This window comes from Lepus europaeus, chromosome 1 (assembly GCF_033115175.1).
Source record: "Lepus europaeus isolate LE1 chromosome 1, mLepTim1.pri, whole genome shotgun sequence".
Lineage (NCBI taxonomy): Eukaryota > Metazoa > Chordata > Mammalia > Lagomorpha > Leporidae > Lepus > Lepus europaeus.
Window position 1 is genome coordinate 80,720,631 of NC_084827.1, and position 144,179 is coordinate 80,864,809.

The 144,179-nt window shown below is 37.8% G+C and overlaps 2 pseudogenes; both read left to right on the forward strand.

Annotated features, from left to right (window-relative positions):
• The first annotated feature begins 7,820 nt into the window (after positions 1-7,820).
• Positions 7,821-98,860, forward strand: LOC133762864 (large ribosomal subunit protein eL8-like; annotated as a pseudogene).
• Positions 98,861-129,682: 30,822 nt separating this feature from the next.
• Positions 129,683-129,987, forward strand: LOC133765880 (transmembrane protein 170A-like; annotated as a pseudogene).
• The last annotated feature ends 14,192 nt before the right edge of the window (positions 129,988-144,179 follow it).

A 144,179-nucleotide genomic window follows, 5' to 3' on the forward strand; every position in this document is an offset into this window, starting at 1 on the left:
TGGAAGAAAATTGAAGCTATAAACAAGCAAAATCCATAGGTATACAGAATAAAGTAGAGACAGAGAGAATAACTCTGCTTTAACAAAATGATCGTGGTAGTCAAGAAAGACTTTAGAAGAAATGACAATCAGCTTGCACTATTAAACTGAATATTAAATTGTTATTATAGGGATAAGCAAAGAACTGATATTTCATACAGAGAAAGAAGCATAGGAAAATTAAGTGAGAAATACATGGAGCATCACAAGGCTGCATTTTGGTAGGAAGGGAGTTAGTTGCAGGGATGCTAATGTCACCTGTGTCTTTGTCATGGAGGTCTTCCAGGCTAGTGTGTTTAGAGAAAGAGAAATTTAAACATGAGCTAAATAAATTTTCAGAAATGTTGTCATTTATCAAGATATATACCATGTACTTTTTCTGCTCTGAGTTATAATCACCAGACATTCCATAAGGCTTAATAAGGGAAAGTTGCTCCTCCAAACTGCCTCTAAATATAGTTACCTCAGGGACAAGTGCATGATGATTTGTTATGTTACAAGGGGTCAGAGTGATGATTGTAATTATAGGCTTAACTCCTGTGGCTTGAATGGCTCAGTCAATAAAATTTTCCAAGCCTCTGTTAATATTTTGCTGTGGTCCAAAACATGTGTACAAATGGTTGCAAACTTCTTCAACATAAACTAAAATCTCACTTAGATAAATGACTCCAAATTGTACTTGCTTCATGGAAAAACAGACATATGCAGTGATTTATTTTTTTCTAATTATTAAAGGGTTATGTTTGTATTTAATTCATTTAGACTGATTGAAAGACAGATAGCATTGATTTAAGGAAGACATTCGAAAGTAAAGTTCTAGAAATGGTTCTATGACTGGGATGGTTGATTTTTAACATATAGGATAAAACTGAGTATAAAGTACACTGAAAGTAGATCATTACAAAAATTAAGAGCGTCAATTGTTAAATCAACAACAGGAGTCATTGTGCACTTACTCCCCATGTAGGATCTTTGTCCTTAATGTGCTGTACTACATGAATTAACAGTATAACTAATAATCAAACAGTAGTTTACACTTTTGTGTTTTTGTGTGGGTGCAAACTGTTGAAATCTTTATTTAGTATATACTAAATTGACCTTCTGTATATAAAGATAATTGAAAATGAATCTTGATGTGAATGGGATGGAAGAGGGAGCGGGAGATGGGTGGATTGTGGGTGGAGGGAATTTATGGGGGAGAAAAAAGCCACTGTAATCCAAAAGCTGTACTTTGGAAATTTATATTTGTTAAATTAAAGTTTTAAAAAAATTAAAAACCTTAAAAATTGTCTTTGTTATCGGAATAAAGATGTTGTCTCCATTTTTGATGTTTGATCTTTTTTTTTTTTTTTAACTTTTTGACAGGCAGAGTGGACAGTAGAGGGAGACAGAGAGAAAGGTCTTCCTTTTTGCCGTTGGTTCACCCTCCAATGGCCACCGCGGTAGGCGCGCTGCGGCCGGCGCACTGCGCTGATCCGATGGCAGGAGCCAGGTGCTTCTCCTGGTCTCCCATAGGGTGCAGGGCCCAAGAACTTGGGCCATCCTCCACTGCACTCCCAGGCCACAGCAGAGAGCTGGCCTGGAAGAGGGGCAACCGGGACAGGATCGGTGCCCCGACCGGGACTAAAACCTGGTGTGCCGGTGCTGCTAGGTGGAGGATTAGCCTAGTGAGCCGCGGCGCCGGCCTGATGTTTGATCTTTCATAGCTTTTAGTTCTCATCACATTTCCTTGCCTGCTTTGAGTTTTAAGACACCCAGGGTAAAAAGGGCCTACACAGGTCTTTTATGGCTACAGTTGGAAGGAATTTTAAATACTGCAATTTTTAGCTTACATGGGAATCCCTATTCCAGCTCCAGTTCTTAATCTCAGTGAATTCCAAGTTACCTCCCACCTTTCAACTGCACCTTGGTTTTCTTCTCATCAGAAACCATCTGGAGCCTTACCCCTCCAGGAAGTCCCCAGCTTACTGTGAGTCCTATAAGCTCGTTATTCAAATCTGTTGTTAACTACATTGGGCCTAATGTCTCCACACCCAAATAAATTCCTGGGCAAGTCTTTGGACAGATTGCTCAAAACACCCATAATGTAATTAATCTTCATGGTTCAGAAGTTTTTTTCCTAACCAAGTACATCCAAAGGATCTGACACCTGCATAAATAATCATAGTTCCACGAAACCGTGATTCCCAATAGGGTAGGAAGAATAAGGATTTCTTAATATGAAAAGGTGGAAGCAATTACTGCCCTTCATACAGTATTTTGCCATGTCTTCAAAACATGTATCATGAATTCCTGCAGAAGAGTAGATTATGGTAATATAAAATTCTCTTGGGACAGTTCTATGAGAAAAAAAATAGCCTAAAATATTCTATTAGAATGTATTTTTAAAAAATCACATGTAAAATGAGTCTGAATATGAATGTATCACTACTATCTTGTTGAAGTTACAGTTGATTTTTAATCTGAATTCTCAAAATATCCTGATAATATTTTTTCAGTTTTTTAAAATAAAATAGTTTTATTGAAATATAATTCACCCATTTAAAAAGACACAAGTAGGGCAGGCCTTGTGGCATAGCAAGTAAAGCTGCCGCCTGTGACGCTGGCATCCCATGTAAGTGCCAGTTCGTGTTCTAGCTGCACCACTTCCAACCCATTTCTCTGTTAATAGCCTGGGAAAAGCAGCTGAAGATGGCCCAAGAACGTGGCTGCCTGCTACTCTCATGGGAGACCTGGATGAAACTCTTGGCTTCTGACTCCAGCCTGGCCCAGTACTGTCTCTTGCTTACCCATCTTGGGTAGTTACCCACAGAAGGAAGATCTCTCTATCTCTCTGGTTGTCTCTCCCTCTCTGTGTAACTATGACTTTCAAACACATAAGTAAATCTTCAAACAAAAACACAAATGAAGTTTTCTAGTATGTCCATAGCATTGTGTACCCATCACAGCAATCAAACGAAGGATATTTTATTGCTACCCACTCCTCATCAAAAGTAACAGTCCGACAACAGTCAATTCTCATTTTCAACTACTGCTTCCTCAGACCTAAGCAATAATTAATCTACTTTATTTTTTCATAAATTTGCCCATTTTGGATGTTCCAAATTATTTTTTTTCAAATTATTACATAGCTTTTATGTCTTGCTTCTTTCACTTAACATTTTGTATTCAAGAATCATCAATGCTCTAAATTATATCAGTATTTTATTCCTTTCTTATTGGTAATGTTTCACTGTATAAATATATGATATCTTTTGTATCCATTTATCAGTGGGTGGACATTTAAGTTGTTATTACTTTTGGCTATTATAAATAATGTTGTAAGGATATTAATGTACACATTTTTCAAAAATACATGTTATCATTATCCTTGGGTCCATACCTAAGAGTGGAATGAAAATTTAGTATCAAGTCCTGGGAATGCTAAATGGTAGAGCCACTTCAGAAAACCGTTTGAGAGCTCCTCGAAAACTTTGTGTTATATCATTTAAATAATAAGTGTCATCGAAAATGGTATAGAAACAATAAAACATTTTCCATATTTTGAAAACTAGATCAAGACAATTCACATTTTTTATCCATTCACATATGTGTATCTGTGTGTTTCAAAGCTATATCTGGTATACTACATTTTTCTCTAAATTCCATCTATAGATGGAGTTGGATAGAAACTATATTATGTGGAACTGTATTTACATGGATTCTAGGAAATTTCATTCCATATGTGACATTTGAATGTATTGTCTAACTTTTATAAAATAATCCCTGTAAACTGATGTTTAATAAGTATTACTGTATGCTCTGTAGAAATGTTAATCAAGAACTCATTCTCCACATTGCTTGTATATCTCTTTCTGGTTGCTTAGGCTCTCATAACAAAACATCACTGGCTGGGTCTTTTAAACAGCAGAAATTTGTTTTCTCAACTGCAAGGCTGGAAGTAATGATGAAGGAACAGATCAGTTGATTCCTGGTGAAGCCTCTCTTCCTACTTTGCAGATGACTGCCTCCACACTGTCCACTGGGGCTGTCTTCTGAGCACATATTCCTGGGGACCCTTCCTCTTTTCAGATGAACACCAGTTCCAATTATGATCTCCTGTCAGTGTGTCCATAAACGCCTTAGCTCCAAGTAGTTCACATCAGGTTCTCAAAATATGCATTTACTCAAAGGAAATTCAATTGGCAAATAAAAGAGCTATCTTCACCTCAATGTTTATTGCAACTCAATTCACAATAGCTAAGACCTGGAATTAAACTAAGCACCCATCAAAGGTAGCCTGGATGTACTCTATAGAATACTATACAGCAGTGAAAAAAAAAAACTGAAATCCAGACATTTGCAACAAAATGGAGGAATCTGAAAAACATCATGCTGAGTGAATTAATCCAGTCCCAAAGGGACAAATATCATATATTTTCCCTGATTGGTGACAACTAACTGAGCACCAGAAAGGAAACCTGTTGAAGTGAAATGAACACTATGAAAAACAATTACTTGATCAGCTCTTGTCCAGATTGTTGAGGAACAACTTAATACTTTATCCCTCTTAGTATTTTTTTTTGTTCTACTTAATACTATTGGTTGAACTCTAATTAGCACACAGTTATTCTTAGGTGTTTAAATTTAACTGAAAAATGATCCCTGTTAAATATAAGAGTGGGAATAAGAGAGGGAGGAGATGTACAGTTCAGCACATGCTCAATCTGACTTGCCCAGAATGGTAGAGTTAGAAACGTGCCAGGGGATTCCAATTCAATCCCATCAAAGTGGCATGTACCAATGCCATCTCACTAGTCAAAGTGATCAGTTTCAGTTCATAATTGATCATAATGATAGGACTAAGAGTCAAAGGGAACACATAAACAAGACTAGTGCCTGCTAATGCTAACTGATAGAATAACAAAGGAGAGAACCATGCAACATGGGAAGCGGGATACACAGCAGACTCATAGAATGGCAGATGTCCTAAACAACACTCTGGCCTCAGAATCAGCCCTTAAGGCATTCGGATATGGCTCAAGAGCCCATGAGAGTACTTCAGGCATGGAGAGCCAAGACACTCTGAGAAAAAAAAAAAGGTACCCAAATGAGAGATCTCTGTGAGTGGAATCCCAGTAGAAAGAACAGGTCATCAAAGAAGGAGGTACCTTTCTCTGAAGGGAGGAGAGAACTTCCACTTTGACTATGACCTTGTCTGAATAAGATCAGAGTTGGCGAACTCAAAAGGCATCCATAGCCTTGGCAACTCATGACAAGATCCTATGATGATTACTGATGCCATAAACAAGAGTGTCAATTGTTAAATCAACAACAGGAGTCATTGTGCACTTACTCCCCATGTAGGATCTCTGTCCTTAATGTGCTGTACTACGTGAATTAACAGTATAACTAATAATCAAACAGTACTTAACACTTCGTGTTTCTGTGTGGGTGCAAACTGTTGAAATCTTTACTTAGTATATACTAAATTGATCTTCTGTATATAAAGATAATTGAAAATGAATCTTGATGTGAATGGGATGAGAGAGGGAGCGGGAGATGGAATGGTTGCGTTTGGGAGGGAGGTTATGGGGGGAAAATGCCACTGTAATCCAAAAGCTGTACTTTGGAAATTTATATTTGTTAAATAAAAGTTAAAAAATATGCATTTTGGAGATAGAAATCCAGTACCTAATACCAAGATACCACATTATCACATTTATATCTTAGGGTCATAATGCATTTGTGCAGCTTTGTGATAAATACAGCTATATAGTTGTGAGTAAGCATAGAGGATTTTTTAAGGGTCAGTAATCACAAACATATGTATCATATATCTGAATATATACATGGACTTGGTTCTCTTTCACCCATTGTACTTCCCTATCTCAATTCATCAACTCTATCCAGCAATAATTATCTACTTCCATTTATCTTTTCCCCTATTTATGTACCTTGCTCCTTGTTTTCATCAACATTTATTATTTATATTCTGGCTTTTGCCACCTCAAATATTTTCTGAGTCAAGGCAAAAATACATAAAGAAGAAAACAAAATGGATAGTCAATATAGTAAAAGAAAGTGAATAATATAAGGGACATAACCTAAGTCCATTTTACACTTATAAGCTGTGCACCTCTACCTAAATTCTGGTTTACTGTTTTCACTCTTTTTCAGGTTTTCACTTCCTTTTAGAATCTTCCCATTAAACAGGAAGTTAAAAGGTTTTTGAGAGAATACATTTCCATTCATTATAGCAAAAACACGTAGAGAGACTTTTATATGCAAGTATCAAAAGAATCACACTAGTACTAACAACAATGGATTACATTATAATGTTATTTTTGCAGTACAAGCATTTTTTTTTTTTTTTTACTAAAAGAACTAAGAGTACTTTGGGGGCAAGGAAGCAACCTAGAAACAGAGATCACTCTTATTCTTTGCAAACCTTATCCATATTCACCACTGTGCTTGAAAGCTTTCATGCTTACTGACAGGAGGCCATGAGCCGCAAGCCTACATTTTAGACATCACTTTTTTTAACCTTCATTGAATATATTCTAAAGATATATAGGGCAATAACAGGAAGAGAAGGAGAACACAGATGAATATCAAGATCATCCAAATGGAATGTGAAGCTCAATAACATATACACTCAGCTGTAACTAACATTTGCTTAAAGAAGAGCAAGGTTATTAGGATAGATGATCTCCAACAAATGGGTATGAATGTAGGAGATCAAACATACATTGAAGACCAGTGTGAGATTAGTACTTGTTTTAGGATTTCCTGAATAAATCAACTCACTTGGCAGAATCTCCAAGAGTGTAACTTACTCAAAGGAAGTTGTGCATTGGCCAATTGATCTATTGTATTTGCATAAAATTAAAATGTATTTAGCAATTCATCTAAAATAAATTATTTTTTCCGCAAAATGGAAATGTGCACTGATAAAATATATAATACAAGAAAATAGAAACATACAGCAGTTCTTACTATCTGGGTCACTTATGAATTTGGGCACATTTGTAGATGAGAATTTTGAATTTTAATTATAGATTTTATCAACCATATTAATATATAGGTCTATTATTGTTTACAGATGTTATGTTGTGTTGAAAAGTATACTAGATGCACTTCCGGCGCCAGCGTCAGGGGCAGGGTCTGCGGTGGTCGCGGGTGGGAGGCGGTGGGGTGGCATCAGTGGGTGTGAGGATACGGCGGCGTGCACCTTCGCATCGCACGTGTGAAGTTTTAGGTACTGCTAGCCTTCCCTGGTCCTTAGGACCAGAAAGGTTTCCGACCTACGGAAGCCCAGAGGAGCCAAGATGGCCGACGCCGTGGGTGCGCGCAGGGCAGCCCGGCTCCCCAGGCTGCCTAGGCTTCCTGGTGTTAGAGCAGGCACAGACGTTCGCCCCGGCCTCTGTGCTACTCCTGCCTGTGGGGAGTCGCCCAGCCGGACTGGAAAGGGCTGAAGGCAGCCCCAGGAGGAAGAGGGGGCCCCTGTCCGGGCCTCTGACCCCTGTGGGGGCAGGAAATGAACCTCTCTGGGCCTTTTGCTCTCAGGCCCGCTGGGCTCGGACCTGCCTGCGCTCAGGTGGTTCGTGGGGGAGCTCCTTGTCACGCCGTGGAGAACGTGTGCCCTCCGGACCGTGGGCACTAGGGTGCTTTCCCGGCTGCCCAGCGCTCAGAAACCGTGTGCTGCTAGTTCCCGGCTTTTTGTCAAATGGTCATCCTGGTGATGGCTCTCCCACTGTCCCCTGGCGGGTCTGTGACTGAGCGCCCACTGTGTGCTGGGGATGCTAGGCGGTGAGGATGGAGACTTTGCCCTTGAGCTGCGGCTGCTGCGCCGACCTGCAAGGCAGCACAGTGTACAGGGGCGTCCTTACCCCAGGCCCCGTGTTCCGGGCAGCTACGGGTGGTACAGTGGTGATGGCAGCAGGGTAGAGCTGGTGGAGGAGACGGTGTACCCGGGGCTATGGCAGCGCTCAGTGAAGTTTATTCTGCTGGGGTGCGGGCAGGAACAAGGGAAGCGCTTTGCAGTAGATGGAACACAGGGCTGGGTAGGATAGCCCAAAAAGCCACGGCGGAAGTGAAATTTGGATTAGGTAGTAGGCTGCTCTTTAATATCTCCTGGATGTTGTGGGTGTTTGTAAAAGGAATGTAATAAAAAATATTTAAGAAGAAAAAAAAAGTATACTAGAATAGAAAGTGGAAATGGAGATTTAAGCCCAGGTCTAACTTTTATTTACTATGTGACCTTGGTATTTAATTTTCTGAATCCTCAGAAATATTTTTCCATATATCTAGACCAATTGTTTTTTAATCAAAGGGCAAATAAGATATTTCAGAGCATTAAATATTCCAACGATACTAGTGTTGCTGTTACTTTATTATTATACTCTTGTTTTACAAGTACTATATGGTTGGCATACTTTGCTAGAAACATGAAATATTCCTATATTGATTTTAAGAATTGCACAGATCCAACCTTAACATGTAAAAAGATAATATCAAGGAAATTTCACTATCAGCAGAAGCAAACGGGGTTTGGAACATTTTAATGTGCCATAATCTAGGATTGACAAAAGCAAAGCTGTTCCCTCTGTGGGTTCAGATATCATAACACAGAAATGAATGACTATAATAACAGGAAATGTAGGAATTATGAAGAAATTCTCATAGAGGAGTGACAAATCCTATTCCTTGCCTAGTATTATCTTATACTTTGAAAAGTTCATTCCATAGAACATTCCAGAAAGAGTTTATGAAAACCATGACCTTTATGCCAATCTGGCATGCTTATTGCTGTTTTATCATCACATAGCTGTGCTCATTCAAGCATGTATTGCTATCCCTATTCTCATGGAACTTCGAAAGAGTTGAGTTGTTACAAACGATGTGGTTTTACTGTGATTTGAATAATATTTCACTTCCAAATCCACCCAGGACTTTATAGACATGTGATAAGGGTACTAAGAAAGTAAAATATTAATCCAATCATAGTTTTTGGGAGATGAGCCTATTAGAGGTCCTTAGGTCATCGGGGGAGTGCCTTTGGAAGGTAATTCTAGGGAAAGGGTTATTGTCAAGGCTGAGTTGAATCCACCTGCTTTCTCTCCCTCCCTCCCTTCCTCCCCCCCTCTGATTTCTGCCTGTCTTTGTAACTCTTTTACACACACTTTATCATTGCCAGTTGCCAATCTCACTAAATGCCCAACTGTAGGGCCACACAATTGTGAACTTGAACCTATAGAACCATAAGTCAAAATACAACTCTTCCCCTTATAAAGTTAGTTTCTCCAGGTATTACATAGTAATGAAAAACTGACCAAGACAGGCCAAATTGCTTACTATCTGGTCCTTTCCAAAAAGTGTGTTAATCCTGCTCTTGATTTCGCTCTCTTAGATATTACTGGAAATCTCCCAGAAGTTAATCAATAAATATGACTCAATCATTAAACCTTTATCCATATAGTCCTTGCCTTGGGTGCTGATAAATGGAACAATGTCAATTTTTTTCTTTCAACTGAGTAACATAGTACTTCTTAAATATTATTGTGAGTGGAAGGATACCTTTATAATAATTTCTTTAAGGAGGAAAACAGCTGCCTGCTCTGCCTCCCCTCCTTAGAGTGTCTCCTTGCAAACACAATATGCCTGATTAATTTCCCTGAGCTTTTGATTATACAATGAAAGTTCATGGGACTTTTGATCTTTGCAACTGTGAACACTCCCTCCAGAATTACTCCATGTGTTTCTACCAGGTATATATGAGATAACTACCAAGTTTGTCCTCTCATTTCTCAAGGAAGTAAGTTTTAATAATTATTTCCTTTTTTATATAAATTTGTGTGAAATGTCTCCCAGAATGAATTTTTATTCATTTTCACACTACCTTGTATGCTGATTTATAATGATAATGCTTACATAATACTAAAGTTATGTTCCCTCTCCCTCTCTTCTTCTGAATTAGTACAGAGGGTTCTTTTCTAAGAAGGGTTGTTTTATTTTCCCACAGAAGGAATTTAGTTGAACTGTGGATTCTTCTTGATAGACCTGATGGTAGAAACGGCTCTGCATGACAAATAAGCAAACACCCAGGTGATACTAACAGTGATAATTCGAAATCATACTTTTGAAAACATGGATGGCCAGCGCCATGGCTCACTTGGCTAATCCTCCGCCTGCAGCACTGGCATCCTATATGGGAGCCGATTTTAGTCCCAGTTGCTCCTCTTCCAGTCCAGCTCTCTGCTGTGGCCCGGGAGGGTAGTGGAGGATGGTCCAAGTGCTTGGGCCCCTGCACCTGCTTGGGAGACCAGAAGAAAGCACATGGCTCCTGGCTTCAGATCTGTGCAGTGCCAGCCGTGGTGGCCATTTTGGGGGTGAACCAATGGAAGGAAGACCTTTCTCTCTGTCTCTCTCTCTCTCACTATCTGTCGAATAAATGAAAAAATTTAAAAAAAATGAAAACATGGATGAAAATTTTAAAATTATGCATTAGTACTCTAAAACTAAATTTAGATTTTGAAAGCTCCATTTTTCATTCAGTCATTTGTAATTTAAAATTCAATCTCTTTGGGGTCAAACACATAGTTCTCCTTCTCCTCCTGTTTCCTTAGTTGTTTTTTAAAATTTTTATTTACTTTTCTTTTTTAATTAATATGTAATAATTGTTCATATTTATGCCTGAGTGGTTTTAATTCTGACATGCAAGGGAAATGTCACTCTGGATCAGGTATCATTTGCATCCCTTTTCTCTGTATTCCGGGGCCACTGCTGAGGCTTGCCTGGCCTCAGTGTGTTCTTGTCAGTTTGGATTTCTGCTGATGAGTCTTTGTTCTTTTTGGCAAGGCCAATTGCCAGGCTCATTCTAAATCCTCCTTATCTGAAACTCATACCTTTTGTTTCATCTGGGCTTTCTGAGGGCTTTTGAATCTTATAAAACCCTTAGCTGTCTATCACCATCATCCTAATGTCTCTGACTTTAGGACACTTCCCTTTTTAGCAACAAACTAGCACTGTACAAACACGTGATTCTCCAAAACCCTTATAACTTCCAGAACTACACCAAGGTAAGACATCACTGTAAGGCAAAACTTTAGTGCTTCCCAATCCCTTTAAGCCCATCTACCATTAATGATTTCACCCTCCTCCTCAGACTCACATAAGATATGTTGAAGACCTCTGGTCCTTTCAATAAACTCACTTATCGTTATGGCCCCTATTTTTAAGTTCTCAATATTTCATCCATTTTGAATTTTTAAAACTAATTTTGATCCTTTAAAAGATTGCATTAAAATATTACTTGCATGATTACTGAATTTTTGGTATACCCCTAAGTTTTGCAACCAAAGGGCAAGCACCTCTCTCTTACCTCCCTCTAGCACCAGGCACCTCTCCTTTCCTTCTCTCCCACAAGCAATGAGCTATGATCCCATTTGAGTGGGAAACTAGCATTCATCATCACCCCTACTTTTGCTTGTGGATTATCTTACTTGAGGATTATCTTTGCTTGTGGATTATCTTCTGCAGTCTTTGGAGCCTGGCTTTTTGCCTCACAAAATCCCTTTTCTCATATACAGAACAAAACAGGGGGGTTGGATAACTTGTAAATTAAATGTATTGACTTTCATAGCCATTGTTTTCTACCATGAACTTAAAAATATATATTTGGCAACTCAATGACTTTATTTAATTAATTGGTAACTGCATTCATTCCTTTCAGAGATGGTGCTTATATAAAGACATAATCTTACACATTCAATAAAAACAAGTTAATATCTTAAAATATTGTCCTACTATAATTATAATAATAACCAAGATAACAATAGACAAAGTAGAAAATGGAGTAGCTATGTAGTATTTAGCTTCTACAAAAGAGATGAGCATATAATAAAGTAACTCTTAAAAGTGAAGAAGATAAAAAGGATTTACATGACTGTCAGCTCCTCTGAAGGCTGGAGTTGGGTCTCATACATTTGGGCAGATAAAGGAGAGTTAACAAATATCTGGTAAATAATCATGGGACCCTGTCTGACAATCTAATGATGCCATTGTCTATTTCCTATTTACTTTTTGGTATCTCAAAGAAATTGACTAGAATAAGAATATCAATCATGGGAATATATTCTTCTCCTACCAACCATCTTATGCAAAGGTCACTGGTTATTTTAAAATATAGAATAAAAATATTAAAAGTGGGAAAATTCAATTCAGGCCTCCTTTGGAAATCAAAGATGAAGTAAAACAGTAGTGGGAGGAAAAGGCACAAAAGGTCAGATAGTGAAAAAGAAACCTTCTGAATTGACTTAGAATGTAGATAATAAACTGGAAAGAAACTGTAGAAGTGCTATTATAAGAGGAATTACTTGTGGGCAGTTCCAGAGGAAGGAAGAGCAACATGCAGCCTGTGATGGATGTTTGGGAGGCGAGAGAGTTCTCTTGGAACGATGAGGTTAAGAAAACAACTGTGTATGAAGCTGAATGTCAACTGACCTCATGCTCATCGGAAGAAATCAGCATGAAGAATGATTGGAAAATTTCCTGGATTTCCCACTCTGCTCTTCGAATAGCTAGTGGTTCATTGTTATGAGAGCCCTGAGACATATTTTCAATGACCATTTATCCAGACGGTTGAGGTTTGTAATGAAATAACATTATCCCTTTGGGAGGAGGACTTAAGGACAGGGAACAGTCAGACAACTCTCACTAGGAACAAGCAACCTGCAGGAAGAGACATGGCTGGCACTCTGTACAGAAATTATGCACTTCTACTTACATTGTGACATGAGACCGAGTGACAGGGGTTTCCTTAAAGTGTTCTCTTGAATCTATCTACCCTTCACTTTAGCATAAAGTTAATATAAAATCAGTTAAAGACAAAGGAAAACTAAGATAATAGTGGCAATGATAATAAGCACATTGTCTTATGTGTGAATTTAAATACCATGTTTCTTAATGAAAAAAGCAATTCACAATGTTTATTAAAATGACTACCTCCGGATGTGATTTTTCTTATTTTCAAATTTCAGCTGAGCATTTTCACATTTTTCATTTGTATGCTATTCAGAGCAAATTCTCCATCACCAACTTCATTTCCTTAACCTGATGAATGAATTCAGGACTAGACAGTAGATGGCGCTATGAATTCAAAGACCATACATCACCGAAGCCTTACACAATCTCTTTTAAGACTCTGGAAACAACTGAAAGAAAAGTATGGAAACTTGACTACCAAAATTTTCTGGTTATAAAAGTTATGGAGTGGGGAGTTACTTTTTGTAGTGACCTATTGTATCCCTTTAGGTAGTTAAACAACAATCATTTCTTTACTAAGTAATTAATTTCTGGCTCCCTGGAAAAAGAAAACACACCCACACCCACATTTAATTTTCTCCTTGAAGCAACAACAGTCACAGATGCTGTTGCTCATACTGACTGCCATTACAGACGGAAAGCAATTCACAAGCACTCAGTAATGCAGAAGAAGATATTAAAATGTAAAACACATGAATGCAAAGTTTCCTTAAAATACTGAAAAAAGATTTTTCTAATATAAAGCAATTTATATGTAAAACATCTGTAATCACAAAAGCACCTTAAATACAATATTCAAATGCAAGCAATAAAAACCCTGTATCTGACAATGATAAATCAACATATTAAAAGCTTGCCTCTCCTGGCAACAGATGCTCTTTGAAGGAGAATTGGTAACAGATGCATACCAGAGAGGCATTCAGACAGTGGTGAGGCGAGCAAGGTGCTGCGTGGAACACTGGCTACCCTGTTGGATCATGGAACCTGCAGCTAAAGCACAATTGCTGTTGAGGTTCCTAAAGAGCAACAACTACAAGTTGCCTCTTTAAAACCCCATTACTCAAACTTAATGGCCATTGATGGAAACCCTTTACCTGTCTCAGTGGCAAAGTCTTAGGTTAGTCTCATTTCTCATGCCTGAACAAAACAAATGGTGTCTGGCTGTCTCAAAAGTGAACCAAATATGCAACTCCAAATACCTAAGTGTAAAGAATCATTTAAACTAAATGGGTATATTGTGAATGTGATGGCCAATAATGACATCTGAAACATTTGAATAATTATTTCCCTCATTTTTAATTCATTTGGTTCTTGCATTGAGGATCAACCATAGTCTTAAACATTCATTTCTAAGAAATATCAAACAGTGTTCTATTTTTAAAGCCCTTGAGCTCTTCATTAGATAATTTTCCATTAGAAGTGGAACTTTTAATTTAGATTTTTGTTACTCATGTCTCTATTTCTATTACATGCATCCTAATTTTTACTATGGTAGGGGAAAAGAAATTTCCTCAGTTATGAATAAGTTCATGGCTGTGCTCCCTAACAATAGACAGCATTACTGAAAAAAAATCACACAACTGTATCTAATATATACATAGGAAGCTTCAGAAAGAAAGAACCCCAGAAAAACCTTTGCATTTTTGTGCTAAGTTTGATGAACAAGTGAATAGTCACAGAGAAGTGTGATTGGACAAAGTGGGTATAATCCATTGGTAACCAGAGGCACAAAGTTAGTTCTATATGCTCAGATTCTTCTCTGCGTCCCTCTCTTACAAGAAAAGGATGCTCCTTTCCTCTGGGTATAGGGAGGCACCACTGAAATGAGGATTTTATGACCTGCTTCAGGGAAAAGTCAGAAAAATTCTTCCTGGATTTTACAACTTGCATCAAGGGGGAAGTGTGCATGACTTTCCTGTTTCTGCTGTTTTCTCAAATGTCAAGATGCCATATCCTTGGAAAATGTGTCCTGAACCTCATCACAACTATGGAACTGCATGAGTAATGTAAAAAATAAATAGAATTTCTATAGGTTCTTTGAAAAGACTTGCTACGCTGTTTTTATTTCATAGGAAACACATTTTCTTCCATTACATATAAGGCAACTTTGAAGCATTGCCCCACAATGGTGGACATTCCTGTTATTGCGAGGTGGGGTCTATGGCCCTTGCCCTTGACCCTGGGTGACTGATCATTAGACTGCAGGGGTAATGATGCTGCATGACTTTGACTTCTGAGACAAGGATAGGGGAAATCTTGAAACCTTTTCCTTCATCTTTCAGTGTGCTCACTTCTCCCCAGGCTCCTACTAGAAAGGCTCTTTCTCAGATCCAGTGAGCCACTTTCCAACAAACCCATGGTAGATAGAGGGGTCCTACTTCAACTGAGTATTCTGGTCCATGGTCCCCTGTGGAGACACCATTTGGGTCACTGCACCACAGATGCTAGAACTGATGAAAAACTTCCAAAAAATTCCAGTCTGCCTGTAAGCCATCCAACAAATCATCCCAGCTGAGGCCCCATTGTGCCCCTTTTGAACCTCTGACCACAGAATCAGTGATTTTTAACTATGAATGTGTTTGTTTATTAGCATTTGGGACAACTGGGACACAATAGTTCAGTTATAAATAGCAATGACATTGTTAGTCATAAATTGTCAAAATATTCAGCTAGGCATGTTTAATTACAGACTTTTTAGTATCCCAAGGGTCTCTTAACTACGTTTCTTGACTTGCTGTTTACTCCCTCCATCTGGCCTCATTACATAACTGGCATATATATATATATATGTATATATATTATATATACACATATATACACACACATATAGATATTTATATATATAAATCCTCTTACGCATCACTCTGCACTTCCTCCTACCCTTAAATAATATTGTCTTTCCTGCCTGTAGCCCACTCTCCTTAGGTGAATATTTTCTTACTTGATTATTTCTTTACCCACATTTTCACCTTTATTTGCGACTAGCCCTACAAATTGTTTGCTAAACCCTGTGAATATCAAGAAAAATGACAAAAGGAGTCTGTAGGGTCATTTTCAAACTGTGTGTCCATTTTGCAAAGTCCCTCACAAATCCAAGCACACCCTGAAGAGCTGTGGGTTTAGTTGCCCAGTGTTGTTGACAGGTTTGTGGCCTATCACTAAAATATGATAAATTAAAAAGGTTAAATTGAAAGACTCTCCATATTGATATTATAGATCTTGTTCCAATGTCTGTGTTTTTTAGTCTCACTATTTAGGATCTTATCCTCTTGTGCTTCCCCTTCCTGTATCTGAATCAAATCCTTTGCCTGTTGAGTAGAATTTGTACCCCTTCTCCTTTGGTGTTCTTCCTAGGAGATAGAGCAGATGATGTTCTTAGATATCATGTTACTAAATGCAAGGAATTTTGGTCCCTTCTTTAAATACATTAGATGATATAATCATCCCATTTTCTCAAAAGCATTGGCAATTGCCATATCTTGCTCTTCTCTGTTTACTCTTTCAGTATTTTTGTACTTTTTTTTAAAAAAAGATTTATTTATTTATTTATTTGAAAGGCAGAGTTACAGAGAGAGAGAAGCAGAGAGAGAGGTTTTTAATCCACAGGTTCACTCCACAAATTGCCTCGTTGGCTGGAGATGGGCTGATCCAAAGCCAGGACCCTGGCTTCTTTCACATCTCCCACTTGGGTGCAGGGGCCCAAGGACTTGGGCCATCTTCTACTGCTTTCCCAGGCCATAGCAGAGAGCTGAATGGGAAGTGAAGAAGCTGGAACTCAAACTGATGCCTGTATGGGATGCCAGCACTGCAAGTGGTGGCTTTACCTGCTACACCACAGTGCTGGCCCCTATTTTTGTCTTTTTAAGTGTACAAATTGACCCTTTGAGGAAAAGAATTTTGCTTTTTCTTTGTTCCTCGATGTTCCTAGCTCTTTTTATTTTTTTTAAATATTTATTTATTTCTTTGAAAGTCAGGGTTACACAGAGAGAGAAGGAAAGGCAGAGAGAGAGGGAGGTCTTGCTTGCGCTGGTTCACTCCCCAGTTAGCTACAAAGGCCCGAGCTGGGCCAATCAGAAGCCAGGAGCCAGAAACTTCTTCTGGGTCTCCCATGTGGGTGCAAGAGCCTAAGGACTTGGGTCTTCTTCTACTGCTTTCCTAGGCCTCAGCAGAGCACTGGATCAGAAGTGGAGCAGCTGGGTCTCAAACAGGCGCTCATATGGGATGCTGGCACTGCAGACAGCGGCTTAACCTGGTATACCACAGGAAATAAGTTTTCATATGTATGATGTCTCCTGGATACATAAAAAGAAAATGGGTAAGAAACCACAAACTCCTGATAGCCAGATTTCCATCTAGCTCTTTTAAAAAAAGATTCATTTTATTTATTTGGAAAGGAGACACAGAGAGTGAGAAAGAGAGGGAGACAGAGAGACAGAGAGACAGAGAGTCACACACACAGAAATATCTTCCTTTCACTGCTTCACTCCCCAAATGGCCCAACATCTGTGGCTGGGCCAGGCAGAAGCAAGAAGCCTGGAGAGCCATCCAGATTTCCTACATCGATGGCAGAGACCCAAGCAGCCATCTTCTGCTGCTTTCCCGGTCACATTAGCAAGGAGCTGGATTGGAAGCCGAGAAGTAGGGACTCAAACCACTGCTCTGATATGATATTCTTGGCTTACAAGAAGTGACTTTACCTGTTGTTAATGCCAGCCCCTTCTAGGATATTTGTATATTGAAGCTTAACATAATGAGTGAAAAATAAATTTGATAAGGAACAATGCAGCTGAAAAAATTACTCAGTACCTTGTCTATTAGAATTTCCAGACTTCTTCAAATATTGGCCCTATTCATTACATCAATCAAATACTTAAATGCTATACTAAGATTTAATTTTGTTACTAATTTTATAATTCTACTGAGCCCTTTCCCAAAGACAATTTATTCTCAGGTGGCTGTTCTCATTACACATTAGATAATCATTTTAATTTTTAAGATGGAAGGAAAGAACAATACACATTTCTTGACTTCACCTAAAGCCAGTGGATTTCTACATTACTTTGTTGCTTCAACCTTATTACCCATACTTCATACCAAGTATTGATGGCTCATACCTTATACATATAATAATTCTTCCACCTTATATTTGCACAAATGTTTAATAAGTTTTCATATGTATGATGTCTCCTGGATACCTAAAAAGAAAGTGGGTAAGAAACCACAAACTCCTGATAGTTAACCAGATTTCCATCTAATTTTTCTGTTTAGAGTGAATTAAAACTTGAGGAAGCTCATTAATTTAAGGATATAGTATATATATATCTTTCAAACAGCTGTATACAATTTTCATATTTGAAATTCCCACAGTCTTCTATTTCTCATCCCACTTTTCTGTTAATGTTCAATGTTATTAATACACACATATATATTTCTCTTTTTTTGTGACAGGCAGAGTGGACAGTGAGAGAGTGAGACAGAGAGAAAGGTCTTCCTTTTCCGTTGGTTCACCCCACAACGGCCGCTGCAACCGGTAAACCACGTTGATCTGAAGCCAGGAGCCAGGTGCTTCTCCTGGTCTCCCATGCAGGTGCAGGGCCCAAGGACTTGGGCCATCCTCCACTGCTTTCCCAGGCCACAGCAGAGCTGGACTGGAATAGGAGTGACCGGGACAGAATCCGGCACCCTGACTGGAACTAGAACCCGGTGTGCCTGCGCCGTGGTGCCGGCCACATATATATTCCTATACATTATCAGTTCAATGAAATATTGCCTTCTGCCTCAAAAGTTCCACAGGGGACAAAAAGAAAAAAATTTGGATATACATATGTCTAAAAAGTCTTATTTTTGGGCTGATGCCATGCTGTAGCATGTAAAGCTGCCGCCTGTGGCGCCAGCATTACATATAGGTCCCGGTTCATGTCTCAGCTGCTCCATTTCCCATCAAGCTCCCTGCTAATGCTCCTGGAAAAGCAGTGAAAGATGGCCCAGGTGCTTGGGCCCCTGGGCCCACATGGGAAACCTGGAAGAAACTCCTGGCTCCAGCTTCAGATTGGCCCAGCTCTGGCCATTGCACTCATTTGAGGGATAAGCCAGTGGATAGAAGATTCTTGCTCTCTCTCCTCTCTCTCTCTGCCTCTCCTTCTCTGTAATTCTGACTTTCAAATAAAAAATACATCTCAAAAAAATGTGAAACATCTTAAAAAAATTGGGGAAGGAGACTTCGGGCTGGACAGAGGCAGACAAACAAATAAATCATGGAGAAGGGTGAAGGGGAGTCTTTTCTGAACGTTCGAATAGGATAGAGGTGGGTCTTGCTTGAGAATATGCAAGGACACAGTGATTCTTTACTCTCAACCATTTATTGGATCACAACAGAAAGGGATCACAAAGTTCACAAAAAGGACAACACTGTCCCAGGCAGCAGCGATGGGAGAATGCTAGGACAATGCATGTACACAACAAGGAAGGAAGTCGGACTACTTTGTGGTAGAAAATTCAAGATCTGACACTGGGTGCAGTGCCTTGATGATAATTATTTTGTCTAGAGGAAGAAGTGGTTTTAATCGCACAAATGAAAGACTCAAGAACATGAATATGTTTACACTCCTTACAACACAGGAAAGGGAACACGAAGTAACAGAGAGGCTTCTGAAAATGTCCTTTAAAAGTGATTGGAGGACGATTCTTATGAAACTTCTCTAAACAATTAGAATTATAAAGGCAAATAAGAATATGATTCTGGCTTTAAAGTACTGGTAAAAGTTTTACCCTAATCTCCAGAAAGCTTAGTCTATTCTGTGATTATTCCCTAAGCTCTCTTTCAATGTAGCACTAAAGTAAGACATCACACAGAGTTGTACTTAATGTCAGCTAAGTACTGCATTACTTATAGATAAATGCTAATTACCAAAGCCTCTAGACTACCAATAAACAGAACCTATTTCCTAAAATTTGTTGGCTGTTTTTGGTACTTGTGGAAAGCAAATGATCAATGAAACTCAACTTAGAGAACCTACCCAGTCCCACTGTGATCAGCGTCCTGTATCAAAGGGCCCAATGATGAGAAGGCATCCTACAGAAATGTATAGGCCATTGTGATATTGTTTAAAACGCTTAGGGAATGAGAAGGACATTTAATAGATGTTTCTTTCTAAATATATATTTAGAATTTAGCTGATTGTTCTCCTTTGTTTAGAAAAACTTTCTTTTTATAACTTCTCACTGATTACTCTCACCTTTTAACACACAGACATGCACACTCAAACACAATTTGACAAAATGTCTTGAAGAGCTGAAGAAAGCCAACTTATGGTTTCATGGTTCCCATCTTCATACCTATCTTATCACAGATGAGGAAACTGAATTATAGATTACTGAAAGGCTTTGATCAAAATTACTTAATAACACATCTAAAATTTAACTCCAGGGTTAGATTTTTGGCTCAGCAATTAAGATGGTGGTTAGGATGCCCAGAACTCACATCAGAATACATTTCTCAGAGTATATGGTGTCTCATTGTATATTTACTACCATTTCAAGCTTGCAAAATGTGGAACACAATTTTTAAAAATATAATTTAGGTTGTGTGATCAGTTTTATTATAAACACCAAATATATTAAAAACATAGATACAGAAATATTTCATTGTAGATATATACAATATCTTTAAACTTTGTTCTCTGAAACTTTCACTCCAGTGCCTCAAAATGAACACAACATTCACCATGACTCAGTACAGAGTATGTGAATATCAAAAGAAATATAACTAGGTTTTGGGATATGGGAAAGGTGTGATAATTAAAGAATAATGAGAAGAGCTGAGGGGATAAAGTCATCTGAGAAAATAATATGAATAAAATCAATGAGACAGAAAAGTAGATGAAATATTTAAGGAATGATACGTGAAGAATTTGATGACTATAGTTAGGTAGGTGGAAAGGTTTTTGATAACTTTATAAGGCAGATTTTTAAATGCCTCGCTATGATAATGGAGCTGGCAGAATGGTTCCATTGAGATATTTAAAAGCTAGCTAGAAATTAAGCCTTGAAGATATGGACTTGGAAATCATGAAATTAAAAGTGAAAGGTGAATCTCTGAAGTTAAATGATACTTTTAAAACCAAAGTGTTAAGCAAAGATAGGAAACGTGGTTATTCAAAAGGTAACTTAACTTATAGTTAAGCAATTATGGGAAAAAGTTGCAAAGGCATCTATGAAAGACTATTCTCGGAAGTTATAATAGTGGTAGGAGAAAACAAAGTGAATAAAAGAATAAAGAAAGTAAAAAATAAAAGGTGGTGTTAAATAATTCTATGGATTACAGCCATGAATATATTTAACAGGAAGCTGTTAGTTATCTTAAAGGGAGTTTGATAAGTTGAGCAGAACAGTAGAGTAGATTTGTGATACGACCAGGTATATTTTGGAATAGTGTTGAAATAGAGGGTCCTCTTTTGAGATGCTTAACAATAAAGAGAACATAATTTGGAAATGGAGTCAGGAGAAGGAATATTTAAAAGCATAAAGAAGTCATATTCAAAAAGTCTTTGTGTCTTGGGCCTAGGAGTCAGGGAAACTGATTAAAATGAAAAAGGAAGCATAACTTTGTAGCAGGTACATCAGGAAAAATACAAGGAATTGGAGGAAAAGAATATAGTAACAAAGAGAAGATAATATAAGAAGGTCTGTTTAAAGACTACAGAAACATTTTCAAAAAAGTGTTATTGAATGGATTGTTGTTAAGTGACCTTAATTAATACAATTTTGGAAAACAATAACAATAGAAATTAGAATGGGGCTAAGTAAGCATGGAAAATGTTTTCATTTCCCACTGGGAAGAAGAGAATCGGGCTTAATTTTAGATAAACACTAGAATTGGCTAACAACAGGACTGCCCACTAAAGATCATTTATGACATGAATTGTAATTGTTCCATAGCTTTCTCCTGACTTCCTTTTGCAAGCAGATAACAGCCTAATCTGAAAAATAAGTCAATGAAGATGCAAATTGGCAAATCAATATTAATCAATTTTAGATGACAGATTCAATTAATATTTAGAGTCTAAGTAGAATAACAATAGAAAACCTATTCTAGGTTTACTATAGGCCTATTCTAGGTTTACTGTAAGAAAACAATAGTAAGCCTATTCTAAATTATTATGTTAATACTGAAAATAACATAGGTAACACTACAGGCAAAGATTGAATCAACTTTAAAATATTTAATTTTATTCCATGATTTGGACCTATTAACACAAGTTGACACACAGTCAAGTGATGGAGAACACAGATGCAGTATTCAATGCGCATGAGTTTGCACTCAAGCTTCACCAGTTACCAGTTGGTATATATTTGGGTAAATTATTGAAACTTGCAATTGCCCCATCTGCAAAATGGGAATAATAAAGGTACAAAACTCACAAGAGAGTGAGTATTAAACAAAACTCCATTTAATGAGCAATTCATGATCCATAGTAAGAGGTGATTGTTAATAGCCTTGTCATTTATAATGCGGGTATTATATTTTCACATTATACTTTAAAAAAAAAAAGATTTATTTATTTGAAATGCAGAGTTTACAGAGAGAGAGAGACAGAGACAGAGACAGAGAGATTCCATCTGCTGGTTCAATCCCCAAATGGTTGCATGGCCAGAGCTAGACCACTCCAATGCCAGGAGCCAGGAGCCTCTTCTGGGTCTTCCAAGTGGGTGGCAGGAGCCCAGGGACTTGGGCCATTTTCCCAGCTGCTTTCCCAGGCACATTAGTAGAGAGCTGGATTGGAAATAGAGTAGCTGGGACTCAAACTTGTGCCCATATGGGATACTAGAGGCCTCACATATGGAGGCTTTACTGCTATGCCACAATGCTAATCCCAACACATTGTATTTTTAATCTTTTTTTTTTAATTCATAAACCTATTTTATTGAGTGTATTTTTAAATTCTTTTTTTAATTAAACTTTTATTTAATGAATATAAATTTCCAAAGTACAGCTTATGGATTACAATGGCTTCCCCCCTCCCATAACTTCCCTCCTACCCGCAACCCTCCCCTTTCCCGCTCCCTCTCCCCTTCCATTCACATCAAGATTCATTTTCAATTCTCTTTATATACAGAAGATCAGTTTAGTATACATTAAGTAAAGATTTCAACAGTTTGCCCCCATATAGCAACACAAAGTGAAAAAATACTGTTGGAATACTAGTTATAGCATTAAATAACAGTGTACAGCACATTAAAGACAGAGATCCTACATGATATTTTTTAAAAATTAATTTTCTATGCCATTTCCAATTTATTTATTTATTTTTTTTTGCCCTGATTTTTTTTTAACTTTTATTTAATGAATATAAATTTCCAGTATACAGCTTATGGATCACAATGGCCTCCCCCTCCCATAACTTCCCTCCCACCCGCTACCCTCCCCTCTCCCGCTCCCTCTCCCCTTCCATTCACATCAAGATTCATTTTCAGTTCTCTTTATATACAGAAGATCAATTTAGTATACACTAAGTAAAGATTTCAACAGTTTGCACCCACATAGAAACACAAAGTGAAACATATTGTTTGAGTACTAGTTATAGCATTAAATCAAAATGTACAGTACATTAAGGACAGAGATCCCACATCAGGAGCAAGCGCACAGTGGCTCCTGTTGTTGACCCAACAAATTGACACTCTAGTTTATGGCGCCAGTAACCACCCTAGGCTGTCGTCATGAGTTGCCAAGGCTATGGAAGCCTTCCAAGTTCCCCGACTCTGATCATCTTTAGACAAGGTCATAAAAGACAGGGTGAGTATAGTAACCAATGATCCTAAGAGTGGCATTTACCAGGTCTGAACAATTATACAGCATTAAGTGGGGAAGAGGACCATCAGTACACACAGGTTGGGAGTAGAGCCATTGGTGGTAGAGTAGAGGTTGTGATTACAAAGGAATGAGGCCCAAGTGCACTAGACAGGGTCTAGAACAAAGGACAGAGTCATTATTAGAGGAGCTAAGAAAGGTGCTGTCTAAGCTACAATTAAGTTTTCTGATTGAGAGGCAAATAGAACCTGATAGAAGGGGCCTTGTAATAATCTGGTGGGCTTTAGGCCTTGTAAGTTAAGAGGCCCAGACCTATCTATCTCTTCACATGGGGTATATCCTAAGGGAGGTGTGAACCTCCTAGGGGAAGGCACTCTGTTGACTTTCATTACTTGGCTGGCCTGGGAGGAGAGCTGGCCAGGTAAAGGCAGGTGGCATCTCTAACAAGAAATTTACAGTTCTGCCTGCAATGTTGCTGGCCCTACTTGACCATACCCTCAGCTGCAGTGGTCACTTTGGAAGTTGGGCTGAGTGAAGGGCTTTTTAGCTTGGAGCCAATAAGATCTGTGGCTCTGACCTGGGCATCCTTCGACTCCAGGGCAGGTCCATTTCCAGTGACACAACTCTTGGCAGAGCTGTCAGGGCTCTTCACAAGCTGACTTCTGCTGAAGCCCAGACTTACCACATTGAAAGCCACTGCAGTGGACTGGCCTGTTGGGTCTGCTTGAGGGCAGATCACTGTACAGATCAGCCATTTATAGGCCTGCCACCCATTGCTTCTGATGCCTAGCTTTCTTTTCCTCCTGGTTTGTGTTAAAGCAGACCAGAGGATGCAAGTCAAGGGAGTGCCCATGTCCCATCTCTACTCTTCGGTGGCCTGAACTACAAGTCTATAGTCACAGGCATGTTCTGTAGTAGTTTTTCTCTTTTTTTTTTTTTATCTTAACAGTTCTATTGATTTCTGCTACCTTCAACTCCTTTAAATTTATCTCCATGTAAACACATGTCACTAGAATGTAAATTTCACAAGGGAAGCATTTTTTGTAAGTTCTGTTCTCTGCTCTGGTACCAGGAAATTAAAATGATACGAAATACATCATAGTTTCTTAATAAATATTTCCGAATAAGTTTGCACATTTTTAGTGCCTTTTGTTAACAAAAAGTGGGACTATAAATGGATAAGCATACTTCCTGCTCCTTGTCCTTCCATTAACATAAATAAATTTATAACCTACAATCGCAGTTTGTCAATTGATTGGGTTTATTTTGCTAGTTAGCTGAGACCCTTAGGCTAAGATAGAAAATAAAAAGGGGGAACCAACACAGGGATAGCATTTTTATTGCCTGAATAAGTCTTAATAAAATGATTGGATTAGACACATGTTTTTGATATGGAATAACATACCACTTTGCTTCAAAGAGACTAGGGAGGTCTTACTTATGAAATAAGAGGATGCAGAGCCAATTCTGGGGGAAAGGAAAGAAGCATGGGTGGTCTCTGTTACCCTGGATGTTTAGGCGTAATCACAAGAGTCACCCTGCACATGAATGCCATTCATGTTAATATTGAGTAAAAATACTTTTTATCTTAATGAATAAAGTATTTATACTGACATTCTATCCATTTGCTTTGTGTTTTCCAAAAAGAAATACTTGCCGTGTTGTAGTCACAGAACAGAAGAACAGAAAAGAAATGTTATAAAATTTCAGTAATTTGGATTGATGAAGTAATAACATTCTGCTTGTCTAAAGTTTTGATGCTAGTTTAAATAGAAAAATAATTGTTCTCTTATTCAAAATTTTTACTAATATGACTTTGTGTAGTTATGTCCTTGCTGTGTCTGACTCATTGATTCAACTACAATCGGCTGAAAAATAACTTTGAAAAGTATGTTTCTTTCTTCTGCATTGGTACATCAAAATTCATCCAGATGACAGGTGAAAGACGGCTATCACAGTACAGGCTACTGCCTTGCCTTCAGCTATTGGAGATATGTTTCCCTTTCTCCTGGATTGTTTAAGAAGTGAAGCAATCATTTCAGTGCAGAAAGTTCATTGGAAGAAGGTGAAGTTGTATAGAAGGATCAATATTCAGGTGACAAAGAAATTAGTCATGTGAACTTCATTAAAATGCATGAGCACTGTCAAATCAGCTTTGGTAAAAGCCCAAGCTACACTTTGTAAAGAGGCCCTAGCCCTGACAGATGCTCCCTTTCCTCCTGGATGGGGCTGATGTCCTAAGTTACCATCACTTAATTATCATCCGCAAATCCATCATTTCTTCCAGGTGCTCTCAGCTAAAATTTGAACATTACCTGAAGAAAGAAAGACAAAATCTATCAAGATCTGAAATACAGCTGAGACTATTGGATCATCAGTTTGATTCTTTAAAGAAAGTGACTCATGCAAATATGAAAACGAAAATTCCACTATAGCCTATCAATTAAATGCAAAGTAAATTGGATTTCTAAGACTGCAGCATGAGACTTGAGATGGTTCATGTCCACAAAGAAATTTCCTTTGGGCAATTTGGTAACAAAATAAAGACTGGTATTGCTAGGCATAGTCACATGCAATTAGAATGATTCCCTAATTTTCTCTACTTGTGAGTGAGGATTTATAATTTACGGATAGGTCTTTTGGGAGAATGAAACTACCTCACCACTCAGTGACACCTTGAAAAAAATAAAAACCATCCTTCTCACCTGCCTATATCCCCCATTTTTTTTCTGACTAATCTTCGCTCTAGGGCAATTTCTCTAACCCTGGTTGCATATTAGAATCTCTTCTTGAGCTTAAAAAATTATCTACATTGTAGGTCCTGATTTAATTGGTTTAGACTAAGAGCCTGGCATTGGTTCTTTTATAGTGTTTCAAGTGCTGGTGATGTGCAGTATCAGGTAAGACCTATTGGCATACATACTGATATCTCTAACATCTGTAGTTTAAACAAACCCCATGTACCCTTTAGTGTAAAAGACATTCTTAAAAGAACGTCATAAATATATATTTAGTACTTAAGTTAGCACCTGATATACAAGATTATTTCAAAATTTTGTAGAAAATGTTATTAAAATGTTTAGTGGCTGGCATAGGGCATAAAGGGTTATGTCAACACCTGCAATGCCGACATCCCAAATGGGACGCATCAGTTCAAGTCCCTGCTGCTTGGCTTCCTATCCAACTCTCTGCTAATACATCTGGGAAAGCAACAGAAGATAACCCAATGCTATCTTCCCATCCTGTAACAAAAAAAGGGACCACTTTAACTAGGGAGATATAGGCCATCCGTTTGAGCAGATAAAGGAAGAGAAGATAGATTTTCCTGTTTCTGCCTTTTCCTAATTACCATCATTTTAAATAATTAATATATGTGTGTGTGCCAGTGATACAAAAGGTGAAGAAACAATGCCATGCAATTCAGATTCTAGTTCTCTGCTTGTCTCTGCAAATCCAAGTGTGTATTATATTGAAATAGCTAGAAAGATGGATGAACTGCAATGCGTTCAACATCTTCTTGATAAGTATTGCTTCTCTCAATTCAATCAAACTTTTGATATTTATTGGGCAGCAACAAGTTCATGTTATATGCCTATCATATACTGCATACTCTACTATCTAAATCTGATAATTATCTGTTTTCCATAGTACTTCTACTGTCTTTTTAAGCTCTTTCTCTCATCCTTATGCTTTTTCTATTGTAAGAAGGAAATAATTCTACCACCTTCAAATAAATGTTTCTTAGGATTAAGATTGCTTTAAAATGTTGACAGCCAGAATCAGCCATTTCAAGGTATTTCATTGTATTTGTCATCATTTGTTCTTGTTCGTTTTCTTGCCAAAAAGTGGAAAGAGGTCAGGTGGTAATAAGGGAGGCTATGGCACAGTCATCAATCACCCTCCTGGAAATGCTCCAAAGCTCCCATCTACATCAATACCAGAAAGGGAGCTTATCTCTTCTTTGGCCATTGACCATCTGGTCTTATCCATCACACAACATCCACATGAGTCAAACAAAACAAAGGTATTGTACCTCCCTCCATGAAATCTATATGACCACTGACTCCAGCACATGGATCTGGGTCCTGTATTTTACATAATTTGCAAGAACAGAGCCATCATCTTCTTTAGCCATGAAAGGTTTGTTCATTACCCTGTGTGGAACTGGTTAAATATAATCACTTATATCAAGAAAAAAAAGCATGATTTAAAGAACTAATTGTTGAGTTAAAACAGAAAAGGCCACTCAATCATGTTTATCATTTAGGGTTGGGGATTTGCCTTATAAAGAAAGTTATGGAGATGCAAAAAAACTAAAATATTTAAGTTATACTTTCTTTATAGATTATCTATATGATAGCTATTCAGGGTCCAATTCAACCAAGTCCCATATGTGTGTTTATGAAGGGGTACAAGGAAGGGACAGAGTGGAAGAATGAGTGGATAATTTTTATATTACTTGTTTTCTAGAAATTCTGAAATTGACAAGCTGCTTTTTACAGGGACATACAGCCGGGAACAAAATTATCCTCAAAATTAACTTGCTTTCTAACTTCCACAGCTGAAAAGTTATTTAAATTTTCTGGATTTTATTTCTTCATATACCAAATATTAAGAAGAGAGATGTAATGTTGGGTCATTGTGTGCTATTTAAGACTTTACTCTTCAAATCCCTGCCACAGATTTTAATATTTAATAATTTATTAAGGTTAATTTTTTATAGAGTATTTTATGGCTAGGTAGGAGTCAGAGTGAATAAACGGAGCAGAAAAGAAGGGATGAACAAAGGACAGTTGGCCTCTGAAAATCCCTTTGGGCCTGTGGTATCAATGATGAAGATGCAATTGTTTCATTGAGTGGCTGGGTTGGGGTAGAGGACATATCCTTATTTCTAAGGTCAAGAGATCTCCTTGTTAGATTATGTGCCTCAATGTTGAAGTCGCTAAGATGATGGCAGCATTGTGCTGAAAGGTAGACAATTATCCAGGTGAATGAGGTAGAAAACAGAAAGAAATAAGTACAAGGATAGGCAACACTAGGAAAATCAAATGACATGTTGCAAGAGCAAGTAATTTCTAAAAAGGAGAAATTATATAAGTATGAAAATGTGGAACATAACACTACTAAGGTTTGAAGTGAGAGGGAAGGGAACAAAATCAGAAAAACCTGGGGGTGTCAGGATAGGAGCACATTTCAATCAGAAAAGCATTGTTTGGAGAAGCATCTGAAGATGAGAAGTCTGGTGATGACAGACCTTGAATCACATGAGACACACAAAAGAACATTTGGAGCAGAGAGGTGAAATGGATGATAGATCATATTAGGATGCATTCCATGTCATTCAGGAATTTGTGCCTGTATAAGACCGAAAGTTAGGATGCTTGGGCTTCCCATGAAAATTGACGTCAAATGAGATGTTATTAAATCATACGGTGAATCTCTGATTTCAATGTTTAGTAAAAGCAAGAAGAGAACTGATTTCATTATGGTTGGGATGACCTTCCTGATTGGAAGTGGGAGGGGAGTTTGCAAATGTCCAAGAAGTAAAACCTGCAGCTAGCATTATGGTGCAGCACATAAAGCCACCACCTGCAATGCCAGCTTCCCATATGGGCTCCAGTTTGAGTCCTGGCTGCTCCACTTTGCATCCAGCTCCCTGGTAATGGCCTGGAGAAAATAGCAGAAGATGGTCCAAGCATTTGGGTCCCTGCATCCATGTGGTAGACCCAGATGAACTTCCTAGCTCCTGGTTCTTTCAGACAGGCCTAGCCCTGACCCTGGCAGCCATCTTGGGAATGAACCTGTGGATGGAAGATGTCTCTGTCTCTCCCTGTAACTCTTATTTTCAAATACATACATATATCTTTAAAAAGAATTAGTACCCTATGGTGGGAGGGAGCTGTTTGTTCTTCCCAGCTACTATTGCAAATGGCATAGTTATTATTAAAATATTTATTAGATCCCATTTTTCAATCGGTTAATGCATAGGTATTTTTATAAAAAATAGTATAATTTCATTTCAACAATCAATGTTAATCAACACTACTACAGATGAAGCATTGAATAAAGTATTTTAAAATATTTTTGCAGCCGGCGCCGTGGCTTAATAGGCTAATCCTCCACCTTACGGCGCCGGCACACCGGGTTCTAGTCCCGGTTGGGGTGCCGGATTCTATCCCGGTTGCCCCTCTTCCAGGCCAGCTCTCTGCTATGGCCCGGGAAGGCAGTGGAGGATGGCCCAAGTCCTTGGGCCCTGCACCCGCATGGGGAGACCAGGAGAAGCACTTGGCTCCTGGCTTCGGATCAACGGGGTGTGCCGGCTGCAGGGGCCATTGGAGGGTGAACCAACGGCAAAAAGGAAGACGCTTTTCTCTGTCTCTCTCTTTCACTATCCACTCTGCCTGTCAAAAAATATATATATATTTGCATACATATTTTATTAATCCTCACAACAATAGCCCTTGGATCAGCAATCTAAATTTTTCAGTGAAGTAACTTTGATTCTTTTAATTAGATTGTCAGCAAATGAAACACAACAAATCCAGTCCAGGTTTTTCCAGCTTCAAAATTAATGGTCTTAGGCCAGCATTGAGGTGTAGTGGGTAAAGCTGCTGCTGGTAAGGCCAGCATCCCATATAGGCAAGAGTTCAAGGCCCAGCTGTTCCACTTATCCAGCTCTCTGCTAATGGCATGGGAAATCAGCAGAGGATGGCCGAAGTCCTTGGGCCCTTGCACCCACATAGGAGACCTAGAAGAAGCTCCTGGCTCCTGGCTTCAGCTTCGCCCAGCCCTGGCCACCACCATTGCAGCTATTTGGAGAGTGAAACAGTAGATGGACTCTCTCTCTCTCTCTCTCTCTCTTTCTCTCTCTCTCCCTCCTTCTGTTTCTGTAACTCTGCCTTTCAAATATTTTTTTTAATGATCTTTCCAAATTATTTCTTCTTTATGGTTAGAGTCAAATCATTCCTGAACCCAATAAAGCATTGATTTTACCTGTCAAGTTGTTTGAAAAGCAAGTTCTCTGTTCCCAAGCTACTGAATCAGAGATTTGCAGAACTGGACCCAGAAATTTGCTTTTAAACAAATCCTCTGCTTCTAGTGCATGCCAGATTTTAAGAATCACTGCTCTACCCATGGACAGGACACACTATAAACATTGACTCTTCTCTTGGTTTGTGAACAGGATTTGAATAGCTGCTCCGTGTAACAACATGTTTTCCTCTGCAATCCTAAATTTCAACTTCACAGTGAAGTCTTACGAGAGACATGGTTTGGAAAATGGTCTCTCAGCTTTTTATAGCTGAATTAGAGATACCCCATGCCTCAAAAATCTACCCAACCAGGGGTCAAGTCTGAGAGAATCACAAGTTGACTACATCTTTTGCTACACTGTCAGGTCTTTCTGATGATATTTCATCTACTCTTTGACCTCTATTTTCAAGTTTTTTTCTCTTTCATGCCTCCAAAGACTTAGATCTTTTTCTAGGTTTCTTTCCGCCTAAAGGAAAGGTGTATCCGAGGCTACAGTTTATTTCAGCAATGAGCCTGAGGAAATCTTAGCAGAGAAAGGTCATCGCGTCATTACCTGCTATCAGATATTGGTGTGCTGATATGAAAGTTTAGGCACTAACTTGATAAGCACTGATATTACTGGCAAACACTCTCTAGAAGATAGCAGCTAACAAATTTATTCTGTGAAATAACTTCACTGAAATAAGTTTTAAAGGTTCTGACCTGAATGGTCCAGCATTTTAAAAAATGACCCTATGCCTAGTGTGGAGCGAACAAGGATGTGAATTGAATGAATGAATGTATGAACACTTTTCCAAAATCAGGAATTCAGATTACATTTTGATGAGAGAAACACAAGGCTAATATATCTTATGATAGCAGGTTCATATGGAGATGCAATCAATGCTTTGTAGCAGTAAACATGTTTACAAAATGATTGCTAATCAAAAATAATTGTCTGGTAATCATCAGCCATGAAAGGATTTGTTTAATGCTGATAATAATTAAGAACACATTGTTAAAAATATTGTTTTTATTTGCAGATGAAACTGTTCATAATTATGTTGAATTACTGCATTTTGTGGTATCCTTTCCTTACTTCTATCCACAAACATACAGGGATTCTACCCCTATATGTATATTGTATATTTTGTAGGTTAGTTCATTCTTTTGATTCCCCAAAATTAATAGCAATTGTTTGAATACACAAATAACTAATGAAGGTAAACATGCCTCTTGAAAGATTTCATTTTGGGGGCTGGAGCTGTGGCGCAATGTGTTAATTCTCCACCCGCAGTGCCGACATCCCATACGGGCACCGGTTCTAGTACCGGCTGCTCTTCTTCCAATCCAGCTCTCTATTGTGGTCTGGGAAAGCAGTAGAAAATGGCCCAAGTCTTTGGGCCCCTGCTGGCGTGGGAGACCAGGAAGAAGCACCTGGCTTTGGATCGGCACAGCTCCAGTCATTGCGGCCATTTGGGGAGTGAGCCAACAGAGGGGAAGACCTTTCTCTCTGTCTATCCCTCTCACTGTATGCAACTGGTAGAGTTACATACCCCTCAATTAAATAAATAAATAAACCTTTTAAAAAAAAAAGATTTTGATTTTACTCTGCTAATTATTCTGTGCCATAATCTCTTTGCATGCAAAATGGCAAAAAATAAAAGGTAGCTACACATATAAAGTGTTCATTTCTATTTCAGCTTTTGACTTCTGGGGGGGAACTCATACAGAACTTTTATTTTATAGAAGAGAATTTAAACCTTATTGTTTAATTAAAAAGTAAATGTGTTATCTGCCTGAAAGTGAAGAATGTCCACAAATCCTCAAATTAGAAGATGTCCTTTCTCCACATACAAGGAGCATTAGAAAGTATTTCTGTGTGAGCTTTGAGTTCTGATTCTTATCTGGAAATGGGGACAGGAAATGATTGTTCTGATCATGAGTTTAGAAACTACAGTCCCTTATATAATAGTACCCATAAGATGCAAAAGACCTAATATGTTGAGAATTACAGTACAAGTGTTAATTTTCAGCAAATTCTGTGCTCTTTATTATTCCCTCATAACTTTTTCATGTAGAAAAATGAGCATGTTCCATAGGAAAAAAGATGTCAAGACATAACACCCCTACAGAGTGTCATTAATGACTTATTTTTATAATAAACAATTGATAGAAGATTTACATAATAGGTGGAGGTATCTGGCATAAATAACTTTGTGCAAATTATGTAACCACTATGAGATTTTTAACTTTTATCCATAAAATGCATGTCAATAGTTATACGATTTCACATGGTAATTAAATGAGATGATGAATGTAAGACACTTAAATAATACTGGGACTGTGTAAGTACTCAAAATTATCAGTTATAATTATCATTCACATGCTAGCTGGTAATCTATGCTTTTCCATCTATCTCCTAAAATATTTTAATTAGATGTTGTGGTAGTATATTGATGAGGCTAAGCCTACACCATTTTTAGAGTTATGTCTTTCAGTCTTAAAAATTATGAAAATGTTATTATTATTTTCTTTAACAAAGATTTGTGTTTCTACATTCTGCTGACTTGTAGTCAACTGGAAGCTAACCTAGGAGCATTAATGGAGCATAAATTAATTAATTTAAAATAGTAAACTATATCCAATACCTTCAGGTGACTATTTTCAAAGTTTTTATTTAAAAAAAAACAATAATTACATATGCAACTTTAAATGCATTATTTTTAGCCCTTGTTTTTAAGTATTTCCTATGAGAATAACGTGTTTAAAGAAATTTGCATGATTGAAAAGAACATGTGGAACATACAGAAAAAGCTTAAGCTGAAAGGTGAAGGAGATAAAGAAATCATTATATATTTAGTTATTGTAATGTAATTGATCAAAGGATTATACTTAAAACTCAGGTAAGTGGAGCTCACTTGGGGACCCAGTTACTAAAACTGGAGCAACATAGCCAGCAGGATTCTACACTTGCCTAAGTAGAAAATATGGTGCATTCTCTTGTTTACCAAATGGTTAATCACTGAATTTCTGATTTGAACAATAGTTGATTTTTAAATTTTTCAAAATTTTTGATTTGGGGACTTTTTCCATATAAAATAGAATATTTAAATCTTTATGATGTCCTAACCTCATTGAGACATGGAAAATCATTGAGTCATTTTGAAATGACACAATTTACCTAGGCTTTTGGCATTAACCTTAAGTCTTGAACAGATATCTGTAATCCATGACCATGAAACTAATCATTCAATTTCCCTTTGTTACTGCATAGCTGGCTTTTGTAGTCACTACTCTCCTTGTTTGTCTTCATTACTGACTGAAAAATTTTATTCAGAATCTCATATAATTTTGCTTAAAATAACGTCAAAACTTCTCTCTCTGAAACATGAACATTTATGATCACACATAACTAAAAAAAATTAGGTTCACTGAACGTTAGTTAACATAAACTGAATTTTATTGCAGCATAGATGAATAAATGAATATTGAATGGAAATCCACAAAGGGAAAAACTGATCCAACTCTACCATCCTTACCCAGAAATAATTAGTGTTTAAAGTGAAACTTTTTTACCAAGAAAAGTATTGTTGGCAGATTTTGTGATCATCTGGTCATCAAGTGCAATATTGTCCTTACTCTATCCACTAGGCATGTGCATGCTTCAAGAAAAAGGTAAGTTAAACTTCCAGAAGCCTTTCCTGATTCCATTAGTCTCCCTGTTGAACTCGAGTGTTTTCTCTGAATCACATGGCTAAATAGTGCTTATATGTTTTCATATATTCAGTCTAATTTAATGAACAAATTCTTAATCCTTCAAAAATAAAGATCAGGGCTCATTTCGCTTCCATATGCCCCATGTGTTTAGCTTAAATATCTGCCCTGGAAATGCTTTGTTGAAGGTACATGGACTCAAAAGCCATGCTGTTCCTCACTTTGATAGCTGGAGGATAACCCATAGCAGAGAGATAGGACCCCAAGGAATAAGAAGAGATTTGTTTCTTAACAAAACTGGCAAAGCAGTTTGAGTCAATTCAGATCAATGAACATTTATTACCCAGACAGCTGAGACCACATAGATCTCCTCCTTCTGTAAAGTTCTGAGCACTCTATCTCTGATGCTTAACATGAAGTTTACTATACACTCTTTCCAGCATGATTTATCTGTTCTGTGTAGGGTTGTTATTACCTTACCATTAGAACATATTAATATGAACCAAGTAATAATTATTTATATTCAGCCATTTGATTTAAACAAATTGTAGCATTGTGTGGTTTTACCTAAAATTTCCTCTGATGCAGGATCTGTGTCATGTGTTATCACCCAGCCCTTACCCAGCTTGAGAGCATAGTAAAGAATTTATCTAGAGGATCAAAAGAACTCTACTAAGAGACTATTGGAACTCATCGAAGAGCTTGGCAAAGTAGCAGGATATAAAATCAATGCACAAAAATCAACAGCCTTTGTATACACAGGCAATGCCATGGTTGAGAAAGAACTTGTAAGATCAATCCCATTCACAATAGCTACAAAAACAGTCAAATACCTTGGAATAAACTTACCCAAGGATGTTAAAGATCTCTACAATGAGAATTACAAAATCTTAAAGAAAGAAATAGAGGATACCAAAAAATGGAAAAATCTTCCATGCTCATGGATTGGAAGAATCAACATCATCAAAATGTCCATTCTCCCAAAAGCAATTTATACATTCAATGCAATACCAATAAAGATACCAAAGACATTCTTCTCAGATCTAGAAAAAATGATGCTGAAATTCATATGGAGACGCAGGAGACCTCGAATAGCTAAAACAATTTTGTACAACAAAAACAAAGCCGAGGGCATCAAAATACCAGATTTCAAACATACTGCAGGGCAGTTGTAATCAAAACAGCATGGTACAGAAACAGATGCATAGATCAATGGAACATTTTAGAAACACCAGAAATCAACCCAAACATCTACAGCCAACTTATATTTGATCAAGGATCTAAAACCAATTCCTGGAGCAAGGACAGTCTATTCAATAAATGGTGCTGGGAAAACTGGATTTCCACGTGCAGAAGCATGAAGCAAGACCCCTACCTTTCACCTTACACAAAAATCCACTCAACATGGATTAAAGATTTAAATCTATGACCTGACACCATCAAATTATTAGAGAACTTTGGAGAAACCCTGCAAGATATTGGAACCAGCAAAGACTTCCTGGAAAAGACCCTGGAGGCACAGGCAGTCAAAGCCAAAATTAACTATTGGGATTGCATCAAATTGAGAAGTTTCTGTACTGCAAAAGAAACAGTCAGGAGAGTGAAGAGGCAACTGACAGAATGGGAAAAAATATTTGCAAACTATGCTACAGATAAAGGATTAATAACCATAATCTACAAAGAGATAAAGAAACTCCACAACCACAAAACAAACAACCCACTTAAGAGATGGGCCAAGGACCTCAATAGACATTTTTCAAAAGAGGAAATCCAAATGGCCAACAGGCTCATGAAAAAATGTTCAAGATCACTAGCAATCAGGGAAATGCGAATCAAAACCACAATGAGGTTTCACCTCACCCTGGTTAGAATGGCTCACATTCAGAAATCTACCAACAACAGATGCTGGCGAGGATGTGGGGAAAAAGGGACACTAACCCACTGTTGGTGGGAATGCAAACTGGTAAAGCCACTATGGAAGTCAGTCTGGAGATTCCTCAGAAACCTGAATATAACCCTACCATTCAAACCAGCCATCCCACTCCTTGGAATTTACACAAAGGAAATTAAATTGGCAAACAAAGAAGCGGTCTGCACCTTAATGTTTATTGCAGCTCAATTCACAATAGCTAAGACCTGGAATCAACCTAAATGCCCATCAAAAGTAGACTGGATAAAGAAATTATGGGACATGTACTCTATAGAATACTATACAGCAGTCAAAAACAATGAAATCTGATCATTTGCAACAAAATGGAGGAATCTGGAAAACATGATGCTGAGTGAAATAAGCCAGTCCCAAAGGGACAAATATCATATGTTCTCCCTGATCAGTGACAACTAACTGAGCACCGAAAAGGAAACCTGTTAAAGTGAAATGGACACAGTGAGAAACAGTGACTTGATCAGCCCTTGCTTGACTGTTGATGAACAACTTAATACGTTATCCCTCTTAGTATTTTTTGTTTGTTTGTTCTACTTAATACTATTGGTTTAATTCTATAATTAATACATAGTTATTTTTAAGTGTTGAAACTTAACTGAAAAGTGATCCCTGTTAAATATAAGAGTGGGAATAAGAGAGGGAGGAGATGTACAATTTGGGACATGCTCAAGCTGACTTACCCCAAACGGTAGAGTTAGAAATGTTCCAGGGGATTCCAATACAATCCCATCAAGGCGGCATGTACCAATGTCATCTCACTAGTCCATTTGCTCAATATCTGTTCACAATTGATCATAATGATAGGACTAAGAATCAAAGGGATCGCATAAACAAGACTAGTGTCTGAAAATACTAACCGAAAGAGCAAAAAAGGGAGAGAATGATCCAACATGGGAAGCAGGATACACAGCAGACTCATAGAATGGCAGATGTCCTAAACAGCACTCTGGCCTCAGAGTCAGCCCTTAAGGCATTTGGATCTTGCTGAAAACCCCATGAGAGTATTTCAGGCATGGAAAGCCAAGACACTCTGGGGAAAAAAAAAAAAAAAAAACTAAACTAAATGAAAGATCTCTGCGAGTGAGATCCCAGTGGAAAAAAAAGGTCATCAAAGAAGGAGGTACCTTTCTCTGAAGGGAGGAGAGAACTTCCACTTTGACTATGACCTTGTCTAAATAAGATCAGACATGTACTCCATAGAATACTACACAGCAGTAAGAAACAACGAAACCCAGTCATTTGCAACAAGATGGAGCAATCTGGAAAACATCATGCTGAGTGAATTAAGCCAGTCCCAAAGAGAAAAATATCATTTGTTTTCCCTGATCAGTGACAACTGAGCGCCAAAGGGGAAACCTGTTAAGTGAAATGGACACTATAAGCAACAATGAACTGATCAGCTCCTGTCCTGACTTTAGATGTACAATGTAATACTTTATCCTTTTTAGTATTTGTTGTTGTTGTTGTTGTTCTAGTACTATTGGTTGAACTCAGTAATTAACACACAATTATTCTTAGGTGTTTAAATTTTAACTGAAAAGTGATCCCTGTTAAATCTAAGAGTGGAAAAAGAGAGGGAGGAGATGAACAATTTGGAACATGCTCAATCGGACTGGCCGCAAATGGTGGAGTTAGAAATGTGCCAGGGGATTCCAACACAATCCCATCAAGATGGCATGTACCAATGCCATCGCACTAGTCCAAGTGATCAATTTCAGCTCACAATTGATAGCTCTGATAGGTCTAAGAGTCAAAGAGATCACACAAACAAGACAAGTATCTGCTAATACTAACTGATAGAATCAAAAAGGGAGAGAAAGATCCAACATGGGAAGTGGGATACACAGCAGACTCATAGGATGGCAAATGTCCTAAACAACACTCTGGCCTCAGAATCAGCCCTCAAGGCATTCAGATCTGGCTGAAGAGCCCATGAGAGTATAGCAGGCATGGAAAGCCAAGATATCATGGAAAAAAAAAGACCTAAATGAATGATCTCTGTGAGTGAGATCCCAGTGGAAAGAACGGGGCCATCAAAGAAGGAGGTACCTTTCTCTGAAGGGAGGAGAGAACTTCCACTTTGACTATGACCCTATTGGAATAAGATCAAAGTCGGCGAACCCTAAAGGCTTCCATAGCCTTGGCAACACATGACTAGAGCCTAGGGAGATTACTGACGCCATGAACAGGAGTGTCAAATTGTTAAATCAGCAACAGGAGTCACTGTGTACTTACATCCCATGTGGGATCTGTCCCTAATGTGTTGTCTAAAGCGAAGTGATGCTATAACTAGTACTGAAACAGTATTTTTATACTTTGTGTTTCTGTGTGGGCACAAACTGATGAGGTCTTTACTAATTATATACTGAAGTGATCTTCTGTATATAAAGAGAATTGGAAATGAAAAAAAAAAAACAACCTGGTGTTAAAATGGAAATGGCATAGAAAATTAATTAATTTGAAAAAAAAATTATGTAGGATCTCTGTCTTTAATGTGCTGTACATTGCTATTTAATGCTATAATTAGTAATCTAATGGTAGTTTTTTCACTTTGTGTTGCTATATGGGCAAAATGTTGAAATCTTTACCTAATATATACTAAACTGATCTTCTGTATACAAAGAGAATTGAAAATGAATCTTTACATGAATGGAAGGGGAAAGGGAGCGGGAAAGGGGAGGGTTGCGGGCGGGAGGGAAGTTATGGGAGGGGGGAAGCCATTGTAACCCATAAGCTATACTTTGGAAATTTATATTCATTAAATAAAAGTTTAATAAAAAAAATAAAAAAAAAGGAGGTACCTTTCTCTGAAGGGAGGAGAGAACTTCCACTTTGACTATGACCTTGTCTAAATAAGATCAGAGTTGGCCAACTCAAAAGACTTCCATAGCCTTTGCAACTCATGACTAGAGCCTATGGTGGTTACTGGCGCCATAAACTAGAGTGTCAATTTGTTAATTCAACAACAGGAGTCACTGTGCACTTACTCCTCATGTAGGATCTCTGTCCTTAATGTGCTGTACATTGTGATTTAATGCTATAACTAGTACCCAAACAGTATTTTTCACTTTGTGTTTCTATGTGGGTGCAAACTGTTGAAATCTTTACTTAATATATACTAAACTGATCTTTATACAAAGAGAATTGAAAATGAATCTTGATGTGAATGGAAGGGGAGAGGGAGTGTGAAAGGGTAGGGTTGCAGGTGGGAGGGAAGTTATGGGCGGGGGGGGGGGAAGCCATTGTAACCCATAAGCTGTACTTTGGAAATTTACATGCATGAAATAAAAGTTAAAAAAAAAGGAAAAACAGCTCAAAAATAAAATAAAATGAAATAAAATAAAATAAAATGAAATAAAAATAAAATAAAATAAAATAAAATGAAATATTAACAAAAAAAGAATCACTAAACACTTGCTTAATTAATTTAAATACAAATAAAAGCACAAAGTGTCATAGAAATTATGCTTATGATAAAGCTGTGTGTTAAAAGGATTTCAGTACTTCATGAATTCAAAATTTTAGGTGTAAATATATACATTTAATTTTTTCCTATATCCATATCTTAAACTATATGAGAATTAACTTTGCTGAAAATGAAAGAAGCATGCACAGTACTTCTTAAAAACCAGAACACATGGGATAGAAAACAAGTGTGTGCACATTCTCTCAGCCAAAATGTGAAATCTAGTCCTGCTACAGAAGTCTGAATCCTAAGAAGTCTGCAATCTGAGCCAGGCAAGCTAGTCAACAAACTCGTTGGAGCATATGGTCTGTTCAAAATGTGTTGATTTTCTAGAATAGAGATTCTACTAGCTGTGCTGATAGCCTATTTCACTGTCTAATTTCCCGGACCATCAAGGAATTTCTCGTATATCTTGAAGAAATGTCTTAGTAGGAGTTAAGTCCATTTTTGTCTTGTTTAGCTCTCTGTAAAGCTGTGTCACTATTGATCAACTGTTTCCTCCACCCCCTTTGCAGCCTGAATGGTGAGAAGATTTAGGGATTGCCACCTCGTTAACAAGTACTAAGGAACCTGTCTGCACCATCTGTGCACATTTAATATCTGCTTTAAAGACATCTAAGTTTAAGAGGAGGAAAATGCGGTAGTGTTTCAAAGTGACTGAAATAAAAATAACTATGTAGCAATTCTGGTTCAAAACAGTGGCCTTAGGGAGTAATGTTATTATAATTAGTGTCAATGGTGATAGACAACCTTTTGGCAACTGTCTCTGAGACATACATCCTGAAAATAGTGTGGCTACTGACTGTCAAACACAAACTCAAATACCTGTGGCCTTCAAATACAGAAATCTGCCTTCCTGAGAGCTTTTCTTCCTTCTGAAACCTGTCAAGTAAACTTGCCTCTTCCTTCCTCCTCCTCCTCTCTCCCTGACCCAACACGACATTTCCTTGAGATGCAGTTCAAGACTCCTCCCTCCATAAAATCTCTTCTCTTGTCTCTGATCTCCCTTTTCATTTGTAATCTGGATGCCATAATTGGCAGTAGTGGCAGATTTAGTTTCTCTGTGAATTGATTCATATAATTTAATTTCCTCTCTCCAGTTAGAGGTAAAAGCCTTAAAGGCAGCAATGCACCTCGGATAATAGTCCTTGGCAAAACAATTCTTCCCTGAGGTCTTCAGCAGGCAAAAGAGAGTAAGTTCAGTTGTGGAAGGCACACATAACAGAAAGCATCAGAGATCGAGTCTGGGTACTATCAAACAAGCGGGGCTTCTAGACATACTGCTTCTGTCTTCTCGCCTCTCTACTGGACTTTAGTGAGTCATCCATTTGACCCAATTTTAACATGACAGAGAAGCAATCAAGGCATTCTCAATGTGCTGCAAGTTTGAAAACAAAGCTTGAAAATCATTGAGTCTCTAAACCTGGATCAAACACACATTGAGCACCTTTTAAGCCCTACCTCAGGCACACATTCAGCATATTTATTGGACTTTCTCAATCTATCAAGGCAGAATTCTTCTCAAACTGAATGTGTCTGTGCACCTACAATTCCTTGCTTTATTTCATTATTTTCCACTAAAATTTATAAAATATTCTATGTGGAAAGTACTAAAAATAAACATTCAAGTTAAAAGTTAAAGAAGTTTTGGGGCCGGTACTGTGGAGTAACGGGTAGAGCCGCAGTCTGCAGTGCCGGCATCCCATACGGGCATTGGTTCGAGTTCCGGCTGCTCCTATTCCAATCCAGCTCTTTGCTATGTCCTGGGAAAGCAGGAAGATAGCCCAAGTCTTTGGGCCTCTGCACCCATGTGGGAAACCTGGAAGAAGCTCCTGGCTCCTGGCTTCGGATCAGTGCAGCTCCAGCTGTTGTGGCCAGTTGGGGAGTGAACCAGCAGATGGAAGACCTCTCTCTTTCTCTCTCTCTCTGGCTCTCCTTCTCTCTCTGTGGAACTCTGTGTAAATCTTAAAAAAAAAATTAAGAAATTTGTTCCATAACTTAGTTACAATGTGGTCTTAGGCAGGTTACTTAATGTTTCTCAGCTTTGGTTTTATCATTTTTAAAGTGGGGATCACAATAATATTATATCACAGAGCTGTATTAAAAACAAATTATTAACTATATGTTAAGAAATTAAGGGACTGGTGTTGTGGCATAGCAGATAAAGATACTGCCTGCAACATTGGCATCCCATATGTGCACAAGTTTGTGCCCCATTTTCTCCACTTGCAATCCAACTCCTTGCTAATTCTCCTGGAAAAGCAGCAGAAGATGGTACATGTGCTTGGGCCCTTGATACCCATGTGGGAGACCTGGATGAAGCTCCTGGATCTTGGATTCTAACCTGGCCAAACCCTGGACATTTTGATAAATTGAGGAGTAAACCAACAGATGGAAGATTTCCCGCCTCTCTGTCTCCCTCTCTCTCTCTGTAATTCTGACTTTCAAATAAGTAGATAAATATTTTTAAAAAGAGAGTTAAAACAGTACCTGTCCTTAGCATGTACTACATATTAACTATAGTCATACATTAATATTAAATTATTTTAGTTGAAATATTTTCAAACCCCATAAAACTGAGTACTTGCCTTATGGGATGATTAGGTACAGTAAAGACAGCATAATGAGGGTTTCAGAGGCCAAGGGAGTCAAGGGAGCATCACAGAAAACAGGTGACTTTTGAGGTAAGAAAACTAATTTTCCACACTCAAGGTGAAAGGAAGCAATTTCTAGGCAGAACAAACATCGATGCAACACAGCTGTACTAGAAATAATGCATATAGCATGCACAGATCTTTGGTTTGAACTTCCTTTCCTGGAAGCACATATAGGAAATTTAAGACATGTGACAAACTGTATTACAACACACAGAATGTAAGGGATTTCACCTGAGTACTGATAGCCATGGCTTGCACCTGTCCTGGTTGAATTTCATTTATTTGAATGCAAGTCAGAGAATTATTTTAGATAACTCTTCCATTTTGTCATTAAAAAATTAGATATAGAAAGGTTGAGATGGGGCTGACCTTGTGGTTCAGTGGATTAACCGCTAGCCTGCAACTCTGAAATCCCATGTTGAGTACCAGTTTTGGAGTCCCATCTTCTCTACTTCCACCCAGCTCCTTACAAATGTGACAGAGAAGGCAGAAAATGATGACCCTGTGTCTGGGACCCTGCTACCCACATGGGAGACCAGGTAGAGTTCCTGGATCCTGGCTTCAACCTAGCCCAGGCCTGGCCATTACAAGCATTTAAGGAGTAAACCAGTGTATGGAAGATTCCTTTCTCTGTCTCTCTTTCTTGTCACTCTGCCTTTCAAATAAATGAAATAAATCTCAAAACAGCAACAACCACAACAACAAAAAGATTGAGAGAAGCATTACCAACTCATGCAGCCAATTGGTAGTAGAATGAGGATTTCAACATAAATTTGTCTATCAAGTTTGTGACATTAATCACAAACTGTGATTATTCCTAGAGGGTTTCTTAGTCTCTACTGAAAGGACAAATAAGCCACACTAACAAAGACTAGAACCTGAATAGGGGAAGTCAGCCTTTGATGGTGGTGTGAGTTACACAGTCTTCAAGAGTAATATTTTGAATCATTAATCAAAACTGAGACTTTTTCTACTCAAAGTGGGCTTATCTTCTCTCTTTTAAAATATCTCCGAAGTGGTTGTTTGTCATAGAATACATGCATTCAAAGGTAATTCAATAGGCAGATATGGATATTTGGAGAGAAAGCAAAACTTCCCCTACCTATGATGCCAGTTATTTGCAGCATACTTACACGTGAAGATTTATTGCATTATTCTCTAAAATTGCTTTTAACAGAGCTTATCAAAATAAAAATCTTAGTAAACATTAGAAATTTCCTGCCTTATATGTCCTTATGGACGACCTAGATAGAAAAAAGATGTCTTTAAAAATGGAAGAAAATGAAAATAATTTGGAGAAGCAGGTGTGTTTTTCCCTACCAATCACCTCAATCGCATTGACATTTCCTTCTGTTTAAGCTCTTCTTGTCGATTCTGTTTGCTTTTCATTCTGGGATGATGTGTTTTCATTCCTGCTCTTTTGTTGACTTTTAGTCCTATTCCACTGAAGTTCATGACTCTCTGCCTCTCCCACCCTTCAAGTGGGTCTTCATACACAAGACCAAGTGGGAACACCAGCCCACTTAACCGAAAAGTTTAGACAAATGCAGTTACAACTCTAAGTCATCTGTATAATTGTTTCTCTTTTCTTTACCTACAGCATCACTTCAGTAAACACTGTCAGTCAGATTCCAGCTGAAACCATAATTATGCCCCCAAACATTCACTTCTTTCAGTCAAACAATTAATATAAATGACACCCCCACACACTAACTGGACTGGTCAGTGGGAGTGACAGATTAGTTTACTTCAGAGTCTTACTGGACAGCTTCCAAATATATCATTTTTTTAGAAAAACATTTTTTTTCACTAGTTCTGGTGGCTCTCCCATGCTTATGCAACCTGTGCAGTTGTTAAAGCCTCTCTCCCTGAGTGAGTGGCACAGCAGCTTTAAAACAATTACAAGCATTTAAAAAGCAATTACCAGAGAATTTCAATGCAAACAAAATATCTATTTTGACTACCATGAACAAGTCTGTACAAACATTTCTCTCTCTCTTTCTGTCATAGATGTGGCTATCCATTTCACAGCAGATTTAAATACAAATTTGTCTTCCTTATCTTCCAGGTCCACACTGCTGCTTGAGAAAAATAGAAATAATAGAGGTAATGGGGATAGAAGGGTTAGGGTCATGAGAATTACGGAATAAAAGTTGAGGTTAGAGAGGATTATTTTTAAGTGGAAGTATTTGCTATCTTTTAAATAGTAACCTAAAAGTGTATTATTTGCATATTTACATCAGAAATAACATATCCTGAAAAAGTTGATACATCACAGCACAAAGCTATTGCTCTGTTGCTTTATAAGAAATATGCTTTTTAGTCTACGGCAGTACCACCATGAACATGCCTGATCTCATCTGATCTTGGAAGAAATATACTTTTTAATAAATGACACTGGATTTTTGAAATTTTGATTGTATTTCTCTTATTAAGTTTACTACCTTTAGGCATATATTCCCTCTAAATAGAGATCCTTCTACACAATATGTCTGATTTATTTGTTGTTTAATCTTAATTTCTCTACCTCATATGACACTTTTATGGAAGAACATTTCAGATCTGCTGAATTCACAAGAACATCCCTCTCCACAAATACTACAGATTCCTTGCAATGTGGTAGTCACTAGACACAAGTCGCTATTAAGTACTTAGAATATGACTAGTGTGGATTGAGATGGATTTCAAAGATTTTGCTTTTTTAAAAAAGGATTGTAATTTTTAATATTTAAGTGATATTTTGAATATATTGCATTAAACACAATATGTGCTCAAATTTATTTCACAGCGTTCATTTTCCCTTTGCAATGTGACTACTAGAAAATGTAAAATTTCCTATGAGGCTGGCGTCACATTTCTATTTGATAGCTCTGGTCTAGACAAGGAAGCACTGCATCATGAATCTGTAATGGCAGTGAGAGAAGGCACCATTCATCTTGGGAGACCATGGCCTCAGTGCAGATGGAAGCTGGCACTTCAGGAAGGAATGAAACTGATTACTGACTGGATTTTTAATTAGTCTTCAAGTTAGGAGCTACGTAAGTCCACAATGGTGCCTACTGACTAAATTTTTGGCAGGAAAATACTGCTATTTCAGCTGCAGAATAAAATATGAAGTCCATCAAAGAGAATATTTGATTTGAGGGAACAGAGGAAGAAACAAGGATGAAATACTGAAGTAAAAAAAGCAATAGAAAATCACTAATAAATAGAACAAGCAGACAATTGCCTAGTTTGATCCAATTTAAGTACAGAAAAAAACAGCAAAATAAGGTAATAATTTGTGTACTTAAGTTCAAGAAAAAAAAAAAATCTCGGTTTCTGTTTGTTTCCCAAGTCAGTGACTCACTAAGGCAGTCTTATAATTTAGCAAAAAGTAGTGTTTTTTTCCTACAACATAATTTAGGGGAGTTTTACTTTTCTTTTGTAAAGTTTTCCCTCCATTGGTACCTTAACATCAGGGACATACCTACTCCTATATTGCTTTCTTTTTGTTTTTGTTTTTTTGTTTTTGTTTTTCTTTTTCTTTTTCTTTTTCTTTTTCTTTTTTTTCTTCTTGTCAGTGATAGGACTAAACTCCTTGAGAATACATTATTTAGCAGTGAATTCTCTTAGTATAGTAGCTAATGAGCTGGGACAAAGAGTTTACCATCACATGCTACAGTAAAGAGTAACCATGGAGTAGAAGACCAGTGGTATACATAAAATAAAGCTTGGCATACTAATTACAGAACTTTTTTTCAGAATATGTCATCAAAAAATAGGCAGAAAATCACCATATCCAATCAGTCAAATTGAAAGCCTGGCTCCTATCTAACAAGTTCTTGTTCAGGGACCGTATTCCATTCTTGAAAAACATGTGTGAACATGGTTGTCATTAAAATGTAATGCTTCTCCTTGAAATGCTAATCATTCTTGCCACTTTGTCTTCAATGACCCCTCTGTAGGGAGTTTCATTAAAATTAGGGCCTTCTTTGTGGTGTTTCAAGAAATGATTTCTTCAATCACAGTGCTTTACTATGAGTCATGCAATGACACCTATCATCCATTTATGTAGGAAAACAATCAAAAACCAGGATTAATGTTTCTGTAGCTGTATATGGATACCAATATTATCTGATTAAGATAAATTCCATAAGCAATACTTTCATATCATTCATGATTAGTAACATAGAGAAATCTTTCTTTATAGTTTTAAACTTATATTTATCAGTTCATAATACTCAAAAATGGACAAATAGAAGAGATTCATAGGCAAAATAGGGAGTGGGAGGAGGTATAGAGCTTCCATCCTCACCGACTTGCACCACTCTCACATTACTTTCATGTAATCAACAATCCTGGCGTTCCTTGATAATTCTAAATTTTATTTTCACCTTATTTGAAAGGCAGAGAGACAGAGACAGAGATCTTCCACCCATTAGTTCACTCCTTAATTGCCCACAGCAGCAAAAGTTGGGCAAGATTGAAACAGGAGCCCATAACTTAATCTGGGTCTTGCACATAGGTGGCAGACATCCAAGTACTTGAGCTATCACATACTGCCTAGTAGGGTGGATTATAATAGGATTCTGGATCAGAAGCAACGTATCCAGGATTCACATCAGACAGTCCGATATGGGATGTGGATAACCCAAGCGGTGACATCTGCTGCACCAAACATCTGTCCCAGGTGAACTTAAAATTCATAGTTGTTTCTATTGTTACATGTATTAAAGTTAATGATACAACCCAGAAATAGCCAAATGGAGGAGATGCATAAGGGAAGGTATGAGGCCAGTAAATCAGTTAACAAGAATTCATTCCCAGAAGGTGACATTGGAGATGTGCATGTATGACTGCTGTAATTTTCCTCAGTTTGCATGTATCTTCCAGAATGTCAATGTCTTACTACACAGTGTGTGATTGTACCATTTAAATATCTATCTGAATTTAAAATGATTATTTATTTAAAAGCTAGAGTTACAAAGAGAGAGAGAGGAGGAAACAGAGAGAGAGAGGGAGAGAGAGAGATCTTCCATTCACTTTTTCACTCCCCAAATGGTTGCAATGGCTGGAGCTGGGCCAAGAGGAAGCCAGGAAACTGGAACTCTATTTGGGTCACCCACATGGGTGGCGGGGTTCCAAGTACTTGAACCATCTTCTGCTGCTTTCCCAGGAACATAAACAGGAATCTCGATTGGGAGAGGAGCAGTGAGGACTTGAACTTGGGCTCAGAAGGGATGCTGGTGTCACAGGCATAAACTTAAGCCGCTGTGCCACAACACCAACCCTAACCTATCTGACCTATCTGCTTTTTATTTTTTTTTTCAATGAGTTTGCTGCCAGAACACAAGAGAAATGAAAACCACTGCTAAATTAGAGTCCAAGTAGGAAATGGAAATCTTCACATCAACATCATTGTCACTGAACACAGAGATGTTGGTAGTATGCCCCTACTGACCATCTGATCTACAAATGTGATGGGATTGACCAAAAACCAAAAACAAAGCAACAACAAAAACAACAACAACAACAACAAAAACAGTATAAAGTTTGAGAAGGGGACAGCTGAAATGGGAAAGGACTCTTTCAATTATACCAGTGTGACTAAGGTATCATAGTATCCTCATTGATATTTCCCTATGAAAGTGTGAGGCTACAAGTATCTTTAATATCATTGATGCCCCAGGACAAACAGGCTTCACCAAATCGAGATGGCTGTACTGTCCTGATTATTGTTACTCTAGTCAGGAAGTTTGAAGCTGTTATTTCCAAAAGTAGGAAAATGCGTGAGCATGCCCTTTTGGTTTTCACACTGGGTGTGAAACAGCTAACTGTTGGTGCTAGCAAAATGGAGAGATGCAAGGAAACACCTACATTAAGAAAATTGGCTGGATTCTGTCCTGGTTGCTCCTCTTCCAGTCCAGCTCTCTGCTGTGGCCCGGGAAGGCAGTGGAGGATGGCCCAGGTCCCTGGGCCCTGCACCCGCATGGGAGACCAGGAGGAAGCACCTGGCTCCTGGCTTCGGATTGGCACAGTGCGCCGGCTGCAACGCGCCGGCCATAGCAGCCACTTGGGGGGTGAACCAATGGAAAAAGGAAGACCTTTCTCTCTGTCTCTCTCTCTCTCTCACTGTCTAACTCTGCCTGTCCAAAAAATAAATAAATAAAAAATAAAATTAAAAAAAAAAAGAAATGCACCACGAAACTTGGAGTGTCCCCAGGGATGGAGAGAACTTCAATGTTAAGAATATGTCTGTCAAAAACGTTTATTGTGGCAACATTGCTGGTGACAGTAAAAATAATCCACCAATTGAAGCAGTTGGCTTTACTTATCAAGTGATAATCCTGAAGCAGCCAGACAAAACTGGGATAGGCTATGCCCTGTACTAGTCTGTCATATAGCTCATATTGCTTACAAGTTTGCTCAACTGAAGGTAAGAAGGTAGAAAATGATCCTAAATTATTGAAACTGATGATACTGCCACTGTTATGTTTCCTGACAAGCCTATCTGTGTTAGAACTTCTCTATCCTTCTCTTGGTCATTTTTTTCTGTTTATGATAGGGAGAAGACATTTGCTATTAGCGTCATCAAAGCATGGACAAGCAGGCTTTTTGCAGTTGGTACAGCAATGGCAATATATTTAGTTATTTTATTCTTATTTACTGTCCTATGTTTCTGATTTAAATCCTTGAAACCCACTGAGTAGTTCCTCTTTCTCTGGTGGTCACTTTTTTGCAAAGTCCCATCATGACAACTGCAGTTTTTTCAAGTTTACTGAACAGTTTATTGTGATAGTTATACATCAATTCAAAGAAGAAATCTCACTTTTATAGTCAAATATATATATTCTTTATACATTTCTCTATATTATCCATAGGACAATTTTTTCTTATTTTTCTTATTTTAGAAATAATTTCTCTCAAAAATTCTGAAAATAAATGAAAAATGCAGTATTAAAACCATTAAACCAACTAAAATATTAATTATATTTCATATTCACTTTGGGATTTGTAAATTATTGGTTTAAAAGAAACACAAGGAAACATTGCTCTATGTTTCTTGTGAGGACATAAGCCTTTTAATTTAAATCTTATGTCACTTATTGATTCACTTTACTCTGAATATGGACATTTATTTCTCATTTGTAAAAGGTTAACATGTTTGCAAAGCTTCAAATTTATCATTTGATGTAATAATGGATAAAATGTTATTTTTAGATTGACTCTCTTTGAAAATTGTAAACTTATATTATAAATTATAGTTCTATTGATGGGAAATGGCCATCTGCAGAGGAATTGATGATTGATACATAGTCACAAAAAAATGTCATACTCAATTCTGCTCTAATAAGGAATTTAGCTTGGATCTGTATTTCTAAAATTACTGATTAATTAGTTTAATTTAGAATAACACCTAATGGAGACCCTGTCCTCTGTTTTCTAATGTCTTCTTTCAGAGAATAATTTTAACACAGCAAAAACTACTTAAGATTCAGGTTCATGCAAATTCCCAATAGCAATCATCTTTTATTTGCAATATTTCTAGTGTACACATTAGTTACTTTCCTATTCCAGAGACATTTTGACATCTTAGCATTATCCATTGCTGAACGTGTGAAATTAACATAGCATTTTTTCATATCTTTTGGGGATAAGTTATATTTCATCTAAAGATCAGGAATAATGAGCATTTAGTTGAGTGACATTCTACCTTACAGTCCAAAATGAACCCAATTTGAAGGTCAATTTCTTCCTTTCTTTGTTAATAACAAAATAACTCATCTAGTTTGTGGTCAGCTCACCAACAGAATCTCAGTTACAGTTACTCCTAATGGTTCAAATTGATAACATATCATTTTTAAGAATGACCACATGCAGAGGGGTTGTCAAATGCCTCAGTTCATGCTCATCAACAGTGCTGATGTCCCCATGTTGGAAGGGAAAGGTAATTTCCGAGTCCAAGTTCAAAGGAAGTCAGAATCAGGTGCAAATTAAACATATAATTTTCTTAGTTTACAGAGGAGATTCTGAATAAAAAGCTTTAAATATATAGTAATGGGATCTACATTTCAAATATTTTAAAGATGTTTATTGTTCATTTTCTTTTTTCCCTTATATTTATTTTTTCCAAAGAAATCTTTTATTTAAGGAACACAAACTTCTTGCATTTCATAAGTACAACTTAAGTGATTTTTCCCACCCTACCTGCCCTCCCACTCACACTCCCAACCTTCTTCCTCCTCCTTCTCCCATTCCCAGTCCCAGTATCCAATAAAATCCAGATTCAATTAACTTTATATACAGAAGACCAACTCTATAATAGTAAGGAGTTCAACAATTTGCACACTCACACAGACACACACAGAAAATACTGTTCTTCAACAGTTGATACAAGAGCTGTTCAAAGTCATTGCATCTTGAAGTTAATTTCAGCTTTTTTTTTTTAAGAAATAATTAACTTTAAAGAAGCACACAAGAATGATACATCTTTTGTGAGCACTTAGACATAATTATAATACAACATTTTGAAGACAGAAGTCCTGCGTGGGAAATTATTGCACAGTGACTGTGTTGTTAATTTTTTTTAAACTTTTATTTAATGAATATAAATTTCCAAAGTACAGCTTATGGATTACAATGGCTCCCCCCCATAACTTCCCTCCCACCCGCAACCCTCCCCTTTCCCGCTCCCTCTCCCCTTCCATTCATATCAAGATTCATTCAATTCTCTTTATATACAGAAGATCAGTTTAGTATATATTTAGTAAAGATTTCAACAGTTTGCACCCACATAGCAACACAAAGTGAAAAATACTGTTTGAGTACTAGTTATAGCATTAAATCACAATGTACAGCACATTAAGGACAGTGATCCTACCTGATATTTTTAAAAAATTGATTAATTTTCTATGCAATGTCCAATTTAAAACCAAGTGGTTTTTTTTTCCCATTATCAATTATCTTTATATACCGAAGATTGATTCAGTAAATACTAAGTAAAGATTTCATCAGTTTGCACCCACACAGAAACACAAAGTGTAAAAATATTGTTTCAGTACTAGTTATAGCATTACTTCACATTGGACATGTGCTATAGAAGCCTTTTGACTCCACAAACTCCATCACTATTTAGACAAGGCTATAAGCAAAGTGGAAGTTCTCTCCTCCCTTTAGAGAAAAATACCTCCTTCTTTGATGACCACTTCTTTCCACTGGTCCTTCATGTAGGATATGTTTGCCACAACGTTTTGGCTTTCCATGCCTGAAATACTTTTGTGGGCTTTTCAACCAGACCAGAAGACCTTAAGGGCTGATTCTGAGGTCAGAGTGCTACTTAAAGCTATCGCCATTCTATGATTCTGCCTTGTGGACTGCTTCCCCTGTTGGAGCATTCACTCCTTTTAATTCTATATATTATTATTACCAGACACTTAGCCTTATGCATATGATCACTTTAACACTTAAGATTGTATTTTATCACCCAGATTAAAGGGATTTGGGGTGCCATGGCAAGTTTTTAAACTGTACCATTAGAAGTAAGTTCATAGGAATGTATGTAGAGCTATATAGCTTTATAGTTCAAACTTCATACACTTCATAATTATATTAGGAACATGGTGATTTTTCCCACCATGCCTGCCCTCTCACCCCTATTCTCACTTCTATTCCTCTTCCATATATTCCCACTCTTATTTTTTACTGAGATCTCTTTTCAATTGACTTTATACACATATATTAACTCTGTGGTAAGTAGTTAAACAAATAGCAAAAAAAAATAAAAATAAAAAACAGCTCCTTGATAGTCAGGAAAAATGCAGTTCAAGTAATTGCTTCTTGGAGTGTCAATTTAACTTCTACAGATTGCTTTTTAGGTACTCTATTAGTTATCACAGGTCAGAGAGAACATATGGTAATTATCCCTTTGGAACTGGCTTATTTCACTAAGTATAATGTTTTCCAGATTCATCCATTTTGTTGTAAATGAATGGATTTCATTTTTTTAAATGCTGAGTAATTTTCTAAGGTGTACATATCCCATAATTTCTTTATCCAGTCTTAGTTGATGGGTAGTTGGGTTGATTCCATGTCTTAGCTATTGTATATTGAGCTGTAATAGACATGGGGGTCCAGATAACTCTTTGATATATGGATTTCATTTCCCTTGGGTAAATTCCAAGGAGTATGATGGCTGGGTCATATGGTAGTTCTAAATTCAGATTTTTTTAAAGATTTATTTATTTATTTGAAAGTCAGAGTTACACAGAGAAGGGAGATAGAGAGAGAAAGAGGTCTTCCATCCGCTGGTTCACTTCACAATTGGCTGCAATGGCTGGAGCTGTGCTGATCCAAAGGCAGAAGCCAGGAGACTCTTGAGTCTCCACGAAGGTACAGGGGCCCAAGGACTTGGGCCATCTTCTACTGCTTTCCCAGGCCACAGCAGAGAACTGGATCAGAAGTGGAGCTGCCAGGATTAAACTGATGCCCATATGGGATGCTGGCATTGTAGGCAGTGGCTTTACCCACTTCGCTACAGTGCCTGCCCCCTAAATTCAGATTTCTGAAGTATCTCCATATTGTCTTCAACAGTGGTTTTATCAGTTTACATTCCCATCAACAGTGGAATAGGATCCCTTTTTCCCCACATCATCCCCAGCATTTGTTATTTGTTGATTTCTGTGTAAAAGCCATTCTAACTGGGGTGAGGTGAAATCTCATTGTGGTTTTGATTTGCGTTTCCTTGATGGCTAGTGATCCTGAACAATTTTTCATGTGTCTGTTGGCCATTTGTATTTCCTCTTTTGAAAAATGTCTGTTTAAGTCCTTTGCCCATTTCACAACTGGGTTGTTTGTTTTGTTGTTATTCTCAATCTCTTTATATATTCTTGTTATTAATCCTTTATCAGTTGCATAGCTTGCAAACAATTTCTTTCATTCTCTCAGTTGCCTCTTCACTTTCCTGCGTGTTTCTTGTGCAGTACAGAAGCTTCTCAATTTGATGTAATCCCATTTGTGAATTTGGCTTTGATTGCTTGTGCCTCTGGAGTATTTTCCAAGAACTCTTTGCCTTGTGCCAATGTCTTGCAGTGTTTCCCAGTATTCTCTAATAATTTGATAGTAGCCAATCATAGCTTTAGGTCTTTAATCAATTTTGAGTGGATTTGTTTGTAAGGTGTAAGGTAGGGGTCTTTCTTCTTACTGCTGCACATGGAAATTTTGTGCCATTGGTCTATCCATCTGTTTTTGTACCAGTACCAGGCTGTTTTGATTACAACTGCCCTAAAGTATGTCCTCATATCTAGTATTGTGATGCCTCTGGCTTTGTTTTTGTTGTATAAAATGGCTTTAGCTATTCAGGGTCTCCTGTGTTTCCATATCGATTCCAGCATCATTTTTTTCTATATCTGAGAACAATGTCCTTGGTATTTTCATTTAGAACATTGAATATGTTAATTGTTTTCAGTAGTATGAACATTTTGATGATATTCATTCTTCCAATTCATGAATATGGAAGATTTTTCCATTACTTTATATCTTCTTCTATTTCTTTCTTTAATGTTTTGTAATTTTCATCGTAGAGATCTTTAACATTCTTGATTAAATTTATTCGAAAGTATTTATTTTTTCTGTATCTATTGTTAATATAACTGATTTTGGAAGTTCTTTCTCAGTCATGGAGTTGTCTGTATTAACAAAGGCCATTGATTTTTGTGTATTGATTTTATATCCTGCTACTTTATCAAACTCATGAGATAATCATGTCATTTGCAAAAAGGGGTAGTTTGTTGTCCTCCTTCCCCATTTGTATCCTTTTGATTTTTTTTTTTCTTGCCTAATAGCTCTGGCTTAAACTTCCAGGAATATACTGAATACCAGTGGTGAAAATCCTTGTCTGGTACTAGATCTCAGTTGGAATGCTTCCAACTTTTCCCATTCAATAAGACACTGGCTGTGGGTTTGTCAGATTGCTTCGATTGTGTTGAGAAATTCCCTTTTATACCCAATTTGCTTAGAATTTTCCTCATGAGAGGGTTTTGTATTTATCAAATGCTTTCTCTGCATCTATTGAGATAGTAATATGGTATTTGTTCTTCAGGATTTTTTTTTTTTAATGTTTTGTATCACATTGAATTGAGAATGCTGAACCATCCCTGAATACCAGGTATAAATCCCACTTTGTCCAGGTGAATGATCTTTCTGATGTGCTGTTGAATTTGCTTGGCTAGAATTTTGCATCTATATTCATTAGGGAAATTGGTCTGTAGTTCTCTGTTGCATCATTTTCAGGTTTAGGAATTAAGGTGATGCTGGCATCATAGAAAGAATTTGGGAGTATTCCATCCTTTTCAATTGTTTTGAATTGCTTGAGAAGAATTGGAATTAGTTCTTGTTTAAATATATGGAGGAATTCAGTAGTGAAGCCATCTGGTCCTGGGTTTTCTGTGTTAAGAGGGTATTTAATACTTTAATACAAGACATTTTTGTCTTGGTTATTATTATGTTTAGGTTTTCTATGTTGTCATGGCTCAGGTGGGTTGTATGTTTCCAGGAATTAACCATTTCTTCTAGGTTTCCTGGTTTGTCAGAATACAGTTCTTTGTAGTAATTTCTGATGATTCTTTTTATTTCTGCGGTGTCTGTTGTTACATTTCCTTTTTAATCACTAATTTTATTAGTTTGAGTCTTTTTCTTTTTCTTTTTTTTTTTTTTTTTTGGTTTATCGGGCCAACAGTATGTCTATTTTGTATATCTTTTTTTAAAAAAGCTAGTACTTTTTGCTGATATTTTTATATTTTTTGTTTCAATTTTGTTGAATTATTCTCTAATTTTCATTATTTCTTTTCTCCTACTAGTTTTGGGTATTGTTTGCTGTTGTTTTTCTAGATTCTTGATGATTCCTTTTCAGTTTCTTAATGTAGGCATCAATTGTTATAAAGTTTCCTCTTAACATTGCTTTTGCTTTATACCATAAGATTTGATATGTTGTATGGTTGTCTTCATTTGTTTCCAAAATTTTTTGATTTTTCTTTTGATTTCTTTAGTGACCCAGGTTTCATTCAGGAGTATGTTGTTCAGTCTCCATGTGTTTGGATATGTTCTAGAGATTCCTGAGTTGCTGATTTCCAGCTTCATTACATAGTGGTTTGAGAAGATGCATGGTATGATTTAGATTTTTTTGAATTTGCAGAAACTTGCTTTATGACCTAGTATGTGGTCAATCCTAGAGAAAGTTCCATGCACTGGTGAGAAGGATGTGTATTCTGCAGCCAAAGGTCGGAAAATCCTGTAGACATCTGTTATGTCCATTTGGTCTGTAGTGTCAATTAACTTTGCTATTTCCTCACTGATTTTCTGTCAGATTGATCTGTCCACTGATGTAAGGGTGGCATTGAGACACTCATTACAATTTTATTTGAGTCTATGTCTCCCTTTGGATCCCTTAACATTTCTTTTAAAAACAGGTGCCCTCGAATTGGGTGATATATGTTTATAATAGTCACATCTTCCTTTTGAATTGATTCCTTAATCAGTACACAATGCCCTTCTTTTTCTCTTTTAACAGTTCTTGTGTTAATGTATATTTTGTCTGATATGATTGCTACATCAGCTTTTTTTTTGGCTTCTAGTAGCATGGAATATCTTTTTCCATTCTTTCAGTTTGTGTGCATCTTTGTTGGTGAGATGTGTGTATTGTGGGCAGCAAATACCTGGGTTTTGTTTTTTAATCCATTCATCCAGTCTGTGTCTTTTAACTGGAGATTTGAGGCCATTTATATTCAAAGTGCCTATTGGTAAGTAATGAATGTGCCCTGCCATTTTTCCATGAATATTCATATTTTTTTACTTTGGATTTCCTTTGTACTTTTAGTGGGAGATTTTCTGCCTTCGCTTTCTTTTTTCTTTTTCTTTTTCTTTTTTTTTTTTTTTTGACAGGCAGAGTGGACAGTGAGAGAGAGAGACAGAGAGAAAGGTCTTCCTTTGCCATTGGTTCACCCTCCAATGGCCGCTGTGGCCGGCACGCTGCGGCAGGCGCACCTCGCTGATCCGAAGCCAGGAGCCAGGTGATTCTCCTGGTCTCCCATGCGGGTGCAGGGCCCAAGCACTTGGGCCATCCTCCACTGCACTCCCGGGCCACAGCAGAGAGCTGGCCTGGAAGAGGGGCAACCAGGACAGAATCCGGCGCCCTGACCGGGACTAGAACCCGGTGTGCTGGCGCTGCAAGGTGGAGAATTAGCCTATTGAGCCGCGGCGCCAGCTGCCTTCAGTTTCATTCATAGTTTTGACCATATTTCTGTGTTTCTGTGTGAAGCATGTCTTTAAGCATCTTTTGCAAGGCTGGATGGGTGGTGACAAACTCTTTCAATTTCTGTTTGTTATGGAAGTTCTTTATTTTACCTTCATTCATAAATGAGAGCTTTGCAGAGTAGAGTATTCAGGGTTGACAGTTCGTTTTCTTAAGACTTGGAATCTATTCTGCCATTCTCCCCTAGCCTGTAAGATTTCTGATGAGAAGTCAGCTAAAGGTCTAGTTGGAGATCCTCTGAAAGTAATCTGGCATTTCTCTCATGCACAATTTAGAATCTTTGCTTTATGTTTTACTGTGGAGAGATTGATTACAATGTATCATGGTGAAGATCTTTTCTGGTTGTGTCCTTCAGGAGATTTTTTAAAAAAGATATTGTGAAGTGATGCTATAACTAGTACTGAAACAGTATTTTTACACTTTGTGTTTCTGCGTGGGTACAAACTGATGTGATCTTTACTAATTATATACTGAATCGATCTTCTGTATATAAAGATAATTGGAAATGAAAAAAAAAAAAAACCCTGGTGTTAAATTGGAAATGGCATAGAAAATTAATTAATTTTTTTAAAAAAAATATGTAGGATCTCTGTCTTTAATGTGCTGTACACTCTTATTTAATGCTATAACTAGTACTCCAACAGTATTTTTTTTTCACTTTGTGTTGCTATATGGCGGCAAACTGTTGAAATTGTTACCTAATATATACTAAACTGATCTTCTGTATATAAAGAGAATTGAAAATGAATCATGATGTGATTGGAAGGGGAGAGGGAGCGGGAAAGGGGAGGGTTGCAGGTGGGAGGAAAGTTTTGGGAGGGGGAAGCCATTGTAACCCATAAGCTGTACTTTGGAAATTTATATTCATTAAATAAAAGTTTAATTAAAAAAAAGATTTATTTATTTATTTGAAATGCAGAGTTACAGAGAGGCAGAGGCAGGGAGAAATAGAGAAGTCTTCCATCTTCTGATTCACTCCCCAAATTCCTGCAATGGCCTGAGAAAGGGTGATCTGAAATCAGGAGCTAGGAGCTTCTTCTGGGTCTCCCATAATGGTTCACGGCCCCAAGGACTTGGGCCATCTTGTACTGCTTTCATAGCAGAGAGCTAAATCAGAAGTGAAGCAGCTGGGACTTGAACTGGCACCCATATGGGATGCTGCCCCTTCAGGCAGTGGCTTTACCTGTTATTCCACAGAGTCAGCCCCTATTAGGAGTTCTATGTGCTTCCTGTACTTGGATGTCAATTTCTTTTCTTTTTTTTTTTTTTTTTTGACAGGCAGAGGGGACAGTGAGAGAGAGACAGAGAGAAAGGTCTTCCTTTTGCCGTTGGTTCACCCTCCAATGGCCGCCGCAGTAGGCGCGCTGCGGCCGGCGCACCGTGCTGTTCGAATGGCAGGAGCCAGGTGCTTCTCCTGGTCTCCCATAGGGTGCAGGGCCCAAGCACTTGGGCCATCCTCCACTGCACTCCCTGGCCACAGCAGAGAGCTGGCCTGGAAGAGGGGCAACCGGGACAGGATCGGTGCCCCGACCGGGACTAGAACCCGGTGTGCCGGCGCCGCAAGGCGGAGGATTAGCCTAGTGAGCCGCAGCGCTGGCCTGGGTGTCCATTTCTTTATGCAAATTAGGGAAGTTTTCTGTAATTATTTCACTAAACAGGACTTATAATCTTTTCTCTCTTTCCACGCCTTCAGGAACTCCTAGAACCCATATGTTGGATTGCCTATAGATTTCCAACAGTGTTTTTTCTAAGTTCTTGTTGTTGGTGGTCTGATTTTGTTGTTGGTATGATTTCCTGCAATTTGTCTTCCAAGTTAGATATTCATTTTTCTGCTTCACTGATTCTGTTGTTAAGGACTTCCACTATATTTTTTATTTGTTCTATTGCATTCTTCATTTCTAAGATTTCATTTTGATTAATATTTAAGATCTAAATTTGTGGGAGAAATTTTCTTTCATGTCATGTACAGATTTCATTATTTCATGCATTTGCTTCTGATTCCTTCTAAGTAATCCTATCATCATTTTTTTTTTAATTCCATTTCTGGCATTTCATCATTTTCTTCATCTTCACAATCTAGTATTGAAGTGTTATATTCTTAGGGGGGCATCATGTTGTGTTCCTTATTTTTGTTTCTTGAATTGGTGCTTTTATTTATTTATTTATTTATTTATTGACAGGCAGAGTTAGACAGTGAGAGAGAGAGAGACAGAGAGAAAGGTCTTCCTTCCATTGATTCCATTTGGGGGTGCCCAAATGGCCGCTACTGTCACTGTGTTGCACTGATCTGAAGCCAGGAGCCAGATGCTTCCTCCTGGTCTCCCATGCAGGTGCAGGGCCCGAGCACTTGGGCCATCCTCCACTGCCTTCCCGGGCCACAGCAGAGAGCTGGACTGGAAGAGGAGCAACTGGTACAGAATCAGGCACCCCAACTGGGACTAGAACCCAGGGTGCCCGTGCCACAGGCAGAGGATTAGCCTAGTGAGCTGCGGTGCTGGCCGAATTGGTGCTTTTATTATTTGGCATGTGTGGAGATAATCGATACTCATTGGTTTAATTTCTTTTTATTTTTATTTTTTCTGTGCTGGCTTTTAACTTTGGACTATGCCTCAAGATTTGTGGAGTGCTTACTTTTTCAGTGAGTATCTAGAGTTGTGTGGTGGGTGTGGCCAGTGCTTCAAGGTGAGGGGAGTGTTAAGGTGATACCAAGTTGGACATGGAAAATCTGCTCTTTTTAAAAATTTTTAATTAGTATTTTTTTTTATCATAAGGGTTATTCTGCTCTGTTGGTATAGACTCAGCTTCCCTTTTCTCCTCAAAAGAGACCAGTGCAGTGTCTGGGCACTAGCCCCAGTGGTTATAATATTCATCCTTACTGCAACAAGGACCACAGAATGGATCTGTGCAGTTCTCGGCATAAGCACAAAGTCCCCAACAATGTCCCTCACCAGGGAAATAAGGAGCCCTGAGTGTTTGGAGCCTCCTACAGTGACTGCCCAAAGTCCCAGCCACACCATTAGCCCTACCACACAGCCTCGGTGTTTTCACAGTCCCAACACACAAGCATCTCACAGTCACAAATACCCAGCCCCCTCAGTTCTCACAGCCATACTCAGGAGTCTCCACCCAGCTGGTTGATGGGCGTTGATGGACATGAACTGGTATAGCTGTTACATATGTCCAAAATGGTCTTCTCTCTATCAGCTTGTTACAGGTGCCGTTGCAGGATGACTGGGGAGAGAAATACAACCACCCCCACACTTTTTTTCTCCACTAGTTTGGCAGATACACTATTCCTCACAGAGCTCCAAGCCAGATTCCTCAAGGCTTTCCCTGCAACTTTATTGCCAGTGGCTTGGGCTGACTCAGTCTGCTCTCATCTAACTCTACAAAGCTGGTGCAGATTTCAGCTGTTGGGGTCTTGAGTTGTGCATGTGCATGCCCTCCAAGTAGGTACATTGTGTCCCTACCTCTAATTTGTGTGGTATTTCCTCTGCTGTTTTCTCCCTATTTCTTCCCTGAGAGTGCACACTCTCCGCTTTTTTTAAACCTTCTCTTAGACTAGAGCAGAAAGTTCCCTCCCTACTCCGCCATCTGGATCTCTGAGCTATTAGTGATTTTCTCACATACAAAGACATTATTGTTAAAGTCAGCAGATAAATTCCCATGTTGAAAAATGTTCACCATGAAAGATATAACATGTAACTGAGTGACCACCTATATTGAGTCATATATTTTCAGTTCTGGTTTATAGTCAACACATACGGTCTGGTCGGAAATATCATATAGCAAGGGTTAAGATCTGTGTTAATCCTCAAGGTGTGAAATATCCAACACAAGTAAACTAACAGTAAAACCAAAGCCGGCTGAGGAGGAAAGGAGCATTATTTTTCAAAGTGCAGACCAAAGAACTGTTTATAGAGTAAACAAGCCATAACTTCCCTGAACCTGGCCACTTTCGGAAAAGTGAAGGGTAAGGCATCCGTATATAAGTAGGACTCAAAACCCATATGGATCCTGCTACCCTAGGAGTTAGAAGACTATAAGCAAGAAGTAAATTGAGCTCCCAGAAAGAATAACAGCTTCTCCAATGATCACTTCTCCATTGCTTTAGTGAATATGCTTACCGGTCAATTTTTTTTTTTTTTTTTTTTTTTTTTTTGCATTTCATTGCATCAGCCTTGTTGAAAACCAATGAGGGCCTCAGAACAGCAGCACTAACATCACCTGGGAGCTTCTTCTATCCTGTGAATCTCAGCTTATGCTCCTACTGACTTATTCCAACCATCAGATTAGTGAGATGCCCTAGTGATTGATATTCCCAGAAAAGTTCGAGAGGCACAGGCTTAAAAATTTCTGCAGTTCATCTGTTTATACCCTACCTTGTTTTTCTTGCTCCTCTCTCTTCCTAGAACTCCTTCAAGCCCTAATTTCCATTATGGATCCCATCTTAATAAGAAATCTTCCTAGAAAAACATCAGTAAAGCTTCTTTCAGGAACATGTATGAGGTAATTTGATACTTCTTGTATACTAATTCATATTTATAGTATTGTAGTTGAGAAAAAGCTATCTTTATGTACATTTGTGTACTTAGCAATTAGCTGTGTGCTTTTCTTAGAATTGATAATTTATGGAATGTCATGATTAAAAAAGTCCAGATGATCTAGAAATCAATTTCTCAATCAAATACAGCAAATTAATTACACATATAGGGTTATAATGACAAAGAGGTCTATTGCAAATATTAACTCTATCAACATTGAAACTTGGCAAAATTATATCATAATTATAATGCTTGCTGTATTTTTAGTTTTCCATTAACATATCCATTATTTGTTCACAGATCTTTTATAATGCTATTTGAATTAAGAATTCCAAAAAATTAGACTACGTTTTAATTTTTCTGTAATTTTTACTTTGTTGAGGGTAAAAGTCATACTTTCAACTGGACAAGTAATGTTATATGTGTGTGAAATGAGAATTAGTGGCATTTAAAAAAAAAGCCATCCCATCCTTTTTTCACTAGTTATCTTTCTTATGTAACTACTGCTGTAGTTAATATCTGTCTTCTGAGACTATGTAATAAAGCTGAGACTGAATGTTCCTATAACTGAAAATTTAGAGCTTAAATAACTTATACATTAAAATTTTTTTAAAAAACAGTATATTAGGAGCTGGGGCTGTGGCGTAGCGGGTAAAGCTGCCGCCTGCAGTGCTTGGATCCCACATGGGTGTTGGTTCGTTTCCCGGCTGCCCCACTTCTGATCCAGCTCTCTGCTATGGCTTCGGAAAGCAGTGGAAGATGGTCCAAGTGCTTTGGCCCCTGCATTGTGCATGTGATGATAGTTAAATTTATATGACCTCTTACCTCCTCTATCCTTCCTCTTCCCCATTCACATAGTTTGTCTATGGTCTTACATAATCAAACTCCAGTTGTTTCATTTATGTTTGATGTTATCACTTGACTTCCTATTATGTTAGAGAGCAATATTAATGCCCTTACATTTCTCTCTGAAACAACAGACTATGACACCTCAAGACATGCCACTTTGGCACAAATATTATTTTGACCTGCAGGCAAATGGGAGGAAATAGATAAAAAAAAAAAAAAAAGCCTTCTGTTTTCTCTTTATTTGCCTTCTGTTAACATAGTTTCTTCCCAAGCTGTATGTAGTAGTCAGGGCAAGAATTAAACACCAGACAGATACTAATGGTAGATAAAAGCTAGTTTGTAAAGTTTGTCACACAGGTTCCTTTGGTGTAAATCTTATGCTGAAAATGGTCTAAAATTGGAGAGAAATCCAATATCTCTGCTGCCCTCAGTGTGGGCTCCAATTCTCCTGCAGTCTCCCACTGGGTTGCCAAGTTAGATGCTAATCTCCAGTTATTTCACCCCTCCCCCCAGAGTCAGGTTTTTCTGCTAGGCTCAGGGCCGGTGCAGACCTGAGGTCGCCCTGCTTATGACGTATGTCCAAAATTGCGCCTGCTCTTTGTCTTGCTCGCCCTTGAGGGGTGAGCAGAGAGAGAGAAACTCGTGTCCGTTTCGGTCACTTTTTTTTTTCCCTCTCTCTCTTCTAGTTAGCCTGGTGAACTTTTCCCCACGGAGTTTCAAGCCTCGTTCCCTCTAGCCTCCTCTTTCCGCTTGCCCGCTGGTGTCTCGGGCTATGGAGGTTCGGCTCACCTCGCGTTCCAGCGCTGGTGCGTTGAGTCTGCTGCTGGTGTCCCGAACTTGGGCTCCCACGCTCTCCACGCAGGTCCACTGTGAATCACTAGTTCCGGAAGAGTTTCCTCTGCTGTTTCTTCCCCTACTCTTCCTTGACCCTGCAGTATCTCCACTTTTATTAACCTGTGTCTTGCCGAAGAATATCAATGTGCTCCCTTCCTATTCCGCCATCTTGGATTTCTCTCCAATTTTAGACCACTTTCAGCATAAGATTTACACCAAAGGAACCTGTGTGACAAACTTTACAAACTAGCTTTTATCTACCATTAGTTTCCCACATGTGCGCCCTTCTATAATTTGCTATCCATGAGGATTAATGATCATTTTCCTTTGTCTTGTCACTTCTCTAAAAATGTACAGTTCTTTGTTGAAGAGTCTATGTAAGTCAAAGGCGTAAGCCACCATCTTGCAATGTACTCATTCTGTGAGTGTTCTCCCATATACATATGAAGTATGCATTGATAAACCTCAATTTGTTTTCCTCTTGTTAGTCTGTTTTTTTCTTACAAGAGAACCTGTTAAGAACTTAGAAGTATAGAAGAAAATTTTTTTTCCTCCCCCTACATCTTCTAATTCCCTAACTCCTTCCATTGGCTAGGTTTTCTATGAGATGGAGCATTGCTTTTTTTTTTTTTTTTTTTTTTTTTTTTTTGAGAGGCAGAGTGGACAGTGAGAGAGAGAGACAGAGAGAAAGGCCTTCCTTTGCCGTTGGTTCACCCTCCAATGGCCGCCATGGTAGGCGCGCTGCTGCCGGCGCACCGCGCTGATCCGATGGCAGGAGCCAGGTGCTTATCCTGGTCTCCCATGAGGTGCAGGACCCAAGTACTTGGGCCATCCTCCACTGCACTCCCTGGCCACAGCAGAGAGCTGGCCTGGAAGAGGGGCAACCGGGACAGGATCAGTGCCCCGACCGGGACTAGAACCTGGTGTGCCGGCGCCGCTAGGCGGAGCATTGTTTTTTAATTTCCAGATGATTTCTATGTTTATGTGTGTTTATAATTTTACCCTATATCTCTCATAATCAAACATTTTAGAGTTTAAATTTTATTAGTATCACTGTTATATATGCTTTTAAAATGAAAAGCAATGCATTAATGCTGGTTTAATGGATTCAATGTTATAGGGAAAACACAAGGATATTTCACAAAGTTCATGGAAAATGAAATAAAAGATGAGTTTATTTTGGTGCAAAACTTTCAAAATCCATGCATATTCCAATGATTTCCCCCAGGGCATTAGCAAGGAATTGGAATGGAAGTGGAATAACTGGGAAATGAACTGGCACACATATGGGATGGCAGCATTGCAGGCAGAGGCTTTACCAGCTATGCCATACATTGGCCCCTAGAGTTATAGGAAGCTACAGATAGACAAAATGGCATATACTTGGTATACACAATGTCCAAATGGTATCCAAATGTCAGCTTCCTAGAACTGGGGATTTTTTAAAAGATTTATTTATTTGAAATACATACACACACACAAACACACACAGAGACAGACAGAGACAGAGCAAGAAACTTCTTCCATAGATAGTTCACTTCCCAAATGGCCTCAAGAACCAGGATTGGGCCAGGCTGAAGCCAGGAGCCAGGAACTTCTTCCAGATCTCCCACAAGGCTCAGATGCCCAAGCACTTGGACCAGCCTCAGCTGCTTTCCCAGGTGCATTAGCAGGGAGATGGGCATGGACTTCTGAGTAGAGCCACTGGGACTCAAGCTGGTACCCATTTGGGAAGTGCAGGTGGTGGCTTTATTTGTTCTGCCACAATGCCATTCCCTCCTAGACTTGATATTTTAACATAATTTTGTAAGATGACGTAACTACTAGCAGAAAATAGGTAAAGATTATACAGGATGCTTTGCACTGTCTCTACAGCTTCCTATAAACTCATAATTACTCATAATAAAAGCTAAAAATTGAAATAAATATTTAAATGTAAAAAAATGTATCATATTTAGAAAAATAGTGAGATTTGCTGAAATAATGTTTGTTTGCTTGGTACAGCTACTAGAGAGGCATCGTGGCCAACTGGTTAAGAGCATAGACTCTCAAGGATAGATCCTTTACAAACGCTTTGATGTTAGTAAAATTGCTTAAATTTTCTGTCCCTTCATTCCCTTATGCATAAAATTTAGTTCATTTTATTACCTACCTTTTAGGGGTAATATAAGGAGAATACTTGTTACAATTTGTAAGATAAATGATGCCTACAACATCGTACAGACTGTACATGTGCTTTTTAGGTAAATAAAAATGCAGACAGAATTATTGTTACTATCAATAGGTAGTTAATTCCCACAGTAAATAATTGTTGATTCTCTGTTATATGGCAGATACTATTGTTAGTACTGGAAATAAAGCAATTAATAAAATAAAGTCCCAGAGCTCACCATGTGTTTTACATTCTAGAGGAAAATGATGAAGAAGTTAACAGGTGATATAATAGCAGTAAAGCTAAACCTGGAGAAGGAAAAGACAAAGGAAATCAGAGATATGCTTGGGAGTTGGGGAGGACACTGTGTGCACTGGTTAGGGAAGTATCCTCTAACGATGGGACATTTGACCTCAGATGTGAACGAAGAAACAACAGAGGCAGGGACACATCTGAAGTGTCTGAGGAGCAGCCTGGTGGCCAGCATGGCAGAGCAGCGAAGACTGTGGAGCAATACGTATGAAAGATTTGAGTCCTACAAGGTCCCTGATACTGATTTCAGATTTTATGTGGAAATAGACAGTCTTCGGACATTTCTAAGCAGGGAATGAAATGACTTTAACTGTATTTTAAAAAGAACACTGTATATCTTGTCACTAAAAAATTGTAAAGGTCGAAGCCTGGAAGAAAGCAAATATACGTGTCTCCCATTACCATTATAAAATTGCCACAACTCAGAGGCATAACATAACAAAACTACACTCATTCACAGATCTGGATACCAGCAGTTCAAAAGGCAGTTTCACTGGGACAATGCTAAGATGACCACACAACTGATTTTCTCTGTAGGCTGGTGAGAATCCTTGTCCTTGTCTAGCTTTTTGAGGCCACCTGCCATTTTTTGCCTTAAGACTGCTCAGATGGTGTTAATCTTCTGTTCTCACATATCTTAACCTTCCTTTGATCTTTTTGCATCCTCTTATAATGTCCCACTTGATTATATTTAGGTTCCACCTGTATTCTTCAGGATATTGTCCGACCACAAGAATATTCAACGTCTCCTTTGTCATATCAGGTAATATTAGTAAATGCCAGGGACCAGGACCTGGGTATTTGGGAAAAGCATCATTCAGTCCACCACAGTAACACTGTTAGAAATCTATGGCAGAAGGCCAAGTCCAGGGTAGGTGGCTTGGAAAAGAACATGTCAAAGAAAATAGAGTATATACAAGATGGTATATTTGGAATGTTAAGAAGATTCAGTGGATTGGATATCTTCTCAAAATGTTCATAGATGGAACAGATGTTTGGCCTAGCAGTTAAGATACATGCATCTCTATAGGAGTACCTGGGTTCAAATCCCTGTGCTGGCTCCTGACTCCAGTCCTGGTCCAGTTTCAGCTGTTGTGTGCATTTGTAGATGAGAGTGAGTGGATAAGAGCTCACGCTCTCTCTCTTCCCCTCTCCCTATCCATGTATCTCTGTGTGTCTCAAATAAATGAATATGAATCATTTTAATATTTGGAAAAAGATTGTGAACAGAATTCAAAGATAACCTTATTTTGATGTACATTTTTGGATATTTGTGCATTCAAGGAATCTTCAGAAAGTTTAAAAAAGGCGTATTATGAAAAAAAGTATGCATATATTTCAAAGTGCTTTTGCACTAGAATAAATGCATCATTTGATTCAATTTTCTATGAAACTTTTGCAGTTACTTCAGATATATTGATGGAGAGTTACAGAGGACTAAAGACAATGACAACATTAATAGTCTAAGCAACAGAATGATGCCAGGCGCCATTACATATGGGTAGTTTGGAGAAGGAACCTCAGGCTATTGTGTGATCACAGGCATTGTTCTAGGGTATGTGAGGTTCAAGACTTTTAGCATATATCCAGAGTATGGAACTGGTCACATAAATTGAGAATTCAAGCGGTGATACCTGTGCTGGAGATAATTTGATAAAATGATCTTGATGATATTCAAATCATAGGACGGGACATAATTATCTTGATCATGAACACAGACAATAGAAATCAGTCTATTAAAGCATTCATTTGTCTCCTCCTCCTCTTAATGCTGAAGAAATTTAGAATCAGATTATCTATCCATGGTTTTTTAGCTGATAAATGTCAGGTTAGGGAACCCAAACCAGAAGTGTTTGTGGTTTTAAATGCCATTCTCTTTTAATCACTCAGACTACTTTCTTCAGATGGGAGTAGCTAAAACTACCATAGGATTTCATCTTGTAATTTCTATTCACTTAGTAGAGAAGCATCTAGATTGAACAATTTGCTAATATTGATTTGATTCGCCCAGGAAAGTCTAGCCTGAAGAACTCAATATATTTTCAAAACGTTTCTCATTGCTCTCCAACGGATGCCAAAATATCTGAATTAATAGTGAAAAACACAATCACAATCCATCATCTCCAGATATGCTCGCGTCATGTAGCTACTGACTTTGACAACTACCAGATCTACTGTTTGGATGGATACCTCCTCTAATTATATACACAAAGGCAAGAGCTGGTAGTAAATCTTTCACTGCTTTCTATTGAAGTTTCTACTCTGCAGTGATTTATCACATATCAATTTTAATTCCTGTTGAGCTAAAACTTGTCATGCACAATTCTATTCCATTGTACTTTCTGGTGGATGAAAAATGCCTCTAAACACCTTTATTTAATTTAACATATATATTTTTAGTTGTAAACATAACAGAAGCATGTCAGTGACTTCAGGGCTAAGAATGAAGGCTGACTGAACCCCTATGGAATGAATAGCATTGTCTCCAATAATGTATGCCTTGTCATGGTTTGGAGTTGATATCTTTCTGTAAGTAAGCCATATATTGTCTATGTACACTGTCATTTTTAAAAATGAGTTTCATATATTTGAATTTGTATAGTGCACAAAGGGGAGAGAAACGGTGCCAGAAATCTGCATAATAGACTTGATTAACTGTCATAAAAATACTAAGAGAAAGCTTGAGGATCATGCATAGTACTTAACTCAATAAATTATTTTACTTTTGCTCTCCAAGGTGAAAAATGGTCATTTGCAATAAGCACATTTAGATAACAGGCTAGAAAGTGTGAAAGCCCGACAAAATTATTTAATCAACAATGAAAAAGTGATTTTAAACATATGGAAAGACTTATAAAAGAAAGTTGCTCAAAATGATGGCATATGACAGATTAGAAAGTGGGCTATTCTTAAAAGCCAGTCACTGGATGAAACTATTTGAAAGAACATCTCCAACTTTATTGAGATATTTTTAGTCTATGGCCACTCTGATTTCATGCATATGTGATTTATTAATAGTAATAACATTTTCAGAGTTTTGTACATTTGATATAATATTTATCTAGACTGTCTCCAATGTAGAACAATAATGATTAGGATCTTCACCTAACAGTTTAGATAATCAAGGCTCAGAAATTAACAGTTTGCCTAAGTTCAATCAGTAATGGGAGACAAAATACAAGTCATTAACATTCCTTTATTCCAAATTCTGTATGTGCATCTAGATTGTTCTGTGAATTATAAAATATATTTTATTAAATATAAATATTCTGCTTCTAGTACATAACACAGGAACTTACTAAATAATACTGTGTGATTGCAGAATATTTTGCTATTTTTACTGGCCAATGGTAATATGTCAATAAAGAATGAGCAACTCTTCCAAAATATAAACAAAAAGGCACCCCAAAGTCACTGCTCATACTGATATATTTAGCATATCATTTGTAATAGCAAAACACATGAATTGTGTATGTTTTAAACTTTCCAAAATAAGTGTAAGACACTAGGTCTTCTCTTTCTTTACTCTCATCTAAATAATCAGGAACCATTTCATGGACACAGCACATACTGATAGTTTTTAAAACATTCACTTTCAGAGCCAGATTGATATGAATTTGCATACCCAAGTGTATGAGTTTCCAAAAGAAATTTCACTAGAATTTGAGGATAAATCCCATAACATTTCACTTTTACGCCCTAAATCTGTTAAGACTAGCTCAGAGACTGAAATATAGAGATGGATAATTATTGTTAGGTCAGCATATTTTAGTAAATTGAGCCAATATTTTAAAATCATGAAATACTACCTAAAGCCTGGCTTTCTTAATTATCCAGCATACTGAAAAATATGGGCAGCCACTACCTAATGTCATCACTCAGCTGGTCAAGAAAAATAGCTATTATAAAAGAAATATGTTTTGCTCTCTTGAAGTCTACTTTTCTTGGCCTGCTCTTGTCACTCAAATGAGAAGTGCTATATCCTCTGACCTGGGTCACCCTTGAAGCCATCTGAGTTTGTCATTTTATGCAAGAAGAGAAATGTTCCTGACTTGGATTTCAAAAAGGCAAGAATTATGAGAGTATTTTTTCTCTCAAATAAATAAAACGAATTTTTCAATGAAAGTATAACGTTACCCCATTCTATTTGTTGTAGCTGTTTTCCTAGTTCTAAATTTCATTGGCTTCCTCTTCCCTTCCAGGAGATCAGTGCTGCCACATTTAAGTTAATGTATATAAAGGACTCACATTTAACACAAAATAAAGAAAACAAATAACTTAATTTTTGAAAAGGAACCTTGCACATATCTTCACATTTTCATAAAAATGACTGAAATATACCACAAAAGAAATATCAATAATTAGCTTAGCTTAGCACTTTATTTTCTAGCTTTCATTGCATGTTAGCTAATAGGATTTCAGCTTTGAAGATGGTGGTATTTTAATGCTTTACCATGCTTACACAATAAATGCACATTTTAAATAATGAATTATTAACTGTTAGCACCACAGATTAAATATTTACCTTAGTGGTTCATGTTTATTACATTGTTCAATGAATTTAGTATTTCAGTGAACACAACTTTTTTATAGAATCTGGAACTTATTTAACAAATTGTATCAGAACTATAAACATGACATTTTATTTTGGAACTTTGTAAGTAGTAAGAACTTTAAGGTTTAACTTGCAAAAAGTATGCACATCTTCAAAAAACACAGATTTTTCATATACACAGCACATAAGATTTTCATTCTTCTTCATATTTTTACTCCCAATATTACAACCACACTTCCTGACCCCCATAACCAGCATCTGAACAATTGCAAGAGGCACAAACAACTAAAATGCAGTGTCTGACTATAGGACAGCACACGATATATTAGGAACAGTGTGTTAAGAAAACGAGATTGCCACAATATTAAAGAAAGAGTTTATTACAGATAATTGCTTGCTCTGTTTATGCTGTTTCTGTAGAACTAGGATAAGCAATTTAGGTTACAGAGATTTATAACAGTTTTCATGAAGATGTATGGAATCCCAAACTTGCAAGCTTTTTAAATCCACCTATAAATCATTTTATACATTTAATTTCTTCCTGTATAAATTTTATGGGACCATACACAGGCATAAAGTTTAAATTACTGCATGTTCTCTAAAGAGGGAGGTACCACTGGGACTTTTCCCCACATGTTTCCTATGTAATACATGATATAAATTCCATAAAATTAGCTGTAAATAGTTAACAAATATTATCTTATTGTTCAAACATCTGCAGTGCTCTGAGGCACTAGGCAATAACTACCTTTAAGGTAGAACTACTTCAAAGTTGGTTCTGTGTACACTAAATGAGAAACTGTTATTTATATGTTCCATGAGTCTCAAGAATAACACATCCCAATCCCACATCAGAACAGCATATTATTCTCATCGGGATTTAAGCTGGAAATGGGACATATTTCACTTTCAACTTGTGGTGCTTGAATTTAAATCAGTGTTATACCCTAGTGCTGTGCATAGCTAGATGTAGGAAAAAATGGTTCCACTTTTAGACAGTTCTCCTTTGTTCTACTCAAGGGAAGTCATAGAATTCTAGGATACAGTAACAGGTCCCAAATGAGCTCAACAATAAACATTCCCATAACAGAATTTGTAGTTGGTAACCTAATCTTTGGAACACATTAAGGCCTAGGAAAGTTATATTCTTATTTTACAATGGGAGAGTTCCATCTGTTCTTAAATTATTTTTTTGAAACTACCAGGCTCATTATCTGACATGATCTGATATGCGCATGTTAAACAAAAGCACAGAATATGATTTAGCTCACGTTGTCTTGTTTATTGGGTTCAGGAGGATGAGGAGATGGTGATGGGGTTGGTTAAGTATAGCAGACTATTCTGACTTTCTCAAGCTGATGTTTTAACTACCTCTTTGACTAAATTTATTAATAATCAGAGTAAGAAATAAAATCAAATTTGAATTCTTTGGGAAACCCCAAGAATTTAACTCATCTTCCTAGGTAATGGATGTAATACCTGCAGTATTGTTAAGATAGGCTCACGGAAATGGGACTTTATTTAGCCTGTGTCTTGTGTTTTCCCCAACAATGGGACCTGCTTGGAAAAATGCAATTTCCTTTGGGCACAATTTCAGCTCTTTATAGGGTATTTGTCTCCATCCATTTCTTCTATGTTTTCTTTAGGGAAGCAGACTTTTTTTCACTGTGAACATTTTAATTTCTGAAGAGTACCATGTCTATTCACACAGATACAAAAATCAGTAAAGTACTGACTAACTTTTGTGTTTACCTGCACTAGGGAAAAAAGTCATCACATATAAATATTGAAATAATTCTATTGCAATTACATTGAAAATTTTTCAAAACTGTCAAGCTTTCTAATCTGTATTGGTTTTAAATAGGTAAGTTTAATCAAATACAAATATGTTGGAATGTAAATCTTTAATTTTAGAATATTTTTTGATAATAATTTATGACAGAAGAGATATTTATGATCTCTTCCTGATGTTTCCCCACATATCAATTATTTAATTAACTTCATTAATATTGACCGATTTCTTCCTGGTATTATGCCATATTTATTGTTTGGAATATTAAGACATAATTCTACCTCTTAAAATATGAAGTGACTGAGACTATTGCTTATAAAGTAATAAAGTAAAATGTACATGAGTGGTCTGTAAAAATTTCAGAAACTTCTTTAAAAAGTAAATAGGTTTTTTGAGGCTGTACATATGTGTGTGTCCAATTTTAAACATATTTCTATGCTTGGTTTCACAGGATTAGAAGCTTGCATAGCTCCAGAATTTTAGAAATTTGGTATTTTATGTATAGAGTTTCTTTGAACAAGTCATTCAATCATTAGCAACATCCAGAAAATGAGACAGTTAATTTCTAAGTTTTCTTTAGATTTCAAAATTCTGTGAACCTTTTTACTTTTAAGGCAATGGTTATCCAGTTTTAGAATACATCAGAATCAGGCCGGCGCCATGGCTTAACAGGCTAATCCTCTACCTTGTGGTGCTGGCACACTGAGTTCTAGTCCCGGTTGGGGCGCCGGATTCTATTCCAGTTGCCCCTCTTCCAGGCCAGCTCTCTGCTATGGCCCAGGAAGGCAGTAGAGGATGGCCCAAGTCCTTGGGCCCTGCACCCGCATGGGAGACCAGGAGAAGCACTGGCTGCAGCGGCCATTGGAGGGTGAACCAATGGCAAAAAGGAAGACCTTTCTCTCTGTCTCTCTCTCTATCCACTCTGCCTGTCAAAAAAAAAAAAAAAAAAAAAAAAAAAAAAACAACAACAACAACAACAAAAAAACAAAAACAAACAAAAAAGAATACATCAGAATCAAGAAGAATACTTAGTAAGTCACAGATTGCTCCTCTCCATATACAGAATTTCTAACTCAATAAGTCCGGAATAGAGCCTATGAAACTACATTTTCAACCATTTCCAAGGTGGTTTTGATGCAGATCTACGGAATTGTATTTTGGAGTCAGTGTTCTTAATCTGATTAATGGATTAAATGATCTATACAATCATTTAATAATTGTGAAATAAACAGGAGTTAGATTTATTTGATTTCAACAAAGATAGCTCTTTCATAAAGTTTTTGGAGCCCTCAATATTACCAAATACACAAACTAAATATATCTTTAAAAGAGTCTCATACATTGCAGGGTCTAATTGTGAGACTGATGATTCATCTATATATGCTTGAAACATGAGTAGAAAATGAAATTTAATTGAAGATAGGTACATAGGTAAAAACCTGGACTACAGAATTTTCATATACTAGTTGAATGTACTAGGAATTCTAAAACAACTTTGATGTTTTTAAGACACTACAAAGCATTGTTGACTTAAATGCCTCTTCATTACTGCAATCCAAGTTACTTGTTGGGGTACTCAAGCATAAGTGTTTACTTGTACTAAAATGGTACCATTGTTGGTAGTCAACTTGTGTTTTAAAGGAATAAGTTATCAACATTGCATTATGTTTATTGTTGTCATCAAAAAACTGATAACATTAATCTTTTAGAATTTAATTTCAGTTGAATTTTAATTCCATTCCTCACTGCCATAGGGATTTATTGGATTTCTTTTTCATACTTGACTTTATGGAGTTTATGCATGAGGAAATTATATGCTACAGTACTGAAGTCATTTTCTAGTTGATAGTTTTAGTATCATCCTCTTATTTTCCAATATTTTACATACAATAAAAGTTCTCTGCTACTAAATTTTGACTTGCCTTAGCAGAAACATGATGGTTGCAGGATTTTACTGAAAAGATTATCAATTAAGCTTGCAACAATAGTACTACCACCACTATCAATAAAAAACTTCCAAATGAAATGGCAATATCTTAATAGAAAAAGTAGCATTAATTCATCTAAATTTTAATTTAATGATGAATTTTAAATATAGTATTATTGTCATTTGATTTAGGGGAGAGGCTTTAATTGTAAATAGAACTGAATTCTAACACAGTGAGAATCAGTTTTTAAATTCATAAAATTCTCTTCCAACAGCAGTTTTATTTCTATTCATAAAACATTTACTGAGCATATATATTGTGCTAGACCTTGAAAATACAAAGGTAGTTCTAGTATTCTGAACTGAAAAGATATTATAATATAAAAGTTGAAAAGACAGACACAAAAAAACCTTGAGAGTTCCATGATAACTTTAAGCAACCGAACTTTGTGTATCATAGAGGAATGTGTTTGAGAAGGAATTATGGTCCGGGAGTGGGAGTTGCATGCATCACAAAAAGAATGCTATCTGACCTCCTTGCGAGGTAAGTGATAGTTTCAACAAGAGTCACAGAAAGGCTTTCTAGGGAGAAGTAGTATATGTGCCTAGTCAGGTTGGCATGAGAGGGACACACATGTTCCGGAAACTACAGTTATGTAGTGAAGGATGGAGGGATGGCACAGGTGTTTCGAAATGGGAGTAAGGATCATGTCAGAAGGGGTCTTTTGTGTCTTACAAGGACCTTTATGAGAAGATGATTCATGGCACACTTTGGAGCAGATGAGCTGAAGCCAGCCATTTGAAAAGATAGCAGTATACACAATAAAGTGAAAGGAGAATGACCTTGGTAAGGACATTTTTCAGAAAAGCATTTCAACAATGGCTGTTGTTCTCTGACACAGAGAACTACTGTTTCACTTCCTGAGATGGCTGCAACAGTTTGGACTGAGCAAGGCTGAAGCCAGAAACCAGGGACTCAATCCACGTCTCCCACATGAGTTGCAAGTGTGCAAGCACTTGGAGTATTGTTCATTGCATTCCCAGGTGTATTAGTAGGGATCCAGATCAGAAGCGGAGTAGCCAGGACTCAAACTGGCCTCCTCCAAGATTTCAAAATATTAAGAAGGGGCCGGCGCCGTGGCTCAACAGGCTAATCCTCCGCCTTGCGGCGCCGGCACACCGGGTTCTAGTCCCGGTCGGGGCACCGATCCTGTCCCGGTTGCCCCTCTTCCAGGCCAGCTCTCTGCTGTGGCCAGGGAGTGCAGTGGAGGATGGCCCAAGTGTTTGGGCTCTGCACCCCATGGGAGACCAGGATAAGCACCTGGCTCCTGCCATCGGAACAGCGCGGTGCGCCGGCCGCAGCGCGCTACCGCGGCGGCCATTAGAGGGTGAACCAACGGCAAAGGAAGACCTTTCTCTCTGTCTCTCTCTCTCACTGTCCACTCTGCCTGTCAAAAAAAAAAAAAATATTAAGAAGGGTGACAACTGATCTGTTATGGTAGGAAGAGTTATATGGTGAGTCCCAGATATTCTCCTTTGGTGCTCAAGTGAATATTCATGTTAATATCTGGGGTAGTGAAGGCAGATGTAGGGACAGATTGGAATGAATTTTTATCATATTACCAGTTATACTCAATATTGGACTCTGTGGGATATCCAGCTGCAAATGTGGGTCTTAATTACAGGAGGAAATCATGACCAAGGATGTATTCATGATATTTACCAGATTTAATAAATAAAGCACAGAAGCATGAAGAGGATTAGATTCACAAGTATATGGGCAAGGACTAAATATAGGGAGTTCTGATACATTGTCAATGGAACTATAGACACCTCAAAAGAGAATGAGAAGCATCACACAGAGAGAAATCCGAGAAGTCAAGAAAAGAAAAATTGAGCTTGATACTTTTTCAATAAAAGCAGTTTCTGCTACTTACTGGGCATTTCTCCTCCAACTTGCCATGAACTGACCAAATTCTCCCCATTTTCTCACTTGCAGTTCTCAAGAATAATTGCAGAATATGCTTGAAACACCACATCTTTAGGTAGGGAGACTCTGGCCAGGGCAGTCCTGGGTCTGTTCCTGTGCTTCCCAGAACAGGATGTCCTTCAGTAATTTGGAACAGTGATGTTTGTGGTTCCTGGAGTTTCAATTGCAGGGGAGGCTCCCTCCCAGGGTCCTTCAGGTGCATTGCCAGCAGAGCTTGTGTAAAGATTTCATCCACCCTGGGCAGCCTTCTTGAGCCTTGAGGGACCAGTTCATCATGAATTCTAAGCACCTGCTACTCTTCACTGCCTATCAGTTATAAAGTCTCTTTGCTCAACTTGTGTGAGTGTTCTGTCTCACGTGATTCATCTAAGTAGTAGAAATTGTAGCCCAAAGTGCAGTGGGCTGGCAGCAGCATTGTGGTGTGGAAGGTTAAGGCATTGCTTGCCATGCAAGCATCTCAAATCTGAAGGCTAATTAGACTCCCAGCTGCTCCACTTCTGATTCACATCCCTGCTAATAGAAATCAGCAGATGATGGCCCAAGCGCTTGAGCTCCTGCCACCTAAATGGCAAACCTAGATGGGATTCCTGACTTTGGCTTGAGCTTGGGCCATACCTGGCCTTCCAAACCATTTGAGGAGTGAACCAGTGGGTGGAAAATCCATCTCTCTTCCCCTCACCTCTATCTGTCACTCTGTCACTCTGTTTTTCAAATATTTCAAATAAATAAACAAACTAATGAATCTTATAAAAAGTTGCAGTGGGCTTCAATGATAAACCATGCACACTGAACCTGTTCACATTATTTATTTAATTCAGCATAAATTTAATGACTGCTACCATGTGCCAAATACTCTCAGGGCAGTAGTGGTGTTAACAATAAGTGTGATATTAGACATCATATAAGTTACAGTGCAATGGGAATTTAAAATGATACTAATGAGTAATGAATCTTATGGAAAGGAAAGTTCAAGATATAGCATGAATGTATAGGTTTAGCTCCTAACTTATTCTAGGGAAGATCAGAAAGTCTTTCCAGAGAAAGTAGCTTTTAAACAAAAATCTTAAAGACACATTAATGACTAATTCTATAATAAGGAAAGGAATAGACACAGATTGAGCACCAGCTGTGAAATTTCGGATTTGAAGAAAATCACAGCATGCTTAAGATACTTAAAAATTGTGCTAGTGGAAAGTAGTTAAAATGGAATTAAAAGTCTCACGTGGAAAATGAGGAGTTGTTGGTGCTGGTTATCATTTTGTCCCCTGAAAAACCATCTCCCTTAACATTTCTGATACCGCACTCTTCTCATTTTCCTTCTGAATCTCTGTACCCTCATTCTCAGTCATGTTAGCCATCCCATCCTCTTTCACACATCCTCCAAATCAGTCTTCAGAACATTCCATGTCCCTAGATAATCTCACTCCATGTCTTTCACTGGCATCTACATCACCATCATCCAGCTCTCCAAAATATTTATCTCCAGTCCATATTTCTCTTTCCAGCTCCAGAGACAATTATCCAACTGTCAACATGGCAGCTCATTTGAAATTTCTCTCATCTCAAATTGGTCATATGCAAAAGGAAATCTTGATCCTTTGTGTTAGATCTCTACTGCTAATATTAGAGGACATCCATCCATTCAACAAAACATGCAACCTCCATGGATGATATACATTTTATAAATTGCCACTTTCCTCAACTGAGTATCTAACACTAATAAGGTAATCTATGATGAAAATAGTTTATGTATTTCTCCCTCTATTTTTCTATTCTCCCATTTCAAATAAGCTTATTGTTTATTTATTTTTTATTTATTTGACAGGTAGAGTTATAGAAAGTGAGACAGACAGAGAGAAAGGTCTTCCTTCCGTTGGTTCACCGCACAAATGGCCACCACGGCTGGAGCTACGCCAATCTGAAGCCAGGATCCAGGTGCTTCTTCTTGGTCTACCATGCAGATGCAGGGGCCCAAGCACTTGGGCCATCCTCCACTGCCCTCCCGGGCCACAGCCTAGAGCTGGACTGGAAGAGGAGCAACTGGGACTAGAATCAGCGCCCATATGGGATGCTGGTGCAGCAGGCAGAGGATTAACCAAGTGAATCATGGTGCCAGCGCTCACATAATCTTTTTATTATCAGGGATATTTAAATCAGTAGTGCAAGAAAAAAAAAAGTATCTAAAATGATATCTCTTTTTTTTCCTGAAAATAGTCTAATTATTTTCAAAATAAACAAAGATTAAACCCTTTGAGGGTGGAAGAGTGTACTACCAAGTATGTGGGCAGCCTGAGATCAGATGTCCTTATGCTTTTCATGAGAAGGGCAGAGCCTAGAAAGGAGGTGGGACCAAATGTATAGTACAAAAACCAGAGGATACTCTTGTTGCATGGACCAAAATACTAGACAATGAAATGCGAGAAGGATCACAAAGTACTAGACAACGAAGGTGGGGAGGATCACTATGTTCCTAAAGTTGTATTTATGAAATACATGAAATTTTTATACCTTAAATAAAAGGTTTCTAGGGACAAAAAAAAAAAAACACAGAAAAAATGGAAGTACTTCTAAACATATATTTTTCGTATGACTCCTAGTCTACAAAATAACCATGAAGGAAGTAACATTCCTATATTATCATAGCCTCTTGTACATATGCACAGACACTCACTGAGTAGTTATCTCAAAGGTCATGAGCCTTGTGTTGTGGCTCCAATAATGAGGAAAGGGGGTCTAATCTCCACCTTTCTGTCATAAATTCTCACATTGTCATTCTACTCAATTTTCTCAAATAGTTTTTTTTTTTTTAAAAGGTTCTACACAATAGGGATGGAAGAATTGCATAAACCTGAAATGTGGCAACAAAGAATATCTTATTCTAGGAATACTCTTGAAAATATCATCCATTAAAGTGAATTATTGGGGTTTTATTTCCAGTTTTTGAGACTGCTCTACAAAATAAATGGGCCTCGATGACTTAGATGAATAAACTTGGTTACAGGCCTATAAGGGGAGTTTTTAATGCAAGGAGAGTGAAGTTATAAAAATATTTTTATTCCTTAATTTGGAGGCCCATATATTATCAGTCTTGAAATATTTATGACCTCCAGTAAATGAATGACCCAACTGTCTGTCATTGAACACAGTCTAGAAATGATAATACACAAATGCTGATCAACAGGAGAAGGTGTATGCTTAAAGGTCTTTTAACTGAGGAATATTGCTAGATGAGAATTTTGGAAAACTGAAAGTTTAATAACATGTTATATCTATCAGCCACCTTTTTATCTATCTTTACTTTGATTTAAATTAGTATTTAATTTTCATTCATTCAGACTAGAATAATGGAGCAATCTTGCCAATGTTGACCTACCTAAGTCATTTAACTATGTAACCTTCAGTTTACTCTTTCTATTAAGTGGTGGTTGATTTTAGAGATAAGCTTTATCATTTTATGATAAAGAATAAATATTTCCTATTCTCTATTTCTTCATTTGGGCATTGTATGCATTAGAAGAGTAATTTCTGTTCAAAGGAAAATCAATCACAACTGATGTGAGTATTGTGTCTATATTTCAGAAGTTTCCCTTCGTGTATCTAGGAATAGCTATGGCTAGTGCAGACCTATTTTCTTGAAATGACTGTGTCATCAATGTTCTAATTATCTATTGCTACATTAATTATCCTCGCATTATTATCTTAGATCAGAAGCAAAAACTTATCTTACTCAATAGTTTGCAAGGTGGGCAGTGTTTGTCTCATTTGGAAATAGCTATGGAACTTGATTGAGGCTGAATAATCCACTTTTAAGACAGTTCCCACACATGATTGGTCAATGGGTATCAGCTATTGGTTGTGTATCAAGTTCAGACATCACCTGGAGGCTTTGGTTCTTTACCATGTGAGCATGAGCCTCTCCAGGAACTGCTTAGGATACACAATACGGGGCCGACACCGCAGCTCACTAGGCTAATCCTCCATCTGCAGCACTGGCACACAGGACTCTAGTCCCGGTTGGGGCTCCGGTTCTGTCCCAGTTGCTCCTCTTCCAGTCAGGTTCTCTGCTGTAGCCTGGGAGCTCAGTGGAGGATGGCCCACGTCCTTGGGCCCTGTACCCCATGGGAGACCAGGAGAAGCACCTGGCTCCTGCATTCGGATCGGCGCAGTGTCAGCTGTAGCGGCCACTTTGAGGGTAAACCAATGGAAAAAGGAAGACCTTTCTCTCTGTCTCTCTCTCTACTACTGTCTAACTCTGCCTGTCAAAAAAATAAATAAATAAAAAAGAAAGAAAGGATATACAATATGAGTTGAAAATTTGAGGATTCCATAGAAACAAGTATCTCAATAGTCACAGGCAGAACCTACAAGGCTACCTGTGATCTGCCACCAGAAATCTAAGGAAGTCACTTCTATTGCATTACTCCTGATGAAGCAAGTCACAAAATAAGCCAAATTTTAATCTTCTCAATATGACAAATAGCCAGAAATTTGTGTCCATCTTTAACTTGTCTTCTAAAATATTCTTTATTAAGAATTTTCAGTGTAGTTTCCATTTTCTTCTCCAGTTAATTTTTATATAGTATAGTTGGCATTCAGTTTGTAAGCTTCTGTTTCTACTATTAGTATATAGATATAAAAGTCATTAATTAGGTGGAAAAAGAAAATATGAGATACACACACATACACACATGCACGCACACAAAATGGAGTATCACTTAACCATGCAAATAATTAAATCCTGACACTTGCAGCAAAATAAATGGAAACAGAAATCACTATGCTAAGCGAAATAAGTCAGACACAGAAGGACAAATGGCATATGTTTTATCGCATGTGTTGATGTATATATATATATATATATATATATGCCATATTATTTGGGACATAGGTAATTATAAATATTGTGTACACTGAATTATACCCCTTAAATGGTAACATATCCTTCTTTTCCCAGTTCATGATTTTTGTCATGAATCACATTATGTGATATTAATATATGCAGCACAACTTTAAAGAGAGTAGTGTGTGTGTGTGTGTGTGTATACAGTCTTTACATGTAAAGTGAATGTGGTACAATGTTATAAATTATTAAATCTATGTGAATTTACTGAACTCTATAGATCCTCTGTATTGTTTGAAATAGTTAAATAAAAGGACAAAAAATTCTGAGGGATAAAGAAAAGCTGATAGAGTTGAACGTAACCACACTGGTTAGTCACAGGCAATTTTTATGTGACATAAAAAGGCTTTCAGAGGGTAAAGTTGGATAAGTGAAATTAATGTAGCCTATAAAACTCATGATAATGTGAACTAAAACTGCCTCATTCATCCATCATTCCACTTTGTACTTACATATAATTAATATCTAATAAAAATCTTACATTAAAAATTAATTAGAATTCTAAGTGATTAATTCAAAAAGTAGAGAGAGGTGTGTTCATAGAGTGCAATGTATACAAAGCTGTGGAAACACGGGGGTGTTGTTTACAAATCTCAGAATCTTGGGAAAGCATCAGAGAAAAGGTAATAACTAACTCAATATGCACATATTTATTTATGTATCATTTTTCTTACAGGTGTAATTTTTGTTTTCATTTTCTTTGAAAGAGAGAGAGAGAGATGGCCGGCGCTGTGGCTCACTAGGCTAATCCTCCACCTGCAGCGCCGGCACCCTGGGTTCTAGTCCCGGTTGGGGTACCAGTTCTGTCCCAGTTGCTCCTCTTGCAGTCAGGTTCTCTGTTGTAGCCCGGGAGCTCAGTGGAGGATGGCCCAAGTGCTTGGGCCCTGTACCCCACGGGAGACCAGGAGGAAGCACCTGGCTCCTGGCTTCGGATCGGCGCAGCGTGCCGGTGGTAGCGGCCATTTGGCGGGTGAACCAATGGAAAGAAGACCTTTCTCTCTCTCTCTCTCTCTCTCTCTCTCTCTCACTGTCTAAATCTGCCTGTCAAAAAAAAAAAAAAAAAAAAAAAAAAAAAAAAAAAAAAAAAGGTCGGGGGGGAGAGAGAGAGAGAGAGAGAGAGAGAGAGAGAATCAGAAAGGTCTTCCATTCCCTGTTTCACCCCTCAAACGCCTGCGACAGTTTGGGCTAGGATGGGCCAAATCCCGAACCAAAAACTCAATCTGAGTCTCCTATTGGGCACAAGGGACATAAATATTTGAGCCATCATCTTCTGACTCCCACTGTGTTCACCAGCAGGGAGCTAGAATCAGAAGTGGAGACACCGAGACTCCCACTCAAGCACTCCAACATGTGATGCTACGTGATGCCGGACTCTCAAGTGACTTCCAAACTCCTGTCCCCGAACGAGTTCTTTAAGAACGGATCATGAACTGAATGCCATCATCAACTTTATGCTATGCAAAAAATTCACAGGAGAGGAAGGTGGAAATGACACAGAAAATTCTTAATAAAGAATATTGAGTAAGACAGGTGCCCAAAGGTTCATCATAAGCCCGTGTATAAGTTTGCACTGTGAAACCCAGAGAGCTGCACTGGGGTGATCCACAGCTGTCAGGTAGAAAAGGATAAAATTCATTTCGGGCATCAAGAGCAGCATTGTCAAAGGCATTGCAGCCAAGAAAAGCATTAACTGATTTCTGAGATACGTGAGAATTTGAGTTTGGCTGAAGCATATTACACAGAGTTATTTAGGTTATGAGACAGTACGGAAGTACTATAGCAAAACATTTATGTTTAACGTTAATAACTTTGATTTTCCCCTAATGTATTTCTCCTTACCCTACACATATACAATCAGACATCAAGGGTGCTGTTTTGTTACCTTTGAGGTTTATTGAAGGGTAGAAAGCAGAGGACTCTGGATTTGAGGAGGAACAAACTTCTCTCTGGGGTGGAATAGATGCATTGAATAATGATACACATAAAAGAAAATGTAGAGAAAGAAGCTAGTAACTTAAGTTGTTGTTTTCTATGCCACCAAAAATTCTTCAAAATAATATATGAAACCAGAGCATTTATTTTCACTAGTACTGTTTTCAAGCAGGCTCAAGCCCAGAGTAAAGAGGAAATTATATCACATTCCTGTTCTCCGTTTCTACTCAGTTTATGGAAATGCAGCAGACTACTTTATGCACTTTAACTAAAACAGTCCTGCTGAGAAAGACACTTCCCAGACTGGGATTTCATCTTTCATGCAGGCCCCCGACACACGGAATAAATAATGCATACAGTACTCCTGCCTGGATAGGGCGATCTTTCACCTCTAAGGCTGCCTCTCCAGGAAGTCGTTGTCACTCCACTTGTAGTCATGCTCTTCTAATTTTTGAAAAGGTTAGCACAGTTTTACTTTTAATAGCCACTTGATCATTGCAGAGATTAACAAGTCATGTTGGAGACATTAGTCAAAAGCCCAGGAATCCGTCACGAGGTCTCTACATCCCCCCAGACTGTGCAGTAGCAGGTTGATGGGTATTTTCACGCTGCTATCTCTAAATTAGATGCGGGAATTGAAAGGGTATGTTTATTAGATAGGAGCCTATTCTTTTTTTTTTTTTTTAAATCAATTTTAGAGAGAGACAAGCAGAGCTATCCACCAATCTTTAGCTTCTTCTGACAGTAATGGATCCACAGATCTCCCCATGGCTCTCCTCATAGGGAAATCACCCTGTTCTTTATTAGATACCCCTCAAGGCTCTTTGATGATCTAGGGAATCTATGACTTAACTGTAGCAGAGGCAGAGGTTTTAAATTAATAATTGAAGCAACATTGACCTAGAATAAGATGCATTATGGATATGTTACTGATTCTTTCAGATAAGTAATATTACTGTAAATAAAATATGTTGAGAGAAATAGAACTCACCTCTGAAAAGCACACCATTGTTTCAAGATTGATAACTTAATGAAAGTTTCCCAGACCCCTCTCACTGCCAATGACTTAAATCTGCTTCAGTCTCCAAGATATAGCAATGCTACTACAGAACAGGTTAGCAAACTATAGGCTGTGGAATAAATCTGGTCCTCCACCTGTTGTTGGAAACAACACCGTATTAGAACAAAGCCACACTCATTGATTTATGCATTTCTCTGTGGTTGCTATCATACTAAAACAGCAGAGTCCTGTAGCTGCAATGGACAACAAGTGGATAGCAAATTGCAAAAATATATTTCTATATATCTGGCCCTTTATGGCAAAGGCATTAGTATCAAAAAGTCATATCAAGAAAACAACTCTTTCTGGAAATGGGCTTTGTTAAGAAAACTCTAAGCTTTGGTTTTATGAAGTATATACTTCTCTAATTGTTCCTGTGGAAGTATATGTATATATATATATGTATATATATACATATATATATAATATATATATAATATAATATATATATAATATATATAATATATATATAATGTCTTAAACCTGTTAATATAAATCTTTCTTTAAATATACATTTTCCTGCTATTGTTACCAAAGCATACTCAAAATGACTGAAATTTGACTTGACTATTTAAGTCTCATTTGATTTTCATTATAAAGTGTAGAATTTGTACTGTGCTAAAGTATACAGCAGTAAATGAGCAGTTATCCTAAAAATAGGTAAGCTCTTGCTTTAAAAACTAAAGAAATAAAATCCTCTGTTGTTAGCTGGGGTTTTGCTCACTTGATTTTTTTACACCAAAGGTAAAATGAAGGACACAGAACGTTTTTTCTGCAAAAATGAATTTTATAATGAAAGATTGAAGTAGACTTTTCCCAGGTGCTTTTCTCACCCTTCAGGAAATCATTATCATCTTCACAATTTCTGCCTCTATCCTTAGATTTGTCATTGGCATCCAAAACATTGCCTGTGAATTTGACATCAGTGGAACAATGAAGATAAGGTACCTACTTGTCAGCTTGTATCTGTTATGCAGTTTCACAAGGTGTAAGGCAGACATGTCCATTACTATAAAAAAACAGTGAGAAGATATTTTGGTATAGAATAAATTGTAGAACATTTCTTCAAATTCATGAGGTAATATTTTATTTGTTTTAAATGAATAAAATATTCATATGAAAAGAATAAAATATGAGTTTCTTCATTTAAGAAATTTATAGGCATTTACATGTAAAATTACAATGATAAAATGCATTGAAATGATTGCATATTATTTGCATATGTTAACAGAATCATATGAAATGATATTTTATGTATTGGCTTATATTCTGATTTCTAGGTAAATAAATGAGGCAAAATTTACAAAGGAAATGGTAAGAAAATTCCTCTGTCATTATTTTACAGATTAAATTGTTCAGTAATGAGAGAGCTTTTCCAACTTCTGTTACTTTATGATTATATTTCATGGATAGAGATATGAGTCTGAAAGCATGAACAATGAATTGTTAATTTTAGTTTCTTTCAATATAAAGGGAAGATGATAGTTGTACATGTCTCACATCATTGTTGTGAGAACAATACTTGCAAACAAGTGGCAAGATGATACCTGATACGTAAATCACCTCAATTAGTGATAGATAATATTTTTATTTCTGTTATCATTCTTTTGAAGTATTTATTGGAAAGGACACAAAAGAGCAATGTATAGTTGAACAATTTTTGTAATATTTTCAATAGAAAACTAAAATTTGTATGAAATTTGTAGTACCAAGATATTGAAAAAAGTTGCATTTAAATATTTAAGCAATGTGTACATTCTATAGCAATATATGCACAGATATAAATCACAAAATCTAACTGACTCATCAATATTTTTAAACTACTCACAAGCTCATTTGTATGTGATAAGCACTTTTAAAGTTTATGTCTTCATTTATAAAATGAAAGAGCAATACATTTGAGCTTAAAGTATGTAGTATCACTACCACTATTTTTCAAAAGAAAAAATTAAGACAATAAAATGCTTTGGTAATTTGTAAAGACAAAGAAGTGAGTATAGAGAGAATCTGTGATTTTCTGTTTTTATTTATTTGAGAGAGAGAGCTCAAAACCAGTGGTTCACTCTACAAATATTCTCAAAGGCTGACACTGGGCCAGGGTCAAACGTGGGAACTGAGAATTCAATCCAGGTCTCCTGGATTACTGAGCCATAACTGCTCTGTCTCAGGTCTGCATTAGCAGGAAGTTGGAGTCAGGAGCTGATGCCAGGGTTTCAATCCAGCTACTCCAACGTTAGATGTGAGCATCTTGAGTCTTAGCCACTAGGCTAAATGACAATCCTGAAGATCCGCAATTTGAAACCGAGCAGTGTAACCCTAAACCTGTACACCTTATATAAGCTCCATCATAGATGTTAATTATATGGCTTAAACCAATAACTATATCATTACTTACACACATTTGCTCCATCATAAAGGCTGAGTTTGCTTTCAAATAAGCTATTTAAAAATAACTCCCAAGAGTATTATCAGAAAAATGGTAAGAAATGTCATGTCTTGGGGCCAGCGCTGTAGTGTTGCAGATAAAGCTGCCCCTGCTGTGCTGGCACCCTGCTGCTGCACTCTTGATCCAGCTCTCTGCTGAGGCCTGGAAAAGCAATAGAAGATGGTCCAAATCTTTGGGCCCCTGCACCTGCATGGGAGACCCGGAAGAAGCTCCTGGCTCCTGGCTTTGGATTGGTGCAGCTCTGGCTGTTGGGGCCAGTTGGGGAGTGAACCAGCAAATGAAAGACCTCTCACTCTCTCTCTCTCTCTGCCTCTCCTTCTCTCTCTGTGTAACTCTTTCAAATAAATAAATGAATCTTTAAAAAAAAGAAATGCCATTTCTTTTCTTCATAAGAAATTAAAATAATCAGAAATCACTGAATAAGCCACATGGGACCCCATGAAACAATGAGAGGTCTACAGCAGCTAAGCAAACACCAATCAAAAAAGGGGAAATCACAAGAGAAATTAGGAGCAATTAGGAAGTAATATGTGATTAGTGAAAGTACAATATGCCAAAACGTATGGGGCACAGCAAAAGTCGTGTGAAGATAGACATTTGTAGCTATAAACAATTACATTAAAATAGAAGGCAGTGAAGACACAGGAAAAGTCAGCCAAGGCTTCCTCTGAGAGCTGAAGAGTCCTGGGGACAATATAGAAGGGCCTGGGAAGAAAGAGTTTAGGAAATAGGCTTTGGAGGATTGTGAGACAATCTGGCTGGTCTCCAACTCTGAACTGATTAGCATAGTGGCTGAGAGGCTGCCTAAAGACAGGAATCAGGCCTTGTACCCTTGTCCATAGTCAGCCCAGCCCATTTCTGTGCTTGCCATGAGGAAGAGCATCTATGCTATGAAGTCTTTCATTCAGCTGATTTTATATTTTATATCTTTCCTCTTTTTGTGAATAAAGTTCTTTTAGAAAATTCTGGAAAAGAAGGCTAAGCAGCAGTGGCAAAGCCTCTTGGACACAGATTGATTAAAAAAAAAAAGGAAAGAAGGAAAGATACCACATTTCCAAATAATTACTAAGAATAAAAATGTAATAAACTCAAAACTATCCGAAGAAAAGAAACAATGGTTTAGGGGAGAGACAAATAAGAGAATAACATAGAGAAAATCAATACAACTAAGAATTGGTTTTTTGAAAAAGAAAAACAAAATTACTTATATTGACTAAGACAAAAGAAACAGGCAAATTACTGAATTCAGGAATTAAAGTGATGCAGTTACCACCAATTTATTGATATAAAATGATTATAAGACACTACTATTAAGAAGGGAGACAGAGGCCAGCCCTGTAGCACAGTGGGTTAAGCCAATGTCAGCAGTGTCAGCAACCAATACAGGCACCAGTTTGAGTCCTGGCTGCTGTACTTCCGATCCAACTCTCTGCTATGACCTGGGAAAGCAGATGATGGCCCAAGGCCTTGGACCCCTACACCCACATGGGAGACCTGGAAAAATATCCTGGTTCCTGGCTTCAGATTGGCCCAGCTCTGTTGCGGCCATTGGAGAGTGAACCAGCGAATGGAAGATCTCTCTCTCTCTCTCTCTCTCTTTCTGTAACTCTGTCTCTCAAATAAATAAAAACTTTTCTTTAAAGATTTATTTATTTATTTGAAAGTCAGAGTTACACAGGAAGAGAAGGAGAGGCAGAGAGAGAGACAGAGTGAGAGAAAGGTCTTCTATCCACTGGTTCACTCCCCAGTTGGCCACAACGGCCGAAGCTGCGCCGACCCGAAGCCAGGAGCCAGGAGCTTCCTCCAGGTCTTCCCACGTGGGTTCAGGGGCCCAAGGACTTGGGCCATCTTCTACTGCTTTCCTAGCCATAGCAGATAGCTGGGTCAGAAGTGGAGCAGCTGGGTCTTGAACCAGTGCCCATATGGGATGTTGGCACTGCAGGTGGTGGCTTTACCTGCTACGTCACAGTGCTGGCCCCAATAAATAAAAACCTTTAAAAGAAGGAGAAAGGCTTTGACCTGGCCAAGCCTTGGCTGTTGAGAATATTTTGGGAGTAAACCAGTGGATGGAAGCTCACTTTTGCTTCTCTCTCTCTCTCTCTCTCTCTCCCTCTCTCTAAATTGTGCCCTTAAAATAAATAAATACATCTTAAAAATTTTTTAAATATAACTTGCTCTAATTCCACAATAATCAAAACAGTGTGGCACTGATATAAATACAAATATACTGAGACCAATGGAGTAGATTATGCAATCCACAAATAAACCTTTTTATTCATGATTAAATGATTTTCAAAAAGGTTGCAAGACCATTCAATGCAGAAAGAACAATCTTTTCAATAGAGGTAGGAAAAATGGACATTCACATATCAAAAACTAAATTGGAACGTTGCCTTACAACATATACAAAAATTAAATACAAAATAGATCAAAACCCTAAATATAGAATTTAAAAATATTAAATACATATAACAAATATATAGACAAATATTTATAACATTGGGTTTGGAATGACTCTTGGATATGACACTTGAAACAGAAAATAATTGAAAAAAAGAAAACTGGACTTTATTAAGAATAAAATAACACTTTTGGCGGTAAATGTTTGGTGCAGCAGTTAAATCACTGCTTAGGATGGTCACATAGTATTTCAGAGTGTCTCTTTTGATTCCTGGTTACCTGGCTTCTAATACAATTTTCTGCTAATATGCACCCTGTGAAGTAATCAAGAGATGGCTCAAGAACTTGGGTCCCTGCTAACCTCTGTGGAAGACTTATATTGTGTGCCAGGCTCCAGTCTTTGGTCTGGCCCAGCCCTGGTTTTTGAGAGCATTTGGGAAGTGAACCAAAAAAACAAGATCTCTCTTCAACTGTTTCTCTGTGTTCAAAATAAATTTAAAGCAAGAAACATTTATACCTTAAAGGACACTATTGGGAGTGAAAAACAAATCACAGAATGTGAAAAAAAAAATCCAAATCATATATCTGGTAAGGGATTAATATCCAGAATATATAAAGAACTCCTACAGCTCATTGAAAGATACAAAAAATCCAACTGAAAAATACACAAAGGGCATGAGTAGATATTTCTCTATGTAAGATAAGGGCCAATGAATACAGGAACAGATGATCGACATCATTCCCTTAAGCATTATGGAAATGGAAACAAAATACTACTTCATACATACTAGTACTTCTATTATTAAGAAAAAGATTTGACAAAGGTGTGGAAAAACATTACTTGTAGGAGTTTAAAAGAGTTCATCAGCTGTAGAATATGATAGCTCTGCATAACATTAAGCCTAGAACTACCTTATGATTGAGCATTCAGATTTTTTGTTATACACCAAAAAGAAACTTATAAAAGACTCCAAAAGATATATATATATATATATATATGTAACAATTTGCATAGCAAAATTTTTCACAATAACAAAAAGGTGAAAACAACCTATATGTTCATTGATGGATGAATGTGTCATCAAAATGTGGTATATATATTGGAGGGTACTACTTCAAAACACTCATGAAAAAATGGAATTGACAGAGATTTAATTTGGTGTAAAATGTTTTAAAATCCATGCATACTATTGGTCTTAAAAAATTTCATGAAAAAATACCTGTTAGAAGAAAACTGTGTCTCAACATGGATGAACTTTGAAAACACTAAGCTATGGGAAATATGCTGGACATAAAATGACAGTGTGATTCCATTTATATGAAGTACCAATAGTAGTCAGATTCATAAAAACAGAAAGTAGAATAGTAGTTAACAGGGGTAATGGAAAAGCAGTCACGAAGAGTTATTTACTGGGTATAGATTCTCAGTATTGGATGATAAAACAGTTGCTCTGTTAGTGATTGTACAAAAATGTAAGTGTATTTAATAACCCTGAATTGTACACCTGAACGTGGTTAAAAGGGAAATTATATGTTATACAAAATTTTATGGCAATTAAAACAAAACAAAATTCCTGATTTTTTTATTTATTTATTTTTTTACTATAGACAGCATATCCCTTGGGTTGATACCTTGTAATCATACAAGAAGAAATGATAAAAATATTTTCAGTATCCTATTGGCCCACGTATGTCCATTTAACTTTATAGAACACAAGGAAGGAAATAGCATTCAGCCAACATAAAAAAGAAATCCTATAATACTTTTCAGCCTGGAAATTTCAAGCCCTTCCTTGTAAGGGGAATGTTCATACACATGAGCTTGGGGCTCGTGTTGTGATATAGTGAGTTATAGGCACTGGTTCGTGTCCCTGCTGCTCCACTTCTGATCCAGCTTCCTGCTAATGCACCCGGGAAAGTAGCAGAAGATGGCAGAACTCTGTAGACCTCTGCACCAATGCTCCTGGATCCAGGATCCTGGATCCTGGCAGTTTTGGCGATCTAGGCAAACAATGGATGGAAGACCTTTCTCTATCTCTCCCTCTATATATATAAAACTGCTTTTCAAATAAATAAATCTTAAACAAAAAGACATGAGTTTAAGACAGATAAAGACCCCTTCAATGAAAAATACACACCCTGCCTATTTCTTGCTTATTTACCTTGGATAGGTGAATAATTGACAAGCTGCATCAAATTACATGCTTCCAGCCTAATTGATCTATTGGGAGGATTGATAAAAAGACACTATCACAATGACTACAGCATGAAGCTGGTGACATTTCACATTCCCCAACTCACTCAGCTCTGGAGAATATTATAAGACGAATCCATGGTCATATTTACAGTCTCTGGGTCAAGGGTTTGATTTGCTGCCAGCTGTTCACCCTCTATCTGCAGATGCTATTCCAGATGTTTGACTCTGCCATAGTTTGTATCCTCCAATTTAGCACTGAACTTAAAGCCATTAAAATACTATTTCAAGCTTGATTTTGTAATGACATTTTAAATAGTTTCCATTTGTCAGTAAAAATAATGCCAATAATCCAGAGCTAGGCAAACAAAAGAAAACCATATAAAATAGGCAGATGCTAGTGATGACATCAGCTGCTAACCATAGATTCATTTCAGGTAAGCAAAGAAACTGGAAGATGCATAAAACAAGAAGGTGTCATAGCAGATAGCACAACAAAATTTCTGAATCAGGGGTTCGGCTAGATGGCTGGCAGGATTATAAGATGTAAAGAGATGCTGGTGGTAGATAGTTTAATTAGGCTAGGTTTTTTAGGCATCGGGTAGAAGTTAGTAAAGCATTTGTGGTTCTAAAATGCTAACAAAGGTCCTCGGGAGACTACCTTGTCCATGGCAGAGTCTTTTCCTGAGATGACCAGTTTACTAAATGCTGAGACTCTTGCAATATCTGCAAGCAAAAGGAAAATCATGGCACCAACTTGCAGAACCACAGTACAAGTCAAAATGAAGAGTATCACTGGCCAGCGCCATGGCTCAATAGGCTAATCCTCCGCCTGCGGTGCCAGCACACCAGGTTCTAGTCCCAATCGGGGCGCTGGATTCTGTCCCGGTTGCCCCTCTTCCTGTCCAGCTCTCTGCTGTGGCCCAGGAGTGCAGTGGAGGATGGCTCAAGTCCTTGGGCCCTACACCCTCATGGGAGACCAGGAGAAGCACCTGGCTCATGGCTTAGGATTAGTGTGGTGCGCCGGCCGCAGTGGCCATTGGGGGGTGAACCAACGGTAAAAGAAGACCTTTCTCTCTGTCTCTCTGTCTCTCTCTCACTGTCCACTCTGCCTGTCAATAAATAAATAAATAAATAAATAAATAAATAAATAAATAAAAAGAGTATCACTAAGACAATGATTAACAGATAAGCTAATTACTTTTCATGCTCTAAATTCTTAGGAGAGAAATTTATTTTTCTATTATACAATCAAGACTAAGCCTTTTCTAAAAATTCAAATAACAAAAACATCTGATGTTTTCAAAAAACAAAAATGTCATTAACACATTGCTCTTTTTATCCTGTCTTAGCCTTCTCCCTGAATTTAGCCTCATGCATTGGTGAGTGTGTGTATATGTGTATTTGTGTGTACACACACAGACATATTGACAAGGGAAACTTAAATCTGTGTTTCCATCTGGAAAAGCTTCCATTAGAACCCCAGGGTTTAATAACAAATATACTAACTTTTCAAACAGTGTTAGTTCTGATAAATGATGTCATGCTGTAATAAGAAATCATTCCACAATTTCAATGGATTAACAAAAATAGAGGTTTATTTCTCACTTAGTTTATGTGTAAAATGCATATTCATGGAGAACTCTGCTACTTAATGTTACTCAGGCAGCCATGACTGGCAGAGGTCCCACTTTTTGTGGTTGTACCATTTAGAACACGGAGCATGTTGTCTAGTCTTCCATTTAGAAGTGGCAACTTTCATTTCCCATGGTAGCACATTGGCCAGAACTGTGCATATGGGAGCTACTACAATGGGGGTAGGGATACACTGGAAAGCACATTTATAGTCATTTAGCAGAAAACATATCTTGCGCTGACTCACACGCACATCACATTGCTATTATAAAGCTGAGGGTCCAAGATAAAGACAGTGAAAAACTCAAAGCTTAATTATTGGTAGGTAAACATCAACTTTCTTTGATGGCATAATTTTTAAAAGAAATCTTTATGTTTTTTAAATATTTACTTACTTGTTTGAAAGTCGAAGTTACAGAGAACCACACACACACACACGCACACACACACACAGAGAGAGAGAGAGAGAGAGAGATTTTCTATCCACTGGCTTACTCCCCAGATGGCTGTAACAGCCAGGGCTGAGGCAGGTCCAAGGCAGTAGCCAGGAGCTTCATCCAGGTCTCTCATGTGGGTGGCAGGGAGCCAAGTACATGGGCTATCTTCTGCTGCTTTCCTAGGCCATTATCAGGGTGCTAGATTGGAACTGCACCAGCTGGGCACAAACCAGTGCCCACATGGAATGCCAGTGTTGCAGACAGCAGCTTCATCCTCTATGTCACAATTCTGTCTCCCAGAAATATTTTAACAAATATATTCATACATTAACAGATAATGTTTTTCTCTAACAACCAAGCAGGAATAACCCAACTTCCTTTATTAATATTTATGTTCCATAGAAAATAATAAGAAATATTTTATTTTTTAAAACTATTTATTTATTTATTTATTTGAAAATCAGAGTTAAAGAGAGAGGAGGAAACACACAGAGAATTTTCCACATGTCAGTTCATATCCCAGATGGTCTCAATGGCCAATGCAGGGTCAGGACAAAGCCAGGAGCCAGGATCTTCATATAGATCTTCCATGTGAGTGGCAGGAATCAAAACACCTGGGCCATCTTCTGCTGCTTTTCCTAGATCATTAGTAGGGAGCTGGATCAGAAGTGGAGCAACTGGGACTTGAACTGGCATTCATATTGGGATTCCAGCATAGCAGGTGGCAGCTTCACCTGCTATACCACAATGTTTGTAACAACAATAAACTTTTATTAAGGAATAGCTATCTTACATTTATCAGTCAGGAATCAAAGCAAAACCTTTATCTTTACTTTCTTTAATAGGTTTAAAGAGATAGAAATTGATATTATGGACACAATAATGATAGAGATTTGAAAGAGCCAATAAATGTCTTTGATATTGTAATTTTTTAAAATAACTACATAAAATGTCTTATAGCAGATATGTATATTCATAATGCATAGGAAATGTATTCTTGAGCTAAGAAGATACTCCTAAATCTGACATTGCACAGTGGTAATGATGTAGACTTTTATTGAATGGTGCTCACCTCTAGCATCGATACCATACTGTTAAGTTCTCTTGTGTGTTCATTATGTTCCTCACAGAGATGACTGGCTTCAGGTGGACCTAATTGCTAACTCTTGAAGTAACTCAAAGAGAAAACATGTAAATGTGGGCAAGATAGGGAAATGTACATTTCAATATACTTCTGATAGTAGAAGTAACTGATACGGTATTTTCAGAGGGTAGTTTGCCAGTATCAGTCAATGTTAAAATTTATATCTATTGAATATGTATATGCTACACTTAAGACTTTTTCCTGAAGATTATGCAAAGATGTAGTTCTGAAGAGAGTAATAGAAAAAATTTGTTATAACTAAGACTTTACTTCATATGATGATCAAATATATTAATATTTACAAAGTGTATAATAAAACCAAGCACATATAAGTCAATGTTTCTTGAATAAACTACACATGCACCTAAAGGAAAGAATGATTACTAAAAATCATTGAAATGATGGAATACATAATACTCTTACAAGTAATGAGGTATGTATTTCATAAAGATCTAATACTGAGTGGAAAAGTAACTTGCAAATCCAGTTATGATGTGATTCTACTTTCATAGAACATTTATGAGTGTGTGTATATACACACATATCTATATTTGAAATATATATAAATGTATACTACACATACAAATTATTAGAAAATATATTTTCAGTGATTAATATCACACATTTGAAGATTTTGTTTGAAAGTATTGATCAATCTTGAGATAAGAACAATAAACAAAATTCATTGATATTGTGTTTACAAAGAACCAAGATGAAACAACTATGTATACTTCACATGTAATATGTAAGTATAATGGAGCTGAAAAACTCTAAATGGGAACTTAAGAGAACCAGAAACTTTATTTAAAGCTCTAAAAAGTGGCATTGCAACTAAGGACAAAGAGTCTACGAGATTATTGAGAACATCTATCAAAATGAAAACATTTGCCATTATCTCCAAAAGATGCTGACAACAATGACAGCAATAAAATTCTCATGATTCCTGAATACATACCAGCAGCCTAGGAAAAGAAAAAAAAAACCAAAAACCTGAAGTCAAAAATTTTGTAGACAAAGACGATTGGATGTTGGATTGATCCTGAGAAAGTGTCTGTGTGAGCACATGAGATTGAAATGTGCTGATATATTTTGTCTAATTTTCTGATTTATTGATTTTTTTAATTTGACGCCCTGCCTCTTTGATCAAGTCCATGGTGAAAGCAATTTTTCCAATTTTAGTCTCCTCTGACATCCATTAATTTTTTACTCTTCTACCACAATGCTTTTTCATGTCACTTCTGTTTTTTAGTTCTATGCTATTTCTTAATTATGTAGGCAAAATTAAATTCATTGCCCCCTATTGTTAGGAAAAGTGGCACAAAATAGAGAAGAGGCAGTATACAAATTTACAGCAAGACCAAATTTATTCAAGAGAAAATAAATTTGTAGAGGTGGGTGACCCACTGCCCATGTGCACATTGATGGAACACATGGCAGAAGACCCTGACCCCCAGGGGCCAGGCCTTTTCATATTTTAGGAAGGCTAGGGATGGGGGCAGGGTAGGGGGCAGCAGATGGAGGGGAATTCCTGGAACTGGTCTTTCAGGTGGCCATGGGGGTTGGAGGATGAAGGCAATAGGGTGTGAGACCAATTGAGATTCAAGGGCAAGGAATAAATTCCAATGTTTATCTATCTTTTGGGCAGTGAGCAAGAATGGCTGAGGCTTATGTCTTTGTTCCATCACCTATATTCCCAAATAAACTGGAAAGTGCTTCAAGTAGTAACTGTAAATTGGATTTCATGTCTTCCTCATGGTTTTTAAGACAAAACTACATACAATGATTTTTCTCCTAATCTTAATAGAGAAGACTCTGCTTTAATATGATTGAACAGTAGGGATAAATGAATGTTGGGTGGCATGATAATTATAATTTTTATTCTTTTTCACCAAAATAATCACTGGAATTTTCATGCAACTACAAATCTAATTACTTACAAATTAAAAGCCTGGTGTCCATAAACATATTCATCTGAATATATTTAGATTTTCTCAATATGTTATTTTTATCCTCACAAGTAAAGCCTAGAAAAAAACCTTAATAAAGTACATTAATCCTCCTCCCCATCCCCAGTACTGAAGTCTCCTTTGTACATGCAATTTGTTATGTCTAGAAACTTCCAAATGTTCCCACCCAATTCTGAGGTTTTGGAAAAATAGCTCATGTAAATTCAATAGTCCCCCCCACCCTGGTTTATTTCTACTAGAAAATTATTACCCACTCATGACAGAAAACTATAACCACCACTAAATATTCACAAAAAGTTATAGGGCAATTAAGTAAAATTCAAGTACATCTTTTTTCTAAAGCTTCAAATGTTAATAAGACAGATTTATAATTCTGCTAAGGTAATGATCAGAATCAAAGTAATGTAAATTGCTGAGAGCTTTATGTATGCAAATATCTGTCCTTTACAAATGAATGAAATCCATAAATGAGGAGCAAATAGTTTTAACTCCACTAACTCTTATCCACTTTTAATAATGTAACACAATTTACATTATTGTCTTAGAATTCAGTTCTTAAAAAACATATTTAGCAGCCCATACTTTCACTTCCTGTTATACTTTGTTACTCCAATTGCTTCAAGATTCAGTACCTCCCTTGAAAATAACTCCTCAAAAGAGTCACAATGAGTCTAGGGTAATTGTATGTAATGGCTCCTCAATGATCTGAATTATATCTCTAAGGCAATTTCACTCTTTGATGCTAGCTTTCAATAGCATTTCCTTGGCTTCTAACAGCCATAGTTTTAAAGAGCTTGCATTTTCCCACAAGATCTAATGACCTCTAAGTCCACTTATGAAAAAGAAAAACAGAATATTTCTAACTTTTGTTTAACCACTTAGAACACTGTGAAAGGTACTTGAGAAAAAGTAATCAGTAGTGAAGAAAAGTACTTAATGAGGCTTAGTTTAAAAATCCTGTATTTCATGACTGATATAATCTTGGTAAGGCAGGGAAGCATTTCATGGGAAATAAGAATGTGTTTTTAAAACTCTGGATACCCCTCTTATTTCATTCCTATCTTCCCAACTCCAATGTGTTATTTATCTTCTGTGTGATGGAACAAAGACATAAGCCTAAGTGAGTTATTATTTTGTTATCTATGATATGACCCTGTTGCTATATTATCAAAGACAAGTCAATCCTCACTCAGTTTTGTCTTAGAATCATCACTCTACTGATTTTCTTAGATAAAATATAATGCTATACAGATACATTTGATTCTCATGTCTTTTGCTAACTTTGTTAGATGTTCATACTCCATAATATAAATCTTTATTGTAAGCTAGCTTTTCAAATGTATCTCCTGATGTTTATTAACAAGTATAGCCTTCACCACCATTTGAATTAGATAGCAATAGAAAAAGGTCTGGGTGAGTGGAATTTAAATTTAAATATGTATCGAATTCAATTAAAAATATGAAAAAAAAATAGAAATGCATTTACTTAAATTGAAAAACAAATATAACAAAATACAAACTTTAAATAAAGATGACTTACTGTAATAATAATTTTTATTATTTGTGTGTAACATTCTTATAAAATATATTTTGCATTTTATTTATTTTGTACTGCACAAGTTTGGTTGTTCTCTGGATAGAAGTATTATTTAACAATGATTTCTACTGTCAAAATAATGTAAATATAGTTCATCTTTCCTCTCACAAGGTTAACTGAATATTATTATTTTTGTTGATAGATGGGAGACATCAGCTTTCCAGAGAGACACAATTTGTGCTTATAATCCTACTATAAGATTGAGCCCACAAACTCATGAATTCTAAAATTCTACTTTGTGTAATTTCCTAGAAAAAAACATTAAGATTACTCTTAGTGCTCTTACAATTACATGTTGGCAGCAGGCATTTATCCTAGTGATTAAGATACCTGCATCCCACATCCAAGTATCTGAGTTTGATACCTGCAGCCTGCTACCAATGCAGTACATGGGAGGTGGAGTTGATGGTTCCACTAATCATGTCTTTGCCACCTCTGTGGGACACCTGGATTGTGTTCCTAGCTCCTGACTCCCTGGATTCAGCTCTGGCTGCCATGGGCTTATGAAGAGTAAAACAGCTGATGGGAGCTCTTTGACTCTGTCTTTCAAATAAACAAATAAAATGCTTTAGAAGTAAAGTTATATGTTAAGTGCCTATATTTTTGACAGAACTCAACTTTTTAGTTGTCACTGAGAAACTCTCTCTTCCAGTCTCCCCAGATACCCAAAGAAATGAAGGCCAAGGGGAAGAAGGTAGCTGCAGACCCAGGCTATCATTAAGAAGCAGGAGGCCAATAAGATGGTAAATCTTCTATTTGAGAAAAAGTCCTAAGATCTTGGCATTGGGCAAGACATTCAGCCCAAGTGGGACCTCACCCATTTTGTCAAAGGGCTAAGCTACATCCATCTGCTACAGCAGAGGGCCATGCTGTATAAGCAGCTGAAAGTGCTTCCTGCCATCAACATGTTCACCGAGGCCCTTGACCACCAGACAGCTACTCAACTGCTAAAGCTGGCTCACAAATACAGAGCAGACACAAAGCAGAAAAAGAAGCAGAGACTGTTGGCCTGGGGCCAAGAAGGAAGCTACTGGCCAAGGAGACATCCCAATCAAGAGACCACCTTTCCTCCAGGCAGGCATAAATACTTGCAGTACATTGGTGGAGAATAAGAAGGCTCAGCTAGTGACTGCACATAATGTGGATCCCACTGAGTTGGTTGTCTTCTTGCTTGCCCTGTGTCTAAAGAAGGGAGTCCTTACTGCATCATCAAGGGACAGTCTCTGGTAGGGCACCTGGTCCACAGGAAGACTTGTACCACTGTCACCTCTACGGAGGTGAACTTAATAGACAAAGGGGCTGGGGCTAAGCTGGTAGAAGCCATTAGGAACAACCATAACTACAGATATGATGAGAGCCACTGCCAGTGGGGAGGCAATGTCCTGAGTCCCAAATCTATGGCTTGCATTGCCAAGCTTGAAAAGGCCAAGGCTAAAGATTTTGCCATGAGGCTGAGATAAATGAATACTGTTGAGTTCCCTGTGTGTAATAATAAAAATGTTCCTCAAAAAGGAAAAAAAAATAGACTAATTGTTTTCTTGTGTTGTTATACGTGTATGTGAAGAAATGCATTCCACAGAGTAGCTTATGGTTGCATGCCCTTCAGACCCTATTTCATCAGCATTTCCCACATATTTCTGATGCTGTCTACTACTGTTGGATGTAACCATATTGCAAAAAGACTTCCTATCCTATACTTTTGGATCTTGCTGCTTGGGGAGTACACACCATGTAAGGTAGGCATATTCTTGAAAAGAAAGTCTACTCTTGGACAGCTGCAAAACCCACCCAACACAAACATTAAGTTTTCAACTCAACATTTTTGAGTTGAATTTTTTAAAATGCCTCTGGTCATAGCACAAAAATAAGACACAGGAGTGCAGTACTGTAGAAGTTACAATAGAAAGAGAAGCAGACTTTTCTGATTAGAGAAAAAAATCTTAATTTTGCATAATATATGTGACACGTGAATATATTTGTAGGGCTCATTCCAGACTGTTGGAAACAATGTATGAAAATGTATTTTATTTTAAAACTACTTCTGTGTATACACAACATTTTGAGCATTTCTTTCCCACTTTACCTGTAATACCTCATTTCATTTTCTTAACCTGAAAATTTTGGAAATATTCCTGTTTTTCATATAACAAATCAAAGAGTCAGTTAAGTTACATGATCCTTAAGATTTTACAAATAGTAAAAGATTAAACCATGGCTTAAGCCAGATCTCTGTTTCTCAAAAGTCCCTATTAAGCTCTTTATAAGGGTCAGTCACTAAACCAGGTCTTAAGCCAGGTCTCTGTTTCTTTAAACCCCATATTAAGTTATTTATAAAGGTGAATCAGAGATGTTAGTGGAGATGGCAGCTGATAACTTTTTGAAAAACTAATTTCTGAGTCTGTCCCCAGCAGTCTCAGGTGATTTTGATGTTCGGTTTCAACCCATGGAGAAACACTGATTTACATCACATTAAAGGGTCCTTTCTCTAACCCTTTAATGCTTACCAAAATTAAAAATGAATGAAGCATTCACTTATATACTTAAAATCTTTCACTGGTAAACTTGACCTGAGGTAAAATTTCTTCAGCAGAACATGGTTCAACTGTGGGAGAAAAGTATTCATGTGGTTTGTTGGTCCTAATTCATTTTGCACTGTCCCCTCTTCACCCTGGAGAAGTTGCTGTGCAGGTTGCCGCATGATTAGAAAGAGAACCAAAGAAGAATCTGAACTCAGGAATGTTCCAATAGATCTATGTACACCTTAAGCACTTTTTCTGCCAGTACCATGTATATATAAGTAAGTAGCCTTAGAACTTCATGCCCTATTCACCTTTCCAGCTCTTAGCCACGTAAAAGAGTCCCTACCCTGATCCTGAATCAAATCTTGACTTATTAGCTGGCGCCGCGGCTCAGTAGGCTAATCCTCCACCTTGCGGCGCCGGCACACCGGGTTCTAGTCCCGGTCGGGGCACCGATCCTGTCCCGGTTGCCCCTCTTCCAGGCCAGCTCTCTGCTGTGGCCAGGGAGTGCAGTGAAGGATGGCCCAAGTGCTTGGGCCCTGCACCCCATGGGAGACCAGGAGAAGCACCTGGCTCCTGCCATCGGAACAGCGCGGTGCGCCGGCCGCAGCGCGCCTACCGCGGCGGCCATTGGAGGGTGAACCAACGGCAAAAGGAAGACCTTTCTCTCTGTCTCCCTCTACTGTCCACTCTGCCTGTCCAAAAAAAAAAAAAAAAAAAAAAATCTTGATTTATTTCTATGTCCCATGGCAGTAGGCTTTGAAGAAGCTGACTCCAGACAACAGCCATCATTTCACTCAAAGAAGCGATTCTTTTTTCTTTATTTTTTATATAAAGATTTATTTATTCACTTGAAAGGCAGAGTCAGAGAGAGGAGAAAGGACAAAGAGGGTATGATTTTCCAACAGCTGGTACACTCCCCCAAATGGCTGCAACAGCTGGAGACAGGCCAATCTGAAGCCACGAGCCAGGAGCTTTCTCTGGGTTTCCCACATGGGTGTAGGGGCCCTAGCTCTTGGGCCATCCTCTGCTGCCTTCCCAGGCCATCAGCGGGAAGCGAAGCAGCCAGAACTGAGAACCAGTGCCCACAAAGGATGCTGGCACTGCAGGCCGTGGCATTACCCACCAAGCCATAGCGTTGGCCTCAAGGAGGTGATTCTGAGACAGAGTAAGAGAATGTCTGGTGCCATGGCTCACTGGGCTAATCCTCTACCTGTAGCGCCGGCACCCCGGATCTAGTTCTGGTTAGGGTGCCAGATTCTGTCCCAATTGCTCTGGCCGTTGCAGCCAATGGGGGAAGTGAACCAGCAGATGGAAGCTCGCTCTCTCTCTCTCTCTCTCTCTCTCTCTCTCTGCCTCTCCTTCTCTGTCTGTTTAACTCTGACTTTCAAATTAAAAAAAAAAATAAATAAATCTTAAAAATCTGGCCGGCACTGTGGCTCACTTGGCTAATCCTCCACCTACAGCGCCAGCACCCTGGGTTCTAGTCCCAGTCAGGGTGCCGGATTCTGTCCCGGTTGCTCCTCTTCCAGTCCAGCTCTCTGCTGTGGCCCAGGAAGGCAGTGGAGGATGGGCCCTGTCCTTGGGCCCTGCATCCACATGGGAGACCAGGAGGAAGTACCTGGCTCCTGGCTTCAGATTGGAGCAGTGCGCCAGCTGTAACAGCCATTTGGGGGGTGAACCAACGGAAAAGGAAGACCTTTCTCTCTGTCTCTCTCTCTGTCTCTCTCTGTCTAACTCTGCCTGTCCAAAAAAAAAAAAAAGCATACATTGAGCAACTAATATTCCCAAGTTGTGGGCAGTCAGGATACCTTAGACAGATCGGCGCAGCTCGCCAGCCGTGGCATCCATTCTGAGGGTGAACCAACGGAAGGAAGACCTTTCTCTCTCTCTCTCTCTATCTCTCTCTCTCTCTTTCTCTCTCTCATTGTCTAACTCTGCCTGTCAAAAAAAAGAAGATGAAGAAGAAGAAAAGAGAATGACATTTCCAAGATGGCAAACCAACGAAATACCAGAGGGACATAGCAAATCCAAGAATGAGGAAAGCTAGGAAATCAAGACCAATGAAATTCATAATAGGAAAACAATACTCTGCATCTTCTTTATTTTACCTGCACTGTATTTATAAGCTCAATCACTGCAATAAAAATTTCTTCTTCTTTTTTTTTTTTTTTGGACAGGCAGAGTGGACAGTAGAGGGAGACAGAGAGAAAGGTCTTCCTTTTGCCGTTGGTTCACCCTCCAATGGCCGCCGCGGTAGGCGCGCTGCGGCCAGCGCACCACGCCAATCCGATGGCAGGAGCCAGGTGCTCATCCTGGTCTCCCATGTGGTGCAGGGCCCAAGCACTTGGGCCATCCTTCACTGCACTCCCTGGCCACAGCAGAGAGCTGGCCTGGAAGAGGGGCAACCGGGACAGGATCAGTGCCCCGACCGGGACTAGAACCCGGTGTGCCGGCTCCGCAAGGCGGAGGATTAGCCTGTGAAGCCACGGCGCCGGCCAATAAAAATTTCTATGATCACTGTTTTCTTTCATCTTAATTGGGGGGAGGAAAAGGGAAGTTGGCTGGAGAGTGGAAAGTTCTAGAGGCATTTCTGTCCCCACTCAGCTATGTTTTCTGACATAGCAGAGTCATCCATATCATCTGCTGAAGAACTAATAGAAGCATTCCCTTTTAAAAAATTATTTTACTTGTTTGAAAGACAGAGTTACAGAGAAAAGTAGAGCCTGAGAGAGAGAGGTCTTCCATCCACTGGTTCACTCCCCAAATGACTGCAATGGCCAAGAGCTGAGCTGATCCAAAGCCAGGAGCCAAGAGCTTCTTCCAGGTCTCCCACATGGATGCAGCGGCCCAAGGAGTTTAGCCATCTTCTACTGCTTTCCCAAACCATAGCAGAGAGCTGGGTTGGAAGCAGAGCAGCTGGGACTAGAACCAGCGCCCATATGGGATGCCGGCACTGCAGGCTGGGGCTTTAACCTGCTGTGCCACAGCGCCGGCCCCGAAGCATTCCCTTTTGAAAACCAAGAACACTTCTAATACATATTACATTCACAAAACACATTTTTATTTTTTATTTATTTGACAGAGTTATAAACAGTGAGAGAGAGAGAGACAGAGAGAAAGGTCTTCCTTCCATTGGTTCACTCCCCAAATGGCTGCTATGGAAGATCCAAAGCCAGGAGCCAGGTGCTGCTTCCTGGTTTCCCCATGCAGGTGCAGGGGCCCAGGCACTTGGACCATCCTCCACTGCCTTCTCAGGCCATAGCAGAGAGGTGGACTGGAAGAGGAGCGACCAGGACTAGAACCCAGCGCCCATATGGGATGCCAGCCCCGCAGGTGGAGGATTAGCCAAGTGAGCCACGGAGCTGGCCCAACATTTTTTTTTTTTTAATTTATTATAGTTTTCATCACTATTATTGGAAGCCCTCATTGGTAATTTTTCTCTCAAAGTAATACAATATATGTTGATATGTAGTTCAAAACATCATGGTAAATACGGTAAGTGCATACATTCTTATCTGTCAATTTAAAAGTACATAAATAGAAGTGAGTTTGGCTCAGTGGTAAATGCTCACATTCCACACAAGACTATGTGGATTTAAGTCCTCATTGCATTCCCAATTCCAGCTACCTGCTCATATGCATCCTAGGAAGCAGAAAGTGACGGCCTGTATACCTGGGTCCCTGTTACACATGTGGGAGACCCAGATTTGGTTCCAGGTTTTTTATTCAACCTGCCCTATATCTGGTTGTTGTTGGCATTTGGGTAGTGAACTAGCAGATGGGCAATCTCTCTTGAGCTTTTTGTCTGTCTCTCTGCCTTCCAAATGCAGAAATAAAACATTTTTAAAATACATAAAAATGAAGGAAAGAAGAGAAAACACAAAATAAGACACGGACACATATATTCTTAGTTCTCTAAGCAGATTTAGTAAATGACTAAGCTATATGACCTTCTAGATCTGAACAATCTGTCCCTTCTCTTTATTTTTTATCGATGACCATTTTGCATGCAGGTGGCCAAATATGAACTCCAAGAAACCAGATCAGAGGTCCTGTATCCCATATTTATTTGGTGGATTTCACCCACTGTATGCAATAAGCTGAGGGATAATGATGCCTTTTCTGCTATGGTGTACTATAATTCTAACCAGCTCCCACTGAAGTTTACATGCCTCATTAATCCAAAGCAAGCAGGACTCTAGTGCAGAACATTTTAAAAAGGAAAAGAAAGAAAACAACCACAGAAAATGTGGTGGGCCGTTTAGTCTCCTTTGAAATTTTACAAAATCACTAAAATCTTAGACGAGCAGACTCAAAGTAGTTACAAAGAAAGACCCCTTGCAATCATTCTGTAGTTGATATACTGTACTGATGGCCACACGGGGTTCAATTTTGTATACAATACTGTCATATAAAAGAGGTTCTGAAAATTCACACAGTTGGTTTTCAAACAACCCCTACTTTGTTAAATTTAATTTACAGGAGTAAACCCCAAGCATGAACTAGAATTGAACAACATTCTTTTGGTACCAAACTCAGTTATAAATGTAAAAGCAAACAGCATGCACATAGGTTTCTATAAAGGATAGGAACACCTGCTCTCCACAAAACAGACTTCTTGAAACCCAGGTGAAGGATACAGAATGTGATTTACAGCTGACCACTTCAAATTAATACATCCCCCCCCCCTTGGGAGAGAATTGATGCAGTTAAAACAACATTTCTTAAGTATTCTTAGGAATAAAATTGTCTCTTTCTCAATGTCTATGAGGTTATTCCAAAATGAGTCAAGCCATCAACAAATTTATTGAAAATCATTTCTGAAAGAAACCTATGTTCTGTTCAAATAAGACCCTTTTCGGGAAAAATAATTCTTAAATGATCTTTGTCAGATTCTCAGAGTTGTTTGAGTGGATAAGAAAACAGAAAAATCTTCCTATGTAATGAGTTTGACAACTAAACAAAGACACACATATATACCCTTCAATTCATTAACTAACTTATTCCTTTATAAATCTCTTAATTTTAAAACTTCTCAGTGCCCTCTCAACACAGGGAGAGTTGGGTGAGGTCATTGTTTTCCAACATTTTTTTTTCTAAACTAATGCATTCTCAAATGATAAAAAGTGTTTTATAAAAATAATCAAATGTATATAGATTTATGGAGTTTTTGGTTAGATAAAAAATAAACGTTGAGACATTGGGAAAACAAAGACATTAAGAGACATTAATGAAATAAAGTAACATATATTTATCATACTGAGACATCTCAGAACTTGAATATGTTCATTTAGTTTTACTCTTAGAAATGTTTAGTTTCCCAAAATAGTCCAAGAAACAAAATGGGTAAAATTGTACTTATGGAGTCCTAAGGATCCTCCCAGGTTTTATAATACATATTTTTAAGAAATTCCAGGCCAGTGGTTTAGTTTAATAGGAGTTGGTTCAGCCTGTTTTTCTGAGTAATTTAATTAGGCTCCACATCAGGTGAATCCAAGAAAAATGTAATGACCAATTGATGAACTGGAAGAATTGACACACTTTGAGAAAAGACCTCAAAATTCTGTGTTCATTTGTTCCAATGGATTAGAAGGCGTTTTTAGTGGAATAATTATAGAAAACTTTCCTAATTTGGAGAAAGAGAGGGACATCCAAGTACAGGAAGTACATAGAACTCCTAATAGACATGACCAGAAAAGATCTTCACCACAGCACATTGTATTCAAATTATCCAAAGTAAAACATAAAGAAAAAATTCTAAAATGTGCATGAGAGAAATTCCAGACTGCTTTCAGAGGCTCTTCAATTAGACTCACAGCTGACTTCTCATCAGAAACCCTACAGGCTAGGAGAGAATGGTGAGATATATTTCAAACCTTAAGAGAAAAATAACTGTCAACCCAGAAAACTGTACCCAGCAAAGCTCTCATTTATGAAAGAAGGTGAAATAAAGACCTTCCATAACAGACAGAAATTGAAGGAATTTGTCAACATGTGTCCAGCCTTACAAAAGATGCTTAAGGATGTGCTACACACAGAAACATAGAAACATGGTCATCACTATGAAAGAAGTTGAAGGCAGAAAATCTCCCAGTAAAAATGCAAAGGAAATCTAAAGTCAACAATAGGAATATTTATGGAAAAGTGGCAGGGCAAATTCATTACTTATTAATAGTCTCCTTGAATATAAATGGTCTCAACTCTCCAGTTAAAAGAGACAGTCTGGATGAATGGATTAAAAAACAAAACCCATCTATTTGCTGGCTACAAGAAACACATCTCACCAACAAAGATACCCACAGACTGAAAGTGAAAGGATGGAAAAAGATATTCCATGCTAACATGAATCAAAAAATGAGATAAAGAAAGGCACTAGGCAATGACTAAGGGATCAATTCAACAGGAAGATGTGACTATAATAAATGTGCGTGCATCAAATTACAATGCGCCTGGATATTTAAAAGAAATGTTAATGGATCTAAAGGGAGATATAGACTCCAATGCAATGGTAATGGGGGATTTCAATACTCCATTTTCAGCAATGGACAGATCAACCAGACAGAAAATCAGCAAGGATACAACAGAGTTAATCACTATAGACCAAATGGACCTAACGTTTATCTACAGAACTTTTCATGCTACAGTTGCAGAATAGACATTCTTCTCACCAGTGCATGGACTAGGATAGACCACATGCTAGGCTATGAAGCAAGTCTCAGCATATTCAAAAAAAATCTAAATCATACGTTGCATCTTCTTGGACCACAATGGAATGAAACTGGAAATCAACAACTTCAGAATCTCTAATATATGCAAGCACATGGACGCTGAACAACATGCTCCTAAATGAAGAGTGGATCATGAAGAAATCAAAAGATAAATCAAAACATTTCTGAAACCAGAGATTAGAGAAAGAGAGAGGGAGAAAGAAAGAGAGAGAGAGGGGAGAGAGAGAGAGAGAGAGAGAGAGAGAGGGAGAGAGAGACTCCCATTTACTGTTTTAATGTAATAATGACAATAGTCCACTGCTGGGGCCAAAGCCAGGAGTGAGGTCTGCCACGGGGGTGGCAGGGACTCAATTACATGAGCCATTACCACTGCCTCCCAGAGTCTTTATTAGTAGGAGCTTAGTGTCAGGAACTGGAGCTGATTGATCCTAGAAATTCTTATATGATATGAGAATCAGACTTCTTAGCCAATTGTTAACCATTTAGCCAAATGTTTTCCCCATGTTATAGTTTTATTTCTTTCACACATTCTAACAGATGAATATTAGTTTTGATTTATGGAAAAGTTAAGCTTTAGAAATATCAAGTTACTCTGCCAAAGTCACATAAAGGTACAGGTTTTTGATTCTTGGTGAGCTATTTCTTAATTAAAGATTTTATGCTTCACACAAAATAATCTCACACATTTTACCAATGTTCATTCTCATTATGATGCTTCATGACATTAAGGCTTAAATGTTAAAATGTTTCCTCCAAACACTTATAAACTGTGATGATGCATTTAAATCAAATATTACTTATTTAACCTCTTGAAAGTGAAGTTATTGTCAAACTTATTTGCAAATCTAGTGATACTTATACATGTGAATCAATTAAAGATGTGGTAGAACATCTCAATATTGCTTTCTCTATTTCTTTAAGGCTTAAGGATGTCTGAGACTATTTGAGGTTCTTTGGGTGTCAGAAGATAACAGAGATCAGTTGTGCTAACATTGTGGCCCAGCAGTTTAAGACACAAATTGATACACCTATGGCCCATATCTTAAGTGCTGGTTGGTGTCCTAGCTACTGCCCGCTTCAGATCCAGCTTCCTGTTAATATGTCTGAGGCAGCAGATAACAGCTCAAGTATTTGGGTTCCTGCCAACCCACATTGGAGACCAGGATGGATTTCCTGGCTCTTGGCCTGGTGTAGATGCTGTGGGCATTTGGGGAGTGAACTTGTGGATAGAAGTTATACCTGTGTGTGCACACACACACACACGCCTCTCCTTTCTCTTCTCTGTCACCTGCTTTTAAATAAATAAATAAGTAAATATAACATCAATAAAAGCAAACAGACTCTAATTGTGGGAGTGGATGAAAAGTGTTTCATCTCATACACTTCTACTAGAACAAGGCAGGTTCTAGGAATGATGCAGTGACTGCAAGGATTGACCAATTATCTCCCTAAACAGAACCTGTTTTTCAGCTAACCCAGAGAAGTCAATGACCAAGGGAAGAATGGCATTAGTAAAAAATGCAGAAAGAGCCTAAAGTTACCTAAAATTTTGTGCCTCACTCTCATAGAGCTTGTGTACTAGAATACTGATAAATTATTACAATTTTAGGATTGATGGCAGGGTGAGGACTTTCTCTGTTTGGTAATTTTTTTTAAGATTTATTTATTTATTCAAAAGTCAGAGTTATAGTGAGAGGTGAAGAGATAGAGAGAAGACACACACACACACAAACAGAGAGAGAGAGAGAGAGAGAGAGAGAGAGAGAGAGAGAGAATCTCTACTATCCACTGGTTCAATCCCCAAATGGCTGCAACAGCCAGGAGCCAGGAGTTTCATCCTGGCTTCACACGTAGGTGGCAGTGGCCCAAGTACATGGGCCATCTTCTGCTGCTTTCGTGGGCCATTATCAGGTAGCTTGATCAGAAATGGAACAGCCACTGCAGGAACCGGTGCCCATATGGGATGCTGGTGTTACAGGCAGTGGCTTTACCCACTACTCCACAATGCTGATCCCGTGAGGACTTTCTTTCAGCTCTAGGCTGATGCTTAAATTTATTTTAATAGGAAATAAAAAATTAACATATTTCACAGTTAGAGACAAAGTATAGATATAAGAAGATCTATGTAAAGCAAACATACCAATTTAAGTATTTTTCTTGAAAACCAAACATCTCTTCGATCTCTGAATATAAATGATGCAAAGTATCCTTTGAGTACTAGGGCATTGTGAATCCAGAGACATAGCCATAAACTTAAGGCTCTTCATATTTTATCCAGAGTCAGTTGTTTGTACACAGATGCATAGAATTTGTGTCATGCTGTCAGTCTTCAGAGTAGAGCTGTGTTGAGATTTCTCAGTGACACTGGCATCTTTAATTTACCATAATTTCCATAAAACCTCAGAATGAAAGTCTTAGCATGTGTGAGAATTAATCTGCATCTCATCTGGCTCACATCCCCACTCAAAGCTTTAAAATTTTCCCAAAGAGCATCATATACTGGAGAAGGCTGCAGGAAGAATTTCTAAAAATGAGCGTGCATGAGGACCACCTGAGGAGCTTATCAAAGTTCTGGTTCCCAGGTTCCAGCTTGACCATCAATGAGTGATTTACTGAATGTTGACAGATACCTGGTAACACGTATTTTAACAGATATTCTAAGGGAGTAAACCCCTAGAGGGAATCTCTCTCCGCTCACTTTCTTTCTCTCTCTCTCTGTTTTTCTGCCTTCCTTTCAAATGAAGAAAATGGATAGATAAAAATTTTATAAGACCAAGTATTCCATGTAAGACACTCTAATGCAGGTGATTACAGACTCTTTACAAAAGGCACTGTTCTAGAGGTTCAGCAGGAGTATTCAGAGGATCCCCTTGGCTTCTAAACTGCTGCTGATTTTGAACCCAAACTAGATTAAGAAAACATGTAATGCTAATGACAATAAAACTCCTTCTGTAAGAGTTCTCCTGGGTAACTGGATGCCTTTTATTTACCTTGTGTAATCCACTTATTGTCTCAGAGTGCCCTGCAACTGGAATTCAGCTTGTATTAAATTAAACAACCTCCTCTGCTTTCTCCAAGCCCAGTGACAAATGCAACATGTTTTACATAAGTTAAAAAACCAAGCAACCTTTTGGATAAAAGCCAACATTATTTATGTGAAGGAAAAACTATTAGAATTTTTAAGGAGCTGAAAGAAACGTGAAGGTAAGAGACACAACAGTTATATATCAACTCTTTCAAGAGACATTTAATCCTCCAATGCTAAAAGTTATGAAAATAAGAATTTTTTATAATATTGGAGGCAATGCCTACAATATATAAAATATTGGATTAAGAAGAGAAATACGGTGGTCAATTGGAAGTATAAAAAAGAGATAAAAGCAGATATGAATTTTACTGTTCTTTTTTTGCATTATAAATCAAAGAGCAGGCAGTGAATGTCAGGTTAAAAAAAAAAACACATTTTGCCCTTTTATTTCTTATCAAATTATTTCTCTCCTTTGTAGCATGAGAAATATGCATTGGCCAGCATTTTCAAATAAATGTCTCCAGAAAAAATTTGTTGCCTATAAAATAGACTATATAGAAATGGATATTTATAAAACCTCAGCCATCACTTTTATACTGATCATAGCTTCTCAAAAAACATCCCAAATTAATAAATCTGTCTTATATATGATAAATGTTCAGCTAGTTGAATCGAGTATTTTTCTAAAATACTTAACATAAAAAAACCAGATTGATCATTAATTGCATAGAAACAGGATTTTTGTGAAGAGTTGATTAAAAAAACACCACAGAGAAACAGACTGTTACCCAAGCAATTTTTATTCCATGATATAAATAGTACGGTAATTAAAATTAATTTAAGAAATATAATACTAGGAAGAAGTACTGAAGCCCTTTTATTTTGTAGTCTATGAAGAGCTCATTGGTTCTATTATCAAGTCTGAAAAATCTTAAATTATTAAGAGAGTCATGTACATTGAGGAATTACTTTCTCATGAATTACTGAAATACTTGATTGCATTAGCAACAAATTCATTTCACTGTCGTATTTCAGGCCCAATGTTAACAAAATCTATGGTGCAGAGATAGTCCTGCTGCTGTTCTGGATTTATTAATACAGATTTAAGTGGTCTCTGCTGTATTCAAATTACTTTATATCCATTTAACTCATTTGCTCTAATTAAAAAATAAGACTTCACGTTCTTGCAAGTCTCCCCATGAGTATGCGGGGGCCATTTAGCTCAAAAGAGAAAGATCAAATGACAGATCAAATGGAAATGTTAAAATATGAATTACATACTTTAAGTTCCTTTCTCTGAATTTAGAAATGCTATTAGATAAAAGTTGAAATTTGACTGGATCAATCATGATGTTTTGTATATTTATTTCATTTCTCAAGTCAATTATACCTTGCTAAGAACTTTCTGAGGCAGATTAAGAGACATCTGGGTTTCAATTAGTTCTGATTGAAGGGAAAAGAATCCATTGTCAGGGTACTCAACTCATTTGTAGAGTCGACTGAGACTGTGCAATATTGGTCCATTGCATTATTTAAAATTCATTTGCTTCTCAAGTTAAAGCTACAGATTTCCCAGAATGAGATAGATAAAAAAAAAACTTCATCTCAACTTTGAAAACAGCCATGATAGACTTGGATTTGACCTAATCATGTGGGTTTAACATAGGATTACCTAAAAAGCTTTCAATTTTATGTTATTTTCCTGCCAAATTGGTTCTGATCCGTATCAAGTGCCAGCTAACTCACTTTTCTCTAAGCAGTTCCTCAAAGGAGACTTCTGTTGCCACAGAGAGCTGGGGAACTTTAAGTACATTATGTTTCATCTTAAAACTCCAACTGCTCTGGAGTCTCCAAACATAACATTTATTTGACTCAAAGATACCATTGAGCCCTTGACACCAAAGCCCTTAACACCAGTTGCTTTCACTGTGTCCCACAGCCACTGGTTGTACTTACTCATTTGTTCTTTTACTGATGCTTCAAAGCATGTGTGACATACTACAAGGGGCATTATTACACATTGCCATTACATTATTGTGTAGAATGAACAAAACACACTCTAGGGAGTACTAAAATCAGCTTATTTAACTATTATGTATAGGTAGCATAAGTTCAAACACTGGATTGTAGCCAAAGAAGTTTGTCCTCATCAAGACTTTTTAGTATTAAGCAAAGCGATAGTGAAAAGAAACAAAACCTGAAGCTATCCAGGTGCCAGGCAGGTAGCAGTTGGGTTTAAGAATCAGTAAGGATTAAAGTAGACTTGATGGCTGAAATAACTTGTAGGATGCCTGCCAGCTTTTTATCAATCTGATTTTTGAAAACTTTTATACATTTATTTTAAAGATATAAAGAGAGACAGTTAGAGACAGATATCCTGTCTACTGATTCACTCCCCAGAATGCTCATAACAGCTGGGGCTGGGCCAAGCCTCCCAGGATACATATAGCAGGAAGCTAGAACCTAAGTGGAGCTAGAATTCAAAACCAGGCACTCTAATATGGGACATGGGCATCCTAAGCAGGGTTTTAACCACCATTCCAAGTGCCCACTCCAGTAAATGCAATTTCTTAGAAAGACAGGCAAGTCTGATTTCTCACAAGACTGTCCTGATATTTCATGTAGGAATCATTCAATTTATAGAATAAACAGACAACAAACATTGTGGTGGCTAAGCATTATTTGACTTCCAGATACAAGCTGCTAGCACAATTTCCAAACACTATCAAAATTACCAAAGTGATGAAACTTTTGAGACTGCAATTTTCTTTGTGTTCTAAAAAGTTTGGTGACTGTCTTATATGCCTCCACATATGTAAATAAACACATATGTAGATAAACAAATATGTGGCAAAATTTTGTGCTTAATATTTTGTATAACTTGTGGGGCTAAAATTGGCATTGCCCCTGGATTGTCACGGTTTTATTGAATAAACATAGCTTCACCAACCACACTCCTATTGTTTTTTAAGATTTTTTTTTTTTATTTGAAAGTCAGAGTTAAATAGACAGAGAAGGAGAGGCAGAGAGAGAGAGAGAGAGAGAGAGAGAGAGAGAGATTGAGGTCTTCCATCTGATGGTTCACTCCTCAATTGGCTGCAATGGCCAGAGCTGCACCGATCCGAAGCCAGGAGCCAAGAGCTTCTTCTGGGTCTGCAACAGGGGTGCAGGGGCTCAAGGACTTGGGTCATCTTCCATTGCTTTCCCCAGTCATAACAGAGACCTGGATCAGAAGTGGAGCAACCGGGACTCTAACTGGAGCCCATATGGGATGCCGGCACTGCAGGGAGTGGCTTTATCCAATAAGCCACAACACTGGGCTTCCCACACTCCTATTTTTGCCTAAGCTAGTCATGACCATGTTACTTTTCATTTTTTTATATGATATAGTATATTCAGAATGTTCTTAAATTATCTATTCCTCTATTGCTCTTGCTGTTAATGCTGGCTACATATTACTGGATTTTGTATTTGAAATATTTTTATTGAGGCTTCACAAAAATCTTCATATTATTGTAGCAAATGACCAATACCCTAACCTTTTTTTGCAACACATTCACAAATTCCTTGCACATCGATTTCTTGTGCTTTGTGGCTAACAGCCAACATCTGTGTCTGTTTGTATGAGGGTTGACCTCATATTGGCAGAATGCTTTGCCTGTGCCCATGGAGAGAGAAGTTCCTGGAACCTACCCCAGGATATTCAACACATGACTGATGGTGTAAAATACAAATGATCCATTCTATCATCCCTTGTGGAGTCACCTCAGCTGTGCCCTATGATGTCATCAGAATTCCCTTTTAGGACTAAACCAAACCCTGCTCTGTGCTCTGTGATGCTTCATTCTTGTTGGAGTTATTTTCCTTCTCTTCCCTATCTCTCAAATCCCTTGCCAAATGTTTTTAGAAATATTTCTGAGTGGATCAGTTCCACAAGAACCCTCCATAATGTTTGCTTCTTGGAAACTTGCTATAAAGAGAGCTACTTATAATATCATGTCCATTTCATAAATAAGAAACTGAAATTCAGAGATTTGAGAGATTTATTCACTGTTCAAAAGTAAGTGGTAACATCTGCCTAAGTTTTTCCATAAAAGAATTAATAAATTTAGGATAGTTGGGTTGAATCAACTTTTGTTACAAAAACTATTTCCAAGTTCAACTTTTTCTGGTGTCTTTCACAGGAGACCATGGATCCTACCAGTCTGCTGGACTGTTACTGTCCCTGAGGAATAAACTCTCTTCTCAGCAAGGGCTATGGAAAGATGAGAAGTATACTCGGTTGTGCTCTTTTAACTGGTTCTCTGAGAGCCATGTTTCCCTGATCCCCCTTACTCTTGTGATTGCAGGTGAAAATTGGCCAAAAATTAGCATAAGATTTGGAGGGTGGGGCCGGAGTTATGGCGCAGTGGGTAAGTTGCCTGCCAGTGGGCATCCCATCTGAGCACCAGCTGGAGTTCCAGCTGCTCTGTCGCCCATCCAGATCCCTGCTAAAGCATCTGGGAAAGCAGCAGAAGATGGCCCAAGCACTTGGGCCCCTGCCACTCACAGGAGAGACTCAGATGGAGGTCCAGGCTCCTGGTTTCAGCCTGGCCCAGCACTGGCTACTTGGGAAGTGAACCTTAGATGAAAGATTTCTTTCTTTCCCACTCTCTCTCTGTAACTTTGCCTTAAAATAAATAAATAAATCTTTAACTTAAAAAAGGATTTTAAGGCCGGCGCCATGGCTCAACAGGCTAATCCTCCGCCTTGCGGCGCCGGCACACCGGGTTCTAGTCCCGGTCGGGGCACCGATCCTGTCCCGGTTGCCCCTCTTCCAGGCCAGCTCTCTGCTGTGGCCAGGGAGTGCAATGGAGGATAGCCCAAGTGTTTGGGCTCTGCACCCCATGGGAGACCAGGAGAAGCACCTGGCTCCTGCCATCGGAACAGCGCGGTGCGCCGGCCGCAGCGCGCTACCGCGGCGGCCATTGGAGGGTGAACCAACGGCAAAAGGAAGACCTTTCTCTCTGTCTCTCTCTCTCTCACTGTCCACTCTGCCTGTCAAAAAAAAAAAAAAAAAAAGGATTTTAAAGGTGAAGTGAAGCATCAGGCATAATCCTCTTTCATTTTCCATTTCTGACATCTGGATTTTCAATACTTTAGCCTTTCTTATTTTATGCATGTTCATATTCTTTCAGAAGCTCTTTATTTTCTTTTTTTAAGATTTGTTTATTTATTTGAAAGTCAGAGTTACACAAAGGGAGGAGGAGAAGCAGAGAGAAAGAGAGGTCTTCTATCCACTGGTTCACTCCCTAATTGGCTGCAACGGCCTGAGCTAGCCAATCCGAAGCCAGGAGCCAGGAGCTTCTTCCATGTCTCCCACATGGGTGCAGGGGCCCAAGGACTTGGATCATCTTCTACTACTTTCCCAGGCCATATCAGAGAGCTGGATTGGAAGTAGAGTGGCCAGGTCTTGAACCGGCGCCTATTTAGGATGCCTGTACTGCAGCCAGCAGCTTTACCTGCTACACCAGAACGCTGGCCCTGTTTTTGTTTTGTTTTGTTTTTTTTCTTCATATTCAGTAGCCATGTTTCCAGAACTGAACCCTGACAGATGTGAAAGTGTTAAAAATAAATTAACATTTAATTGAGATTTTTCTCAAAAACACCTGAAATAGTACCAATAAGAGAAAAAGAATATTTAAAAGATAACTCTCAAATATAGTTTATATTTAAGACAAGCTCATTTTCTTTACTTAAGGACATCTTTAAAAGCTTCTCCCCTGGCCGGCACTGTGGCTTAACAGGTTAATCCTCCGCCTTGCAGCACCGGCACACCAGGTTCTAGTCCCAGTTGGGGCGCCGGATTCTATCCCGGTTGCCCCTCTTCCATTCCAGCTCTCTGCTGTGGCCCAGCAGGGCAGTGGAGGATGGCCCAAGTCCTTGGGCCCTGTACCTGCATGGGAGACCAGGAGGAGCACCTGGCTCCTGGCTTCAGATCAGCATGATGCACCAGCCGCAGTGGCCATTGGAGGGTGAACTAATGGCAAAGGAAGACCTTTCTCTCTGTCTCTCTCTCTCACTATCCACTCTGCCTGTCAAAAAAAATATTAAAAAAATTAAAAGCTTCTCCCCTGAATAGTAAATGTATCTTTTCCATAAAATAGTGGATGTGGCTCTCTCTCACACACACACTCAATTGTAAAGACACCTAGGCAAGTCAATTTGGGATAAGAACATGTTGCATATCTTTTTTTTTCTAGATTCCTTAGAACATTCTGCTGTTCTAATGATATTTTAGAACTAACAAGACTATAAAAGAAAGTCCTTGAAAGTGAGTCATGTCATTTCATAAGACTAAACAACATTCAAAATATGCAAGTAAGGAAAGAAACAGGAAAAAGAATTAGTTTTATTAATAAGTAAGTTATAGTTACTTAGGATCTCTGTCTTTAATGTGCTGTACACTCTTATTTAATGCTATAACTAGTATTCCAACAGTATTTTTCACTTTGTGTTGCTATGTGGGGGCAAACTGTTGAAGTCTTTACTTAATATATACTAAACTGATCTCCTGTATATAAAGAGAATTGAAAATGAATCTTGATGTGAATGGAAGGGGAGAGGGAGTGGGAAAGGGGAGGGTTGCGGGTGGGAGGGAAGTTATGGGGGGGGGAAGCCATTGTAACCCATAAGCTGTACTTTGGAAATTTATATTCATTAAATAAAAGTTAAAAAAAATAAGTAAGTTATAGTTACAATACTTCATAATGGTGATATGTCACCATTTTTACAAGTTATTATGTGGTAAACTTGTGACCTCTAATCTTGAGCAAAAAAGTAACTTTCATTTCCTAATTGACAAAAGACAAAATTGAAACATTTTAATGAGATGTAGTCAATATTTGAAATATTTCAGTAAAAATAAAAAGCATTAAAGTACTGCTGAAATTAAGCACTAGGCTACTCTCTTTACACCACCAATTGACCTAAATACAAGCATCTAATTTTATGTCATAAAGAAGAAACTAATGTAAAACTTAGAATATCATGAGCCTGAAGAAAATCTCACTTGCAGGCTACATTTCAGTTTCTGTACTGTGTAAATAATTCTGTAAGTGTAAAAGCCTAAAGAGTTTCATTAGAGTCAATTAATGTCAGCAGAGGAATAAAAAGTGATAGAAATATGGAGAGAAGTGTGGAAGCCTAATACAGCAGGGACTCTTAAGATGGAGATTTATTATAGTGTACGATGGAGGAAGTCACCCAGGTAGAGGAAGGATGGAAAGAATTGCTTTTCATCCTCTCTTTCCATGTTCTTGGGGAATTGAAATTGATGACAGTTTTCTCTAACTGCTACCATCCATGTAATCTGAAATCCAGTAATAATAATCGGATAGCACAATATAACTTCATTGTCTGCATGCAACTTCCTTAAAGAAAATGCAAAATACCTTTTGGTAGAAGAGGTCCAAAATTAGGAGGGAAAAAGCTGGGGTGACAGGTCTTAGTGACAGAATGTAAGAGTTGACAGATCTTGATGAGAAAAGGTAAGGTCAAAGTTCTTGATGGGGGAACTCAGGGTCGACTTACTGAACTTCCAATGGGAGAAATTTTAAATTTTGTGTGATGGGCTCCACTCTTCCATTCCCAGTACCCCTGCTTCTGCAGAAGAATAGAAAGCAGATAGAAATTCCTTTCAGAGTCAAAGGAGGCATTTGAAGTTAAAGCAGAGAGATATGCATGTAGATAAATAGAAATATTCTGTTTAAAGAAAGAGGTTCAAAAATGACCCCCAACCACCAAATAAAAGCAATAACTTGGAGTGGTATTAACCAAATCTGAACTTATCTATCAGAATGTTGCATGTGCCATATGACAAAGTCTGTGGTGGTCTGAGGCTGGAATCCAGGGCACAGTAATAGAGAAGATGTTAATCACAGAACATGGTTGAATTCTGAAAATTTGAGAACCAATTATCTGTAGGGTATTGCCAGATATCCTAGAAGCAGATACATATGGAAGTCTCATGAATTGGAATCCTAAGCATAATTCAGAATACAGGCAAAACTCTGCCTCTAGGTAGAAAAACATCAGGATAAGGGCACTGGTCTTAAAGATATTCAATCCCAACACAAGTGGGAGGACCAAGGTAGGAAAATCCACATGAGACATGTTGGTTAGATGTGGCCTTGTTAACAGAAACAAAGCAGAAGTTCAACTGGGTGATGCTTGACTTGATTAAGCAGTAAGACTAGAAACAAAAATTATACCCAACTAATCAGCAAGCTAGAGCCACAATGTGTCAGGGTTGGACTTCTGGCTGGGCTATGCTATATCCTAGCTGACTGCACAGATGGTTTTGAGAATAGTGAGCTGTGGCAGACAGAGTGGTGGCCTCCCCCAAAACATCCACATCTTAATTCTCTGAATGTGTGCATAGGTTAGCCTACATGAAAAGGGAGTTTAAAGTTATTCTGGTAGATGGAATTCAAGTTGCTAGTCAGCAGACTTCATGTTGCAGAGATTATTCGGCATATTAGAGTGAGCCCAAAGTAATTATAAGTGTTTAAACAAGCAGAAAAGAGAGGCAGGGGACTTAGTGTGAAAGTCATGTGAGATGAGAAGGACGTAACCAGTCATTATGACTTTGAAGATGGTTGGGGCCATAAACCAAGGACTGTGAGCAGCATCTAGAATCTAGAAAAGGCAAGAACACCTGTTCATAGAACCTCCAGAAAGAAAGGGAGCCCCAACTAACATTGATTTTATTTAACCCAATGAGTCACATTTTACATTTCTAAATTCCAAAGCTGTAAGACAATAATTTTTGTATTGCTTTTTAAATGTATGTTTATGATATTTATTTGAAAGACATAGAGACAGAGATAGACAAAGAGAGATCTTCTATCTTCTGGTTCACACTCCAAATACCCACGATAGCTGGGTCTGGGCATAGGCCAAAGCTGAGAACCAAGAATTCCATCTGGAGCTCCCAAGTGGATAGCAGGGACTCAACTACTTGAGCCATTACCTGCTCTCCTAGGAGCAACAGAAGCAACAACCTGGACTGGAAGTGGAACTGGAACTCAAACCCAGGCACTCTCATATGAGATGCAAAAGTCCCAAGTGACCTCTTATCTGCTATGCAAACACTGACACCTCTGTTCTGTTTTAAGCCTCTGAATTTGCACTAATTTGGTACAGCAGTATAAAAAATTATATATAAACCAAGTAATATTTAATAATTGATCTAACTATAATACAACTGTTTCCCTCCCACCCCCAACACACATACTTATGGTGTCAAAGACAAGGAAATAGATAAAATACACAAAAGCTGAAGTAACAACAATTAAATGGTATAATCCCAGAGACAAGTTATGGGATAAGAAATTTAAGATACTGGTCTTTATTAATGGTAAAACTCGTCTGCAAACAGTACTTTATACTTTGTGTATCTATGTGGATGGAAATAGTTGAAAGCTTTACTTAGTATAGAGTTGATCTTCTGTATATAAAGATAATTAAAATAAATCTTAATGAAGAATGGGATGGGAGGGGGAGGAGGTGGGATGGGCGGATATGTGGAGAAGAACCTCTATAATCCAAAAGTTGTACCTATGAAATTTATATTTATTAAATAAAAGGCTTTTTCTAAAAAAATAAAAAAGTAACTGGTCTCTTTAAAGGGCTTCACTTTAGATGGAACTCAGAGAACTGGTTGAAAGAGAGTGATAAAAAACATCACATCACCACTTTTTTTTAAGATTTATTTTACTTATTTGAAAGTCAGAGTTATACAGAGAGAGGAGAGGCAGAGAGAGAGAGAAGGGTATTCCATCCACTGGTTCACTCCCCAATAGGCTGCAACAGCCGGAGCTGCACTGATCTGAAGCCAGGAGCCAGGAGATTCCTCCAGGTTTTCCCATGTGGGTGCAGGGGCCCAAGGACTTGGGCCATCTTCTACTGCTTTCCCAGGCCACAGCAGAGAGATGGATCGGAAGTGAAACAGGCAGGATTTGAACTGGCACTCAAATGGGATGCCTGCACTGCAGGTGGCAATTTTACCCAGAGTGCCGGCCCCTCATCACCACATTTCTATTGAGAGTACGCTAACATTAAGAACAGAAAGCTGGAAATCGAATGTGAACATGATAGTGAGAACACACTGATCCAGGGAAGCCATATGTGGTAAGTGATGCAGCTAATGGTCATTAGGAGAAACACTGTCCTTCCTTTTATCACATTGGCATATACCAAATGCCCATTTAAAGCCAGGCACCATTGACAGAGCAGAGATACAGCCACTGCAGATAGTAGGTAACCTAAATTTAACACCACAAGTACTAAGGAAAACTATGATTTGTAAAGCAATTGATTAACATTATGCATTGCACTAACTGAACTTTTTCTATAGATCTTTAGGCAGTTCCTCAAGATGGGCATTACTAGCCGCATTTTAAAGCTGGAGATGTTAAAACTCAGAAACCTTAAACGATTGCCCAAGGCTACTCAGCAAGATAAGTGTTAGAGCTGAAATCAAAGTCACATTTTTATGTGAATAGAAACAAAGATATTCTTGATACAGCTTCTCACATTTTCTCAAAACTCAAACAGTAATAATGAAAGATCATTTGTTCTAACTATAAATATAACATTGTCAGAATTATAATAGTATTATGTTTTATTTCATTATAGCTTAATATGATACCCATTGACCTGGCCCATATTTCCATTTTTTTGTAAATCTACAGGAGTAAAACATTTTGGAAACAGGAGAAATATAAAGTCTGACAGAAGGAAGTAAAATAGATGATGCAATCCTGAAGTGACCTAGACCTGAAAAGAAATAGATGCCATTGTCATTAGGACTTCCATCTTAGGGAGAGAGCTCCATTGTCTTCCCATGTCAGCATAGGAAGTGCCTGGCAGTTTAAGAAAAGAAATACCTACTTAAAAGTTGATTTTCATTTGAAAATCTGTGATTATAAACAAAATTGAAAGCATGGCATTATAATAATTAAAAGAAAAATAAGAAAAGAAAGAGGGAGGGTGGTAGTGAGGGAGGGTGGGAGAGTATGGTAGGAAGGCTCATTGGGCTCTTATAACTATATATATATATATAAAACTCATGCAATTTGTTTCCTTTTTATAAATTAAAAAATTCTAAAAAGAAAAAAATTACCAAAAATTTCAAGCAGTTGGGAAGACAAAGATATTTTCTCTTATTCGAATATATTGAAAAAAATATTGAATGCTTTGCTGAATAATATTCTTTATTTTTTAAGAGACAGAGATCCAAGAAAGAAACATACAGAGAGAGAGAGAGAGAGAGAGAGAGAGAAAGCTGCTATTCATTGGTTCACTCCCGAAATGCCCACAATAGCAGAGCAGGGCTGGCATTGAAGACAGGAGTTGGGCAGTCAAGCAGGTCTCCCAGGTGGGTGTCAGGGACTCAATTCTTGAGGTATCACTGCTGTCTCATAGGATCTACATTACCAGGAATGAACAATCAGGAACTGGAGAGGGAGCGAAACCCAGGTACTCTGATGTGGCACATGGGCATTTAAACCAATAGGCTAAATGCCTGCTCTTTTTTGTTTCTTCTTCTCCTTTCTTCTTCTTCTTTCACTCATGGGCCAGAAAAAGACAGTTCTTCTGCAAAGCTTAGAAAAAAAATCGTTTTAATAATGCATTTTGTTAGTATATTGCTATATTAATTCTGTTTTCAGTTTGATGGGTGGATGTATCTCATACAAATGGATTGAGACAGCTATTGAGAAGTATAGCATTTTTATTCCTAGGTTCTTGAACAATTCTACTTTTTCTTATGCTCTGTTATTGATTTAATAGAGGGGTTATTTGTGAAAACATGATTTATGAGTAATTTATTCAGGAGGATATTTTTCTCTCCCTTTGGAGAACTAGAATTTGAATAAAGAAAGCATTTGTATTATACTTGTCTTCAGTATTTTAATTCAGAAATACACTTTCTTTGCAATGCACAATTCCAAACTAAGTGCTAAAAATAGGAATGAAAACCAGTAATTTTGATTTGGAGTATATTAGGGTACAAATTAAATGTACTTATTGAATAATACATTTGTGAGTATCTGCTGTGAGTAATCATTCATATTTTTTCAAATGAAGTTTAGCCGTGGAAATACCAAGGGCAAGAAATTCTATATAGTTCATCATGGGATTCCATTCCTAGCACACGTGCACAATCCTTCGTATAATGACACCTTAAGCTATCGTATCCACTCCTCAGGGTCAGTTCTTGTCTTAGTGACATGAGGGGGGACTCATTTTAGGAAATTCCCTTCTCGGAGCCTTTTGTATAAAGTTCCTAGAACTCACTCTGGCTACTCCCTTATTAAATTACCTTTTCAATCAGTCATTGGCAGTACAGGGTATGTTTGATCACAGAGTGGAAAGCTGCTTTATCTATATTATGCTGTTAGTTTGGTCTTAGTAGAATATTTTTAATCAACATGTTGCGTATTTACCATGCCATTAACTCCTTTACTTGATTTGTATTCATAAAAAACATATGAATTTGCAAATAGGAGATAATAGCCTAACCTTTAGTGTTGCCATTAATTTCCGAAATAAGTAAAAAATTAAATCAGATCTTAAAACTACAGTACACACAGGTATCAGTGGTTTTGAGTAAGAATTTGAATGTGTTACAACTGACAGGAAACAGCACATCTTTTAAAAAATATTTTATTGCCAAATGGTATTTAAGGGAAGGGGAGTTGGAGATAAAAACAAACAGAATAGGGAAGCTAGTTGGGTGGATTATAAATGAGGTGCCTATTAGCAGAGTCATAAAACAAGAAAATAAGGTAATTGGACTGACTTCAGGAAGGGGAAATTATGTAAATGGAGAGAGTCTTGTTAAAATAATCAAGACAAAGAGATTCACCAATTTAGAAGGCAGTAGTTTTTGAATTGCTGGTATAATTAATTCCTTTCTTTCTGAAGCTATTCTTTCCCAGGGTTAGTTTCACTTGAAACAAATTAAGGTGGACCAGAGAGTATCAATCAAAACTGATGTTGTAAAGCAACACTATGGGTAGAAATAGTTCTACACAGGAGGATGTCCTAAAAATACATCCAGAAAATTCTCAAAGAACATAAAATAGCATGACCCCTCCTATCTCCTCACTCTCATCTTTTATGAGGTATTCTAACTAAATCACACTGGATAAGTAAATTTCATTACCTTCATCTATGGACATACTGCTGACAGTTGAGGTCTCCAGTTTCCAAGAATGGCTGGAGCTCTGTGATAATCAATTCAAACTAATTGCTAAGGCTGCTCTGTGTTCATCTGCTAAATTCAATGGCATACTAGAAAATTACGTTCTGACTTGGAAAAAAGGTCTAGGCTTAATATATACGATTTTATAAAATACTAAGAAATAAAATGCTAAATAACTTTGCTCACTTTCACATATGAAAGCATATGTGAGCACATGTATTTCAACACTCCTATATATACATATATATACACACACATACACACATATACATAAATGTGTGTGTATGTTTCACATATGAAACAAAATTAGCTACACATTTCTTGTATGGATAATGAATCTGTTTCATTTTGGAGAAATAATTAACTACATAACATGACATAATATAAATTCCCTCCTTACTTGCATTCTTCAACACACTTCAAATGAATATTTCCACTGTTTATAGAGCACTAAAAATATCTGTCTTTGATTGTTCCTGGATCTCATTTGTAAAGAATTAACTTTTCTGCATGTATAATTTCTGCATTGGAGTAAGAGTAACAATTCTATGAATAGGTGCTATTATTATGAACATGAAAAACTGTGGCCCAGAGACATTATGTAACTTGATTGACCTCCCTAGTTACTTCCTGGAGGAGCTTCATTTTGAACCATGCTATTAGCCACTACTTCAAAAGATTTTATTTTTTGTTTTATTTCATTTTTTTGGGCAAGAGAGTGAATTTGATCTTCAATGATGCAAGAAATTGGATATTTACCTGATATACATATTTCCCCTCCCATTCATTTTACTTACTCCTTCTGGACTTGTTCGAAGGTACAAAGTATTTGTAAGGCATTGATTTATCTTGAAATAAGAGCACTTGAGTGTTGATGCCAAATTTTCCAGTAATAACTCAAAGTTTCATTATGTAAATACTGACTTTCTGGTTTTAGTCACCATCTTAATTATGCTTCTGTTTTATTCTGATGAGCCAATTAATATAGTTGAAAAAATTGAACTTCATCTAGGAAAATACCAAGATTCATCATGCGGTTTATTCCAAGGATATTTTTGAAGTGAGAAGAGATAAATAAAGGAAGGTAGGACTAATAGATTTTTTTTAAAACATTGAATACACATATAGAGTTTAATACACTCCACAAAACTGTGATCATATTGATATATACCACCTTGTCTTTCAGACATCTGAAATTGAAATTGGAAAGTTAGTTCATATATATATATACATATATATATATATACATACATATGGTGTAAATGTATATGTAGGTTTACCTTTTAAACCTAACTTAAATGGCTGATGCTGTGGTGTGGTGGGTAAGTGCTGGCATCCCACATGGGTGCCTGTTGGAGTCCCAGCTGCTCCAATTCCAACCCAGCTCCCTGTTAATGAGCCTGGGAAAGCAGCAGATTGCCAAGTCCTTGGCCCTTTCACCCATGTGGGAGACCTGGAAGAAGCTCCTGGCTCCTGGCTTTGGTTTGGCCCAGCTCCGACCATTGTAGCTATTTGGGGAGACAGCGGAAGGAAGTTCTCTCTCTCTGCCTCTGCCTCTCTGTAACTTTGCCTTTCAAAAAATAAATAAATCTTAAAAACAAAACAAAAAAAATTGAACCTAAGTATGTGCCTTTAAAGCACTTTCTTCTTTTATTTAAAAAAAAAAACAACCTTCCTTTGATTTCAAAATTAGTACTTAAAATATTCAGAAAGTCATAAGAGGTAAACATTAAGACTCAACTAAATGAATAAGTGGATATAAAATGCACAGATGATATAACTTAATGTTTAATCTTACTTTTAAGCATAAACATGCAAAATAAAGCCCTGTTATTTTTATTTTCAAACTAATATAGATAAACCTCAAAGCTGGTGACTATGCATTAAGGTACAAATCTTAGAGTATAGAGGGGATATACATAATTCTGCAAAAACAAAATGTGGCTAAATGAATTATGTCTTAGTCAAGAAATATTATGTTACATAGCCATTAAAAGTATGTTTATAATATTTATATATTTACCTTAAAATATTTATTATATAACATCTTGCAAATAATATAGAAAACTATAATCTAACTATAAAATCCATCTATACATAGGAAAATTAGGAAATACTTCAGGTAAGAAATAATATCTCTTATTGGCATAGTCTATATCTTTATTATCTCTTCATCTTTTTGTAAATTTTTGAATGGATATACACTTCTTTCAAATTGGAATGTTTCATATATATGCCTTTGCATATGTATGCAAGTGTATACACACATACATAAACACAAATAGGTACTTATAAACCTTTATGATTTAGCCATCAAGCTCCTTTTTGTTAACTACTTTTCTCTCGGTGTTGCATGCTCCTATTTTTGTCAGCATTTACAGTTAAAACAAAGCTGTCTTGTCGGAGCTGGTATTGAGGTGCAGCAGATTAATCAGCTGCTTGTGATGCCAGCACCCCATATTGAAGCACCAGTTGAGTCCAGACTGTTCTGCTTAGGTTCCAGTTACCTACCAATATGCCTGGAAATGTGATGAAAGATGGCCCAAGGATGTGGGTCACTGCCACCCATGTGGGAGATGTGGATGGAATTCCAGCCTCCTGCTTCTGCCTGGCCATACTCCCAGCCCTGGTGGCCATTTGGGTTAGTGAACCAGTGGGTGAAGATCTCTTTCTCTCTCCCTGTTTCCCTATCTTGCTGTTATTCTGCCTTTCAAATAAAAAAAAAATTATTTTTAAAACCTACATTATTAAATATTTCAAAATCAAACCAATGATACTCTCAATTTCTCAGTCTACAAAGGAGCTTTTGTTCATCAAATATTAACAAAGGTTTTGTCAGTGGAGCCAGCCTTGTGGCATAGTGGATAAAGTCACCACCCACTATGCTGGCAACCCATATGAGCACCCGTTCTTGTCCCAGATGCTGCACTTCCCATCCAGCTCCCAGCTAATGTCTTGGGCAAAGCAACGAAAGATGGCCCAAATGTTTGGGCCCCTGACACCCACTGTGGGATACCTGGATGTGTTGCCTGGCTTCAGCCTGACCCAGCCCTGATTGTTGCTGTCATCTGGGAAGTAAATCAGTTGATGGAAGCTCGCTCTCTCTCTCTCTCTCTCTTTTTCTCTCATTTTTCCCTCTCTCTGTCTGTAACTCTGGCTTTTAAACAAATTAATTAACTTTAATAGAAAAGGATTGGTTAAAGGCATCCCTTTTCAAAATTTATAGATCCTTTTCAATATCTGCCTTTTTGGTCCTAGTATATGACTTCAGATATAAAGTATGTTTCAGAATATATTTCAGTGAAGCACATTAATTTGTTTTTTAAAAAATGAATATCATCTATCTATCTATCTATCTATCTATCCATCTATCTATCCAGTCAGTAGCGTCATTACCTGTTTAAAAAGGACCAAATAATTTGGTTCATCCAAAACTTTTTTGTTTGAGCTTTGCTTTACAACATTACCCAAGATAATGCTTTATATATTATCTTAAATCTCAACTGTCAAGGCCCCTGCAATGTTAGAGGACTGTATTCCCAGCTCACTTGCCCATTATCCAGTGTACCTAACCTTAGAGACTACACACATCAGGTCACCCTCCTCATTCATTTTATGTGTGTTCTACAGCACATTCACTCCACTGTGATCTCTTTAGTCTCCTGGCTTTTCAGATATTCTCCAAACCCTTACCCATACATTTTACCTCCTAAGACTTCCTACTGAACTCTAGATGCACAGTCATGGCAGCTACCCCGTAGACATCTAAAAATTAACTTGTCCCAAACTGAATATCCCAACATGTTCTTAACTGCTGATCTTTTGAATCTCAGTTGATGGCATGTCCAGGCTTGTAGCTACTCAAGTCTATGGCTCAGACAAAGAATGCCTAGAAAATAGAGTCCGACCCACAGTACTAGTTCTTGAAAAATGAAAGCAGTCCTGAACTTGTGATCAATCATAAAATCATTAAAATGTTTCAGAAATATGTTGAAAGTTAATTCATTTGAAGTCCAGGATGTGGATTCTGACATTTTAATTTTTTTTTTTTAATTATGAGTAACATTTGCAAGCTAGGTACTCAGAATCAGCCAAAGGGATCTAGTTCTTCAGGGATCTGGGTTGAGTCATGTGATCTTTGGCAGAATCATCTTAACACAAGGAGCTACCAGTATGGATGAGAACACTAAATAATAGTAACTTATTAACATTTTCATTAGAAAGCAGCCCAAAGTCTACACTTTATGCAGAACATCTTGATCTATGAAGGGCAGCATGACCCAAATAATATACTGGTCAACCTCTTGTGGAAGCAAATCAGAGCTGACTTTGCCTGAACAGAGAAAGTATTGCTCTGCATTTTAACAATTTCTGCTTGTTGCCATTAAAAAATTTAGTAAGACATATTATAGATGTACTGATAGTGGCATTTGACCTTACCAAGATCATACACTAGGTAGAAAACAAAGGTTGACAGTGTCTGCAAATAATTGATAGAATTAAAAAGGAGAGAATGATCCTACATGGGAAGCAGGATACACAGCAGACTCATAGAATGGCAAAAGCCCTAAACAGCACTCTGGCCTCAGAAACAGCCCTTAATGCATTTGGGTCTGGCTAAAAAGCCCATGAGAGTTTCTCATGCATGGAAAGCCAAGACATAGTGGCAAAAAAAATGACCTAAATGAAAGATCTCTATGAGTGAGATCCCAATAGAAAGAATGGGCCATCAAAGAAGGGAGGACAGAACTTCCACTTTGACTATGGCCTTGTCTAAATAAGATCAGAGTTGGTGAACTCAAGAAGCTTCCATAGTCTTGGCAGCTCATGAAAAGAGCCTCGGGTGATTACTGACATCATAAATAAGAGGGTCAATTGTTAAATCAACAACAGAGTCACTGTGCACCTGTTCCCCATGTAGGATCTCTGTCCTTAACCTGTTGTACTATGTGAATTAATGGTATAACTAGTAATCAAACAGTACTCTATACTTTGTGTGTCTTTGTAGGTGCAGTCTGTTGAAATCTTTACTTGGTATATACTAAGTTGATCTTCTGTATATAAAGATAACTGAAAATGAATCATGAAGAAGAATGGGATGGGAGAGGGAGTGGGAGATGGGATGGTTGTGGGTGGGAGGGAGGTTATGGGGGGAAAATCTGCTATAATTCAAAAGTTGTACTTTGGAAATTTATATTTATTAAATAAAAGTTGAAAAGAAAACAAAGGTTGAAACAAGTGTCTGGTATAGGATGCTAAGATATTTTTAAATTAAGTTATTTAGTATTGGGAAATTAGAAATATTGCAATCTTCCACAGGAACACATTGACAATGGAGGTTATTTAAAAGAAATGCTTAAAGAGAGTAGCAGCAGCAATACTTTACATTAAACAATCTCTTGCTTTGCTGGAAAATTAATGTGGTTAGATTTCTATGGTGCATATTCACATGTGAAAAATTGTCAAGGGCTCTTGCCAGGGCCAGAAAAAGAAAAGTAGAGCATGTCCCAATTAGCAAATTGTAAACTTAGCAATTTTGGTATGGACCCATAAAATCTGTTCATTGTGTTGTTAAAAATCTGCAAACTGCAGAATCTCTTATTCCATAACCCTTGTTTCTGCTCAGTATCTTAAAAAAAAGAGATTTATTTTATTTATTTGAAAGGCAGAGTTACACAGAGAGAAAGAGTTAGAAATAGAGAGAATATTTCCATTCTGTGGTTCACTACCTAAATGGCCACAATGGCACCACCAAGCCAGGAGCCAGGAGATTATTCTGGGTCTCTCATGTGGGTACCAGGGACCCAAACACTTGGGTCACTTTCTGATGCTTTTGCAGGCTCATTAGCCAGAAGCTGGATAGGAAGTGGAGCAGCTGGGACTCAAACCAGCCCATATGGGATGCTAGCATTGCAGGCAGCATTTAAGTCCTTATGCAACAATGTGGGCCCCTCTGCTCAGTATTTTAAAGATGAACCTGGTCCCACTGTGACTGCTTTCAGGGCTGAGGTGAGTGCTAGTCATCCAAGTCGAAACGTCACCCTAGGACTAACCTCAATAGCTTTTGGGTACATAGTAGTTGGTATGCAACCTTGGAAAAACTCCTGGCAGGAGCAACAGAATATCAATGATCAGCACCCCCTTTAGCTGAAATCACTGAACAGCAGGAGGGAGCTCGTGATAGTAAGAAATCTGATGATCAAAAACACCGCTTTGAAAAGCATAAAAACCTTACATGGCACCTTAGGAGGAAGAGGGCTTTGCTGGAGAGCCTTGAGCATTTCACTTTAATATTGAAGATTCTAGTAGCCAAGTTGTTACAAGATGGCATCATAACACCTTGACCCAGCAATAGTCAGAGCATGCCATTAGGCTGCTAATGCACAGACAGCTCGCCCACCATTGGCAGATAAGGGAGGTGTCTGAACCATGTTGCATGGCCTCCAGCACTAACAGCCGCCCCTGTCTGCCCTGCAAACACCAGTGCCTGCAAGGCTTTACTTTGGGAAAATAAAGGTGGGAGATAGGCAGGAGGCACTGCGGAAGGTGATATTGGGGCAACGGAGATGCGGCCAGAGAACCTCTACAGCATTTGGGGTGCCCTCCCCTCTGTGTGAGTGGTGGCACAAGGAGGGTGGCCGGGGCAGTGGGGTTTTAGTGGGGTTGCTGCAGAGATCCTCAGGCTGAAGCTAATGCCGCGGGTCGGCAGAAGGACCCTGAGCCCCAACTCCACTTCCCTATTCTTCCCAGGGATGTGGTATTGTATGTTCCTGTGCACCAGTGTTGTCCCTCTTCTTTCATGTCTCTGCTGGATTACTGGCCCTCTTCACCCTCAGACATCACAAAATGGTAGGTTCACGTGTGTAAGCATCCTGTTGATGGGCTTCATGGAACCAGTGACTGCTGGAGTCTGGAGTCTTCCCAAATGCAGTAGGTGCTGGAGTTTACCAAGGAGCAAGGCAGGACATGATACCCTTTGAAGTCCATCACCCTGGGCATGGCACAGACCTTCTGTGTGGTGGTGGTCTCCTGTCTATGGATTTTAGCTGCTCTATAGCACACCCCCTTTGCTGCGATGTTGAACCTAAGTTCTATAGAGCCCTCAAAAAGAAAGAGAGAGAGCTATGTGTCACACGGAAGCCACTTAGATGAACAAGAGTGTGAAAACCAACATCTCAGCCCTGTCTTCTCTTTGACGATCCAAAAATTGAGAACACTGTAGAATCTTGTGGTTCTTTACCAAACAAAAAACAAGTTTCTTGGCCAAAACAAAATAGTAATTAATTGCCAACACATTTAAATTCTTTCCTTAACTGATATTGATGCCTCTCTGAACCTCGAGTGCATATAGACAAAAATCTTAAACTTTCTACTGTTCATTTTATTTCCAAAAGAGAAAGTTATTTTAGCTAAAATTTGTGAATTATGGTCAGAAAGTCACACCATCTAACACTTTTTTAGATCAGTGGTTTTCTAAATTTCTTTTATAATGGAAGAAGAAGCATTTCTCTAATCATACCCAGAAACCAAAGGGATTCCCACCCTCACTGCTCTCTCTTTAATCACCTCTGACTCAGGTACCTGAAGAAAGCCCCTGACCTATTTGCCAGTATCTCTTGCAATCTGCAGAGTACTGGATAAAATTGCTGCTCCACAGAGTTCATTTTATCAGTGATAAGAGTGCATTTCAGAGTACATTGGGCCAAATTTCAGGTAGGCTATGGTTATCATACTGTCTGTGCTATATTCACAGGAGAAATAGCACACAAAAATATGTAGGAGGACATATTTTTGGTCAGAGAAATTTAACTGTGGGCCCATGAGAGAAATTCCTTTCAGATTTAAGTTTTAGGAAAACTGTTAACATCACCTGAAAAGTTTGCTCTAAAGACACTGTGAAGCAGGGGCTACTGTTGTTTCACAGTGGGTTAAGCCACTGTGTGCAACACTGGCACCACATAATGGTTGTCCATTCATACAAGCTGCAGTTCATATGAGCTCCAGTTAGAGCCCTGGTTCCTGCACTTCCAATCAAATTCCATGCAAGTGTTTGGGCCCCTGTCACCCATGTGGGAGACTCTGATGGAGTTTCTGGCTGCTGGCTTTGGCCTGGTTTAGCCCTGAATGGCCATTGAGGCCATTTGGGGAGTGAATCATCAGATGAAGATCTCTCTCTCTCTCTCTCTCTCTCTCTCTCTCTCTCTCCCCCCCTCCCTCTCCCCCCACCCCGTAATTCAGTCTTTAAAATAAATAAATAAATATTTTTTTTAAATGCTGTGAATCAGGCCGGCGCCATGGCTCAATAGGCTAATCCTCCGCCTTGCGGCGCCAGCACACCGGGTTCTAGTCCCGGTCGGGGTGCTGGATTCTGTCCCGGTTGCCCCTCTTCCAGGCCAGCTCTCTGCTGTGGCCAGGGAGTGCAGTTGAGGATGGTCCAAGTCCTTGGGCCCTGCACCCCATGGGAGACCAGGAGAAGCACCTGGCTCCTGCCATCGGATCAGCGTGGTGCACCGGCCGCAGCATGCCAGCCACAGCGGCCATTGGAGGGTGAACCAATGGCAAAAGGAAGACCTTTCTCTCTGTCTCTCTCTTTCACTGTCCACTCTGCCTGTCAAAAAAAAAGAATAAAATAAAATAATCTACATACACACAGTCAACTTAATTTTGACAAAAGTACTCAGACAGTGGAGTAACAGTGGAGTAAGGATAGTTGCTTCAACCAATGATGCTGGCAAAACTAGATTTATATAGATGTAGAAGAATGAAATTAGATCCATACCTGTCACCATATACGAAAATCAGCTTAATATGGATCAAAAATCTAAATTTAAAACCCAAGACTATGAAGTTTCTGGAAGAAAAGATAGGGGAAATTCTCCAAGACAGTGGTGTAAGGGATGACTTCTTGGAAAACACCCTCACAGCCCAGGCAATGAAAGCAAAACTAAACAGGACTATATCAAAGTCAGAAGCTTTTGCACAGCAAAGGAAATGATCAATTGAGTAAAGAGACATCCAACAGAATGGGAAAAATTATTTGCAAGTATGTTACAAAGAATTTTAAAGTACAATGGATTACAAAGTATCTTTCAAAGGATTAATATCCTGAGTATGTCAACAACTTAAAAAAAAAAAAAACTCGCCAGCGCCGCGGCTCACTAGGCTAATCCTCCACCTTGCGGCGCCGGCACACCGGGTTCTAGTCCCGGTTGGGGCCCCGATCCTGTCCCGGTTGCCCCTCTTCCAGGCCAGCTCTCTGCTGTGGCCAGGGAGTGCAGTGGAGGATGGCCCAAGTGCTTGGGCCCTGCACCCCATGGGAGACCAGGAGAAGCACCTGGCTCCTGCCATTGGATCAGCGCGGTGCGCCGGCCGCAGCGCGCCTACTGCGGTGGCCATTGGAGGGTGAACCAACGGCAAAAGGAAGACCTTTCTCTCTGTCTCTCTCTCTCACTGTCCACTCTGCCTGTCAAAAAAAAAGAATAAAATAAAATAAAAAAAAAAAAACTCAACAACAAAAAAACAACCAATCCAGTTGAGAAATGGGCAAAGGACTTCCATAGACAATTCCCAAGAGAAGAAATACAAATGGCCAACAGATGTATGAAGAAATGATCAACATCACCAGCAATCAGGGAAATATAAATCAAAACTACAATAAGGTATCACCTAACCCCTGTCAGAATGGCTAAAATAAAAAACAGAGAGTAACAAATGCTGAGGAAGATGTGAACAAAGGAAACACTTATACACTGTTGGTGGGAATATAAATTAGTGCATCCACTGTGGAAAACAGTGTGGAGATTTATTAAAAATCTGAAAATAGACTTGCCATATGATCCAGCAATCTCACTACTGGGGTATATACCCAAAAGACCTGAACACAGTGTATCAAAGAGATACTTGTACTATCATGTTCATGGCAGCATTGGTCCCCAATAGCCAAAATTTGGAACCATTCAAGGTGTCCATTATCAGATGAATGGATAAAGAAATTGTGATATATATAGACAATGGAATGCTATTCAACTATAAAAAAAAAAGAATGAAATTCTACCATTTGCAGCAAAATGGATGCAGCTGGAAGATATCATGTTGAATAAAATAAGTCAGACCCAGAAAGACAAATACTACATATTCTGTCTTACATGTGAGAGCTAAAATTTAAAAAACAAGCAAAAAAAAAAAAAAGAAGAAGAAGAAGAAAGAAAAAAGAAATGTTTGTGTGTGTATCAGTATTGCTGCAAATAGGGTTCTGTTTGTTTTAAACCTTTGTGAAACCAATGGTTAAGAATGTTATACTACTATAGGTTTAATGGTCTGTGATTACTTTAAAATGTACATATATGGATGAAATGGTCATTTTTTCCTTCCAACTATTGTTTATAGCCATTGTCCATATTCCCACTAAACTAGGATCTTTTTGCCTTTTACTTATTAAACTTCTTATTTGGTGGAGCAATTAGACTTTTTACTGTAAGGTAAATTAAAATTATGTTATATAAAAAATGAAAAAAGAAGAGGGAGAGGGAGACAAGGTGAGAGGGAGAGAGGGGGAACAATTAGGGAAGAGAGGAAGGTAATATCATGGTCATAGAATTGAATCTACAAGGCGCATTGAATCTGATAAAAACTAATTAAAATAAAATAACAATATAAAAAACAAAGTGATTCTTAATGATTTTATATATACAAGTGCATCTACGTGTGTATGTGTATGAGTATACACAAAGGAACTTTAAAAAGTTTGTGAACTATTGAGTGTTTTGCCTAGATGGTAAGACACTGGTTATAATACCCACTACCCAACTCCCATATCAAAATACCTGGGTTTGATTCCTGGCTCCAACTCTCAATTTTAGCATCCTATTGCTAAAGATCCTGGGAAGCAACAGATCATGACTCAAGTATTTGGATCCCTGCTACCCACATGGGAGACCCAGACTGAATTCCCAGCTCTTGGCTCTAGGTTGGCTGGCTCTGGTTGCTGGGGCAACTGGGGAGTGAACAAGCAGATGGGCACTGTCTCTCTCTGCATCCTGAATGAATAAATAAAAATAACAGTTTATGGAAAACAGAATTAAAAGACAAGTTTATATTGGTACAAAAATTTTTTTGAAATTCATGCCACAGGTTTTTTATCTTTGAACTTTTTGAAGACCACTAGTATTTACTGCTACATAAAAACTCAAGGCTATCTTTCTTGCCAATATTTTTTATGAATCTATTTGCTAGCATTTGTTCATTAATTGAGAAAAATTTTATAGTATATTAAGTCAGCCCAGCTCTTTGGAGGAGTGGGATTGCAACAGTGAACCAGACCCAGCTCTTAACCTCACAGATTCAAGGAAGCCAATTTACTAAAACTGCCAAATATTATAGCAGGCCATATTTTTCCCAAAGCCCCTTTCAATAGTGCTTTTTAATAAGTTTTAAGCCACTCAGTGAATTAAGTCAAAATTGAACTCTATTTAACTCAAATAAGCAAATGATTAAAAAATAAGTCCAGCATAATTTCAAATCAATACAGCTTATGTGCATTCATCTTGGCCTCCTTCTTAATACACTGTGGGATTTCATTTTCTCTAATACACTTTGTTAAAAACCATCCAATGCAATAGATATCAACCAAAATTAAACTTAATGGAATATGGCAACCTGTTTTCAGAGAAATGGATACTTTATCTCTTTCCAATTCACTTATGTGTACATTGTCTGATTAGTTTAAATACCAATATCAATATCGATAAACCACAACAATGAGTTTGTTTCTCCAGAAATGCTATTAACCTCTTGAGAAATAATTACAAATCCTTTATTAACTTATATTCAGGCAAATTTCAAATTAAAAGACAAAAGGGAAGACTGATTAGTTAAAAGTTTATAAAGTAATTATGGTTTGTTCCACCATAGTCAGTTCTTTAATTTTCTCTTTGGTAATTTTTGTCTTTTTGAAATCTCATGTTACAGATAAAAAATATTTTTAATTGCACATAATAATGATTTTATTGTATGTAAGTTAAAAACAATATAATAAATTATTTAGATTTGAAAATTTACATTTTGTTCAAAGCAATTTTCCCCTTTAAAGTGGAATTATCAGTTCTGTGACATCCTGTAATTGAGGATTAAAATAAAAAGGGAATGTATATTATTATTGAATAAAGATATTCTGTATCATTAATTATACATAAATTTATATACATATTGCCTGATAATGTTTATATCATTTAAATCAGACTTATTTGAATTCATCTTAACTGATTCTTTTATATATTTATGAAAGTTTTGATTGTTCTTTATAATGAGATTGGAATGGATTGCTCTTCTTGTTAGTGATTGAGAAGCCCTAAAATGTGCCACTTGTCTACAGAATCATTATTAATACTCTATTGACAGAAATTATAGTACTTTGAAACCTAAGATACCTTGGCACTACTAATTTCTAATAGCAACGTAACAAAAAGAAAGTATTATGTGTTAGAGAATTTAGCGAATAAAACATTTATAAAAATATATCCATAAATTTTGTGTAAGAGAATACAAAGTGATTTTTAAATACTCAGGTATCTTTATTACAATTTGTTACAATGAAGTATTGCTCTGTTCAAAATTATGAATAAACACAAACCAATGAACATGGTAACACTATAGAGACTGCAATAAAAGTGATCATCATATGTATTCTCATTTGCTCCTGATAAGTGAAAGAATTATTTGTGCAAATAATACAAAACAATCTTTTAGTAGTCTTAAAACTTGATTAATATTCATTACAAATTAAGGATAATAAAACTAATTTTCATATTGATTTCTAGCCATTATCTGCTAGATAGCTACGTATCAATTGAAACATGAATTAAATTTTTCTCAAAAGGACATTATCTTTGGGACTGATTATCCATAACAAAGGATATTGAATAATTGACTTATTTGCTTACAGGGAAATATATTGAGGGTTGTCCTAGGCTATTACACATCACCTTATCATTTTCAAAGTTGAGGTCATTAGAACACTAATAAAATTTATGTGTTTTTTTTTATTTGACAGAGTTAGACAGTGAGAGAGAGAGACAGAGAGAAAGATCTTCCTTCCATTGGTTCAATCCCAAAATGGCTGCCACGGCCGGAGCTATGCCTATCCGAAGCCAGGAACCAGATACCTCTTCCTGGTCTCTGACATGGGTGCAGGTGCCCAAGCACCTGGGCCATCCTCCACTGCCTTCCCAGGCCACAGCCGAAAGCTGGACTGGAAAAGGAGCAGCTGGGACTTTGAACCCAGTGCCCATATGGGGTGCCAGCGCTGCATTTGGAGGATTAACCAAGTGAGCCATGGCGCCGGTCCCTAAAATTCATGTTTTAATCAGAAATGGAGGAACATAAATTTTACAGAATAAGATCTAAAAGTAAAATTATTAAACTAACAAAATACACTTTAATGGAATGTTAATGATTACCATTTATTGTTCAATTAATAATTTCTAGACTTCATGCAAAACACTTCAAACATATTATACCATTTGATCATTATCAAACTCTACAGAGCATTTATTAATATGAACACTCAGCAAATAAGGAAAATTTTTAGAATTTTCAACAACTTGCCCTAGTTCAGATAGGTATAAAGCCAACATTCAAACTCACATCTGCTCACAAAGTCTGTATTCTGATCCTCTGTGTTACACTGGCTTTTATTTGAGTTCCAGAAATCTCTCAATTAAAAAAGGAGAGAAAAGGTGCTTTTGAAAGTAAGTCAGAGACCATCAGGGATCTTAGTTTAACATGAGATCACATAAGCATCACATATTTACCAACAACTGTTAAAGCATCATAAACTTCACCTTTAAAAGTGAAGTGTTCAGAACAAAAATTGCAATACTCCTAAACTCACATCCTCAATGCACACCATCTAAAATTCTGTGTAAAATTTGGAGAGCTCCATTCCAAAGGAACATAAACAAACAGAAGAGCCACCAAAAAAATTAGGACAATAAGAATGTAATAGCCATTATTAATTATTCTCATCCTTTTTCATTTAACACAGGCTATGGACCTGGGGCTGTTTATGTATTTTATTTGATTTTCTCACTTAATCCTCACAATATTTCTGAATGCTAAGTGTGATTTTTGCTGATTTTTTTTTAAAAAATGAGAACTATGGAGTACATGTCCCATAATTTCTTTATCCAGTCTACTGTTGATGGACATTTAGGTTGATTCCAGGTCTTTGCTATTGTGAATTGAGCTGCAATAAACATTAGTGTGCAGATGGCTTTTTTATTTGCCATATTAATTTCCTTTGGGTAAATTCCAAGGAGTGGGATGGCTGGGTTGTATGGTAGGGTTATGTTCAGGTTTCTGAGGAATCTCCAGACAGACTTCCATAGTGGCTTAACCATTTTGCATTCCCACCAACAGTGGGTTAGTGTCCCTTTTTCCCCACATCCTCTCCAGCATCTGTTGTTGGTAGATTTATGAATGTGAGCCATTCTCACCGGGGTGAGATGGAACCTCATTGTGGTTTTGATTTGCATTTCTCTGATTGCTAGTGATCTTGAACATTTTTTCATGTGTCTGTTGGCCATTTGGACAGTAGACTGGATAAAGAAATTATGGGACATGTACTCCATAGAATACTATACAGCAGTAAGAAACAACGAAACCCAGTCATTTGCAACAAGATGGAGCAATCTGGAAGACATCATGCTGAGTGAATTAAGCCAGTCCCAAAGAGACAAATATCATATGTTTTCCCTGATCGGTGACAACTGAGTGCCAAAGGGGAAACCTGTTAAGTGAAATGGACACTATAAGCAACAATGAACTGATCAGCTCCTGTCCTGACTTTAGATGTACAATGTAATACTTTATCCTTTTTAGTATTTGTTGTTGTTGTTGTTGTTCTAGTACTAGTGGTTGAACTCCGTAATTAACACACAATTATCCTTAAGAGTTTAAATTTTAACAGAAAAGTGATCCCTGGTAAATCTAAGAGTGGAAAAAGAGAGGGAGGAGATGAACAATTTGGAACATGCTCAATCGGACTGGCCGCAAATGGTGTAGTCAGAAAAGTGCCAGGGGATTCCCACACAATCCCACCCAGGTGGCATGTACCAATGCCATCGCACTAGTCCAAGTGATCAATATCAGCTCACAATTGATAGCTCTGATAGGTCTAAGAGTCAAAGAGATCACACAAACAAGACAAGTAACTGCTAATACTAACTGATAGAATCAAAAAGGGAGAGAAAGATCCAACATGGGAACCGGGATACACAGCAGACTCATAGAATGGCAGATGTCCTAAACAACACTCTGGCCTCAGAATCAGCCCTCAAGGCATTCGGATCTGGCGGAAGAACCCATGAGAGTATAGCAGGCATGGAAAGCCAAGATATCATGGAAAAAAAAAAAAAAGACCTAAATGAATGATCTCTGTGAGTGAGATCCCAGTGGAAAGAACGGGGCCATCAAAGAAGGAGGTACCCTTCTCCGAAGGGAGGAGAGAACCTCCACTTTGACTATGACCCTATCGGAATAAGATCAAAGTCAGCGAACCCTAAAGGCTTCCATAGCCCTGGCAACTCATGACTAGAGCCTAGGGAGATTACTGACGCCATGAACAGGAGTGTCAAATTGTTAAATCAGCAACAGGAGTCACTGTGTACTTACACCCCATGTGGGATCTGTCCCTAATGTGTCGTCTAAAGCGAAGTGATGCTATAACTAGTACTGAAACAGTATTTTTATACTATGTGTTTCTGTGTGGGCACAAACTGATGAGGTCTTTACTAATTATATACCGAATTGATCTTCTGTACATAAAGAGAATTGGAAATGAAAAAAAAAAAACCTGGTGTTAAAATGGAAATGGCATAGAAAATTAATTAATTTGAAAAAAAAATTATGTAGGATCTCTGTCTTTAATGTGCTGTACATTGCTATTTAATGCTATAATTAGTAATCCAATGGTAGTTTATTCACTTTACGTTGCTCTGGGGACAAAATGTTGAAATCTTTACCTAATATATACTAAACTGATCTTCTGTATATAAAGAGAATTGAAAATGAATCTTTACATGAATGGAAGGGGAGAGGGAGCGGGAAAGGGGAGGGTTGCGGGCGGGAGGGAAGTTATGGGAGGGGGGAAGCCATTGTAACCCACAAGCTATACTTTGGAAATTTATATTCATTAAATAAAAGTTTAATAAAAAAAATGAGAACTAGAGCTCAGAAAGATAAGTATTTTTCCCTGTATCACGAATTATACACACACACACACACACACACACACACACATATATATATATATATATATATGTATGTATATGGAAAATGAACTGGATTTATCTAACACCAAAGCCAGTATACTTCCTAACATACTTCCTAGCAATGTTCAAAGGAATTGAAGAAATTTAGTTTTAAAGAAGACAAATATTAGAAGAATTATTTGATAATGCACAGTTCCAAAGAAATCAATTAGAAACAACTGTTAGGAGGTTAATAAAGACACATTTTTCTGTAATAAGGGCTTTCTACTAGCAATGCCACTTGGAACACATAATTTAAAGATGTGCCAACAACCTGTCACTTGATGCCACATTGCCCCATGTGAGCCCATTTCTCACTCATAAAGTTTTACTTCTCATTCTTGTTGCAGATGGCTCTTTTCTGGTATCTTCTCTTTGAAGAAGTAGCATTTGAGCTGAGCCTTAGTCACATGGGTCATCTTCTTTGATGTTGAAAATATCAAGATGGAGCTAAGCTGGAGATGTCAAGGTGGGGCTAGGGCTGTGACTGGAAGAGAAATATCAAACAATCTCACTAATACATACAATCCAAAAATCTAATTGTGGTTACCAATGGCTGGGGAGGGCAGTGGGGGAAGAGAATAGCAAAAGGTTAATGATGGGTACTAGGTTATAGATAAATATCAGTAAGAAGTCTGGGGTTCTAGTATATAGTAGAGTAAAGATAGATAATGTTAATTTATTGTATGTTTCTCTATTAAATGAAAACTATAAGATACGATTTTTGGATGCTTTACTATAAATAAATACTGAAAGCTTGAAAGCATAAATACATTTATTTATTATATAACATACATATGCAATAAAACATCACATGGTACTCATAAATATGTACAGTTTTATATGTCTGATTTTTTAAAACTTTTTTTAAAGATTGATTTATTTATTTGAGAGGCAGAGTTACAGATAGAAAAAAGGGTTGACAGAGAGAAGTCTTTCATCTGCTGGTTTATTCCCTAGATGGCCACAACAGCTGGAGAGAGGCCGATCAGAAGCCAGGAGCCAGGAACTTATCCCAGGTCACCCACATGGGTGCAGGGGTCCAAGCACATGGGCCATCTTCCACTGCTTTCCCAGGCCATTAGCAAGGAGCTTGATTGGAAGTGGAATAGCCAGGAGTCTTACTGGCACTCATATGGGATACTGGCATCACAGGCAGAGGCTTAACTTACTTTACCATAACACTGGCCCTTACATTTTAATTAATTTTTAAAGATTTGTTTATTTGTTTGAAAGGCAGAGTCAGAGAGAGAGAGAGAGAGAGAGAGAGAGAGAGAGAGATTAGAAGGCAGAGAAAGAGAGAGAGAGAGAGATCTTCCATCTGCTGGTTCATTCTCCAAATGGCTGCAGTGACCTAGGCTGCACCAAGCTGAAGCCAAGAGCTTCATCCCAGTCTATCTCATGGGCGGCAGGGGCCAAGCACTTTGGCTATCTTCCACTGCCCTCCTAGATGTATTAGCAGGAAACCGTATAGGAAGTGAAGAAGCCAGGACTCAAACTGGTGCCCATATGGGATGCCAGCACTGCATGTGGCATCCTAGCCCACTGAGCTACAACACAGTCCCCCCAAAATATTTTTAAAAGGAAATGCCACTCCAGTCTCATTATTATATTACTATTGTTAACTTGTTGAGTGTCTTTCTCCTCCACTAGGCTGAACTTTTCAGGAGGAGAAAGATGGGAACTATGTAAGGCACAGACAGGTACTTAGTGAGCACATGCCAAGTACTGAGAAAATGCTGCTGAAGCTACTCGCACAATAGATGGAGTGCCATGAGATTAAGTTTTCATTCACTCTAAAAATCAGTGACTTTCCTTTTAGCCCAGAACTAATAAAAGCACCAAACAGGAGACAGTATGTACAAGGAGTGTGCTGTGTATGCAGAACATTTTAAATCTTTACAATGGTCATACCTATACATTTAAGACTATGTATATACAAAAACATGCAATCATATTGGGAAACAAATCATAAAACACTGAAAACCTGTGCAATTATTAAGTTCTTAAAATAAGTTAAATGTGAGCTAAATTCAGTAAGCGTTTTCAAAATACACACACTATACTCCTTGCGTAATAGCATATGTGGGCAACATGAGTGCAGATCTGCTATTCTTAGTGCATATTTATAGCAGAAGCCTAAGTATGCCTTAGCATCATGATCAATAACATCTTCTTGATTCAATGTGCTGAGGCTAGAATAGGACATCACACATGTATTGTCTTATTTAATTCTCAAAACACACCTCAGATACAAGGCTTGTGAATAAAATAATTTTCTCATTTAAAAAAAAAACAGAAAGTGAATCATAAAAGACTTTAAAAACTTGCCCAGTGATACACAGTTATAAGTGATGAAGTTATGGGTAAAGTTTAGGTCAGCTTGACCATAGAATTTCCCTACTCAATCATAAAATCTTCCACAAAATGTCAATAAAACCAAGGGAACATATCCAATGTCTCAGAGTAGAAACATAATTGGGTATTTTTCTTTTTGTTGTGTTGCTGAAATTTGAGATTTATGCAAGAAGTCACTTTTGCGGTCACCCTGAACCAGGTGTTTCTTTTTTGTGCTCTAACAAACACTTCAGGAAATTATTATAAGGAAAAGAGACTGAACTGCACCTGTTGTGGGGACAAGTGACACAGCACTGTACGTCGTTTTCCTCTGTTCAGCAATTCTGCAGTGTTAGGGAGGCTGCTCTGAGAGAGGAAATGATTGTCTTATGCTCTGAAGTTGCAGGTGGAAGAACTAGGATCAATGCAGAGATGTTACCGGGAAAGAGACTCAGGCTTGCTGTGCGGAAGAAGTTTCTATCAAGGTGGAAAATTAGCTGCCTTGAGACTTGTGGCTGCCACATTAATGAAGAAGCACTTCCAGATACCAGAGAACTTCTTATTATCAAAGTTAAATAAAAAGGGTCAGATGCTTTTTTGGTGAAGTTTCAAGTAGTAAACAGACTTTGCTGGGTATATTGCTGCTGTCACAACCATTCAATTCTGCCCTTAAAGTGCAAAAACAGCTATCGAGAAATATGAAAGTAAACAGCTGTGACTGTGTTCCAATAAAACTTTACTTTCACAGAGAGGAAGCAGGCTGTATTTTGTTTGTAACATTAAGTTTGCCAATCCCTGGTAATAGAGTATACAAAGATATTTCAAAACTTTAATAGGCAGATGAAATTAAAAGATAAATTTATTTTCATGTAAAATGTTTTTGAAATCCATGAGATTTCTTTTTTTTAGATTTCTTTATATTATACATTTTCATGAACTTTTTGAAGATCTGTCATATGTATGAATTGCAAAGAATTTTGTATGGGGATCATTATTGTGGTATAATGGCATCACCACCACCTGAGGTGCCAGCATTCCATATGGGCATTGATTCAAGTCCCAGATACTCCACTTCTAATCCAGCTCCCTCCTAATGGCCTGGGAAAAGCAATGGAAGATAACCCGTGTTTGGGCCCTTGCTACCCATGTGGGAGACTTGGATGAAGTTCTTGGATCCTGGCTTCTGCCTGTCTTAGAACTGGCTGTTGAGGCCAACTAGGGGAGTGAACCTGCAGATGGAAGTTATCTCTCCCCCTACCCTCTGTGTAACTCTTTCAAATAAATAAATAAATATTTTTAAAAAGTGTACCAAATGGATTTTATTTGAAAGGCATATAGAGACAGACAGAGATCTCTGATTCATTGGTTCACTCCCCAAATATGTACAACAGCAGATGTTGGGCCAGGCTGAAACCACTAATTGGAATCCAATCCATGTTTCCCACATGGATGGCAAGGATCCAAGTACATGACTCATCACCAGTTGCCTTCTAAGTTTCCCATTAGCAGGAAGGTGGAATCAGACACAGAACCAGGGTTTGAACCCAGGCATCCCCTTGTGGGATATGGTTGTCCCAAGCAACATCTTAACTGTTACAGCAAATGCCCATCCACCTTTTCATTCCATTTTCCATGAATTTTTCAAAATATCCTCTAATTACTCAGGATATACTCATTTTTTCTATAAAACCTTCAAATTTTAGTGTGTTAATGTGAAGATCAACAAATTAGGACCCACAGGCCTATCTGTCCCATGAACTGTTTTTGTATGGCTCTCAAGTTTTTGTTTTGCTTTGTTTTTAATTTTTTTAATATATATTTTAAAGGGAAAAAAGCAAAAGGAGAGGAAAGGAGGAGGAAGAGTAGTAGAGAGAGAGGAATAGAGACTGTGGTCCATAAAGTTCAAAATACATACAAAATGAAACTTTCATGAAAAAATATGCCCATCTAAACAGGAAAGCTTGACTAGACAGCTTTCTTCTAAACAGATTCAGTGACTCAGACACTTTGCATTTTCTAATGTTGAAATCTTCCACTTGGGGCCACAAAGGGAGAAAGCATGAACACAGCACAGAACATCTGTAACTCATTCATTCAAGAAGTGATACTCCTTGTTTTTGCCCACATATCATTAGCCAGGATTAATCTCAGTTGTTGCTGAGATACAAAAGCACTGAGAAATAATTGTATAATGCTTGGTCAAGCACTTTTCTCCATCTCCTTTACACTGTGGATGAGGAGCATGGATTTTTTTTTTATTACAGATCTGTAGCATCCACCACAGAGAAGATCTTTGAAGATGAGATTGATGCTTAAAATAAGAGCCAAAAAAGCTTCCTTCAATTATAAGGCATAATGTTTCTACAAACCCCAAAGTTGTAGAAATATATCTATGAGGTTAATGATACCAATTCACTCTGATACATTACATCATAATTTCTTGCTTTTCATTAATTAGAAATGACATGAGAGTTTCCTGAAAACAACATTTAATGACTCTTTTCTGCTAAAATTCTTGTATCCATATGTACATAAAAATTTTTGAGTATTATACACCTACATGAGAAATAACTATGCTGAGTCTCATGAATTATACTTCAAAAGA